The 144,179-nt window shown below is 44.2% G+C and overlaps 2 protein-coding genes across 6 annotated transcripts; both read right to left on the bottom strand.

The window, feature by feature from the left end:
- Nucleotides 1-38,959: 38,959 nt before the first annotated feature.
- LOC311100587 (MAGUK p55 subfamily member 2-like) lies at nt 38,960-99,003 on the bottom strand (the record flags this gene model as incomplete). Of its 5 annotated transcripts, none has more annotated exons than XM_084141508.1 (12): nt 38,960-39,136; nt 39,541-39,669; nt 40,067-40,269; nt 40,519-40,680; nt 40,902-40,970; nt 44,271-44,373; nt 44,502-44,633; nt 58,064-58,291; nt 58,553-58,708; nt 59,061-59,237; nt 69,975-70,075; nt 98,973-99,003. In XM_084141508.1, 12 exons carry the CDS (start codon nt 99,001-99,003, stop codon nt 38,960-38,962), a joined length of 1,668 nt encoding a protein of 555 aa, XP_083997634.1. The 5 variants fall into 5 exon arrangements, with proteins under 5 accessions (XP_083997634.1, XP_083997635.1, XP_083997632.1 ...); XM_084141509.1 differs by having other exon boundaries at nt 59,061-59,213; XM_084141506.1 differs by lacking the exon at nt 98,973-99,003 and adding an exon at nt 89,476-89,563 and having other exon boundaries at nt 59,061-59,213; nt 69,954-70,075.
- A 15,417-nt stretch (nt 99,004-114,420) lies between these two features.
- On the bottom strand, nt 114,421-125,025 carry LOC311100989 (peptide Y-like). The gene is made up of 4 exons (XM_084141996.1): nt 124,985-125,025; nt 119,772-119,959; nt 116,218-116,298; nt 114,421-114,560 (listed from the first exon to the last, which is right to left on the bottom strand). The coding sequence occupies exons 2-4, from the start codon at nt 119,957-119,959 to the stop codon at nt 114,536-114,538; spliced, it is 294 nt and encodes a 97-aa protein (XP_083998122.1). The 5' UTR covers nt 124,985-125,025; the 3' UTR covers nt 114,421-114,535.
- Between the last annotated feature and the right edge of the window lie 19,154 nt (nt 125,026-144,179).

The following is a 144,179-nucleotide window of genomic DNA, read 5'->3' as shown; positions in this document are numbered from 1 at the left end:
ATCAAATGTGAAACTGCACCTTATTCACAAGCCAAAATATGATCTTTCCATAACACATGGAACTATTGTATGCAATCTTTCGTAACATAACAGCTAGAGAGTGCTTCATAGCAAAGTCATCATAATCATAAAATAGGTCATTAATGGTTACAAAAGGCACATTCTGCACTCAACAAGCTCAGAGAGCTACTGATGTAATGACTTGAGGTCAATGGGAAAACAGTGAGAGGAACACTGAAGAGGGCAACCTCTGCATTCTCTATGCTACACTACCGTTCAAAAGTTTGGGGTCACTTAGAAATGTCCTTGTTTTCCATGAAAACATACATGAAATGACTTTGAATAGGAAATATAGCAAAATGAATAGGAAATGTAGTCATTGACAAGGTTAGAAATAATGATTTTTAATTGAAATAATAATTGTGTCCTTCAAACTTTGCTTTCGTCAAAGAATCCTCCATTTGCAGCAATTACAGCCTTGCAGACCTTTGACATTCTAGTTGTCAATTTGTTGAGGTAATCTGAAGAGATTTCACCCCATGCTTTCTGAAGCACCTCCCACAAGTTGGATTGGCTTGATGGGCACTTCTTACGTACCATACGGTCAAGCTGCTCCCACAACAGCTCAATAGGGTTGAGATCCGGTGACTGTGCTGGCCACTCCATTATAAACAGAAAACCAGCTGACTGCTTCTTCCCTAAATAGTTATTGCATAGTTTGGAGCTGTGCTTTGGGTCATCGTCCTGTTGTAGGAGGAAATTGGCGCCGTCCACAGGGTATGGGATGGCATTGCAAAATGGCATCAAGCACTACTCCAGCATCTTTTCATTTGGTCTGCGTCTCACAAATGTTCTTCTTTGTGATCCGAACACCTCAAACTTCGATTTCTTCCAATCTTCCTCTGCCCAGTGTATGTGTTCTTTTGCCCATCTTAATCTTTTCTTTTTTTTGCCAGTCTGAGATATGACTTTTTCTTTGCAACTCTGCCTAGAAGGTCAGCATCCCGGAGTCACATCTTCACTGTTTACGCTGAGACTGGTGTTTTGCATGTACTATTTAATGAAGCTGCCAGTTGAGGACCTGTGAGGCATCTGTTTCTCAAACTAGACACTCTAATGTATTTGTCCTCTTGCTCAGTTGTGCACCGGGGCCTCCCACTCCTCTTTCTATTCTGGTTAGAGCCAGTTTGCGCTGTTCTGTGAAGGGAGTAGTACACAGCGTTGTACGAGATCTTCAGTTTCTTGGCAAATTCTCGCATGGAATAGCCTTAATTTCTCAGAACAAGAATAGACTGACGAGTTTCAGAAGAAAGTTATTTGTTTCTGGCCATTTTGAGCCTGTAATCAAACCCACAATTGCTGATTGTCAAGAATGCTGTAGGTGGGTGTAGTGGTGGAATCAAGCGCAGGACACCGAAGTATAGTCCAAAAGACTTTAGTTCAAATTCCAACAAGGAAAATACGAACAGACTGGCCCGAAGGCGAAACTACGCACGCAGGCGACAAAAACAAAAGGCGCACTAAACATGTGCGTAAACGCTCCAACACTGTGGAGTGAAGCTCAACCGAGCGAATAGGCAAATACAAGCACAACACACGACAGAAATAAATCAATCACACACAACACTAGACAAACACAACGAGAAACTTATAGGACACTAATTACGCTAAACGAGAACAGGTGTCACAACAAACAGACAAAAGCAAACGAACATGAAACATACAACGGTGGCAGCTAGTATTCCGGAGACAACGAACGCCGAAGCCTGCCCGAACAAGGAAGAGAGGCAGCCTCGGCCGAAACCGTGACAGTACCCCCCCCTTGACGCGCGGCTCCAGACGTGCGCCGACTCCGGCCTCGGGGACGACCCGGAGGACGCGGAGCAGGGTGCGTCGGGTGCCCACGATGGAATTCCGTCAGGAGAGACGGGTCCAAAATGTCTCTCCTCGGCACCCAGCACCGTTCCTCCGGACCGTACCCCTCCCACTCCACTAGATATTGGAGACCCCCCATCCGACGTCTCGAATCCAAGATGGACCTCACGGAGTACGCCGGTGCCCCCTCGATGTCCAATGGGGGCGGAGGAGTCTCCCTGATCTCACGTTCTTGGAGTGGGCCAGCTACCACCGGCCTGAGAAGGGACACATGGAACGAGGGGTTAATACTTTTATATTCAACAGGTAGTTGTAATTTGTAACACACCTCGTTCAACCTTCTCAGGACTTTAAATGGCCCTACAAACCGCCGACCCAGTTTCCGACAGGGCAGGCGGAGGGGCAGGTTTCTGGTAGAGAGCCAGACTCGATCACCAGGTGGGTACACCGGTCCCTCACTGCGGTGGAGATCGGCGCTCGCCTTATGACGTCGGAGGGCCCGCTGCAGGTGGACGTGTGCAGCGTTCCATGTCTCCTCTGAGCGCCGCGCCCACTCATCCACCGCAGGAGCCTCGATCTGGCTCTGCTGCCAAGGTGCCAGAACCGGCTGGTAACCTAACACACATTGGAAAGGGGTTAGGTTAGTGGAGGAATGGCGTAGGGAATTCTGGGCCATCTCGGCCCAGGGAACGTACCTTGCCCACTCCTCCGGCCGGTCCTGGCAGTATGTTCTAAGAAACCTACCCACATCCTGGTTCACGCGTTCCACCTGCCCATTACTCTCCGGGTGGTAACCCGAGGTGAGGCTCACCGAGACCCCCAACCGCTCCATAAAGGCTCTCCAGACCCTGGAGGTAAATTGGGGACCTCGATCAGACACAATATCCTCGGGTACCCCGTAGTGCCGGAACACATGGGTGAATAGTGCTTCGGCAGTTTGCAGGGCGGTAGGAAGGCCCGGCATGGGGAGCAAACGACAGGCCTTAGAAAACCGGTCCACAACGACCAGTATAGTGGTATTCCCCTGTGAAGGAGGAAGGTCAGTAAGGAAATCCACCGAGAGGTGAGACCATGGTCGTTGTGGAACGGGCAGGGGTAGTAACTTACCCCTAGGCAGATGTCTAGGCGCCTTACACTGGGCGCACACCGAGCAGGAGGAAACATAAACCCTCACATCCCTTGCCAACGTGGGCCACCAGTACTTGGCACTAAGACAGTGCACTGTCCGGCCGATACCAGGGTGTCCAGAGGAGGGTGATGTGTGAGCCCAATAGATCAATCGATCCCGAACCTCGAGCGGAACGTACTTCCGACCCTCCGGGCATTGCGGTGGACTAGGGTCGGTGCGTAACGCCCGCTCGAGCTCAGCATCGACCTCCCACACTACCGGTGCCACCAGACACGACTCCGGCAGTATGGGAGTGGGCTCCACGGACCTCTCCTCCGTGTCATACCGCCGAGACAGTGCATCTGCCTTACCGTTCTGTGACCCAGGGATGTACGTGATCTTAAATGTAAACCGGGTCAAAAACATATTCCATCTTGCCTGACGAGGGTTCAGCCTCCTCGCTGCCCGGATGTACTCCAGGTTACGGTGGTCCGTCAAAATGAGGAAAGGGCCTGTACCACGGCTAACAGCTCCCTGTCCCCTACGTCATAGTTTCGCTCCGCCGGACTGAGCTTCTTGGAATAAAAAGCACAGGGGCGGAGTTTAGGTGGCGCGCCTGACCGTTGTGAAAGCACGGCTCCTATACCGGCCTCAGACGCGTCCACCTCTACCTGAAATGGCAAAGAGGGATCCGGATGCGCCAGCACCGGGGCCGAGGTAAACAGGTCCTTCAGCCTCCCAAACGCCCTGTCCGCCTCGACAGACCACTGCAGACGCACCGGACCCCCCTTCAAAAGAGACGTGATGGGAGCTGCCACCTGTCCAAAACCCCGGATAAACCTAGTAGTAATTCGCGAACCCCAAAAACTGCTGCACCTCCTTCACAGTGGTTGGTGTTTGCCAATTACGCATGGCTGACACCCGGTCTACCTCCATCTTCACCCCTGACGCAGACAACTGATACCCCAAAAAGGAGACAGACTCCTGGAAAAACAGACACTTCTCTGCCTTAACATACAGGTCGTGCTCCACCAGCCTCCGCAACACTCTGCGCACCAGGGCCACATGCTCGACACGGGTAGGCGAGTACACGAGAATGTCATCTATGTACACAACCACCCCCTGCCCCTGCATGTCCCTGAAGATCTCATCCACGAATGATTGGAAAACTGACGGAGCGTTCATCAACCCGTATGGCATGACAAGATACTCGTAATGGCCCGAGGTGGTACTAAAGGCTGTCTTCCATTCATCGCCCTCCCTGATGCGCACCAAGTTGTACGCGCTCCTGAGATCTAATTTAGTGAAGAAACGCGCCCCATGCAATGACTCAGTCATGGTCGCAATCAGCGGGAGTGGATAACTGTACTTCACCGTGATCTGATTGAGACCACGGTAATCGATGCACGGGCGTAAACCACCATCCTTTTTCTTCACAAAAAAGAAACTCGAGGACGCAGGGGAAGTGGAAGGCCGTATGTATCCTTGTCTCAGAGATTCGTCTATGTAAGTCTCCATAGCTTTCTTCTCCTCCTGAGACAGAGGATACACATGGCTCCGTGGGAGCGCAGCTCCTGCCTGGAGGTCTATCGCACAATCTCCCTGTCTATGGGGCGGCAACCGCGTTGCCCTCAACTTACTAAACGCAATAGCCAAATCCCCATATTCAGGGGGAACGTGCAATGCGGGCACCTGGTTTGGACTCCCCACCGAGGTAGCCCCTACGGAAACGCCCAAACATCGACCCACACACTGGGCAGACCACTCCATCAGAGCCCTCTCCTGCCACGAAATAGATGGGTTATGGGTACTCAACCAGGGCATGCCCAGCACCACCGGATACGCAGGCGAGTCAATCAGAAATAGCTGAATCATCTCCTGATGACCCCCCTGCGCACACATCCTAAGTGGCGCAGTGACCTCCCTGATCAAGCCCGCACCCAACGGACGGCTATCTAGGGCATGAACGGGGAAAGGGACATCAACAGGAAGAAGGGGAATCCCTAAGGCTAAACAAAACTTCTTATCAACAAAATTCCCAGCCGCGCCTGAATCTACCAGCGCCTTATGCTGGGAATGAGGTGCTACCTGTGGAAAACGCACAGGTATACAGAAATGTGCAACAGAGAGCTCTGGGTGAGTGGGGCGCCTACTCACCTGGAAGGAATCCCCAGTGCGGGACCTGTCGTCCTCTCCCCTAGGAGGCCATCCCCAGCACCTAGCCGCGGTGTGTCCTCCCCGACCACAGTTGGTGCAGGAGATGGACCCCCTCTTAAGCCGACCCCTCCTCTCTCTAGCGCCAGCGCCCCCGAGCTCCATGGGGCACGGCTCGGAGGCGCTGGAGGGTGAAATGGACGGACCCCCCTCGGAACGTCCGCGGGTAGCTAGCAGGTTATCCAGCCTGATGGACATGTCGACCAACTGGTCGAACGAGAGGCTGGTGTCCCTACAGGCCAGCTCCCGACGGACGTCCTCGCGAAGACTACATCTGTAGTGATCGATGAGAGCCCGCTCATTCCACCCTGCATCGGCCGCTAGAGTACGGAATTCTAGGGCGAACTCCTGGGCACTCCTCCTCCCCTGCCGGAGGACGACCAGACGCTCCCCCGCCGCTTTCCCCTCCGGGGGATGGTCAAACACCGCCCTGAAGCGGCGGGAGAACTCGTCGTAGGTGATGGTATCCGCGTCGATCCTCCTCCACTCCGCGTTGGCCCATTCCAACGCCTTCCCGGAAAGGCAGGAGATCAGGGCGGACACGCTCTCATGTCCCGAGGGTGCCGGGTGCACGGTGGCCAGGTACAGCTCCACCTGGAGAAGGAATCCCTGACACCCGGCCGCGGTCCCATCGTAGGCCCTCGGGAGCGAGAGTCGAACTCCTCGGGGTTCCGGAACGGGAATGGGCTGACTGGCCGATGGTGCTGGCAGGGAGGATGGCGGTGGAGGAGTCCCCCAGCCTCGGATGGTGGTGATCACCTCCTGCAGTGCGGACCCCATCTGCAGGATCTGGTCACTTTGTTCCCGGACCTTGTCCTCCAGCGTCGCCTGGGCTGCTGCGGCTCCTGCTGATTCCATACTTAAAGGTGTGTGATTCTGTCAAGAATGCTGTAGGTGGGTGTAGTGGTGGAATCAAGCGCAGGACACCGAAGTATAGTCCAAAAGACTTTAGTTCAAATTCCAACAAGGAAAATACGAACAGACTGGCCCGAAGGCGAAACTACGCACGCAGGCGACAAAAACAAAAGGCGCACTAAACATGTGCGTAAACGCTCCAACACTGTGGAGTGAAGCTCAACCGAGCGAATAGGCAAATACAAGCACACCACACGACATAAATAAATCAATCACACACAACACTAGACAAACACAACGAGAAACTTATAGGACACTAATTACGCTAAACGAGAACAGGTGTCACAACAAACAGACAAAAGCAAACGAACATGAAACATACAACGGTGGCAGCTAGTATTCCGGAGACAACGAACGCCGAAGCCTGCCCGAACAAGGAAGAGAGGCAGCCTCGGCCGAAACCGTGACACTGATGCTCCAGATACTCAACTAGTCTCAAGAAGGCCAGTTTTATTGCTTCTTTAATCAGCACAACAGTTTTCAGCTGTGCTAATATAATTGCAAAAGGGTTTTCTAATGATCAATTAGCCTTTAAAAATGATAAACTTGGATTAGCAAACACAACGTGCCATTGGAACACAGGATGATAGTTGCTGATAATGGGCCTCTGTACGCCTATGTAGATATTCCATTAAAATCAGCCGTTTCCAGCTACAATAGCCATTTACAACATTAACAATGTCTACACTGTATTTCTGATCAATTTGATGTTATTTTAATGGACGTTTTCTTTCGAAAACAAGGACATTTCTAAGTCTGAACGGTAGTGTACATCAGTGTGGTCTCTCTATAGTACATGAGTGCGGTCTCTATGGGGCATGATGAGTGTGGACTGTCCCCGGCATAACAACAAGGGCTTTGGTATTAAAATGATTAATCATTCATCACAATATGAATGATTATAAATGTATAATTTCAATGTATGAGTTATTATAGATGTAGCTAGTGTTATCGTATTGTAAAAAGCTACTCTCTCTGTGGGTATCCATTACAAGGTTTATTAAATGAAGCAGAACAACAAACACTAGCTATGAAATAAGAGACATTAGTCAATGTCAGACTAGAGGGAACGCTTAGTGCTGCACAAAAACAGTCTATTAGGAAGAAACAGAGGATTATTCTTATACAATCGAATGAATCCTCAGGGAGATACTGCACAGTATGCAGCAAAGTATACTTTTCCTGCTTAATGTTGAATAAGGAAAGGACTCCTACACTTGTGTTTTTCTTTGTATCTACCTCTCAATAGATTGTCAGAGAGGAACAAAAGTATATGAAATGTATTATCTTTGTATGCGACACAATTGTAATTATCTTTGAACAAATATAGGAGACTTCATTATTATTGTGCACAGTTTTTCTCAGCTACAATAAGGTTCAATGAGCTAAACAATTCCAGTTGAATCTGTAGTCCATTCCATTGCCCCCAGATGTACTGTCCATGATCGAATACACATTCAAGCACCATTTGTTTGGCAGAAAATCCACTTAAATCAATAATGTTTGTGATGGCATGATAGTCTGAAATAAATCCTTAATGATCAAATACTTGAAAAATAACATGTCTATTCCAAAATGAAAAACCATTACAGGTGATCTTTGACCTCTAACTGCTCTGGATTCTGAATGGCCTCAATAGCCTGTGTGGAACCTGGCAGTATAATCTAAGTAGCAGAAGCACGCACAAGAATAAATCAAATGTGCATAGCAGTAGTCCTTATCAGAGGTTAACAGGACACAAAGATCATGATTACTAGGTAATATGAGCCATTAAATGTGATTAACCACGGCTGGTGACAGAATTTCACAATCATATAACAATTTCCTGTCATAAAACAAAAGGTAGAACAGCTAAGGGCAAGTCAAGGTTACCTTCAAACACAAGATCATGTTAGATACTGTAGCTACCCCTATACAATATCTGACAGTGAAAGTACTCTATAGATAGCCTGACTGAAGCATGTTTGACTGATTTATATATGAACGTTTATTTTGATGGAATATAAATTGATCCAGGCACAAATGACAGCCGATCATTTTATTTTCATATTCAATTAAGCTATACATTTACATTTTAGTCATTTAGCAGACGCTCTTATCCAGAGCGACTTACAGTTAAGTGAGTGCATACATTTTCATACTGGCCCCCCGTGGGAATCGAACCCACAACCCTGGCGTTGCAAACGCCATGCTCTACCAACTGAGTTACATCCCTGCCGGCCATTCCCTCCCCTACCCTGGACGACGCTGGCTAATTGTGCGCCGCCCCATGGGTCTCCCGGTCGCGGCCGGCTACGACAGAGTCTGGACTTAATAACACAAGGGCACTAAGAAGCTGTATTTTCTTTGCGTCTAGGGGGTTTGTTTTATTTTCTCTCTGCTTTTTAAATTGAGGCTAATAACTTCAAGGGAGAGATAATCCCTTCCCCTAAGTATAGGAGAATGTGTATTACATTAGGTTGTGGGTAACGACTCCCTTGTATAATGATACTTTGCTGACCAAGACTTATAATTGTATTATGAGTGCTGCAATGTATTTTTATTAGTTTTGTGAGGCTACAAAATAGATTTTTCTTATATGAAAGGCCTTGGAGGGGGATTCATATTATTATTATTATGATTTATTTATTTATTTCATATGGGGATAGCTACCCCCTTCCCTTTGGATAAGATATATTTTGTTATGTATGTTGACGTCCAGCACTAATGAATATAGTATGGAGTGTTTCTGTTTATTGCTGTCACATTCTGTGTGGATTATGAGTGGACGCGCACATCTAGGGTCGCCTGGGGTTCAGTGCGGGGGAAGACTGCATTTGGGATATTGCACAAAGTTTAATAAGGGCACCCAGACGCTGTTTGTGCCTCCTCCTGCGCTGTCCCCCCGCTTAGTCAAGGAGAGTATGCCCCACAAGGCATGGTTAGATCTATGACAGTCTTTTGGCCAGTTAAACTGACACTTTTTCTTTTTCTTTGTCAATTATTAGACAAAAGAAGAATGCAAAAAGAAATATGCGTTTTTAAGGTATCTTGTTGTCCAGGACTTATAATTGTATTATGAGAGTGTTATCATGTATTTATTTTATTCGTTTTTTGTGTAGGAGTTGCCAAGTGCAACATGGACTCACGCTCTGAGCAACTCTAGGGGTCCAAGCTCCACTAGGGAGACAGGTTGGGATAGGGATTAGGGACTTTTTGGGGGTAATTGTATTTTGTTAATAGTTTTTTTTTTTTTTTTGGGGGGGGGGGGGGGGGGGGGAGGTTGGAGGACAACTGGACATGCCGATTTTAGCATGTCAATCTTGGTGGGGCAAACCCCCAAAACAATTTTTAGATGCATGCAAGCAAAGCCACTACACTACACAACACAACACTAAACAATACATTAATTGCACAATAACGATGACAAACGGTGACCACAAACTGTTAGGGCCTACATAAAGCTGTCCCAACAGCAGAGCTTTCTTTTCAGCACCATGGAGTGAATCCTTACCACTGCTACACCTGGCTATCAGCGGAGCCTTGTCTGGCAGCGAAATAATTAATTCAGGCTCATTTACTGCCTTAAAAAAAAAACACAGCTGATATGGCTGACTTGTTTAAACAAATGTGGTTTCTACTGACAATTGAGATGTACAAACTATGGCATAAGAGAACAATGAGCGGATAAGAGGCAATCCGTAATTTCGATTAAGACATTAATGAGTGAGCTAAAACGGACATATAACTATTTGTTCAGCATTTTTTAAATGTACAGCGACAGAATTCAGAACATGGGCCGTTCTTACAGTATTCTCCCTGTACACCAAGTCAGAACCATATGATAAATAAAGGGGGCATATAACCAGACAATGAAAGCTCTTACAATATTCGATGATGACATTTCTCTAAAACATGCTATAGCCTACATGTGCACCACCAAGTCAGAATAGTAGGCTAAATTATGAGGGGGAAAGGGACCAAATTATTAGGGTGAGGCACATGGGCTATTAACAGCTTACTACACAACATACACTTAGTATTACTTTCTAAGCACAGTATACATACCTCCCTGGCATATTACATCATTTATGCAGCAGCATACAATACATTTTTGGACTCACTTGAACAGGAAGGTGGTGCAGCGTCCTTCTTGTGGGCAAAATTTGTCATCCAACTTTGTCATTAAAGTCTGGCATTCTCTGGATTTATGGTACTTTCAAGACAACTGGGAACTCGAAAAAAAAACAAGGTCGAATCATGACGTCAGTGATTTTCAGGTCGGAGCGCTAGAAAGAGGCCTGAGTTCCCGACTTGGAATTCCGAGTCGGATGACTGTTCAAAAGGTATTTTCCCAGTCGGAGTTCCCAGTTGTCTTGAACTCACTGAAGTCTGAGATTTTACAGTTCCGAGTTTCCAGTTGTTTTGAATGTGGCAGAAGTCATGCTGCATTGACAGCATGGCCAATGTATTCAACCTTTTCTGGCCCATGGTGTTGTATGTGAATGTTCATCCTTTTAAGCTTGGAAAAGAGACCCTTAAACTCAGACTTGGACCACGCTTGCAGTTAGCCACTGATTCCTTCCAAACCACTCTGCCCCACCTGCCCTGAATGACGGGTCGCCACTGGTTTGGATAAGTATATACAAATTATGGTAAGGACAGTGAAAGTAACTTAAAATGTAACCCATTATGGTAATCTGTGAATTAAGTATAGCTAGCTATAATTCCAATGGTTTGGCTGATAATAAGAAAAGAAGAGCAGGTTAAAGGAGAAGGATTACCATATTTATTGTCTTCAGGAAACTCACTTAATATCTTCTGACGAAGTCGTCTGGGAAAAAGAATGGGATGGTCAAATCTATTTCAGTCATGGGTTAATAAATTCAAAAGGTGTTATGATCCTACTCAAAAATAATTTGAATCTTGAGGTACAATCAGTGAAAACAGATCCTCAAGGAAGATGGATCGCCTTGAATATATTACTGGATGACAAAGAGTTATGGCTCACAAATCTATATGGACCAAATAAAGACGATCCAAACTTTTTTTGAAAATATTTACAATAATGTAATTAGTCACCAAAATGTTAATAACTATAATAATGGTATGGGACTACAACACAGTATTAAGTGTCACGGACAGAAGAGGACCCAAGAGCGCAAGTTCAAATTCAGAGTTCTTTATTGAAGGTTTCAGGCGGGAAGAGGAGTGCCAGGGGTGTCAGGGGTTCCAGGGGTGCTTGGGGCTCTGGGGTTTTTCAGGGTCCTGTGGGTACCTGTGCTCCGGGGGTCACCAAATGTCCGGGGGTGTCCAGTCCAAGTGCTTAGTGTGTGTGTTCCCCAGTGATGGAGCGGCGTATCGGGCTGAGGGTGGTGAAGCGTCTGGGCACGCTCATCTGGTGGTCGGAGACCGGAGGGGCTGAAGATCGGAGAGTAGTCGAGGTCCAGAAGGCAGGCCGGGATAGACGGGGCAGTAGAACAAGGAGGCAGTCAAGAAAGGATCGGTATCACAAACAGGAGTCAGAGCGCAGACAGGCAGGTTACTGGTCCGGGTTTGAAGACGATCTGACAGGGCTTGGCTGAAAAACAGGGCTTGATATACTGGGAGAGGTTAGTGGGGAAATGCAGTTCAGCTGGCAGAGTAATTAGAACAGAGTGAGGCAAGGTGAGGATGGTGAGTGGGAAATGCAGTGCAGCTGGCCAGGTAACAAGAGCAGAGCAGGGCGGAGCCAGGTGGAGCTCGTTAGGCAGAGTAGGGAGAGAGTGAGCAGAGTGGCAGAGAATTGAATGCAATTAATGTTGCTACCAGGGAGAGAGAGTGCTCATGACAGGACCCCCCCTCCAAGGGACGGCCCCAGAAGTCCCAAGAACAACATCATGCCGGGAGGGTGGAGGGGAGCAGGCGGCGGGTCAGAACTCCTCCGAGCGGTCCGAGTGAATCTCCTCATCCTCAGAAGGAGCTGGAGGGTCACGGTCGGGAGACAGGACAGGCACTGAGACAGGAGCAGGGTCAGGCACAGGACAGGAAGCAGGGCGGGCAGGACGGCTAGGAACCCCTCTTGGACGGCCCCTACGGATTGCAGGCTGATCAGGATGTAGTCGGTGGAAGTCAGTGATAAGGGTCCGGTCCACTATCCTCCTGGCCGGGATCCAGGTCCTCTCCTCTGGACCATATCCCTCCCAGTCAACGAGGTACTGGAGACCCCTACCCCTTCGCCTAGAGCGGAGCAGCCGCCGGACGGTGAAGACAGGACCGCCATCTACGAGGCGCGGAGGAGGTGGCGCCGGAGCTGCAGGGACCAGGGGACTTTCATGGACCGGCTTGACCTTGGAGACGTGGAAGGTGGGGTGGACCCGCATGGAAGCGGGCAACTGAAGTCGGACCGCCGTTGGACTGATGACTTTCTGCACAGGAAAAGGACCAATGAAGCGAGGGGCCAGCTTACGTGATTCAACCCGCAGCGGCAGATCCCGGGCAGACAGCCAGACCTTCTGACCAACCCGGTAAGTAGGTGCTGGGGTCCTCCGTCGGTTGGCACCGACGGCGTAGCTGGTTCCAGACTTCAGGAGCACAGTGCGAGCCTGGGCCCAAGTGCGGCGGCAGCGGCGGGCATACGCAAGAGCAGACGGACAGGTGGCATCCGCCTCCTGGCTGGCAAACAGTGGAGGTTGATACCCGTAGACACACTGAAAGGGGGAGAGCCCGGTGGAGGAACTGGTGAGTGAATTATGGGCATATTCCACCCAGAGCAGGTGTTGAGCCCAGGCCCGGGGATTTTGGGAAGCCACACACCTCAGTGCCTTCTCCAGCTCCTGGTTCATGCGTTCAGTCTGGCCGTTTGACTGCGGGTGGAATCCAGACGATAGGCTGGCGGTGGCCCCAAGGAGATGACAGAACTCCTTCCAAAAGGTTGCTGAGAATTGCGGGCCCCGGTCTGACACTATATCCTGGGGTAGGCCATGGATACGAAACACATGTTCCAGGACCACCTGGGAGGTCTCTTTAGCAGAGGGTAGTTTGGGAAGGGGCACGAAGTGGGTCATCTTACTAAAGCGGTCAACAATGGTAAGGATGACTGTGTGTCCGTCAGAGGGCGGAAGGCCCGTAACAAAGTCCAGTGAAACGTGGGACCAGGGCCTCTTGGGTATGAGTAGGGGTTGCAGCAACCCAGCAGGAGGCTGGTTGGGGGTCTTGTTTCGGTTACAAGTGGGACAAGCTCGGATGAATTCTCGGACATCCCGTCTCATCCGCCGCCACCAGAACCGCTGGCGGACCAGATGAAGGGTGCGAGTGATGCCGGGATGACAGGCCAGACGGGATTCGTGCCCCCACTGAATCACAGGTGACCTGAGATTTGCTGGAACAAACAGACGGTTGGGGGCGCTGGTGCTTGGACCTGGCTGGTCCCGAAGAGCCTCCATGACCTGCTTCTCGATCTCCCAGGTGAGGGCCGCTACGACCAAGTGGCTGGGAAGAATGGGGGCTGTCATGGCGGTGGTCTCGTCCTTCTGAAACATCCGGGAAAGAGCATCAGGTTTGATGTTGCGAGATCCCGGGCGGTAGGAGAGCGTGAAATTGAAGCGCGTAAAGAACAGAGACCACCGCTGTTGACGGGAGTTCAGCCTCCTGGCTGTTTGGATATACTCCAGGTTCTTGTGGTCTGTCCACACTACGAATGGTTCCTTTGACCCCTCTAACCAGTGCCGCCATTCTTCAAGGGCGAGCTTGACAGCCAACAGCTCGCGGTTCCCAATGTCGTAGTTGCATTCGGCAGGGGTTAGCCGACGGGAGTAGAAGGCACAGGGGTGCATCTTGCCATCCTCAGCTGCTCTTTGAGAAAGCACTGCACCCACTCCCACGTCCGAAGCATCTACCTCCACCACAAACTGCCTTGCTGCATCTGGCATCTGGAGGATGGGAGCAGAAGTGAAACATGTCTTGAGGATATTGAAGGCCTTATCAGCAGCTGATGTCCATTGGTACGGTTGTTTAGTGCTGGTTAGCGCCGTGAGGGGTGCAGCCACTGTGCTATAGTTTCTGATGAATCTCCTATAAAAGTTGGCAAAGCCCAGGAACTGTTGCAACTTTTTCCGAGACTCAGGAACTGGCCAGGAAGTGACAGCCGACACCTTCGTGAGATCCATCTGAATGCTGCCCTCGGTCACCACATACCCCAGGAATGAAACGGTTTTGGCATGGAACTCGCACTTCTCTGCCTTCACGAAAAGAGAGTTCTCCAGCAGGCGGCGCAGGACCAACTGGACGTGGTGCGTGTGTTCTGACAGAGTCTTTGAGAATATTAAAATATCGTCAAGGTACACAAATACGAACGTATTTAGCATGTCCCTGAGGATATCATTCACTAGGGCTTGAAAAACTGCTGGGGCATTGGTGAGGCCGAAGGGCATGACGAGATATTCATAGTGGCCGGTTGGTGTGTTGAACGCTGTCTTCCATTCGTCTCCCTCCCTCATCCGCACCAGATGGTAGGCATTGCGAAGGTCCAGCTTTGTGAATACAGTGGCTCCCTGCAGCAGTTCGAAGGCAGACGAAAGTAAGGGCAGTGGGTAGCGATTCTTAACCGTGATGTCGTTCAGACCCCGGTAATCTATGCATGGACGAAGAGAACCGTCCTTCTTGCCGACAAAGAAGAATCCCGCTCCTGCGGGGGAAGATGACGGTCTAATTATCCCGGCGGCAAGAGAGTCATTAATGTAGTCCTCCATGGCCTTTCTTTCCGGGGCTGACAGTGAATACAGACGACCCTTGGGAGGTGCTGTGCCAGGCCGGAGATCAATCGCGCAGTCATAGGGTCTGTGTGGGGGTAGAGATGTCGCCTTGGATTTGTTGAACACCTCTTTCAGGCTGTGGTAACAGGCCGGAACATTGGATATGTCGGAGGTAGCGCTAGATCTTTCCCGGTGAACGGGCAGGGTGGCCCCCCTTAAACAGGTCTGGTGACAACTCCTTCCCCACTCACGGACTGTTCCTGTCTCCCAGTCGATGTGGGGGTTGTGCTGACGGAGCCACGGGTATCCAAGAATGAGTGGTTGGCCAGGTGAGTGTAGGAGGTGAAACTGGATGGACTCCTGGTGGTTTCCTGACAGCAGGATTGTCACAGGGGCGGAGATATGAGTGACAGTGCCAAGATGATGCCCATCCAGGGCTCGTGCAGGAATGGGTTGTGTCAGTTGATGATGGTTCACGCCCAGTTGCTGTGCAAGCTCAGGGTCCATGATGTTTGCTTCGGCTCCGGAATCCACAAGGGCGGCCAATGTATGAGTCTTGTCAGAAAGCTGAAGGCGGAGATGAAGCAGGGTCTTTCGGATGGAGGGAGACTGAAGGCTTGTTGAGCTCACCCGGATCTCCCCTACACCTGGTGAGCTGCGGCTTTTGCCGGACAAGTGGCGACACGGTGATTCTCGCCACCACAGTAGAGGCAAAGGTTGGAGCTTAGACGGCGCCGACGCTCCTCGGGAGTCAGAGAGGCACGGCCAATCTCCATGGGCTCAGGCTGACTGAGTTGGCTATGGGACTTGACAGGCAGGGGCTGGACAGAAGCGGTATCGACCCGAGTGCGGATGGCAGGTTGACTGAGACGGCCCTTCTCCCTCCTCCGGGTCTGTATACGGCGGTCAATGCGGACGGCAAGGTCAATGGCGGCATCAAGCGTTGAGGGCGGGTCATGGGAAACAAGCTCGTCTTTGATATAGTCCGCCAGGCTATGGAGGAAGGCTTGCACCAGTGCCTCTGGGTTAAACGAGCTTTGACTGGCCAGGGTACGAAAGTCAATGGAGAAGTCTGCCACTGTCCGATTGCCCTGACGGATGGTGAGCAGAGCTTGTGACGCTTCGGCTGTTGGCGAGCCTAGGTCAAAGACCTTTAACATCTCCTCCTCAAAGGCACTGAAGGAGGCACAGGCTGGGGTTTGCCGGTCGAATTCCGCCGTTCCCCACAACCGAGCTCGACCGGTGAGATGTGTGATGACATACCCCACCTTGGCTCCCTCTGTTGAGAAAGTCCTGGGCTGTAGTGCAAACTGGATTCGGCAGCTGCTCAAGAATGGTCTTACTTGCTTCTGGTTGCCATCAAAACGTTCCGGGTTCCCAATCTTTGGTTCAGGAGCGTGGGGATCTGGTGGCAGCACTGCCGGGCCTGCAGCATTGGGACCTCCAGCGGAGGGATGAAGGAGTGTCGGTGGTACAGGAACAGAAGGACCAGGGGGGGGTGCAGGTGGAGTAGCCGGGTTTGAGAGTAGTTGCAGGGCTTGGGCTAGCTGTTGTTGCTGCAGTTGGAACTGTTGTTGCTGCTGGTTGAATAGCTGGAGAAGGGAAGCGATGTCGCCAGCCATCCGATTTATGTCTCCCTCAGAGCGTTCCAGTCGCTGTATGGCAGTCATCTCTGGCTCTTCTTCCATCGTGGTCAGGGAGTGCGCTGGGTCCATGATGGTCAGATCGTTCTGTCACGGACAGAAGAGGACCCAAGAGCGCAAGTTCAAATTCAGAGTTCTTTATTGAAGGTTTCAGGCGGGAAGAGGAGTGCCAGGGGTGTCAGGGGTTCCAGGGGTGCTTGGGGCTCTGGGGTTTTTCAGGGTCCTGTGGGTACCTGTGCTCCGGGGGTCACCAAATGTCCGGGGGTGTCCAGTCCAAGTGCTTAGTGTGTGTGTTCCCCAGTGATGGAGCGGCGTATCGGGCTGAGGGTGGTGAAGCGTCTGGGCACGCTCATCTGGTGGTCGGAGACCGGAGGGGCTGAAGATCGGAGAGTAGTCGAGGTCCAGAAGGCAGGCCGGGATAGACGGGGCAGTAGAACAAGGAGGCAGTCAAGAAAGGATCGGTATCACAAACAGGAGTCAGAGCGCAGACAGGCAGGTTACTGGTCCGGGTTTGAAGACGATCTGACAGGGCTTGGCTGAAAAACAGGGCTTGATATACTGGGAGAGGTTAGTGGGGAAATGCAGTTCAGCTGGCAGAGTAATTAGAACAGAGTGAGGCAAGGTGAGGATGGTGAGTGGGAAATGCAGTGCAGCTGGCCAGGTAACAAGAGCAGAGCAGGGCGGAGCCAGGTGGAGCTCGTTAGGCAGAGTAGGGAGAGAGTGAGCAGAGTGGCAGAGAATTGAATGCAATTAATGTTGCTACCAGGGAGAGAGAGTGCTCATGACAATTAAGTACATCAATAGACCGTAAAGGCAATCATACTGCTAATTATCACCCTTTGGCGCTCAAAGAGATTATGACATATTATGGACATGTTGGAACTGGTCGATATATGGAGTCTTAAAAACCTGGTGTAAGATATACTTGGAAGAGGCTAAATTAAACTAGTCGGATTGATTACTTTCTGGTATCCTTTTCTATGGTGCCAAAAGTTTAAAAAGTATGGACTGAGGATCGAATGCAATCAGACCATCAGCTTATAGCCCTCCATGTAACTATGACAGACTTTCCACGAGGACAGGGATATTGGAAATGTAATCAGTGTTTATTGACGGATAGTACATTTTCAACTAAAACTAAGGAGTTTATAAAAGATTTTTCTTGCATAATAAAGGTTCAGCGGAACCACTTATAGTATGGGATGCCTTTAATTAAGTGAGTTTTTAGAGGCCATTCAATTCAATTCTCATCCCAAAAACGGATTCGGACGAGAGAGAAAAGACTTACAGCAGAAATAGAAGAACTTACATTGCACATTAACGGTGTTGACAAATGTTCTACAGAAGTACTGAATAGTTTAGACACAAAACAAAATACAGTACCAGTCAAAAGTAGGGACAAACCTACTCATTCAAGGGTTTCTTTATTTTTACTATTGTAGCTCAGTTGGTAGAGCATGGCGCTTGCAATGCCAGGGTTGTGGGTTCGATTCCCACGGGGGGCCAGTATGAAATATGTATGCACTCACTAACTGTAAGTCGCTCTGGATAAGAGTGTGACTAAAATGTAAAATGTAGAATAATAGTGAAGACATCAAAACTATTAAATAACACATATGGAATCATATGGTGTGTCCAAACCTTTGACTGGTACTGTATGTGTTTATTCGTTCACAACTAGGATGGGTAACACTTTATTTTAAGGGTCCGCAATAAACAATTTATAAGACATTGATAAATTGTGTGTTCACCATTTACTAATCATTACTCCCACATTTATAAACCATTTCCTAATCATTAGTAAAGTATTTTTGCAGTCCTTAATCTAAAGTGAGTGCAATTTATATTTTATAAATATTTTGAGTGACCAGTGTAATTTCTCATAAAAAGATGGGCATACGGTTTGTAAATGCCTTCTAAATGGTTTATTATGGACCCTTAATTTAAAATACAGTTTTACCCTAGGATGTTGCTGGGCCCAGCACAGGCAGTGTGGTGGTCCCCTGATCTTCTGGTCCCAGTGATACTAGGCTTAGCAGCACAGAGCTCCGCTGGTGCTGCTGCAGTCAAGTGTAGTGGACGTAGGGAGGAAGGAGAGAAAGAGAGAGAGAGAGAGGGAGAGAGGGAGAGGGAGCGGGAGAGGGAGAGGGAGAGGGAGAGGGAGAAAGAGAGAGAGAGAGAGAGAGAGGGAGAGGGAGCGAGGGAGCGAGGGAGAGGGAGAGGGAGAGGGAGAGGGAGAGGGAGAGGGAGAGGGAGAGGGAGAGGGAGAGGGAGAGGGAGAGGGAGGGAGAGCGAGAGCGAGAGCGAGAGAGAGAGAGAGAGAGACGTACTGCCAGTTTATTGATATTTTGGCTCTATATTACCATATTTATGTTATAAACCCTTGGGATAGGGGAGGACATGTATAACAGTCAGGCACTTATATTTGCAATATAAGTAGTTAGGCTTTCCTAAGGTATTATATGCCAATGGTCATCTTTAGACATTTATTCCGTTTTCTTTTAACTTTATCGAATAAATGTGTTTATATATTCATAACTAGGATGTTGCTGGGCCCAGCACAGGCAGTGTGCTCCCCTGGTCTTCTCGTAACAGTGCTGTGTGAAAGGATGCTAGGCTTAGCAGAGACAGCTCATAGGTGAGTGCAGAAGAGGTAGGAAGAAAACAGAGAGACACAGATGTAACTGCAAGTTCCTTAATATGTTGGCTATACAGTATGTAATAGCAATGAACACTTATGAGTCACAGACAGACAGACAGACAGTGACAACAGAGGAGCACAAGGAGAAGCAAAGAGAGACAGTGACAACAGAGGAGAACAAGGAGAATGTGGGATAGTGGCTAAAATGGCAGGGCTGAATTTTTGTCCCAGTCCGCCCCTGCCTCAGAACGCTATTTTCTGTATTCTCCACATAGAGAGACCTGTCACAACAACAGACTATCATGGACACTGACAGCTGGCTACTTGGTTCAATAAAGTAAGTCTTTATTTTTCATCTGCACCTCTACCACAGGGAAAACACTTAATTCACTTAACTTAATACACAGATGTGGATGTACTGTTTACTACATCAGTATTGGAGCAATAACATTAGGTTATTTATATTTTTAAAGACAATATCCTATTGTAAAAGTATAATATAAAATATGATGAATTTGGAGTACAATTTATATGGCTAGGTTAAAACTATTATTTTGATCTCATGGATGTTCAGTCCTTGCATCCATAGTGGGGAGAACAAGTATTTGATACACTGCAGATTTTGCAGGTTTTCCTACTTATGAAGCATGTAGAGGTCTGTAGAAAATGACATTGTATGATTTTTAAGTAATTAATTTGCATTTTATTGCATGACATAAGTGTTTGATACATCAGAAAAGCATAACTTAATATTTGGTACAGAAACCTTTTTTTGCAATTACAGAGATCATACGTTTCCTGTAGGTCTTGACCAGGTTTGCACACACTGCAGCAGGGATTTTGGCCCACTCCTCCATACAGACCTTCTCCAGATCCTTCAGGTTTCGGGGCTGTCGCTGGGCAATACGGACTTTCAGCTCCCTCCAAAGATTTTCTATTGGGTTCAGGTCTGGAGACTGGCTAGGCCACTCCAGGACCTTGAGATGCTTCTTACGGAGCCACTCCTTAGTTGGAAGACCCAGCCACGACCCATCTTCAATGCTCTTACTGAGGGAAAGAGGTTGTTGGCCAAGATCTCGCGATACATGGCCCCATCCATCCTCCCCTCAATACGGTGCAGTCGTCCTGTCCCCTTTGCAGAAAAGCATCCCCAAAGAATGATGTTTCCACCTCCATGCTTCACGGTTGGGATGGTGTTCTTGGGGTTGTACTCATCCTTCTTCTTCCTCCAAACACGGCAGGTGGAGTTTAGACCAAAAAGCTCTATTTTTGTCTCATCAGACCACATGACCTTCTCCCATTCCTCCTCTGGATCATCCAGATGGTCATTGGCAAACTTCAGACGGGCCTGGACATGCGCTGGCTTGAGCAGGGGGACTTTGCGTGCGCTGCAGGATTTTAATCCATGACGGCGTAGTGTGTTACTGATGGGTTTTCTTTGAGACTGTGGTCCCAGCTCTCTTCAGGTCATTGACCAGGTCCTGCCGAGTAGTTCTGGGCTGATCCCTCACCTTCCTCATGATCATTGATGCCCCACGAGGTGAGATCTTGCATGGAGCCCCAAACCGAGGTTGATTGACCGTCATCTTGAACTTCTTCCATTTTCTAATAATTGCGCCAACAGTTGTTGCCTTCTCACCAAGCTGCTTGCCTATTGTCCTGTAACCCATCCCAGCCTTGTGCAGGTCTACAATTTTATCCCTGATGTCCTTACACAGCTCTCTGGTCTTGGCCATTGTGGAGAGGTTGGAGTCTGTTTGATTGAGTGTGTGGACAGGTGTCTTTTATACAGGTAACGAGTTCAAACAGGTGCAGTTAATACAGGTAATGAGTGGAGAACAGGAGGGCTTCTTATAGAAAAACTAACAGGTCTGTGAGAGCCGGAATTCTTACTGGTTGGTAGGTGATCAAATACTTATGTCATGCAATAAAATGCAAATTAATTACTTTAAAATCATACAATGTGATTTTCTGGATTTTTGTTTAAGATTCCGTCTCTCACAGTTGAAGTGTACCTATGATAAAAAATTACAGACCTCTACATGCTTTGTAAGTAGGAAAACCTGCAAAATCGGCAGTGTATCAAATACTTGTTCTCCCCACTGTATGTCTATGAATTTGAGAGTGGTTACATTTCTCCAGCCCCATCCCTCAGCTGTTTACCAAAACAGTGCCGGGGTGTCCGCTTTGGTGTTGTTTGATCTGCAAATTCCCTCTTTAAGTTAGTCTGCCCCATTTTTTTTTATATCTGCAGATTTTCTACCAAAGCATTGCAACAAAAATAGACAAAAATAGATTCTGTATTTAGAAAAGGCTCTTTGTTTACCATGAAAATAATTACAAATGTAGCATCACTAAAGCACTATGTTACACAATGTCATTCAAAAGAGCACATTCATTGTTTTGACCTACCCAACTTCTCCTGGCAACAGAGAGATCTCTTAAAATAATGATATAATGGGGCCTCCCGAGTGGCGCAGCAGTCTAAGGCACTGCATCGCAGTGCTAGAGGCGTCACTATAGACCCGTGTCACAACCGGCCGTGATCGGGAGTCCCATAGGGCGGCGCACAATTGGCCCAGCGTCGTCCGGGTTAGGGGAGGGTTTGGCCAGGGGGGGGGGGCTTTACTTGGCTCATTGCGCTCTAGCGACTCCTTGTGGTGGGCCAGGCGCCTGTAGGCTGACTTCGGTCGTCAGTTGAACGGTGTTTCCTCCGACACATTGGTGCGGCTGGCTTCCGGGTTAAGCGGGCGGGTGTTAAGAAGCGCGGTTTGGCGGGTCATGTTTCGGAGGACGCATGACTCGACCTTCACCTCCCGAGCGCGTTGGGGAGTTGCAGAGATGAGACAAGATCAAAATTGGGGAGAAAAAAGGGGTAAAATAAAAAATAATGATATAATAATATAGTAGACCTGGAAAAAGTGTTTGATGCTGCTTGTTAAAAGCTGTCATCCATTCTAGATCAAACAATGATGAGGTGATAGACAACGTAAGGCCAGATGTCACATGAAAATTAGATTTTTAAGGCCATTTTGAAGGGGTCAAAGGTCAAATCTGGTGAAAATTGACAATGGAAATAGTAATAGATTTAGGTAAAATATCCTCAAATTCTTAACAAAAACTGAGTGCATTATCAAGCATCAACACTTAGACTATGGAATGAATGTTTTTGAAAAACATTAGAAAAACACAATTTTATTGAGTAAATGTATTTATTTGTTTCTTTTCATTTTGATAAGTGATGAAAATGCAATGAATTATAGGTTATTTGTTGATGTAAAAATCAAAATTTACCAATATTAAGGTTGTGTCATTAGATTTGGGGTGGGGTTGGGTTGTGAGAAATTCTTGGAGGAAAAATGGGGTCCCCTGAAATTCTGGCAAAAGAAATGGGGAAGTTAGTTTGAATACCACTGATGTAGACCCTCTCAGGAAACTGTGGGAGACCCCACTGAACCAGGATAACTTTACCTCAAAATAATCTGACTTACTGGGCCAAAGATATTGAAACTATAATGCCATTTCTAAGGGGTAAATGTACAAGTAGCTAAATAGGATAGTCACAGATTCTGACCAAATGTAATGAGCATATCAATACAAACTGACTACAAAGTCACTATCTAATAATGTATACATACTTAAAACTATGGAATAAACATATTTATAGTGACTTTTGGCATAATTATTATGCTTTAAGCTATGCATATAAGTACACAAGAAAAGCATTTTGTACGTTTGCCCACTGACAAAGAAATGATCAGTCTATAATTTTAATGGTAGGTTTATTTGAACAGTGAGAGACAGAATAACAACAAAACAATCAAGAAAAACGCATGTCAAAAATGTTATAAATTGATTTGCATTTTAATTAGGGAAATAAGTATTTCACCCCTCTGCAAAACATGACTTAGTGCTTGGTGGCAAAACCCTTGTTGGCAATCACAGAGGTCAGACGTTTCTTGTAGTTGGCCACCAGGTTTGCACACATCTCAGGAGGGATTTTGTCCCACTCCTCTTTGCAGATCTTCTCCAAGTCATTAAGGTTTCGAGGCTGATGTTTGGCAACTCGAACCTTCAGCTCCCTCCACAGATTTTCTATGGGATTAAGGTCTGGAGACTGGCTAGGCCACTCCAGGACCTTAATGTGCTTCTTCTTGAGCCACTCCTTTGTTGCCTTGGCCGTGTGTTTTGGGTCATTGTCATGCTGGAATACCCATCCACGACCCATTTTCAATGCCCTGGCTGAGGGAAGGAGGTTCTCACCCAAGATTTGACGGTACATGGCCCCGTCCATCGTCCCTTTGATGCGGTGAAGTTGTCCTGTCCCCTTAGCAGAAAAACACACCCAAAGCATAAAGTTTCCACCTCCATGTTTGACGGTGGGGATGGTGGTCTTGGGGTCATAGGCAGCATTCCTCCTCCTCCAAACATGGCGAGTTGAGTTGATGCCAAAGAACTCCATTTTGGTCTCATCTGACCTCAACACATTCACCCAGTTCTCCTCTGAATCATTCAGATGTTCATTGGCAAACTTCAGACGGGCATGTACAGTGGGGAAAAAAAGTATTTAGTCAGCCACCAATTGTGCAAGTTCTCCCACTTAAAAAGATGAGAGAGGGCTGTAATTTTCATCATAGGTACACGTCAACTATGACAGACAAATTGAGATTTTTTTTCTCCAGAAAATCACATTGTAGGGTTTTTAATTAATTAATTTGCAAATTATGGTGGAAAATAAGTATTTGGTCACCTACAAACAAGCAAGGTTTCTGGCTCTCACAGACCTGTGTCATGCCCTGACTCTGAGGACTCTTATTTGTTGAGTCAGGGTGTGATTTTCCTTGTTGTGTTTGTTCATTGTTGTAGAATCTAGTATGTCTAGAGCTATGTTGGCCGGTGTGGTTCTCAATCAGAGGCAGCTGTCGCTCGTTGTCTCTGATTGGGGACTATACTTAGGCAGCCTATTAGCACTAGTGGGTTGTGGGATCTTGTTCCGTGTGAGGTTTGATGTGTGTACCGTAGGACGTCACGTATCGTTAATTTGTCGTGGTGTTTATTCAATATATAAATAAACATGAATGCATATCACGCTGCGCCTTGGTCCTTCTCGTTCGTCAATGTTCGTGACAACCTGTAACAACTTCTTTAAGAGGCTCCTCTGTCCTCTACTCGTTACCTGTATTAATGGCACCTGTTTGAACTTGTTATCAGTATAAGATAAAGACACCTGTCCACAACATCAAACAGTCACACTCCAAACTCCACTATGGCCATGACCAAAGAGCGGTCAAAGGACACCAGAAACTAAATTGTAGACCTGCACCAGGCTGGGAAGACTGAATCTGCAATAGGTAAGCAGCTTGGTTTGAAGAAATCAACTGTGGGAGCAATTATTAGGAAATGGAAGACATACAAGACCACTGATAATCTCCCTCGATCTGGGGCTCCACGCAAGATCTCACCCCGTGGGGTCAAAATGATCACAAGAACGGTGAGCAAAAATCCCAGAACCACACGGGGGGACCTAGTGAATGACCTGCAGAGAGCTGGGACCAAAGTAACAAAGCCTACCATCAGTAACACACTACGCCGCCAGGGACTCAAATCCTGCAGTGCCAGACCTGTCCCCCTGCTTAAGCCAGTACATGTCCAGGCCCATCTGAAGTTTGCTAGAGTGCATTTGGATGATCCAGAAGAGGATTGGGAGAATGTCATATGGTCAGATGAAACCAAAATATAACTTTTTGGTAAAAACTCAACTTGTCGTGTTTGGAGGATAAAGAATGCTGAGTTGCATCCAAAGAACACCATACCTACTGTGAAGCATGGGGGTGGAAACATCATGCTTTGGGGCTGTTTTTCTGCAAAGGGACCAGGACGACTGATCCGTGTAAAGGAAAGAATGAATGGGGCCATGTATCGTGAGATTTTGAGTGAAAACCTCCTTCCATCAGCAAGGGCATTGAAGATGAAACGTGGTTGGGTCTTTCAGCATGACAATGATCCCAAACACACCGCCCGGGCAACGAAGGAGTGGCTTCGTAAGAAGCATTTCAAGGTCCTGGAGTGGCCTAGCCAGTCTCCAGATCTCAACCCCATAGAAAATCTTTGGAGGGAGTTGAAAGTCCGTGTTGCCCAGCGACAGCCCCAAAACATCACTGCTCTAGAGGAGATCTGCATGGATGAATGGGCCAAAATACCAGCAACAGTGTGTGAAAACCTTGTGAAGACTTACAGAAAACGTTTGACCTGTGTCATTGCCAACAAAGGGTATATAACAAAGTATTGAGAAACTTTTGTTATTGACCAAATACTTATATTCCACCATAATTTGCAAATAAATTCATAAAAAATCCTACAATCTGATTTTCTGGAATCTTTTTTCTCATTTTGTCTGTCATAGTTGACGTGTACCTATGATGAAAATTACAGGCCTCTCTCATCTTTTTAAGTGGGAGAACTTGCACAATTGGTGTCTGACTAAATACTTTTTTCCCCCACTGTATATGTGCTTTCTTGAGCAGGGAGACCTTGCGGGCACTGCAGGATTTCAGTCCTTCACGGCGTAGTGTGTTACCAAATGTTTTCTTGGTGACTATGGTCCCAGCTGCCTTGAGATCATTGACAAGATCCTCCCGTGTAGTTCTGGGCTGATTCCTCACCGTTCTCATGATCATTGCAACTCCACGAGGTGAGATCTTGCATGGAGCCCCAGGCAGAGGGAGATTTACAGTTCTTTTGTGTTTCTTCCATTTGCGAATAATCGCACCAACTGTTGTCACCTTCTCACCAAGCTGCTTGGCGATGGTCTTGTAGCCCATTCCAGCCTTGTGTAGGTCTACAATCGTGTCCCTGACATCCTTGGAGAGCTCTTTGGTCTTGGCCATGGTGGAGAGTTTGGAATCTGATTGATGATTGCTTCTGTGGACAGGTGTTTTTAATACAGGTAACAAGCTGAGATTAGGAGCACTCCCTTTAAGTGTGTGCTCCTAATCTCAGCTCTTTACCTGTATAAAAGACACCTGGGAGCCAGACATTTTTCTGATTGAGAGGGGGTCAAATACTTATTTCCCTCATTAAAATGCAAATCAATTTATAACATTTTTGACATGCGTTTTTCTGGATGTTTTTGTTGTTATTCTGTCTCTCACTGTTCAAATAAACCTACCATTAAAATTATAGACTGATCATTTCTTTGTCAGTGGGCAAATGTACAAAATCAGCAGGGGATCAAATACTTTTTTCCCTCACTGTAGTTGGTTGTAATTTTGGATAGAGCACACATTTCTATATATTTGTGTCAGCTGCATGTGTGACATAACGCTACCAGTCCTATTTATTATATAATTTACAAAGATTATAAAACAATTTAAAAATCAATTAGTATATTTGAGTTTAACCATAATATTTGTTGTCGTATTTGTTCTGTCTTTTCTGGTGGATTAAACTGAAATTGTAACCAACTTTCTATGGCTTGTTTTAAAAATTGCAATATTTTGGAGATTACTTCATTTTCAAATAACCGAAAGTGAGAGGTTGTAATCAGAATAAAGGGAAAAAGGCCATTCTAGAACACGAGGTGAGACATTCTTACTAATCTGCTAGAGAACCAATTTGGATTTAAGTATAGGTTCCAATTTGTAAGTCGCTCTGGATAAGAGCGTCTGCTAAATGACGTAAATGTAAATGTAAATGTTTTGTATGACTGCAGCCTTTATTGAGAGCTTCAATATTTTATAATTTCTGCCCTCCAAATTCATATTCATTAAATAAATAGGCTGTTTAATCTTGTCTGGCTTGCCATTCAAAATAAAATGTTATATTGTTTGTTCATACAGTTTAAAAAACAAGTCGTTATGTGTAGGCAGGGCCATAAGCAAATAGGTACACGGGGATATGACTAAAGAGTTAATCAGAGTGATTTTTCCACAAATAGACAGGTACTTTCCATTCCATGGTAGCAAGATCTTATCTATTTTTGCTAACTTTATATTAAAATGTATTGCAGTGAGAGCATTTCTGTCTTTCAGGATATGAATACTTAGTACGTCCACTTCACCGTCAGACCATTTTATTGGTAAACTACACGCTAATGTAAAAGTTGTATTTTTTTGTGATCCAATACGTAATATAGTACACATCATTCAGTTGTAATCCAGAGAGGTTAGACAAAAGTATCTAGATCCTCTATAAGGCTGTGGAGGGATCCAAATTGTGGATTTAAAAGAAAACATTAATCATCAGCGTACAATGACACCTAACATTTCAATGGCCATTATAAATAGATATGCCGATAGTGGACAACCTTGTTTTACTCCTATAGACAGTTGAATACTTTCTGAGAAGTAGCCATTATTTACTATTTTACACCTAGGGTTAATATACACAACTTTAACCCATTGTATAAGAGATTCTCCTAAATTTAAATATTCCAGGCATTTATATATACATTCCAGTTGTACTTTATCAAAAGCCTTTTCAATGTCAGCTATGAATACTAGGCCTGGTTTCCCAGATTTTTCATAGTGTTCTATTGTTTACAGTACTTGTCTTATATTATCTCCTATGTATCATCCATGTAAAAAACCTGTCTGATTAGGATGAATAATATCCGACAATACCTTTTTAATTCTATGCGCTATGCATTTTGCTTGAATATTTGCATCACAATACTGAAGTGTAAGGGGCTTCAAAAAATGTTTTATGGCCTGGTCTTTATATTTACCACCTGGTCCTGTTTCAGTAATAGTGAAATCAGACCTTCTTGTTGAGTATTGGATAGTCTACCATTTTTATAGGAGTGGTTAAAACATGCTAATAACGGTCCTCTGAGTACATCAAAAAAGGTTTGATATAGAGTGCCCCTTGACCTTTTCCACATTTTGTTACATTACAGATTTATTCTAAACTTGATTAAATTGTTTTTTCCTCATCAATCTACACACAAAACCCCATAATGACGAAGCAAAAACTTTAATAAAAAATAAAAAACTGAAATATTAAATTTACATAAGTATTCAGACCCTTTACTCAGTACTTTGTTGAAGCACCTTTGGCAGCAATTACAGCATTGAGACTTCTTGGGATTGACGCTACAAGCTTGGCACACATGTATTTGGGGAGTTTCTCCCATTCTTCTCTGCAGATCCTCTCAAGCTCTGTCAGGTTGGATGGGGAGCGTTGCTGCACAGCTATTTTCAGGTCTCTCCAGAGATGTTAGATCGGGTTCAAGTCCGGGCTCTGGCTGGTTCACTCAAGGACATTCAGAGACTTGTCCCCAAGCCACTCCTGCGTTGTCTTGGCTGTGTGCTTAGGGTCGTTGTCCTGTTGGAAGGTGAACCTTTGCCCCAGTCTGAGGTCCTGAGCGCTCTGGAGCAGGTTTTCATCAAGGATCTCTCTGTACTTTGCTCCGTTCATCTTTGCCTCGATCCTGACTAGTCTCCCAGTCCCTGCCGCTGAAAAACTTCCCCACAGCATGATGCTGCCCCCACCATGCTTCACCATAGGGATGGTGCCAGGTTTCCTCCAGACGTCACGCTTGGCATTCAGGCCAAAGAGTTCAATCTTGTTTTCATCAGACTAGAGAATCTTGTTTCTCATGGTCTGAGAGTCTTTAGGTGCCTTTTGGCAAACTCCAAGCGGGCTGTCATGTGTCTTTTACTGAGGAGTGGCTTCCATCACTCTACCATAAAGGCCTGATTGGTGGAGTGCTGCAGAGATGGTTGTCCTTCTGGAAGGTTCTCCCATCTCCACAGAGGAACTGTTGAGCTCTGTCAGAGTGACCATCGGGTTCTTGGTCACCTCCCTGACCGGGAGACCAGCTCCAGGAAGAGTCTTGGCGGTTCCAAACTTCTTCCATTTAAGAATGATGGAGGCCACTGTGTTCTTGGGGAACTTCAATGCTGCAGACATTTTTTGTGCCTCGACACAATTTGCTCTGACATGCACTGTCAACTGTGGGACCTTGTATAGACAGGTGTGTGCCTTTCCAAATCATGTCCAATCAATTGAATTTACCACAGGTGGATTCCAATCAAGTTGTATAAACATCTCAAGGATGATCAATGGAAACAGGATGCACCTGAGCTCAATTTGTGTCTCATAGCAAAGGGTCTGAATACTTATGTAAATAAGGTATTTCTGTTTTTTATTTTTAATAAATTTGCTAAAATTTGGAAAAACCTGTTTTCGCTTTGTCATTATGGGGTATTGTGTGTAGATTACTGAGGAACTTGTTTTATTTAATCAATTTTAAAATAAGGCTGTAACATAACAAAATGTGGAAAAAGTCAAGGGGTCTGAATACTTTCTGAACTGGTATATCATCCAGTTTTCCCGGACTTAAAGGCTTTAATTGCATCAAGAAGTTCCTCCTCTGTAATTTGGCCTTCACATGAGTCTTTCTGTACAGCTGATAATTTAACATTATTAATAGAAAAAAAAAATCCTTACAATTAACTTTGGTTAGTGGAGATGGAAGAGACTGAAACAAAAACATGTGCTTAATGTACTTTGCATCTTCTTTCAAAATATTGTTTGGTAAATCATGGTTGACTGTCATTTGTAATAGGTTTCAGTAGCATTTCTATGATGAAGATAAAAACAATAATTTGGTGCATTTTTCCCCATATTCCATCCAGTTCGCTTTATTTTTTATAAAATATTACAGTTGATCTTTCTTTCTTACGTTTTTCCTCTAGCTTATTCTGTGCCTCTCTGGTACAGTTTTTATTGCTATCTATCTGTACTGTTAATCCCTCTATTTCCTTTGTTAACCTCTACGGGATCGATGTCCCTATACCGGGACGGTTGCTGCTCAATATGCGATATGTGACTAGAATGGCATTTGTTCATTCATGCAATTGTAAACAACGCCAACTTTCCAGGACATAGACATGTCTTATATGGGCAGAAAGCTTAAATTCCTGTTAATTTACAGCAGAAAAATACCATGCTATTGTTTGAGGATAGTGCACAACAACAAATCACTTTTATCACATTCAGTAATCGTGCTCTGATTTGTCATCCTGAGGGTCCCAGAGATAAAATGTAGCATAGTTTTGTTTGATAAAATCCATTTTTATATTCAAATGTAGGAACTGGGTTCTACAGTTTGACCCCCTGCTGTCTCTGGCTCCATCTACAGTTGAAGTCGGAAGTTCACATACACTTAGGTTGGAGTCATTAAAACTCATTTTTCAACCACTCCACCATTTTCTTTTTAACAAACTATAGTTTTGGCAAGTTGGTTAGGACATCTACTTTGTGCATGACACAAGTTATTTTTCCAACAATTGTTTACAGACAGATTATTTGACTTATAATTCACTGTTTCACAATTCCAGTGGTTCAGAAGTTTACTGTGCCTTCAAACAGCTTGGAAAATTCCAGAAAATTATGTCATGGCTTTAAAAGCTTCTGATAAGCTAACTGACATAATTTGAGTCAATTGGTGGTGTACCTGTGGATGTATTTCAAGGCCTACCTTCAAATTCAGTGCCTCTTTGGTTGACATCATGGGAAAATCAAAAGAAATCAACCAAGCTCCCTCACGACGCCAGGACAGCGGAGTCACTCACCACCTTCCGGAGACATTTGAAACCCCACCTCTTTAAGGAATACCTGGGATAGGATAAAGTATTCCTTCTAACCCCCCCCCCCCCCAAATTGTAAAGTGGTTATCCCACTGGCTATAGGGTGAACGCACCAATTTGTGAGTCGCTCTGGCTAAGAGCGTCTGCTAAATGACGTTAATGTGCCCTTGAGCAAGGCACTTAACCCTAATTGCTCCTGTAAGTCGCTCTGGTTAAGAGCGTCTGCTAAATGACTAAAATGTAAATGTAAAATGTAAGACCTCAGAAAAAAAATTGTAGACCTCCCCAACTCTGGTTCATCCTGGGGAGCAATTTCCAAACGCCTGAAGGTACCACGTCCATCTGTACAAACAATAGTACGCAAGTATAACCACCATGGGAACATGCAGCCGTCATACTGCTCAGAAAGGAGATACGTTCTGTCTCCTAGAGATGAACGTACTTTGGTGCGAAAAGTGCAAATCAATCCCAGAACAACAGCAAAGGACCTTGTGAAGATGCTGGAGGAAACAGGTACAAAAGTATTTATATCCACAGTAAAACGAGTCCTATATCGACATAACCTGAAAGGCCGCTCAGCAAGGAAGAAGAGACTGCTCCAAAACCGTCATAAAAAACTACGGTTTGCAACTGCACATGGAGACGAAGATCGTACTTTTTGGAAATGTCCTCTGGTCTGATGAAACAAAAATAGAACTGTTTGGCCATAATGACCATCGTTATGTTTGGAGGAAAAAGGGGGGCGCTTGCAAGCCGAAGAACACCATCCCAACCGTGAAGCACGTAGGTGGCAGCATCATGCTGTGGGGGTGCTTTGCTGCAGGAGGGACTGGTGCACTTCACAAAATAGATGGCATCATGAGGAAGGAAAATGATGTGGATATATTGAAGCAACATCTCAAGATATCAGTCAGGAAGTTAAAGCTTGGTCGCAAATGGGTCTTCCAAATGGACAATGACCCCAAGCATACTTCCAAAGTTGGGGCAAAATGGCTTAAGGGCAACAAAGTCAAGGTATTGGAGTGGCCATCACAGCCCTGACCTCAAACCTATAGAAAATCTGTGGGCAGAACTGAAAAAGCGTGTGCAAGCAAGGGGGCCTACAAACCTGACTCAGTTACACCAGCTCTTGTCAGGAGGAATGGGCCAAAATTCACCCAACTTATTATGGGAAGCTTGTGGAAGGCTACCCGAAACGTTTGACCCAAGTTAAACAATTTAAAGGTAATGCTACCAAATACTAATTGAGTGTATGTAAACTTCTGACCCACTGGGAATGTGATGAAATAAATAAAAGCTGAAATAAATCATTCTCTCTACTATTATTTTGACATTTCACATTCTTAAAATAAAGTGGTGATCCTAACTGACCTAAGACAGGGAATTTTTACTAGGATTAAATGTCAGGAATTGCGAAAAACTGAGTTTAAATATATTTGGCTAAGGTGTATGTAAACTTCCGACTTCAACTGTATATGTGTGAAGGTTAGTGTATTTTCTGTAGGGAAGCTAATGATCCATCATGTATGACATTCCTTGGAGTGTGTAAACGTACATTTTTTTTACCATAGCATTTTTGTATGTTCTCTATAGTTATGTACTTGAAAATGTATAAATTGAACAATTCTGAAAATTTGGGAAAACTCCTGGCAGACTTAATACAAAATATTGTGTAGTAATGTAATTCTTCACTGGATCAGTCTGAAACTTTGCACACACAATACTTCCTTTTTGTGGACAAAATCTAAATTACACCTAGATTCCTACATTACTGTTTCTCTTGCATTTCAAAGATGATACATCAAAAACAAATATAGAAAACACATGTTTTTTTGTTTGTATTATCTTTTACCAGATCTAATGTGTTATATTCTCCTACATTAATTTCACATTTCCACAAACTTCAAAGTGTTTCAAATGGTACCAAGAATATGCATATCCTTGCTTCAGGTCCTGAGCTACACGCAGTTAGATTTGGGTATGTCATTTTAGGCGAAAATTTAATTGCTTATGTTTTAATGATGAGTATTACATTGCATGGCCTCTAAAGGCACATTTAAAAGTGCCCCATACAATAAGGGGATCTGCTGTACTTACACTGTCGGAAAAACTCTGTTATAAATTCTTCTGTCTTGGTTAAAAACAAGTTGCCCACCCTTGGCCTCTGTACCATGTTAAGGCATAGTAAGTATGTTGGAAGCCACTTATTTTATGTTTTATATAACCTGTATAACCAACATTGAAAATAAACGAAATAAATATGTCCATCAAAACAAACTTTCTGCCCAGAAACAGTCAGACACTGTAAGTGATAGTTCACATGAAGAAAACTTTTGAAAAAGAAATGTGAACAGTAATTAAACAAGTACACATTATTTAATTTATCTAAAACATTTCTTAGGGGACTAAATTCATACTTATTGATTGTGGTCTATGCTACAAAAATCACCAAATGAATATTTCCAACATCTCACACAATAAACCAATAACAAAAACATATTTGATCAAAACATGGCAACAAAGAACAAAGAAATGAAAGCTGACAGTAAAATATTCCATTCTCAGAGTAAGAAAATAGAGCATGTGCTGCAACCAGGTGAATTCAACAGAAGGATGCATTGTTGATTGCTGTGTGTATGTCTTTGCCTGTGTGCCCATGCATTCATGCATGGATTTGTGTATATTTATCTCAGCTCATGAATTGCTATTGCTATGCCATCTTATTTTTTTCAACAGAGAACATAAATAAGAATAAGTACAGTAATATCAACACAGTTGTCAATTATTTACAATGGTAAGATCATATGACCAAATATACAGAATTTCATATAAAGAATAATGTGACAGTTGGTACCTTTGTATTCTTTAAATCTGCCATAAAACAAAAGATTCAATGTAAACATTGCACTACATTGTTTTTGTAAGATTTGGTAAGGCCCCTAATTTTTTTTAGCAATAAATAAATAAAAAGGATTTGTTAAGGCTAAAAATGTTCAGTGAACTCCTGGTAGTATAACAATGGTCATTATACTCCAAGACCTCCAGCACAGTATTTGCTAAATATATAAGCCTACTTAAACCTATATAATATACTGTCACTCGTATCACTCACAAGCTACGCACAGTAACTCAAATCACCTCTAAAGCCTCACCAACAAATACCAATATATATTTTGTTATTAATAGTTTGTTTATTTTAATTAGGCTATTTATTTTGACAGAAATTACAGTTTGACATCATGTCTGTGGAGGAACTATAATTTGTGCAAAAGTCTACCATGAGGCAAACCCCTTGCACTGGAGCATCGGAATTGGCCCTTTACAACAGACCTCCAACCAATACCCAATGAAAGTGACACGTTCCTACGTCATACGTCCGTATCCATGTCCCTGGGCCAGGTTTTGCAAAAGCATCTTAAAGGAGAATTTCATTATTTAGGAACCTAATCTGTAAATTTGTGATGTACTGTAAATGGCATGCTATAGAAGGGTCCAGACACTTTCTTTGCATTTTTACTTGGTTTGGAGAAACTTACCCTAGCAGCGATTGACTTCCTGAGTACCAGGATGTCCAAAGAACACAAACAAAGGCTCCAAAAACACCCAAATACATCCTTTTACAAACGGCAGTATTGTGATCCAGGTCTTTAGATGCTGTACACATGACATTGTGTCATTCTGAACTTTATCTGCAATGTTATAATCCATTTTGTGGTGTGGGGGATTGACCATAGGGGGTGTGGGGACCAATTTAATAAAAAAATAAAAGTCAGTTGGTGGGATGGGGGGAAAATGTCCATGAGGGAGTAGCAGGGGGGAGGGGGGAGCTAGTAGCTGACTAGTGGTGGCTATTCAGCAGCCTGATGGTCTGAAGGTAGAAACTATTGGCCAGTCTTCCAGTTTTTGCCATGATGCTCCTGTACTGCCCGCACCTCAATGATTGAAGCAGGATGAACAGGGCATTGCTTGGGTGGCTGGGGTCCCTGATGATCTTCTTGGCCTTCCTGCGACACCTGGTGTTTTAGGTGTCCTATAGGGCAGGCAGTGTGCACCCAATGGTGTGTTCAGCTGCATGTATCACCCTCTGAAGCGCCTTCCGGTCCATGGTGGTGGAGTTTCCGTACCAGGCTGGGATGCAGCCCGACAGTATGCTCTCGATGGTGCTTCTGTAGCACTGTGAGGGCCCTCGGGAACAGAGGCACCACGCCGTCAGAGTGCCTACCTCCTCCCTGTAGGCTGTCTCGACGTTGTTGGTAATCAGGCCTACTACTGTTATGTAGTCAGCGAACTTGATGATGGAGTTGGAACTGTGGGAGGCCACGCAGTCGTGGGTATACAGGGAATACTGAGGACGCACCCTTGTGGGGCCCCCGTGTTGAGAATCAGTGTCGAGGAGATAATGTTGCCTACCTTCACCACCTGGGGGTAGCCCGTCAGGAAGTCCAGGACCCAATTGCATAGGGAGTTCAGACCAAGGGGCGTGAGCTTTGTAATGACCTTATACGCCACTATGGTAATGAAGGCCGAGCTGTAGTCGTTGAACAGCATCCTCACATATACATTACTTTTGTCCAGGTGGGTAATGGCAATGGCGATGCATTGTCCGTGGATCTGTCAGGGCGGTAGGCAAATTGGAGAGGGTTGAGTGTGTCGGGAGGGAGTTGATATGGTCTTTGACTAGCCTCTCGAAGCACTTCATGATGAAGGACGTGTGTGCTGCTGGTCGGTAGTCATTCAGTTCAGTTACTTTTCCTATCTTGGGCACAGGGATGATAATGGACATCTTGAAGCAGGTGGGTATAGCGGCCTGAGCTAGGGAGAGATTGAAAATGTCAGAGAACACAACAGCCAGCTGGTCAGCACATGCTCTGAGGCTAGGGATGCCATCTGCCATACGTCCTCAGTGGAGATTGTGAGTGTGTAGCCCATGTTGTCATCGGGGGCTCTCCTGGGCAGCTCAGGATCATTGTGCTCAAGTCGTGAGAAAAAGGTGCTTAGCTCCTCTGGTAGGGTGGCGTTGGGGACCGCGATGTGGCTGTCTTTCTTTTTGTAATCCGTGATCGTTAGTAGCCCCTGCCATATATGCCTTGTGTCCGACCCGCTGAACTGCTCCTCCACTTTGTCCTTATACTTGTGTTTTGTCATCTTGGTCGATCTGCGTAGGTCTTCTTTGTACTGTTTAACCAAACTATTGTCCCCATTAACCTTGCCCTGTTTATAAGCAGTATTGCTCTCTTTCAGTTTTCCTACAAGGCTGCTATAAATCTATAGTTTTTGATTCAGGAACGTTTTGAAAGACACTATCGGTATCACGTCATCTATGCATTTTTTTATGAATCCGGTGACTGAGTTGGCGTATTCATTGACTTTATCTCCAGAGGCGACCCGAAACATATTCCAGTCCATGTGATCAAAACAGTCTTGAAGCATGAATTCTGATTGGTCGGACCAACTCTGTACAGACCTGACCACCGGAACTTCCTTCTTGAGTTTGTAGGAGGAGAGAAGCAAGATGGAGTCATGGTCGGATTTGCCAAAAGGAGGACGGGAGAGTGCCTTACACCCGTGTCGAAAGGTGTGTAGTAGTGGTCAAGAGTAGAATTTCCGCAAGTTAGACAGTGTTGGTAATAATTTGGAAACACAGTTCTCAAATTACTTTTGTTAAAGTCCCCCGCAACAATGAACGCTGCCTCCGGGAATGTGATCTCCAGTTTGTTCAGGGTTCAATGAGGATCTTTGAGTGCCTTTTTGGTGTCAGCTTGGGACGGGATGTACACAGCCATGGCGATAATCCCTGTGAACTCTCTCAGAAGGTGAAAAGGGCCAAATTTGATGACCAAGTATTCCAAGTCGGGGGAGCAGAAGCTTGCAAGTTCCTGTACGTTTCTCCATCGCACCATGTGTTGTTGGTCATAAAGCAGAGCCCAACACCTTTGCTTTTGCCAGAGAGAGCCCGCTTCCTATCCGCTCGAAAAACAGTAAAACCCGCTGGTTGTATATAATCCGTTTGGATGTCGGAGGAAAGCCAAGTCTCAGAAAAACAGAGTATGTTGCAGGATCTGATGTGCCTCTGGAAGGAGATCCTCGCTCTGAGTTCGTCAAGTTTGTTCATTAATGATTGAACATTGGCGAGTAGTATGCTCGGTAATGGAGGACCGGTCGCACGGCGTCTTAATCTCACTAAGACTCCGCCTAGTCTGCCTCTCTGTTGGTGTCTTCACTTCCTATTCTCCGGTAGGAATCCCAAGCAGCTCGGCGCATCGCCAAAGAAGCTAGTCCATTGTTTCGTCTTCTCAGGGAATTCGGGGAGGTCGGGTGGACGGTGAGTACCCAGCGATTCATATTGTAATAGTTCTACCCGGGTGTATGTAGTATTGTATGAAACAAACTGATAATGAAAATTAGAGAAAAACTGTTTGAAAACACACCAAAAATGGACAAACAATGCTTCAAATGAAAACTGAGATGACTGCATTGAAAGATAAATAGTATAGGCTACATAGGCCTATATACAGTATTTCAATCATATTGAAATACATTTTATGTTCAATCAATTTAGTTATATTTAGCTCATTGTAGGCTAGGCTATTGTTTGTAATTTTGGCCTCACTATTTGTCATGATGTGTAGCAACATGTGCAATGTGCCAAATTTTGTGCATTATTATTGGATAAGCGTTAGAATAAGCCACCTCAATATTTGCTGCCATATGTGGTAATATCTCTCTAGCAGCTGATCCGTCATCAGTATTGTGAATTTTTTTTAATGTTATGGTTAAATTTGAATGGAGAAAGCTGAACCGAGAGCAGCACTGCCTTTCTTTCGATCCTATCAGTATCGACACATGCTCCAACGACGCACTTAGCAAACGTTCTCTCTGCGTAGAGTTTTGGGAAACACATGTTACATATTTGGCCGTTGTAGGAACGATGCATTGTTAAAACACTTAAGATATATATGATATAACATCATATTCATATTTGTGTATTGATTTAGTCATACCCAATGTCTTTTATCAAAATATTTGACGCTCAAGAAGTAAGACACATCGCAGAAAGTTAAAAAACTCTCCTTTGAACTACATCTCCTGCTGCTTTGATAGCATGACGGCTCTAGTCGAGGACTTACTAGCTTCGTCCTACAACTAGGCATTTATATTAACATTTATATTAAACATTTTTACTTTTACTGTTTACTGATGCCAAGTTGTGGAAAGAACCGTAGCCTGGAGCCCTTCATCAACAAACTATTTGGTGTCACGCCCTGGCTCTGGGGACTATGTTATGTTGAGCCAGGGTGTGTAATTCTATGTTTGATTTTCTATGTTGGGCTGAGTGACTCCCAATCAGAGGCAACGAGTGTCAGCTGGGTGTCTCTGATTGGGAGCCATATTTAACTGTCTGTCTTTCACTTTGTGTTTGTGGTTTCTTGTTCATTTCGGTTTGTGTTAAACTGTAGACGTCACGTTATCGTTTATTGTTTTGATCGGGTGATCAGTAATAAAAAGATATGTTCACCTTCAACGCTGCGCCTTGGTCCTCATCTCTAACCAACAATCGTGACATTTGGTTTCACCGACAACAACAAAAACGTTTCCCATCAGCAAATGCATATCCATAATCTCGAGGAACAAAATGTACGACATGTCGGGTTGAATGTGTCCCTCGCTATCAAATAAGCGTTTAAAACACGTTTCTATCCAGGTTATTCCATGTTTCGGCTGTGTGCTGCCATTGTAGACCACGCAGTCACGCAGTAGCTAACTTTCACGGTAAGAACCCGTTACTTACAGGCTGTTTGATGTGTTGTATATTAGATTACGCTGGATTTTGTATGAAAAAAAAATAGTTTGTTTGTAGACTGGCAAGCTGTCGAAAGTTTGTTATTCACGTGTGTAGTTCTAATGAAACGGATTTCACTTTTCGGCTTTATGCTTCTTCTTGGCCATCAAATACGTTGAAAACCAGCATATTGTAGAGATAATTCACTCGGAAACACGTATACAATTTAATATATATCTTAAATGGCCACGTTTTCATGACTTTGATGATGCAAATTTGAGGCTCATTCTTAGCCTACAAAACAAGGGAAACGGAACTAAAATTGACGTAACTTGCACATCGTATAGCGTCACACGCTGCGGAGGGACACTCTATACCTGCGGCCTGTACCAACTCCTCAGACCTTTGACCCCTATCCTGACCTCCTTATGACCTCCTTATGACCTCCTAAACTCTAGCTCTGACCTCTGATTGGCCTTTAGAAGACCCAGCTGACAGGAACCCACTGCTGCTCTGAGCTCAGTCTCTCCAGTGCTGTCTTCAGGCCGCAGTAGGCCCCCTCCAGGCTGTCGTTGATGATATTCAGGTCAAAGTAATGTCCGTAGGCCCGCTGGATCTTCTCGCTCTCATCCACTGTCCTCTTCAGCTCAGAGTCCTGCATGGGAGGAACAACAGGGTGATGATAGTGGTCATCCTGGACAACTATAACTTACTATGACTTATTTGCGTACAAATAATTGTGCCCATTCAAAAAGCATCTCAGAGTAGGAGTGCTGATCTAGGACTGTACATACAATCCTATTCATTGGGGTCTAAAAGGTCAAACTGATACTATGGCATGACCGAGAATGTAACAAGGGGTGATGTACACACTGAGATTGGTGGTACACAGTCAGAAATGAATTGGCGTTAATGGGCTTATTAAAGATGATGAATTGCTAGGGTTAATGCATTTTGAACATACCAGTCCTACATTTTAATGAGTGTCAAACAACATATTCTGCTAACTGGACCAATGATGTAGCTATGATACAACTGTCCAGTCTGTCTGGGACTCACCGTTAACTGTTTGGTCATCACTCCGGCTTCTTTGGCAGACTTATTCATGGCTTTGAGGACCTCGTAATCTGGAGCCTCAATAAACACCACGTAGGGAAGGAACTCTGACGTCCGCAGAACCTTAAGTGCCTGCAGAAAGGAATTAAATAGTTGAAAAGCAGCTGTAATAATAGATTATTCATAGATGCTAATGATGTAACGAGCTAATCAAATTAGCTATGACCACTTGAAAATGACTAGTCGCATTAAAGGATTCCATTACTTCCATTTCATCTGTAATGTAAACCTTGGCTTTGGTTAAACAATAAGAACATTCTATAGTAATCATATTACTTCACTGATCTATGTGCTAAAGTTTGGCATAGTGGTAATGTAGCCAACAATCTCAATAAAACCGAATTCTGTTCTCCTTTCAAAAAGAAAGAAAAAGGTAAAGATCAACCTCTTCCCTGGACATTGATGCCGAGAAAATGTCTGGAGTATTATACCGATGAATGAATAAAGATGCCCAGGTGCTATAGTCTACCTGTGGGTTGACATCCAGGATACAGATCTTTCCAGCGTCCACCACCTCGTGGATGGAGTTGATCTTGGTGCCGTAGAGGTTCCCGTCGTACTCGCCGTGCTCCAGGAAGCGCCCGTTCTTAATGTCCAAATCCATCTCACTGCGAGTCATGAACGAGTACATCTGTCCATCCTTCTCATCCACCTTAGGTTTCCTCGAGGTAACTGGAGACAGGTTGTTGGGTTATCTACATAAAGGTATAGCAACTGACAAACACAGTGCTGAGCAACGCACACAGAAGAAAAAAATGTAGTCTTTGTATCTCATACAAATGTGAATACAGTATTTGTATTTCTAAATTGTTTGTATGTTTTTTGTATATTTTCTAATATGGCATAGATTACAGAACACCAGAGTAAATCAAAGTGTCAATGTCAGTGGCTCTGTCAGTGTTAGATGCTAGTACTACTCACAGGGAATGGTGGTCCCGTAGCGCAGGGGGTCTGACACCAACAGTTTGTTCTTTAGACTCCGGCGGCCCACTCCCTGTGCTCCAATCAGAACCAACGTCTTCCGGCGAAACGGGGAAACCTTGGCCACCTCCTCGTAGATCCTCAGCTCGTGCCGATCAAACTCTGAACAGGCAACATATTCATATCAGATATCCACATAATCAGTATTACTACCGGTATTACTTGACCTAATATAATTCATGCTACACATACACAGTGTAGTATACTACATTGACAACCGTTGACACTTTTGACTAACAAAGTTTACATGTAAAGAATACACTGGCAGCAGTTTCAAACATTGTTACATTTACAAATGCTCATTTTGGCACAAAAAAACGTACCTGCATTTCTGGTTGTCAGATACATCATCTTTTTTTTTTTCTTCCCACCCATTCCAGAACAAAGAGGACCTGAGAAAGACAGCACACAACATGTTGCCTTCCTTCAGTACTTCTCAACCCACTTCAATTGAGTCTTTATCAATTTAATGAACAGTACCTGCCAGTCAGGGTTGGTTGCCTTTTACAGTGTTGCTGTTCTGTATCATAAATCAAGTCTACAAATCAGTCCCCTGTAGCTCAGTTGGTAGAGCATGGAGCTTGCAACGCCAGGGTTGTGGGTTCGTTTCCCATGGAAGGGCCAGTATGAAAATGTATGCACTCACTAACTGTAAGTCGCTCTGGATAAGAGCGTCTGCTAAATGACTAAAAATGTAAAAATGTAAAATGTAGCTTGTACCACCAGAGGGCAGTATGCCAATGCATTGCAGCAGGGGCCTTCAACCTTTTCTTACCCATTGACCCTGCTCCTAGGCAAACAGCGACCAGGGACCCCCATCATATGTTAGCAAAAAACACTTATTTTCCCACGTCTTGTCTTATCATTAGGTGACATATAATGACAAGGAGAAGTAATCAATATTTTAAAATGAATAGATTTGGTAGATGGTTTTTCATTATTTTGACCTCCCCACATTAGATTTGGAAGAGGATGTGTTAACTCTAACATAGCCTATTAGCTAGAAAGGTAACCCCAAACACATTTTCACTCCGAGCAGCTGTTTAGCTGGTTAAACAAAGTTTAGCTATGTGTTGGCAAAAATGTATGTCCAAGTCAAGAAAGCTTACCAGCAGTTTTATTATCCTATTTTCTACTGTAAGTATGTCATTTAAAATTAGTCTATTCTGTTGTTGCTAGCGATATTCATAAAAACGTGAACCAAAAATATTTTCCCCACACATTTTGCATTACAGAAAGGATGGCAGTTCAATTTGATTACAACAGCACACCTGGGAATCTCTGTCACTGCCCAGTCGTCTCTTCAGTATGGCTGGCAGGTGGGCTTTAAGGACATTTGTTTGAAGCAAAGACAACAATGGGCATGCCCTTTGATAATGTATCACTTCTGCTTTTTAAATATGGCTCGATCACATTAAAATCACAATCATATACTGTATGCTGGTTCCAATGGCTCAGTTGATAGGACCATGGCGCTTGCAACTCCACTGTTGTGTGTTTGATTCCTACATTGACTTCATACAATCAATACATGTGTTAACTATAAGTAGCTTGGGGTAGGCATTTTATATACAGTCGTGGCAAAAAATATTTTCACCCTTGTACTTTTTTCAAGTAACTCACAATTTTCCCTAAAAAGAAGTTGAAGTTGAACAAAGTATTTGGTCTCCACAATTCTTTATTTCACTGCTAATATTACAGAACCTTTTTTTTTTTCAGAACTTAATATATCCATTGACACCCTAGACTTAATATTTGGTAGCACAGCCTTTGATCAAAATAACTGCAATCAAGCGCTTCCTATAGCCATTGATGAGCTTCCTGCACCTCTGTACTGGCAGTTTGGCCCACTCCTTTTCTGCAAACTGCTCCAGTTCTCCCAGATTTTAAGCGTGCCTTCTCCCAACTGCTGTTTTCAGATCTCTCAACAAGTTTTCAATGGGATTTAGATCTGGACTCATTGCTGGCCACTTCAGAACAATCCAGCGTTATGTCTTGAACCATTACTTGGTGCTTTTTGAAGTGTGTTTGGGGTCATTGTCCTGCTGGAAGACCCATGACCTTCGACGGAGACCCAGCTTTCTGACACTGGGTCCGATATTGAGCTCCAAAATGCCTTGGTATTCTCCTGATTTCATGATGCCATGCACACGTTCAAGGCACCCAGTGCCAGAGTAAGCAAAGCAACCCCAAAACATCCCTGAACCTCCTCAATGTTTGACTGTAGGGAAGGTGTTATTTTCTTTGAAGGCTTTATTTAGTTTTCTGTAAACATAGAGATGGTGTGCTTTACCAAAAAGCTCTAATTTCGTCTCATCTGTCCACAGGACATTCTCCCAGAAGGATTTTGGCATTCTCAGGTGTGTTTTGGCAAATTGCAGTCAGGCTTTCTTATGTCTTTCTCTCAGCAGTGGGGTCCTCCTGGGTCTCCTACCATATAACCCCCTTTCATTGAGTTGGCGACAGATGGTGCGAGTTGAAACTGCCGTACCTTGTGTCTGAGGGTCAGCTTGAATCTGTGTGGCAGTTGACCGAGGTGCTTTCTCCACCATTCAAACAATCCTTCGCTGCAATCTTCCATCAAGTTTTCTCTTGCGGCCACGTCCAGGGAGGTTGGCTACAGTGGAATGGGCCTTCAACATCTTGATAACATTATGTACGGTGGAAACTGGAACATCAAGGTCTCTGGAGATGGACTTGTAGCCTTGAGATTGTCCATGCTTGGCTACAATCTTGTGTCTGACCTCCTCAGATAAATATCTGGTTTTCTTTATTTTCTCCATGCTCATTGCGGTACACACAGTGACACAAAACAGGAGAATGAGTCCTTTTCTCTATTCAAACTGGTTGAATTTGTGATTTTTATATTGCAGGCACCTGCATCTCACCAAAGGTGATTTCAATTCCAAAGTAAAGGATAATCACCTGCTTGAAATCTAATTAAATTGTGCAATATTTGAAAAAAGTGCAAGGGTGACAAAAATTTTGCCAACGATTGTATGACCATATCATATCATATACCGCGTATATAGCCCCCACAAGTGTCCCATATTTGTCTCCTACAGGTCCAAGGGCAGTCTTAGCGCCTGACTGCCACTTCCCTCTACTGAAGTGAAGGGCATGTGGCTGCAGGCTGAGTGGGTGACTCACCACCCACCACCAGTATAGCGTGCTACAGACAGAAAGAGGACACTACAGTATGAATGTGACCTGGCCCCTCTGTCTAGAATGAGCTTAATGAGGAACAGATTGAATCTGTGTGAGTCATGTCTCTCTAAGTCTGCTGCTTATTGCTAGTCCCTCTTCACTGATTAAACAACCGTCTTGAAGGGTGATGAGGGGACAAGCAGGCAGTTCATGCGTATACGTGCACAGTGCACACACAAAACACCCAGAACAACAAATGTCTTTCTTTTGTCGCAATTTACTGTACTCATGTTTCATGTTGGTGTTTTTGGTGGACCATATTTTGCACATTCAGACAATCACAGGCATGTCACCTAGTATCATCTTATCTTATCCCATTTTAGTTTTTCTTGTCTTATCTCCATGACAAATGTAGAGGAGTAACTTATAAATTGAGAGTGTTATCTTTAGTGTGTAGAAGATGTCAAGCTCCTTTGTGTCCTCCAATACTTGTGTGGGTTATAATGCAGTAAAATAGGAATCATTCAGTATATAATATACAGTACCTGTAGTAACCAGCTCCAGATCTTTCTTGACAAAAGCCTTCCTCTTCTCCTCCAGTAGCTGGCTAGGGATGAGGCCTGCACTGCCCCCAACTAGGTGACATGCCTGTGATGGAAATAAATACATAAAGTGGTTCTATCATTACATTGCAACAACAATACATTTAAAACTATTTAGGATAAACATGATAAAGTGAAAGAAGAAATAGTGGTTGTCCATTAGAAGTGATTGACCTGCCACCAGTTGAGGTCCTCCTGGTTGAAGATCTGCAGGATGTCTCCACTGCAGAAGCCCAGGCCTGCCTCCTTACAGGGAATTAAGTTGTCATGGGATGGATCGTAGTCAAAGTGACACTTCACATACGCCTGAGGGACATGGAGAGGGAGCTCAGTGAACAGGTCAGAGCTTGAGTAGAGGTAAACACTATCTAAACATAATACACCATATCTAGTGCTCAATACACTGCCTACTTAAAAATGCTAAGTTAAACACTTTAGTACAGTATTCCTTTACATGCCATTCTACGATTAACACAATATTGGCAACCAGTGTGTGGTCTCAATGGTTCCTGGTGAATAGCTACAGTATCTGGTCATGACCATATCAATCAAACAGCCTTGCTCACTTGAAACTCATTCATCCGCCTCTTACTTTCCCAGACATTACAAAGCTAGAGCACCACCCCTCGAGCCCAACCCCTGTATCCCGTCTGAGGGAGCCAAAACAGGTAGCCATGGCAACCATTCCCTATGCTCCATAGTGATTTCCCATGTCAGCAAGTTAAAGTGTTAATTAAATGCTCCCCTCAGCCCCTGAGCTACTCTAGCCCTCCCATCACCCCAGTGACTTTAGCAATGTGGATGGCAATGTTGTCACTTGGAGTCACAGACAGGGCACTGGGTAAAATTATGTTTCTACTTAGCTCGGTCACCTCAGCATTCACCAGCACACAGTACAGAGAGATGGTAGTTAATGTTGATTCTGTGTAATATACAGGGCTGAATATCTCTTTAATGGACTGGATTAATTGAGCACTTAAGAGGAATTTATCATCCACTATCAATGTACTGTAGCACCCACCTGCACGTAGCTCCTTATGTAATGTAATGGTATGGTGTTTTGACAAACTGTTTTTGTTATTGTTGACAATGTGTTGTGATGATGTAGCAGTTTTGAGATGCAAGGGAAATGTCTGCACAAACAGACAATAGCATCTTATCTGTCATCTCTCTCCCTTTCAGAGAAACCATTTTGCAGCAGCTCTAGGTTTTGATAGCTTGAAGTCACCTACGGAGATCAAAATACTTCAAAATGGACCCTCGCCGGTCGCCAGGAAGCAATTCAAGGCAGTAACCTCTAAATCTTTTGTCCGAACCTTTTGAAATACGCCAAAGATTATTTCAAAAGGTATAGCCCAGATCTGATGTTATCCAGTTAGCCATGAGGGGCCGATTCAAAGGCACTCTTTCAAAATGTCAGTGGAATGGATGGACAGTACAGAGCTGTGGGGCATTAGCATGCCATGAATAACTGCTATTTGAGACAGGTGTCCAGTCCTGTGAGCTTTTCCTTGTTCTCTGGGCCAGTAACCGAAAGGTCGCTGGTTCAAATACCCGAGCCGACAAGGTGAAAAATCTGTCGATGTGCCGTTGAGCAAGGCACTTAACTCTAATTTGCACCAGTACTACTATGGCTGACCCTGTAAAACAAAACATTTCACTGCACCTATCCGGTGTATGTGACAAAAAATGTTTTATTGTCATTTATTTCATTTGGGTCATGCTGTCGCTGAGTACACTCAATCTCGCACACTTTTTCCCACTGGGCACACACTGGTTGAATCAACCTTGTTTCCACGTCATTTCATGAAATTACATTGAACCAACGTGGAATAGACATTGAATTGACATCTGTGCCCGGTGGGTTGGCTCGTCAGAGACCCTGGGTCCATTAGCTAGACGCCAGGGGCAAATACTCACAGAGCTGAGGACACTATACTAACAAGGAATTCAAAGGCTGGGCGGATAAAGTTCAAGAGGACTAATAGTAACCAGTAATGTGTTTTGGGTGTATTAGTTTAGGGTGCATACTAAGGGGATCCATATACTATTTTGAATAACTATTTTTGTCAACTGAAATGCTGAGTCTGTGGGTGGAAATGACAGATTGAAACATTTTCTTTCTAGTTGGAACAGATGTACTGTGTTTTTTTTCTGGTCGTTTTTTGTTTGCTCTCTCATCTTCACGGTGACTCCAGTAGCTAATTCATTATTCATGAGAGAAAGCCATTAGTAGGATTATGCTTTCCAAATATATATTTGGAGTTGATCCCCCCTTTGCTGCTATAACAGCTTCCACTTTTCTGGGAAGGCTTTCCACTAGATGTTGAAACATTTTTTATTTTATTTCACCTTTATTTAACCAGGTAAACCAGTTGAGAACAAGTTATCATTTACAACTGCGACCTGGCCAAGATAAAGCAAAGCAGTGCGATAAAAAACAACAACAATGCTGCAGGGACTTGCTTCCATTCAGCCACGAGCATCAGTGAGGTTGGGCACTGATGTTGGGCGATTAGGCCTGGCTCACAGTTGGCATTCGAATTCATCCCAAAGGTGTTCGATGGGGTTGAGGTCAGGGCTCTGTGCAGACCAGTCAAGTTCTTCCACACCGATCTCAACAAAACATTTCTGTGTGGACCTCGCTTTGTGAACGGGGGCATTGTCATGCTGAAACAGGAAAGGGCCTTCCTCAAACTGTTGCCACAAAGGTGGAAGCACAGAATCGTCTAGAATGTCATTGTATGCTGTAGCATTAAGATTTCCCTTCAGCTGAACCATGAAAAACAGCCCCAGGCCATTATTCCTCCACCAAACTTTACAGTTGGCACTATGCATTCGGGCAGGTAGAGTGCTCCTGGCATCCGCCAAACCCAGATTTGTCCGTCGGACTGCCAGATGGTGAAGCGTGATTCATCCAGTGGAGGCTCCTCAGAGGAGGAAGGGGAGGACCATCCTCCTCAGTGAAATTTCATAAAAATTAAAATAGTGAAACACTAAAAAAGTTATCCTTTTTAGATAACTCTATACTAAATATATTAATATGTCACCAAACAGCTAGAGTCTGTCCTCCTCTGTGTGCATTGACTTCAATACAAAACCTAGGAAGCTCATAGGCCTTGTCCCCTTCCGTAGACCTACATGATAAGTATGACCACTTCCGGAGGACGACCTCCAACCAATCAAAGCTTTTGCAGTATGAACTGACATGTTGTCCATCCAATCATAGGATTAGGTTCAGAGAATGAACTTAGTGTGTTGTATTGGGGTTGTGCCACAGAGCATTATGGGTGGGTTCTATGTGTTGAGAAGCTTAGTGTGTTGGTGACATTATTAGATAGAGATTGAAAAGTGATTTGTTTCTTCAAATTATAGGAGACGGAGGAGGTAGATTATACATTGTTTTCTTAGTTTTAGAACTTTATTTTTGTGTCCAGTTAGTGCAATTTATTTAAATTTGCGTTGCTAACTTCAGTAGCAAGTAGCAGTAGCTAGCTAGCTAGTTACCAGCTCCAGTGTGCAGTTTCCGCCGCCAACGCTACCGTTGAAGAACCCCTTTCATTTTCTGGGGTACATGGAAAAGGTGCGAATTAAAACCGAGGGTCGACCTCTGCCTGATATCAGTTTCATGAAGAAGGATGAAAAGGTGAAGCCGTTCAACACCAACTGGTATCAAAAGTATAGCTGGTTAACAGGAAGCCTTTCATCAAGCCGCCTGTACTGCTGGCCTTGCCTGCTTTTTGGAAAGCCTTGAGTCTTGGGCGAAAGGGGGGTAGAAAGACCTGAAGAACATCGATCGTTCAGCTAAACGGCAAAACAAAAGCAGGAAGCATTTAATGCCCACATCAGATTCAAGCTTCTGGGAAAAAGCCACATCAATCATGACAAAGTTCTGCGCATTCAAACTGCGCAACACAACGAGAAAGTAAGAAGAAACAGAGATGTTCTCAAGCGGCTTATCAACACCACTGCATTTTTGGGCATGCAAGAATAAGCTTTAGAGGACATGACGAGAGGGTTTGTTCAGCTAACAAGAGCAACTACAACTTTCTACTGTCTTTTCTGGGATGTCGAAATCAATTCAGGATAATTTGATAGCTTCCATCGCATCATCCATTAAAAGTTAGATTAAAAAGAGAGGTTGACGCAGCGCTTTTTTTAGTGCGCGCTCAAGTAGACTTTCCACTTTCCTCTGGTATTTATTGAGGAAAGATGATAACACATAATCACTCCGGACAGACACAAGTAAAAACTCATTACATAAATGTTGCAGCAGCCTAGGCTACACCGAAACATTAGAGATCTTACGTTTGTTTCAGTCTGATCAACTGTAGGCTACTAATAAGAGCAGCTGCATACAGCCTACAGTGAGGGGGAAAAAAGTATTTGATCCCCTGCTGATTTTGTACGTTTGCCCACTGACAAAGACATGATCAGTCTATCATTTTAATGGTAGGTTTATTTGAACAGTGAGAGACAGAATAACAACCAAAAAATCCAGAAAATCGCATGTAAAAAAAATTATGAATTGATTTGCATTTTAATGAGGGAAATAAGTATTTGACCCCTCTGCAAAACATGACTTAGTACTTGGTGGCAAAACCCTTGTTGGCAATCACAGAGGTCAGACGTTTCTTGTAGTTGGCCACCAGGTTTGCACACATCTCAGGAGGGATTTTGTCCCACTCCTCTTTGCAGATCTTCTCCAAGTCATTAAGGTTTCGAGGCTGACGTTTGGCAACTCAAACCCTCAGCTCCCTCAACAGATTTTCTATGGGATTAAGGTCTGGAGACTGGCTAGGCCACTCCAGGACCTTAATGTGCTTCTTCTTGAGACACTCCTTTGTTGCCTTGGCCGTGTGTTTTGAGTCATTGTCATGCTGGAATACCCATCCACGACCCATTTTCAATGCCCTGGCTGAGGGAAGGAGGTTCTCACCCAAGATTTGACGGGACATGGCCCCGTCCATCGTCCCTTTGATGCGGTGAAGTTGTCCTGTCCCGATAGCAGAAAAACACCCCCAAAGCATAATGTTTCCACCTCCATATTTGACGGTGGGGATGGTGTTCTTGAGGTCATAGGCAGCATTCCTCCTCCTCCAAACACGGCGAGTTGAGTTGATGCCAAAGAGCTCCATTTTGGTCTCATCTGACCATAACACTTTCACCCAGTTCTCCTCTGAATCATTCAGATGTTCATTGGCAAACTTCAGATGGGCCTGTATATGTGCTTTCTTGAGCAGGGGGACCTTGTGGGCGCTGCAGGATTTCAGTCCTTAACAGCGTAGTGTGTTACCAATTGTTTTCTTGGTGACTATGGTCCCAGCTGCCTTGAGATCATTGACAAGATCCTCCCGTGTAGTTCTGGGCTGATTCCTCACCGTTCTCATGATCATTGGAACTCCACGAGGTGAGATCTTGCATGGAGCCCCAGGCCGAGGGAGATTGACAGGTATTTTGTGTTTCTTCCATAAGCGAATAATCGCACCAACTGTTGTCACCTTCTCACCAAGCTGCTAGGCGATGGTCTTGTAGCCCATTCCAGCCTTGTGTAGGTTTACAATCTTGTCCCTGACATCCTTGGAGAGCTCTTTGGTCTTGGCCATGGTGGAGAGTTTGGAATCTGATTGATTGATTGTTTCTGTGGACAGGTGTCTTTTAAACAGGTAACAAACTGAGATTAGGAGCATTCCCTTTAACAGTGTGCTCCTAATCTCAGCTCGTTACCTGTACAAAAGACACCTGGGAGCCAGAAATCTTTCTGATTGAGAGGGGGTCAAATACTTATTTCCCTCATTAAAATGCAAATCAATTTATAACATTTTTGACATGCGTTTATCAGGATTTTTTTGTTGTTATTCTGTCTCTCACTGTTCAAATAAACCTACCATTACAATTATAGACTGATAATTTCTTTGTCAGTGGGCAAACGTACAAAATCAGCAGGGGATCAAATACTTTTTTCCCTCACTGTATGTGCACTGTCCATTTGGTCAGGGTAACTAATTGGTAATGTATTTATAGTCCATTTGTGTGTCAGGAGAAAATGTGAATGTGATCAAATTTGGTTTATATTCAAAATTGGGCTGGCTAGGCTGCCTATACGTTTTCAATCCAAAATGATTCACTGGAATTAATCAATCAACATAATAGTGATGATAGATGTAAGTTAATGTTTTATAAGGCCTCCAGTTGCATAGGCCTGCATGATGCAAACATGCATAAAGCAAGTTCAGCCATGTGAGTTCTATTGTCTATCACCTGTCTGGGAAGAGGAAATCCCCCTCCTAATCTAGTCTAAATATAATTAATATGAACAAGTATAAGGTCAATGTGCAGGGGTACGAGGTAATTGAGGTAGATATGTACATATAACTAGGAATAAAGTGACAGATAAAAAACACTAGCAGTAGCGTATGTGATGAGTCAAAAAAGTTAGGGAAAAAAGGGTCAGTGCAGATACAGTGCATTCGGAAGGTATTCAGACCCCTTGACTTTTTCCACATTTTGTTACGTTAGAGCCTTATTCTAAAATTGATTAAATAGTTTTTTCCCCTCATCAATCAACACACAATACCCCATAATTACAAAGCAAAAACAAGTTTTTATACATTTTTGCAAATGTGACTCGTTTCAGGAGACTAGGCGTATGTCACGGGTCACTACCTCACCGGAGAGCCATTTGAACGTAAACTTTAAATAAAAATAAAAATGACCTTTTTGGCAGAAATGTGTTCTGGAACATGTGTACTTTCATGTGCCTTAATAACAAATGTGTATGCCATCTGTAAATACGAATAAAATGGTTAAATTACGAGCCTAGTTGGTTAAGCCACAGAAAAAGACAGCAACCTTCCCACTAGCCATGATTGGCTGAGATAATGAGTGGGCTGGACATGCCGAGAGAGGAGTTCGGATTGGTCTGCCATACAGAAGGCTTCTGTCTATTTGAGCTGGTCAGTATGTGTAGGTAATCCTGTCTAACAGGGCTTTAAAAAAAAAAAATTGTGTAGTGGAGCTGCGTAATTGTTGCTCTCCACTTTCTGGAGGATCGTGTTTTGAAATCAGTGGAATTAGAGTATGATAGCTTTAAAGAGATGGAGAAAACACCTGTCTCCGGATTACATCGTCAAACGAAGGACAACCATGGCATCCGTGACAGGGAGACGCGTCCATCATGCATGATGTATACGGTTAAGATAGTCTAGCTAGCTACATTTTCAGATATTACACGTTTCATTTTGACAGAAAGTGGTTTCATTTCAAGTTAAAGTGTACTGTTAGCTAGTTAGCTAGCATTAGCTGGCTGGCTCGCTAGCTAGCTAACGTTACGTGTATGATGTTATTATTCGTATCTCAGAGCAATTTGCTTTGTTAGTTAGAGCCTAATGTTAGCTAGCTAACATTGAACCTGGTTGGTAGGCCCAAATCCCCTTCATTGGCATGAGAAACAGACGAGATATGGTGGACGTAGGTCGGGGTGCCTTGTAAGGATCCGACGGCGAGCGAGTAAACTGCCTCTTCCATCAATCCTATTAGCCAATGTTCAATCATTTGAAAATAAATTGGACAACCTAAGATTAAGGTTATCCTACCAACGGGACATTCAAAACTGTAATATCTTATGTTTCACTGAGATGTGGCTGAACGACGACATGAATAACATACAGCTGGCAGGACATATGCTACATCGGCAGGATAGAACGGCTGACTCCGGTAAGACAATGGGTGGCGGTCTGTGTATATTTGTAAACAACAGCTGGTGCATAAAATCTAATACTAAGGAAGTCTCAAGGTTTTGCTCGCCTGAGGTAGAGTATCTCATGATAAGCTGTAGACCACACTATTTACCATCTATATTTTCATCTATATTTTTCATAGCTGTCTATTTACCACCACAAACCAATGCTGGCACTAAGATTGCACTCAATGAGCTGTATAAGGCCATAAGCAAACAGGAAAATGCTCATCCAGAGGCAGCTCTCCTAGCGGCCGGGGACTTTAATGCAGGGACTCTTAAATCCGTTCTACCTAATTTCTACCAGCATGTTAAATGTGCAACCAGAGGCAAAAAACTCTAGACCACCTTTACTCCACACACAGAGACGCATACATAGCTCTCCCTTGCCCTCCATTTGGCAAATCTGACTGTAACTCTATCCTCCTGATTCCTGCTTATAAGCAAAAACTAAAGCAGGAAGCACCAGTGACTCGGTTAATAAGGAAGTGGTCAGATGATGCAGATGCTAAGCTACAGGACTGTTTTGCTAGCACAGACTGGAATATGTTCCGGAATTCTTCCGATAGCATTGAGGAGTACACCACATCAGCCACTGGCTTCATCAATAAGTGCATCGATGACGTCGTCCCCACAGTGACCGTACGTACATACCCCAACCAGAAGCCATGGATTACAGGCAACATCCGCACTGAGCTAAAGGGTAAATAAATCCCACTATGCCCTCAGACAAAACAACAAACAGGCAAAGAGTCAATACAGGACTAAGATTGAATCGTACTACACCAGCTCCGACGCTCGTCGGATGTGGCAGGGCTTGAAAACTATTACAGACTACAAAGGGAAGCACAGCCGCGAGCTGACACAAGCACACCAGACAAGCTAAATCACTTCTATGCTCGCTTCGAGGCAAGCAACACTGAAGCATGCAAGAGAGCACCAGCTGTTCCGGATGACTATGTGATCACGCTCTCTGTAGCCGATGTGAGTAAGACTATTAAGCAGGTCAACATTCACAAGACCGCAGGGCCAGACGGATTTCCAAGACGTGTACTCCGAGCATGCGCTGACCAACTGGAAAGTGTCTTCACTGACATTTTCAACATGTCCCTGACTGAGTCTGTAATACCAACATGTTTCAAGCAGACCACCATAGTCCCTGTGCCCAAGAACACTAAGATAACCTGCCAAAATGACTACCAACCCGTAGCACTCACGTCTGTAGGCATGAAGTGCTTTGAAAGGCTGGTCATGGCTCACATCAACACCATTATCCCAGAAACCCTAGACCCACTCCAATTTGCATACCGCCCCAACAGATCCACAGATGATGGAATCTCTATTGCACTCCACACTGCCCTTTCCCACTTGGACAAGAGGAACATCTACAGTACGTGAGAATGCTATTAATTGACTACAGCTCAGCATTCAACACTATAGTGCCCTCAAAGCTCATCACTAAGCTAAGGACCCTGGGACTAAACACCTCCCTCTGCAACTGGATCCTGTACTTCCTGACGGTAAGGGTAGGTAACAACACATCTGCCACGCTGATCCTCAACACAGGGGCCCCTCAGGGGTGCGTTCTCAGTCCCCTCCTGTACTCCCTGTTCACCCATGACTGCATGGCCAGGCACGACTCCAACACCATCATTAATTTTGCAGACGACACAACAGTGGTAGGCCTGATCACCGACAACGAGGAGACAGCCTATAGGGAGGAGGTCGGAGACCCGGCCGTGTGGTGCCAGGATAACAACCTCTCCCTCAACGTGATCAAGACAAAGGAGATGATTGTGGACTACAGGGAAAAAAAGAGGAATGAGCACTTTTCATTTTCATCGACGGGGCTGTAGTGGAACATGTTCCTTGATGTACACATCACCAACAAACTATCATGATCCAAACACACCAGGACAGTCGTGAAGAGGGCACGACAAAGCCTATTCCCCCTCAGGAGACTGAAAAGATTTGGCATGGGTCCTCAGATCCTCAATAAGTTCTACAGCTGCACCATCGAGAGCATCCTGACTGGTTGCATCACCGCCTGGTATGGCAACTGCTAGGCCTCCGACCGCAAGGCACTATAGAGAGTACTGCGTACGGCCCAGTACATCAGTGGGGCCAAGCTTCCTGCCATCCAGGACCTCTATACCAGGCGGTGTCAGAGGAAGGCCCTAAAAATTGTCAAAGACTCCAGCCACCCTTGTCATAGACTGTTCTCTCTGCTATCGCATAGCAAGCGATACCGGAGCGCCAAGTCTAGGTCCAAAAGGCTTCTTAACTTTTTTTATTTGATTAAAACTGCATTGTTGGTTAAGGGCTTGTAAGTAAGCATTTCACTGTTGTATTCGGCGTATGTGGCAAATAAAATTTGATTTGACTACGCAAGTAACCATTTCAGGTGCATTTGTAAATTCAGTCTGAATATGCAAGAGCGCAGAAAAACTGATGAATTTACGAACACACAGCACCCGTTGAATATGGCCATTGTCAGTAAACTTCGGCAAAAAAGCATAATTAAATTGTTGCCAGCAGAGCTGGTTAGGCGGTTTTCATGTTATCCAGAGGTAAACATTGAACCATAATCCCAACTTTGTATCTGAAAGTAAATAGCAAGCTAGCCAATGTTAGCAAGTTAGCTTGGGTGCTTGACTGCCGTTGTGAGGTCAGAACGCTCGGATCAATCCTACTCATCGGCCAGAGCGTCAAGTGTGCGCAATGAACGCTCCGAGAGCAAAACGAGATGGGTGGGGCTAAAGCAAGAGGGTGTGAACTATGCTGAACGGGTGTAGACAAAGAAGAGCTCTTCACTAGGTACCAAAACATTCACAGGCCATTTTATCAAAAGTGAGATTACAAATGTATCAACATTCAAAGCACAATTACTTTCCCATTGTTCACTTAGATGCAGTGTATGATATACCATTTTGTAGCTCTGTGTATATGCTTTTATCCAATGTAAAAAAAACTATTTCACATTTTGCTACATAAGACCGAATCAAGGCGGTCGGTCACAAATGTATTTAAAAAAAACAGAAATATTACATTTTTATATAGTACCAGTCAAAGGTTTGGACACACCTACTCATTCAATGGTTTTTCTGTATTTTTACTATTTTCTACATCTTAGAATAATAGTGAAGACATCAAAACTATGAAATAACACATATGAAATCATGTAGAAACCAAAAAAGTGTTAAACAAATCAATATATATTTTATATTTGAGATTCTTCAAAGTAGCCACCCTTTGCCTTGATGACAGCTTTGCACACTCTTGGCATTCTCTCAACCAGCATCGTGAGGTAGTCACCTGGAATGCATTTCAATTAACAGGTGTGCCTTCTTAAAAGTTAATTTGTGGAATTTATTTCCTTCTTAATGCGTTTGAATCAATCAGTTGTGTTGTGACAAGGTAGGGGTGGTATACAGAAGATAGCCCTATTTGGTAAAATACCAAGTCCATATTATGGCAAGAACAGCTCAAATAATCAAAGAGAAACGACCAGTCCATCACTACTTTAAGACATGAAGGTCAGTCAATCCAGAAAATGTAAAGAACTTTGAAAGTTTCTTCAAGTGCAGTCGCAAAAACAATCAAGCGCTATGATGAAACTGGCTCTCATGATGACCGCCACAGAGATCAAGTAACAGACACATCTCAACATCAACTTTTCAGAGGAGACTGCGTGAATCAGGCCTTCATGGTCAAATTTCTGCAAAGAAACCACTACTAAAGGACACCAATAAGAAGAACAGACTTGCTTGGCCCAAGAAACACGAGCAATGGACATTAGACCGGTGGAAAACTGTTCTTTGGTCTGATGAGTCTAAATTTGAGATTTTTGGTTCCAACCCAGAGTAGGTGAACGGATGATCTCCGCATGTGTGGCTCCCATCGTGAAGCATGGAGCAGGAGGTGTGATGGTGTGGGGGTGCTTTGCTGGTGACACTGTCTGTGATTTATTTAGAATTCAAGGGACACTTAACCAGCATGGCTACTACAGCATTCTGCAGCGATACGCCATCCCATCTGAATTGCGCTTAGTGGGACAATAATTTGTATTTCAACAGGACAATGACCCAACACACCTCCAGGCTGTGTAAGGGCTATTTGACCAAGAAGGACAGTGATGGAATGCTGCATCAGATGACATGGCCTCCACAATCACCCGACCTCAACCCAGTTGAGATGGTTTGGGTTGATTTGGACCGCAGAGCGAAGGAAAAGCAGCCAACAAGTGCTCAGCATATGTGGGAACTCCTTCAAGACTGTTGGAAAAGCATTACAGGTGAAGCTGGATGAGAGAATGCCAAGAGTGTGCAAAGCTGTCATCAAGGCAAAGGGTGGCTACTTTGAAGAATCTAAAATATATTTTGAACACCTTTTTGGTTACTACATGATTCCATATGTGTTATTTCATAGTTTTGATGTCTTCACTATTATTCTACAATGTAGAAAATAGTAAAAATATAGAAAAACCTTTGAATGAGTAGGTGTGTCCAAACTTTTAACTGTTACTGTAAGTATTCAGACCCTTCACTCAGTACTCTGTTGAAGCACCTTTGGCAGCAATTACAGCCTCTAGTCTTCTTGGGTATGACGCTACAAGCTTGGCACAACTGTATTTGGGGGGTTTTTCCCATTCTTCTCAGCAGATCCTCTCAAGCTCTGTCAGGTTGGATGGGGAGCGTTGCTGCACAGCTATTTTCAGGTCTCTCCAGAGATGTTTGATCGGGTTCAAGTCCGGGCTCAGGCTGGGCCACTCAAGGACATTCAGAGACTTGTCCCGAAGCCACTCCTGCGTTGTCTTGGCTGTGTGCTTAGGGTCGTTGTCCTGTTGGAAGGTGAACCTTCGCCCCAGTCTGTGGTCCTGAGCGCTCTGGAGCAGGTTTTCATCAAGGATCTCTCTGTACTTTCCTCCGTTCATCTTTCCCTCGATCCTGACTAGTCTCCCAGTCCCTGCCACTGAAACACATTCCCACAGCATGATGCTGCCACCACCATGCTTCACCGTAGGGATAGTTCCAGGTTTCCTCCAGACGTGACGCTTGGCATTCAGGCCAAAGAGTTCAATCTTGGTTTTATCAGACCAATGAATCTTGTTTCTCATGGTCTGAGAGTCCTTTAGGTAACTTTTGGCAAACTCCAAGCGGGCTGTCATGTGCCTTTTACTGAGGAGTGGCTTCCGTCTGGCCACTCTACCATAAAGGCCTGATTGGTGAAGTGCTGCAGAGACGGTTTACCTTCTGGAAGGTTCTTCCATCTCCACAGAGGAACTCTGGAGCTCTGTCAGAGTGACCATCGGGTTTTGGTCACCTCTCTGACCAAGACCCTTCTCCCCCGATTGTTCAGTTTGGCTGGGCGGCCAGCTCTAGGAAGAGTTTTGGTAGTTCCAAACTTCTTCCATTTAAGAATGATGGAGGCCACTGTGTTCTTGGGGACCTTCAATGCTGCAGACATTTTTTGCTACCCTTCCCCAGATCTGTGCCTCGACACAATCCTGTCTCCAAACTCTACAGATAATTCCTTTGACCTCATGGCTTGGTTTTTGCTCTGACATGCACTGTCAACTGTGGGACCTTATATAGACAGGTGTGTAACTTTCCAAATCATGTCCAATCAATTGAATTTACCACTCAAATCAAGTTGTATAAATCTCAAGGATGACCAATGGAAACAGGATGCACCTGAGCTCAATTTCGAGTCTCATAGCAAAGGGCCTGAATAGGTATATATATATATTCTTTTTCTAAAAACCTGTTTTAAAACTATTTAACTAACAATTCAGCAGTCGTATGGTTTGGGGTTGGAAGCTGTTCAGGGTCCTGTTGGTTCCAGACTTGGTGCAGCAGTACCGCTTGCCATGTGGTAGCTGAGAGAACAGTGTTCAGGGCCTTCCTCTGACACCGACTGGTATAGAGGTCCTGGATGGCAGGTCATATGGTTCACTGTATGGGGTCACCGAGGAATCAAGGGTCAGAGGTCAACTCACCTGGCGTGGGGTGTGAGGCTCCTGGTAGCTGGGGAGGATCTTGAGCACCACGCTGCCGCTGGCCTCTTTCAGCATCTGCTGGAGCACCTTGGGGTCATTGCCCACCTCTTTCGCGTTCACCTCCTTGATAATGTCACCCACGTGGAGGAGGCCCTGCTGGTCGATCATCCCACCGTGGAGGATGCGGGCGATCACCAGCTCTCCGCTCTCCACCCGAAACGTCACACCCTACAAAGACAAAGATGTAGCAGTGTATTTTACATTGCAGTTTCCATTGGTTTTTAACTACCTGAGCTGAGTAAAACATCCATGACCATGAGTGGAAGGACTAACAAAGGTTAAACAAGGACCGCCATTTTGTTTTTCAGTTTCATAAAGAACCACACTCACAAACTCAACAAACCGTTGCACTGTAAGCCACTGTAAAGTAAGCCATTTCAAAATGGCTGTTAGGGTGTCCAGCATTTCTTGCCCCTCACTGAGTCTTACCAGGTGCTCTCCAGACACCTTGCGGATGCCCACCATCCTGACTGCGTCTGGGGCTACAGGCTGGTTGTTGAAGGCAGCGTCCATGAAGGAACAGGGGCTTGGAGGAGGAGTCTCAAAGGTCTTGGACGCCACCGAATCATGGGTTTCCAGGAGAGACTGTGGACCAATAGGGGCAGAGGATAATGATGTTGATGATTGCATGACACATACTGTAGGATGGAATTGTTCTAGTAAGATTTACAACTGATCTTAAGAAGATTGCATTCGATACATTAAACACAGTAGCATGCCATCCAACGGTAGCTACATCAGTTAGGTCAGTTTCCCCTCAATAAGGTAAAGTTATTTGAGAATGGGTAAAAAAAAACTCAGTGTGGAAGTCTCACAGTAGGAGTGCTGATCTAAGATCAGTTTGGCCATTCAGATCATAATGAATAAGATTACATGGACAGGAGGGACATTATCCTAGATCAGCCCTGATAAAAGCTAAAACATTGAGTGTTTAGACCTGGAAGTGTGGCTCCTTCAGTATGCGTGCCAGTTCGTCTGCAGCCTTGTTCCTGTGTGTGAGGGGAGTGAGCTCCTTCAGGATGTCCTGCACCAGCTCCAAGTTGTTGTCACTCACCGCCTCCAGCTTGGACTCCTCCAGGTTCTCATGGGCCTGAGGGTAGTAGGGAGATGGGAACTGAAGGTAAAAAAACGTTATTGTTAATAACTAGCAATCTTTGTTGGTAATTTTAGCCTATACTATTTAGCAGACACTTTTATCAAAAGCGACATACATTTTTGTATTCAAACCCACAACCCTGGCGTTGCTAGCACCATGCTCTTACCAACTGTGCCACACAGGACCATTAGTACCAAATCAGAGCCAATTAGTGCCAAATCTCACAACGTACTTAGGCCATACTTATAAGCGCAAATAGTCACAGAGTATTCACTATTCACTCAGTTATCGTCTAGCAATAAAGTCACTGTACTGTAAAAAGACGGGAAACCCCAAAATAAACACACAGTACAACTCCCATTCAGAAACAAACAAACGTGTCAGAAGATACACATCTGCCCTAAAACAGTCAAATACGCGGTGTGTTTTCTCCCTGTGCTGTGGAGCATCAATATTTTAGTTTTTTATGAATATTTCACTTCGTCTCTCGTATCGAGGGCACTGGGCCTTCTTTACTGAACATGCCCTCACCTTTTCACACAACTGGCCTCTGGCCCACCGCCCATGTGGAACTAGTGAACTGAATGATAATGTGTTCCCGCCCATCAATCTCCAAATGTTTATTTGTGGCTCCCATTAAAAGCAAACCCTTTAATTAATTTAGACGTTTGAAACGCTGCATAGTGCTTCAATGGTTTAACCTTATATCAATTTATACTGTCTTAAACCATTAGATAAACCAGCAGATACATAGGTAAGTACAGTGTAATTACAGTGTTGATTCAAATTAGCACCAGATAAATTAATGAGAACACTAAGAAGACTACTCAAATAAGGATCTCTATGCATAGCCATTACAATATGCTGCTGCATAGACTATAAATATAGATCATATACAATTTACCATTCTACTATCCTGCTACATTACTCCCAAACAGATACAAATATCCATGTTGTTTTGTGGGTAGATTCACAGAGACAGTCAATCCCACAAAGACATACTCCCATGGGCCTGTTGTCTAATCTCTGATCTGGCAGCCATGGGCTGTTTGTTTACGTGAGGGAAGGGATCGCACCCCTGCTGTTAAACAGGATGGACAGAAAGAAAACACACAGACAGACACTCTCACACACACACACAAAGAGAAAGAGAGACAGACACACACACACATAGCCACACTGTGTAGGACTGTGCAGGAAGACTGGGTTTATTCAATGTGCATTGGCAAGGGTGGTGGCAAGGCTGGTGGAGAAAGCTTTCAGAGAGTGGCCCTTGGAAAGCAGAACAACACAGCCAAAGGCAGGTTATGCCCCATATAATAGCTACCTTTGCTCTTTGCTGTTGTTGTCTGGCTTTGTTAGCTACTTCACAGGCAAATTGAAAATATATTATGGGAGCATTGACAAAACAAACAGAGAGAGAACTGTATGCATACTGAGTCTGTGTCGTCTCGTTTAAAAGACATACACTTAGAAAAAAGGGTTCCAGGTAGAAGGGTAGAAAGGGCTCTACATGGAACCCAAAAGGGTTCTACCTGGAACAAAAAGGATTCTTCAAATGGTTATCCTACGGGGACAGCCGAATAACCTTTTTAGGTTGTAGATAGCACTTTATTTGAAGAGTGTAGGCCACCTAAATACGTGAGTGAGAGCAAGAGCTAGTTCGCGTTTGTTATCACATGAGCTACTGCTTCAATAGTTCTGATGACTCCAAGATAAGGAGCCAAGCAGTAGCTGCCAAGGTAATAATTTATCATAATGTACTGTAGTTTTGTGAATGGCTTTTGGCATAGCTGCTTCTGTCGATATCCATACAGCATATATACACTACCAGTCAAAAGTTTGGACACACCTACTCATTCAAGGGTTTTTCTTTATTTTTTACATTGTAGAATAATAGTGAAGACATCAAAACTATGAAATAACACATATGGAATCATGTAGTAACCAAAAACGTGTTAAACAAATCAAAATATGTTTTATATTTGAGATTCTTCAAATAGCCACCCTTTGCCTTGATGACAGCTTTGCACATGCTTGGCATTCTCTCAACCAGCTTCATGAGGTAGTCACCTGGAATGCATTTCAATTAACAGGTGTGCCTTCTTAAAAGTTACATAATGCGTTTGAGTCAATCAGTTGTGTTGTGACAAGGTAGGGGGGGTATACAGAAGATAGCCCTATTTGGTAAAAAACCAAGTCCATATTATGGCAATAACAGCTCAAATAAGCAAAGAGAAACGACAGTCCATCATTACTTTAAGACATGAAGCTCAGTCAATACGGAACATTTCAAGAACTTTGAACGTTTCTTCAAGTGCAGTCGCAAAAACAATAAATCGCTATGATGAAACTGGCTCTCATGAGGACTGCCACAGGAATGGATACCTCTGCTGCAGAGGATAAGTTCATTAGAGCTACCAGCCTCAGAAAGTGCAGCCCAAATAAATGCTTCACAGAGTTAAAGTCACAGACACATCTCAACATCAACAGGTCGAATTGCTGCAAAGAAACGACTACTAAAGGACACCAATAAGAAGAAGAGACCTGCTTGGGCCAAGAAACACGAACAATGGACATTAGACCGGTGGAAATGTGTCCTTTCGTCTGGAGTCCAAATTGGAGATTGTTGGTTCCAACCGCTGTGTCTTTGTGAGACGCGGTGTGGGTGAACGGATTATCTCTGCTTGTGTAGTTCCCACCGTAAAGCATGGAGGACGAGGTGTTATGGTGTGGGGGTGCTTTGCTGGTGACACTGTCTGTGATTTATTTAGAATTCAAGGCACACTTAACCAGCATGGCTACCACAGCATTCTGCAGTGATACGCCATCCCATCTGGTTTGGGCTTAGTGGGACTCTCATTTGTTTTTCAACAGGACAATGACCCAACACACCTCCAGGCTGTGTAAGGGCTATTTTACCAAGAAGGAGAGTGATGGAGGACTGCATCAGATGACCTGGCCTCCACAATCCCCCGACCTCAACCCAATTGAGATGGTTTGGGATGAGTCGGACGGCAGAGTGAGGAAAAGCAGCCAACAAGTGCTCAGCATATGTGGGAACTCCTTCAAGACTGTTGGAAAAGCATTCCAGGTGAGGCTGGTTGAGAGAATGCCAAGAGTGTGCAAAGCAGTCATCAAGGCAACGTGTGGCTATTTGAAGAATCTCAAATATAAAATATATTTTATTTGTTTAACACTTTTTTGGTTACTACATGATTCCATGTGTTATTTCATAGTTTTGATGTCTTCACTATTATTCTACAATGTAGAAAATAGCAAAAATAAAGAAAAACCCTTGAATGAGTAGGTGTGTCCAAACTTTTGACTGGTACTGTATATCTCACCATCGTTTAGACTTAATAGTAGAGAATCTTGCTGAATCCACATAGGGCCCTGGTCAAAAGTAGTGCACTATGTAGGGTATATGGTGCCATTTCAGATACAGCCACGTAATATATTCAATGTATTCTTTACCATTAATATTATACAATATACCTGCTTGGAGGTCAATAGAAAACTACAATACACTGTGTTCTTACAGCTTGCATATGTGGATTAATCCTTTATGAGGTTTCCCATAGATAGACACAATGGGCACACACACAGAGATAAACAGACACAAGCACAGATAAATCTCAAGCAGACAAGAAATCAATCAGTCTTGAGAGAGAGAGAGAGAGAAGGAAGGCTCTGTTCCGTTCTTCAACTGGAGGCATTTGATGCAGTGCTCCCCAAAGAGCTCTCATCTCCTTCTCGCTCCCAGAAAACTCTGTCTGAATGCTGTGTATCGGAGAGAGAGAAAGACCACACAGCACTAATGGGCCTGCGAGTCTGTTCTTTCTCTAAGCGCAAGGAAAAGAACAGAGTATCCCCCAGGATATGGTATAAAAAAATCTCAGAGCATCTGTCAGTTCCTAGGCCTCATCTGCATTTGATTGGATGACGCAACAATCACGACTATGTTGTAATGTTAATAATTACAATGTTAATGTCAAGGTTGATTTGTTAATTCCAAAATGAAAACTAAACTAAATGTGCTGTGGCGTACAGCAGGTCAGCCACCAGGGGGAGACTCGTCGAGGCCTGGTAACAGATGGAGTATACATCACGAGGAGGTGGCTCCATCTGCTGGACGTGCCAGGTCTCGACGGGCTCCCCGGACAGGACTAATTGGGGCTGATTGGGAGCTGGTGAGTAATTAAGGGCGGATTGCTCACCAGCTGTACAAGGCCCATGAAGCTGCCAGAAGGACAGCACATGGGGGAGGACTGGGGGAAGTAAGGTAACTTCCGTGTAGTTGGAGATTGTATCCTGGAGAGGATCTCATGGGGGAGACCTAACCTTTTCTTTTGATTATTTTATTAATAAACACCCTGGAAACTGAGCTAATCATACTCTGTCCGTGTCTGATCTGTGTAAAGGTCTTGACCCAACCCCCTGATCTGCAACAAGTGGTGGAGAATGTAGGCACATTGATAACGTGGTCAGATCAGGGTTGACGTTTACACAGCATCAGCATGGACGAGTTGATAGCTCAGTTCGTCCGGGCCCAACAAGCACAACAGGCGGTTCAGGAACGAACGCTGGAGGAACAGCGACTACAAAACGTCCGCCTCGTGGAGGAAGTCAGGAAGCTGCAAGGAGGAGCGTCTCCTGAAACCCATTCTAACCAGTTTTTAATCAAGCTAACGGAAGACGATGACATTGAAACATACCTCTGTACGTTTGAACGGACAGCGCTACAGGAAGGATGGCCAAGGCCGAAGTGGGCAAGTCTGCTGGCCGCGTTCCTCTCTGGGAATGCCCATTAGGCGTATTGGGACCTGAACGACGAACAGGCGGCTAACTACGACGGACTCAAACAGGAGATACTCAGCCGCTACGGGTACAGCCTGGCCCATCTGGCTCAACGGTTCCACGACTGGAGGTTCGTACCTGACGCATCCCCCCGAGCCCAGATTAACGACCTTCTGCGCGTCACCAGGGCATGGCTCCTAACCGACGTATCCACCCTCTCCCTCCTCGACAAAATGGTCCTGGATCGCTTCGTACGGGCGCTACCCCACGACATGAAGAGGGCAGCGAGCCTATGTGCGCCCCAGACCTTGGAGGGCCTCCTGGAAGCAGTGGAGACAGAACACTCAGGCCCTACTGAGGGGGAGCCGGGACGAGTCGGCGACCTATGCGAGGGGACGGAAGGACAACCACACTGCGGTGTACCCCGAACCGACAGTCGGCAGGGCCAAAGGACCGCAAACCCGTGGAGAGACGGCTGGGGAAGGGCCGACCCACCACCGACGACCTCAGGTAGATGGAGACCAACGGAGGTGTTTTGAGTGTGGCGCCCAGGGGCACATTGCCTGGATATGCCCTGCTCGAGAGGAGTTGATGCCATCAGCTAGCACCGGAGGCCAGGTGGGTCACGCCGTGAACTATGTCACCTCCTGTTGGGCGCACCATGAATCAACTGCACCCATGGTCCCGGTGAAGGTTGACGGACACGACACGGAAGCACTATTAGCCTCCGGAAGCATGGTTACGCTCGTAACCACGAGCCTGCTGAACCAGGAGACCGAACGGGGTAGGGAGATGTACATTTCCTGTGGTCACGGTGACACAAAGCGGTATCCCGCCATATGGACCATCATCGTGACACCACAAGGGAGCTGCCAGATGATGGTGTGTGCAGTACCAAAATGAAAACTAAACTAAATGTGCTGTGGCGTACAGCAGGTCAGCCACCAGGGTGAGACTCCGGTACCTATCCTAGTGGGACAGGATTGTCCGCTGTTCGCAGCCCTATGGGGCCACGAGTTGATAAAAAAGATACGAGCCGGCCGAAGAAGAGAGCGGGGACGACCCCTCGCCTGTGCGGCCAGGACGCCACCGGTTAACCAACCTGACTCTACGGGTCCGGAGTCGGAGGGGGAGCCGGAACCCGAACCCCCTGGGGAACCACTGGAGGAGGAGCCCAGCCTCCCCCTTCTCAATTTCGAGGGGCCAATCGAGACCCCAGTTGGGGGCCAACTGAGGGAAACATTCAGGACGGCCCAGTGGGAGGATCCAAATTTGAAAGCTGCCACAGCCCAAGTGGTAGTGGTGGATGGACAGCTACTTCCGATGGTGAGTGACTGGCGATACCCCCATTTCCAAATTAAGAATAACCTTTTGTATCAGGTGTTGCGCCAACAGGAGAAACTTTGAGAGGTATTGTTGCTGCCCCGATGGTACGTAGGAACCGTTCTTCAGCTGGCCCACACCCACCTGTTGGGGGCGCACCTGGGAATGGAGAAGACCCGGGAATGGGTCGCCGCCCGGTTCCACTGGACCGGGATGAGGAGGGCCGTGGAAGACTACTGTCACAGCTGCCCGGAGTGTCAACTCACTGCCCCGAAAGCACACTTCCGAAACCCTCTGGTCCCCCTGCCGATCATCGGGGTGCCCTTTGAACGCATCGCCATGGACATAGTGGGACCCCGGTAAAGACTGCACGAGGACACAGGTACATCTTGGTAATAGTAGACTATGCCACCCGGTATCCCGAGGCCATTCCCCTACGGGCGGCGGTATCCAAGGGAATCGCCCGGGAGCTGTTCCACCTCTTTAACCGGGTGGTCATCCCGAACGAGATCCTGACAGACCAAGGTACAGAGTTTATGTCCCGCCTCATGAAAGAGTTGTGTGCCCTCATGCAGATCAAGCAGATCCGGACCTCAGTATTAACAAAACGCTCAAACAGATGCTGCGGAAGGTGATCGTGCAGGACGGGAAGAACTGGGACCAGCTGCTACCCCACCTAATGTTCTCAATCTGAGAAGTACCCCAATCCTCCACTGGGTTTTCCCCGTTTGAACTCCTCTACGGGAGGAGGCCACGTGGCCTACTGGTCATCGCCAAGGAGGTGTGGGAAGCCCAACTGACCCCCTTACGCAGCATGGTAGAGCAGGTGGAGACGATGCGGGAGCGGATGACAGCCATGTGGCCAGTCGTGAGGGAACATATGGAGAAGGCCCAACGCGCGGTGGGAGAGGGTGATGGTGTTGATCACCAAGGCCGAAAGTAAGTTCTTGGCAACATGGCACGGACCATACGAGGTAGTCGAGAAACTGGGACCTGTCAACTACCGCGTACGGCAACTGGGGAGACTGAAACCTCAACAGATTTACCACGTGAACCTGTTGAAGAAGTGGCATGAGAGGACAGCCTTGGCCGTGTTATGGTCGGGACCCAGGACGCCAATGGTACCAGTGGTGGTCCCCAGCAGTGAGGACCACGACCCGGCCAAGAAGCAAGAGCTCCGGGAGCTTGTCGATCGGAACACGGCGGTGTTCTCCGAGTAGCCGGGCCGCACGACCCTCATTGAACACCACATCCGTACCCGGCCCGGGGAAATGGTAAGAAAGAGGCCCGACGGAAGGCCGTGAAACAAGAAGTGGAGGCTATGCTGAGGATGGGGGTCATTGAAGAGTCCCACAGTGCATGGTGCAGCCCCATCGTGTTGGTGCCCAAACCGGACGGTAGCCTCCGCTTCTGTAATGATTTCCGGGGTGTGAACGACATAAGCGTATTCGATGCCTACCCCATGCTGAGGGTGGATGAGCTAATCAACCGATTGGGAAAGGCCCGGTACATCAGCACTCTTGACCTGACCAAAGGATATTGGCAGGTACCATTGGCAGCCTCCTCCCGGGAGAAGACGGCGTTCTCGACACCAGACGGTCTGTACCAGTACCGGGTGCTCCCGTTTGGTCTCCACGGAGCCCCGCCCACATTCCAGCGACTGATGAAAAGAGTGCTTCGACCCCACAAGCAGTATGCAGTGGCCTATCTGGATGATATCATCATCCACAGCCAAGGTTGGAAGGAGCACCTGCTGGACGCGCTCAGACAAGCCGGGGGGTGGCGTACAGCATGTCAGCCACCAGGGGGAGACTCGTCAAGGCCTGGTAACAGATGGAGTATACATCACGAGGAGGTGGCTCCATCTGCTGGACGTGCCAGGTCTCTACGGTATCCCCGGACAGGACTAATTGGGGCTGATTGGGAGCTGGTGAGTAATTTAAGGGCAGATTGCTCACCAGCTGTACAAGGCCCATGAAGCTGCCAGAAGGGCAGCACATGGGGGAGGACTGGGGGAAGTAAGGTGGTTTTTTGAGCTCTCCTAGCTGTGCCTTTGAGGAACTTTGAGAACTATAGCAAGCACACTTGTAGTTGTTTTCTTTGGAACACAGCCCTGCATCCCTGCCTTTACACATTAACTGTTGTTGTTTATGCAATCCAAAAACGGTCCATTTTAAATCGCAATCTGGGTCAGGTGGGAATAATTTGAAGCTTGTTCCATTGCCAACATGACTAGCTAAATTATAAAATACGATCTTACAGTGTTAGACTTTCACTAGGCAATTCAGAGAAGCAGATCGTAATTTTGGTGGCATAGAATGGAGTTATGAGTGCATTCAAATGCGTGGTCCGCATTTCTTCATAATAAAACAAACATAGGCTCATTCTGTTCAGGATAACCCAGAGTATAACGCTGTGTCATCTTGTAACTATACAGTACCAGTTAAAAGTTTGGACACACCTACTCATTCAAGGGTTTTTCTTTATTTTTACTATTTTCTACATTGTAGAATAATAGTGAAGACATCAAAACTATGAAATAACACATATGGAATCATGTAGTTACAAAAAACGTGTTAAACAAATCAAAATATGTTTTATATTTGAGATTCTTCAAATAGCCACCCTTTGCCTTGATGACAGCCCAAACCAGATGGGATGGCGTATGCTGTGGTAGCCATGCTGGTTAAGTGTGCCTTGAAATCTAAATAAAAGAGTATCCAAAGCTGTCATCAAGGCAAAGGGTGGCTATTTGAAGAATCTCAAATTTTAAATATATTTTCATTTGTTTAACACTTTTTTGGTTACTACATGATTCAAATAAAATATTTCAAATATATATCAAATTTTATTGGCCACATGTGCCGAATACAACAGGGGTAGACATTACAGTGAAATGCTTACTTACAGCCCTTAACCAACAATGCATTTATTTGTTAATAAAAAAAGTAAAATAAAACAACAACAAAAAAGTGTTGAGAAAAAAGAGCATAAGTTAAATAAAATAACAGTAGGGAGGCTATATATACAGGGGGGTACCGGTGCAGAGTCAATGTGCGGGGGCACCGGCTAGTTGCGGTAGTTGAGGTACATGTGGGTAGAGTTAAAGTGACTATGCATAAATAATTAACAGAGTAGCAGCAGCGTAAAAAGATGGGGTGGGGGTGGGGGGGCAGTGCAAATAGTTTGGGTAGCCATGATTAGCTGTTCTGGAGTCTTATGGCTTGGGGGTAGAAGCTGTTGAGAAGTCTTTTGGACCTAGACTTGGCACTCCGATACCGCTTGACGTGCGGTAGCAGAGAGAACAGTCTATGATTAGGGTGGCTGGAGTCTTTGACAATTTTGAGGGCCTTCCTCTGACACCGCCTGGTATAGAGGTCCTGAATGGCAGGAAGCTTGGACCCAGTGATGTACTAGGCCGTACACACTACCCTCTGTAGTGCCTTGCGGTCGGAGGCCGAGCAGTTGCCATACCAGGCGGTGATGCAACCAGTCAGGATGCTCTCGATGGTGCAGCTGTAGAATTCCATATGTGTTATTTCATAGTTTTGATGTCTTCACTATTATTCTACAATGTAGAAAATAGTAAAAAATAAATAAAAACCCTTGAATGAGTAGGTGTGTCCAAACTTTTGACTGGTAGTGTACATCAAACAGTAATCATAAATGTTGACTGTATTTTACATGAGTTTTATTATATGGAAATGTACACATTTGGACTCACGGTTATTTGGCTTGTTTGTATGACGTCTAACGGTATTTACTATAATGCTCAACATCTCATCTTGCAAAATACATTGAGTAGTCATAATTTACATAATTTCCCTCAGTCAGACAACAAAAAAGTTGCAAAAGGCCCAACTAGCAGGAGGGAGAATGGCTGTAAGTCAAAACCCATTCAGATCTGTATAGCATGTTACTGTACAGCCACTGCGTTCCAATTTAGGCACTTATCAGTGTAAAGGGCTACGGGTGTTGAATTTGGAATTATGCACTTTTCTTTTTGGGAAAAGAAGGACGTTTAAAATCTGGGATTCTAAAAGACAGAACCCAGAGCTCAGCGGGGTGCTGCTCTCAAAAGCTTCAAACTCCCTCCCTCCATCTCTCCCCTGCTTCTTTGAAAGAAGAACAGTTATCCCTTATTAGTTGTCATTAAAAAGAACAGTGGATAATGCAAGTTATTGTCTTGGTATCTCTTCTCTCACAAGAAAGTGGCTTCTTTGTACATTTTGGTGAACCTTCTGGTGAACTTTGTGCCTCATAAGGTTGTACAGAGAAGTTACTTTGTATCTCAACCGGCAGAAAGTTAATACTGTCCTTGAATCAAAACACCCATGACAATACAGTTGTCTTTTGTTCTTGGCGAAATGTTTTTCTTACTTGTAAAAAATCATATATGGACAGTTGAGTCCAGTGCATCCAATTTTTTACAAGAACAGACTGATAAGTTTATTTAAAAAATGATTCATGAATTGCATTTCTATCTATGTAAAGCAAATAATATAGCCATATGAATACAACCAGAACCCAACAAGAAAGCTATAGTCTTATAATGACAAACCCAACACAGTGGAACAGATCCATAGACAAGTAGCTATACTGTAGGTATACAGTAGGTACATATATTCTCACCACAGGGCTCTCCATGATGCCCTTGAGGAAGATGAGGTCCAGGTCATTGGCCATGGTAGAGCTGGTGCTGTCACTCAGAGTGTCCAGAACCTGCTGCATGGCTGGAGACAGACACAGGAGAGAAGAGGACAGTTAGGACTACCGGTTACTCACCGTTCCACATTTCCAATGTACACACTGAAGAAAGCTCTAGCCGAAACGTCTGGGTATGATGCCCCTGTGCAGTGTTTTAAAAACGGACAACTAAAGGAAGTTCTTTGCAACTACTTTTTGAGTGGGGACCTACTATATATTTTTGTATATCTGTACTTGCTGGTTTTACGCACCTACTAATTATTTGGGAGAGTCCCATGGTTTTCTTTTGATTAGTCACTATTGGTCAGCTCATTAGAGAGAGAGAGAGAGAGAGAGAGAGAGAGAGAGAGAGAGAGAGAGAGAGAGAGAGAGAGAGAGAGAGAGAGAGAGAGAGAGAGAGAGAGAGAGAGAGAGAGAGAGAGAGAGAGAGAGAGAGAGAGAGAGAGAGAGAGAGAGAGAGCTAGTTCACCGAAAGCATGAGAAAAAGTAGACTAGAGGAGAGAAAGAGAGAGAGAGAGAGCTAGTTCACCGAAAGCATGAGAAAAAGTAGACTAGAGGAGAGAGAGAGAGAGAGAGAGAGAGAGAGAGAGAGAGAGAGAGAGAGAGAGAGAGAGAGAGAGAGAGAGAGAGAGAGAGAGAGGAAATGCCTCACATCCTTTCCTAAGCAATTTCACCACGGTCAGTCACTTCTCTGTGAAGTCTCTTCCTGTCAGTGGAGACAGCATCTTACTTTCCCTCCTCCTTAGTCTCTCTCTCTCTCTCTCTTTTATCTCTCCAATGTAGAGTCACAGGAGGGAGAGAGGGGTCAGTGGGAACTCCCTTCAAAGCAACTCTACTTGTATTACTAAGAAGGTTGGCAGTGCAGTTGGTCCACTGGTTTTATATAACAAAAGGGACGCATTACAGCAAAGTTGACTGACTGACTGACTAGTGGCATGTATTCATGGATGCCAAGGGAAGCCAGGCTTCCCCAAAAAATTGACCCCCCAAAAAAAGCCAATCAGCGTTGAGCTAAACTGAGTGAGCTCAGCTGTGAATGGTCCTGGGGCACCAAAAATTAAGTGTCAAGGGAAGCCAGTTTGGATTGAGCTTCAGACCAATCACATTACAAGCCAAACGTCATTATTGACAGAAAAAAAACTTGAATTGTTGCATCTCGTTGTTGTGTTGTTGTCCTCCGGTGGCTAGCTAGCTAGCTAAAATTGGCCCTTTCCTAAATTAGCCATGGATGGAGATAAGGATTTGGACTTGTGGTTTTATTTTATTCTCCATACTGGCAAATGATTATAACAGCGATTCTGATCCAACGATAAATTCATACATTGTGCCCCTGGCCTGAGAGGATGGAAGTTCAACATGTAGCTAGATGTACAGTTGAAGTCGGAAGTTTACATACACTTTAGCCAAATACATTTAAACTCAGTTTTTCACAATTCCTGTCTTAGGTCAGTTAGGATCACCACTTTATTTTATGAATGTGAAATGTCAGAATAATACTAGAGAGAATTATTTCTTTCCGCTTTTATTTCTTTCATCACATTCCCAGTGGGTCAGAAGTTTACATACACTCAATGAGTATTTGGTAGCATTGCCTTTACATTTTTTAACTTGGGTCAAACGTTTGGGTAGCCTTCCACATCCTTCCCACAATAAATTGGGTGAATTTTGGCCCATTCCTCCTGACAGAGCTGGTGTAACTGAGTCAGGTTTTTAGGCCTCCTTGCTCGCACACGCTTTTTCAGTTCTGCCCACAGATTTTCTATAGGATTGAGGTCAGGGCTTTGTGATGGCCACTCCAATACCTTGACTTTGTTGTCCTTAAGCCATTTTGCCACAACTTTGGAAGTATGCTTGGGGTCATTCTCCATTTGGAAGACCTATTTGCGACCAGGCTTTAACTTCCTGACTGATGTCTTGAGATGTTGCTTCAATATCCACATAATTTTCCTTCTTCATGATGCCATCTATTTTGAGAAGTGCACCAGTCCCTCCTGTAGCAAACCACCCCCACAGCATGATGCTGCCACCCCCGTGCTTCACGGTTGGGATGGTGTTCTTCGGCTTGCAATTCACCCCCTTTTTCTTCCAAACATAACAATGGTCATTATTGGCAAACAGTTCTATTTTTGTTTCATCAGACCAGAGGACATTTCTCCAAAAAGTATGATCTTTGTCTCCATGTGCAGTTGCAAACCGTAGTCTAGTTTTTTTATGGCGGTGTTGGAGCAGTGGCTTCTTCCTTGCTGAGCGGCCTTTCAGGTTATGTCGATATAGGACTCATTTTACTGTGGATATACACTGCTCAAAAAAATAAAGGGAACACTTAAACAACACAATGAAACTCCAAGTCAATCACACTTCTGTGAAATCAAACTGTCCACTTAGGAAGCAACACTGATTGACAATACATTTCACATGCTGTTGTGCAAATGCAATAGACAACAGGTGGAAATTATAGGCAATTAGCAAGACACCCCCAATAAAGAAGTGGTTCTGCAGGTGGTGACCACAGACCACTTCTCAGTTCCTATGCTTCCTGGCTGATGTTTTGGTCACTTTTGAATGCTGGCGGTGCTTTCACTCTAGTGGTAGCATGAGGCGGAGTCTACAACCCACATAAGTGGCTCAGGTAGTGCAGCTCATCCAGGATGGCACATCAATGCGAGCTGTGGCAAGAAGGTTTGCTGTGTCTGTCAGCGTAGTGTCCAGAGCATGGAGGCCCTACCAGGAGACAGGCCAGTACATCAGGAGACGTGGAGGAGGCCGTAGGAGGGCAACAACCCAGCAGCAGGACCGCTACCTCCGCCTTTGTGCAAGGAGGAGCAGGAGGAGCACTGCCAGAGCCCTGCAAAATGACCTCCAGCAGGCCACAAATGTGCATGTGTCTGCTCAAACGGTCAGAAACAGACTCCATGAGGGTGGTATGAAGGCCCGACGTCCACAGGTGGGGGTTGTGCTTACAGCCCAACACCGTGCAGGACGTTTGGCATTTGCCAGAGAACACCAAGATTGGCAAATTCGCCACTGGCGCCCTGTGCTCTTCACAGATGAAAGCAGGTTCACACTGAGCACATGTGACAGACGTGACAGAGTCTGGAGACGCCGTGGAGAACATTCTGCTGCCTGAAACATCCTCCAGCATGACCGGTTTGGCGGTGGGTCAGTCATGGTGTGGGGTGGCATTTCTTTGGGGGGCCGCACAGCCCTCCATGTGCTCGCCAGAGGTAGCCTGACTGCCATTAGGTACCGAGATGAGATCCTCAGACCCCTTGTGAGACCATATGCTGGTGCGGTTGGCCCTGGGTTCCTCCTAATGCAAGACAATGCTAGACCTCATGTGGCTGGAGTGTGTCAGCAGTTCCTGCAAGAGGAAGGCATTGATGCTATGGACTGGCCCGCCCGTTCCCCTGACCTGAATCCAATTGAGCACATCTGGGACATCATGTCTCGCTCCATCCACCAACGCAACATTGCACCACAGACTGTCCAGGAGTTGGCAGATGCTTTAGTCCAGGTCTGGGAGGAGATCCCTCAGGAGACCATCCGCCACCTCATCAGGAGCATGCCCAGGCGTTGTAGGGGGGTCATACAGGCACGTGGAGGCCACACACACTACTGAGCCTCATTTTGACTTGTTTTAAGGACATTACATCAAAGTTGGATCAGCCTGTAGTGTGGTTTTCCACTTTAATTTTGAGGGTGACTCCAAATCCAGACCTCCATGGGTTGATACATTTGATTTCCATTGATAATTTTTGTGTGATTTTGTTGTCAGCACATTCAACTATGTAAAGAAAAAAGTATTTAATAAGATTATTTCATTCATTCAGATCTAGGATGTGTTGTTTAAGTGTTCCCTTAATTTTTTTGAGCAGTGTAGATACTTTTGTACCTGTTTCCTCCAGCATTTTCACAAGGTCCTTTGCTGTTGTTCTGGGATTGATTTGCACTTTTCGCACCAAAGTACGTTCATCTCTAGGAGACAGAACGCGTCTCCTTCCTGAGCAGTATGACGGCTGCGTGGTCCCATGGTGTTTATACTTGCGTACTATTGTTTGTGCAGATGAACGTGGTACCTTCAGGCATTTGGAAATTGCTCCCAAGGATGAACCAGACTTGTGGAGGTCTACAATGTTTTTTCTGAGGTCTTGGCTGATTTCTTTTGATTTGCCCATGATGTCAAGCAAAGAGGCACTGAGTTTGAAGGTAGGCCTTGAAATACATCCACAGGTACACCTCCAATTTACTCAAATTATGTCAATTAGCCTATCAGAAGCTTCTAAAGCCATGACATCATTTTCTGGAATTTCCCAAGCTGTTTAAAGGCACAGTCAACTTAGTGTATGTAAACCTCTGACCCACTGGAATTGTGATACAGTGAATTATAAGTGAAATTATCTGTCTGTAAACAATTTACTAAACAAATTACTTTTGTCATGCACAAAGTAGATGTCCTAACTGACTTGCCAAAACTATAGTTTGTTAACAAGACATTTGTGGAGTGGTTGAAATACAAGTTTTAATGACTCCAACCAAAATGTATGTAAACTTCCGACTTCAACTGTATTATGCTAATGTTAACTAGCTGGCCTGGCGTATCATTGCCCATGAAAGGAAGTTAGGCTAGCGAGCAAGTATTTTAGGCAGGTAGTGTAGGACAACAAAAACTAAAAGCGTGTACTGTATGACATAGTGATAGACAGTTTCATCAATATGAAAGAGAGGAGGATGGCATTGGTGTTTCTCTACAAGTAGGGTGAGTCAACATGTTTTTTCTGCTTGCACACACACACAGAAATCAGTACCATGGACAACCACATCATATTTAGCTTACGTTGATTGGACTAAATCATTTTTGGTATCTTTTAGTTGTCACTGTATTAGACTAAGCATAGGTGATTAGATGATGTTGAAATGTTAAAGTTGAAATGGTGCTGGAATAGTGGAGGCAGCTCCTGTTTTCTTTGCGACCTGGCGTAACTCTCCGTGGTTCTAAATCAATAGTTGTTTAGTAGTCCGAAAATGTCAGAAACATTACCTTGCTTGACCTGCTGTAGGTCATGTAACTGTTTGTTACATGCAATATGTTTTGTGGACTTCACCGGATAGATGTTGCTCTCCGGTTTTGTTATGAAACAAATGTGTGGTAGATTTTTTTCTGCCACTGTGTCTTCTTATTGTCTCGGCCTTAGGCCTATATATAGCCTAACGGCGTCAAGGCATATTAACTAATTATAGAGCAAACAACGCAATTATCACAACACATAGGTTGTAATATGGCTTTTTGATTTGACCCACGCACCGCTACTGGGACGAACTATCACCTGACTGACTGACTTTTATTTAACCAGGTATGTCATTGAGAACACATTCCCTTTTACAATTACATTTACATTTTCGTCATTTAGCTTCTTTTTTTGGGGGTGGGGTAAGGGGGGGTAGAAGGATTACTTTATCCTATCCCAGGTATTCCTTAAAGAGGTGGGGTTTCAAGTGTCTCCGGAAGGTGGTGAGTGACTCCAATGTTCTGGCGTCTTGAGGGAGCTTGTTCCACCATTGGGGTGCCAGAGCAGCGAACAGTTTTGACTGGGCTGAGCGGGAACTGTGCTTCCGCAGAGGTAGGGGAGCCAGCAGGCCAGAGGTGGATGAACGCAATGCCCTCGTTTGGGTGTAGGGACTGATCAGAGCCTGAAGGTACGGAGGTGCCGTTCCCCTCACAACTCCGTAGGCAAGCACCATGGTCTTGTAGCAGATGCGAGCTTCAACTGGAAGCCAGTGGAGTGTGCAGAGGAGTGGGGTGACGTGAGAAAACTTGGGAAGGTTGAACACCAGACGGGCTGCTGCGTTCTGGATGAGTTGTAGGGGCTTAATGGCACAGGCAGGGAGCCCAGCCAACAGCGAGTTGCAGTAATCCAGACGGGAGATGACAAGTGCCTGGATTAGGACCTGTGCCGCTTCCTGTGTAAGGCAGGGTCGTACTCTGCGAATGTTGTAGAGCATGAACCTACAGGATCGGGTCACCGCCTTGATGTTAGCGGGGAACGACAGGGTGTTGTCCAGGGTCACGCCAAGGCTCTTTGCACTCTGGGAGGAGGACACAACAGAGTGTTCAACCGTGATGGCGAGATCATGGAACGGGCAGTCCTTCCCCGGGAGGAAGAGCAGCTCCATCTTGCCGAGGTTCAGCTTGAGGTGGTGATCCGTCATCCACACTGATATGTCTGCCAGACATGCAGAGATGTTATTTGCCACCTGGTTATCAGAAGGGGGAAAGGAGAAGATGAATTGTGTGTCGTCTGCATAGCAATGATAGGAGAGGCCATGTGAGGATATGACAGAGCCAAGTGACTTGGTGTATAGTGAGAATAGGAGAGGGCCTAGAACTGAGCCCTGGGGGACACCAGTGGTGAGAGCACGTGGTGCGGAGACAGATTCTCGCCACGCCACCTGGTAGGAGCGACCTGTCAGGTAGGACGCAATCCAAGAGTGAGCCGCGCCGGAGATGCCCAGCTCGGAGAGGGTGGAGAGGAGGATCTGATGGTTCACAGTATCAAAGGCAGCAGATAGGTCTAGAAGGACGAGAACAGAGGAGAGAGTTAGCTTTAGCAGTGTGGAGAGCCTCCGTGACACAGAGAAGAGCAGTCTCAGTTGAATGACCAGTCTTGAAACCTGACTGGTTTGGATCAAGAAGGTCATTCTGAGAGAGATAGCAAGAGAGTTGGCTAAAGACGGCATGCTCAAGAGTTTTGGAGAGAAAATAAAGAAGGGATACTGGTCTGTAGTTGTTGACATCGGAGGGATCGAGTGTAGGTTTTTTGAGAAGGGGTGCAACTCTCGCTCTCTTGAAGACGGAAGGGACATAGCCAGCGGTCAAGGATGAGTTGATGAGCGAGGTGAGGTAAGGGAGAAGGTCTCCGGAAATGGTCTGGAGAAGAGAGGAGGGGATAGGGTCAAGCGGGCAGGTTGTTGGGCGGCCGGCCGTCACAAGTCGCAAGATTTCATCTGGAGAGAGAGGGGAGAAAGAAGTCAAAGCATAGGGTAGGGCAGTGTGAGCAGGACCAGCGGTGTCATTTGACTTAACAAACGAGGATCGGATGTCGTCAACCTCCTTTTCAAAATGGTTGATGAAGTCATCCACAGAGAGGGGGGGGGGAGATTCAGCAGGGAGGAGAAGGTGGCAAAGAGATTCCTAGGGTTAGAGGCAGATGCTTGGAATTTAGAGTGGTAGAAAGTGGCTTTAGCAGCAGAAACAGAGGAAGAAAATGTAGAGAGGACGGAGTGAAAATATGCCAGGTCCGCAGGGAGTCTAGTTTTCCTCCATTTCCGCTCGGCTGCCCGGAGACCTCTTCTGTGAGCTCGCAATGAGTCGTCAAGCCACGGAGCAGGAGGGGAGGACCGAGCTGGCCGGGAGGATAGGGGACATAGAGAGTCAAAGGCTGCAGAAAGGGAGGAGAGGAGGGTTGAGGAGGCAGAATCAGGAGATTGGAGGGAGAAGGATTGAGCAGAGGGAAGAGATGATAGGATGGAAGAGGAGAGAGTAGCAGGAGAGAGAGAGCGAAGGTTGCGACGACGCATTACCATCTGAGTAGGGGCAGAGTGAGTAGTGTTGGAGGAGAGCGAGAGAGAAAAGTATACAAAGTAGTGGTCGGAGACTTGGAGGGGAGTTGCAGTGAGATTAGTAGAAGAACAGCATCTAGTAAAGATGAGGTCAAGCGTATTGCCTGCCTTGTGAGTAGGGGGGGACGGTGAGAGGGTGAGGTCAAAAGAGGAGAGGAGTGGAAAGAAGGAGGCAGAGAGAAATGAGTCAAAGGTAGACGTAGGGAGGTTAAAGTCACCCAGAACTGTGAGGGGTGAGCCATCCTCAGGAAAGGAACTTATCAAGGCGTCAAGCTCATTGATGAACTCTACAAGGGAACCTGGAGGGCGATAAATGATAAGGATGTTAAGCTTGAATGGGCTAGTGACTGTGACAGCATGGAATTCAAATGAGGAGATAGACAGATGGGTCAGGGGAGAAAGAGAGAATGTGCACTTGGGAGAGATGAGGATTCCTGTGCCACCACCCCGCTGACCAGATGCTCTCGGGGTATGCAAGAACACATGGTCAGACGAGGAAAGAGCAGTAGGAGTAGCAGTGTTTTCTGTGGTAATCCATGTTTCCGTCAGCGCCAAGAAGTCGAGGGACTGGAGGGTAGCATAGGCTGAGATGAACTCTGCCTTGTTGGCCGCAGAACGGCAATTCCAGAGGCTGCCGGAGCCCTGGAACTCCACGTGGGTCGTGCATGCAGGGACCACCAGGTTAGAGTGGCAGCAGCCACGCGGTGTGAGGCGTTTGTATAGCCTGTGTGGAGAGGAGAGAACAGGGATAGACAGACACATAGTTGACAGGCTACAGAAAATGGCTACAATAATGCAAAGGAGACCTGACTGACTGAACGATGGAGTCAGTGGGCTTTTGTTCTCAGAACTTTATTCATCCTTCATTTTGTTGGATAGCTTTTTGTTCATCTTCACTGTCTTATCCCATCACCAACATATAGCAATGCAACAGACATGTAAATTGTTAGAGAAGTCACAGTGGGAATCCACTAAGTTATTTTGCCCATGTCATCACTTCTTAACGAGGCATCATTCTCTAACGAGAGTGTGATATGTCACTCAGAGATGATCTGTCCAATTGTAGCACAGCTAAGCAGTTTAATCAGCTCCCTTAGGAGTGCCTGTGCTGCAGTTTGGAGACACACAGACCCTGGATCATGCCTCCCACTATAATATTGTTTGCTCATAACCACAGATCTAGGATCAGATTACCCTACTCTCAATCCTAACCAGATCCTAACCTTAATCATTGGGGTTATGAAAAACATCTGACCCCGTATCAGCGGTTACGAGTAACTTCTACTAATTCCACCTCACTCCATAACACTAGCTCTGGAGGCACAGAGAGGCTAGATTATATAAAATATAGAGAGGAGAGGAGAGAAGTTGTGCATCTTTTCCATTACATGAGTGTCAGTGTGACTCATGGCCAAAAGTGACAAGTAGTTCTGTACTCACATCACTATAGAGACACTTCACAGTAAGGCTGTAAGGAGCTCTGTCAAGGTCAGTCATTCATTGTACATCAGACACAGCCTTGACTTGTCAAAATAAATGGAAGTCATACACGCACACTATAGTCTTCTCTAAATCCTAAAGTATGTCACCTTTTAAGAGAAACATGCTACGAATCTACGATGAATCCCGCACGCACACACACATGGCGGATCTGTTACCACATAATCAGAATGATCCTGTTCATCTTCAAGTGAATACTGATTCATTGTCTGTGTTGCGTTCCGTATCATTTTTTAACACCTGTCCTATTATTACAGACCTCTCCTCAATAATAGAGATATTACTGTAGTAATACTGACCCTTGACAGGTTCTGTAACTTCAACACATCCAACCCTAGCTGTCAGCAGCAGAACATGAGGATTAAAGATACAGCCCTTGTCTTGGTTTGGCTTCCACAAGACAGGAAGGAAGACAGAAAGAGAGGAAGTAAGATCATGATTTAAAAACCCAGTCTCCATCTGCTTCCCTAATCAAATAATGATGTGTGCAGTGGTGAAGCCATGTTATCCCTCCCCTCATCCCCTGTTCTCCTCTTCCCCCTAAACCCCTACTGTCATCTGGAGATCTGGAGCGGAGGTTGCCAGATTGGAGAACATATCAAACTGCCGACCCAGCTTTTACAGGCCCTGTATAATTCTCTTTAATCACCAACACTCACCACAGTTGGTTCTACTACTTCACTTCGGCTTCACACAGGGTTTGTTTACACTTTAGTTTACAGGGCCCTTCCTTGCTTGTCTCATATTATCGCGCTCTCTCCCTCTCGCCTTCTCTGTCTCGCTATCTCTCTCTCCCCTCACACTCCCTCCTGTTCCTATTCCCATCAGTTCCTACAATTCTGACAACATCATGTAACGTTACATAGTAGGCTCTTTAAATGGCTTGAATATAAATAATAAGGAGAGCTAGCTAACAGAGAGGGGAAATAAGTAGCCTAGCCATGCTTTTCGATTAGGTTTTCCGCTGTTTTGGGATAGTTTTGACGTCTAGGCAGCTTACAAGCAAAGATGTGAAAGCGATAAGAGAATAAGGTCCCTATTCAACAGTATGTATGTTGGTTACTGCTGCCATTGTTGTATTATTCAGAAGGATTATTAAAAATCCAACTTGGCCTCCTTCTTGTGTCTCCCTTCCTTGCTGCTCTGTGTCAGTTGCCAGATTGGGTAGCCTCGCTCACTTTCCCTGACACACTACAACAAAGAGTGTAAGAATAAGACGTTTTACGTTTTATTAGTCGTACGGGATACACATGGTAAATACCGTCCAACAAAATGCTTACTTGCAGGTTCCTTCTCGACAATGCAACGTCAATAAGAAATAATGTAAGATAAGAATACGAACATAAAGTAAATGGCTCATTAGAATAGAATAAACATTTGAGCATAAGTATAATACAGGAAGGCGCAATTTTATAGTCCAATATTTAAGTGTTTTGGGGAACAGGGGGGATCTGAAGCTGGAGACTCTTATCTCCCTCACTAACTTTAAGCATCAGTTGTCAGAGCACCTTACCGATCACTGCACCTGTACACAGCCCATCTGAAATTAGCCCACCCAACTACCTCATCCCTATATTGTTATTTATTTTGCTCTTTTGCACCCCAGTATCTCTATTTGCACATAATCTCTTGCACATCTAGCATTCCAGTGTTAATACTAATTGTAATTATTTTGCACTATAGCCTATTTATTGCCTTACCTCCATAACTTGCTACATTTGCACACACTGTATATAGATTTTCTGTTGTATTTTTTGACTTTATGTTTTTTTACCCCATATGTAACTCTGTGTTGTTGTTTTTATCGCACTGCTTTGCTTTATCTTGGCCAGGTCGCAGTTGTAAATGAGAACTTGTTCTCAACTGGCTTACCTGGTTAATTAAAGGTGAAATAAAAAAAATAAAAAATATATGTGATGAGTCAAAAGAGCTCGTGCAAAAAGGGTCAATGCAGATAGTCCAATTGCTATTGGTTAACTATTTAACTAACTATTTGGTAGTCTTAGCGTGGTGGATGTTTCGTTAACTACCCTCACCACCTGGTTTGCCATGGTTCCAGACATCGGTACCGCTTGCCGTGTGGTAGCAGAGAGAACAGTCTATGACTAGGGTGGCTGGAGTCTTTGACAATTTTTAGGGCCTTCCTCTGACACCGCCTGGTATAGAGGTCTAGGATGACAGGGAGCTCGGCCCCAGTGACGTACTCGGCAGTACACACTACCCTCTGTAGCGCCTTGTGGTCGGATGCCAAGCAGTTGCCATACCTAGTGGTGATACAGCCAGTCAAGATGCTCTCAATGGTGCAGCTGTATAACTTTTTGAGGATCTGAGGGCCCATGCTGAATCTTTTCAGCCTCCTGAGGGGGAAGAGGCGTTGTCGTGCCTTCTTCACAATTGTGTTGGTGTGTGTGGACCATGATAATTCCTTAGTGATGTGGACACCGAGGAACTTGAAGCTCTTGGCCTGCTCCACTCCAGCCCATTCGATGTGGATGGTGGCGTGCTCGGCCCCTCCATTTCCTGTAGTCCACGATCAGCTCCTTTGTCTTGCAGACATTGAGGGAGAGGTTGTTGTCCTGGCACCAGGTCACTGACCTCCTCCCTATAGGCTGTCTCATCGTTGTCGGTGATCAGGCCAACCACCATCGTGTTGTCAGCAACCTTAATGATGGTGTTGGAGAAGTGTGTGATCACGCAGTCATGGGTCAGCAGGGAGTACAGGAGGGGACTAAGCACGCACCCCTGATGGGCCCCTGTGTTGAGGGTCAGCGTGGTGGATGTTTCATTGCCCACCCTCACCACCTGGGGGCGGCCCATCAGGAAGTCCAGGATTCAGTTGCAGAGGGAGTTGTTCAGTCCCTGCGTCCTGAGCTTAGTGATGAGCTTGGAGGGCACTTTGGTGTTGAACACTGAGCTATAGTCAATGAACGAGTCAGCCTATAGGGTGGAGGTAAGTGAACTGGCATTGTGGTGTCATGACAACAACCTCCCCCTCATCGTCAGCAAAACTAAGGAGTTGATTGTTGACTTTAGGAAGCAGAGGAGGGAACATGCCCGATCCACATCAACAGGACTGCAGTAGAGAGAGTCAAAAGTTCCTCGGTGTCCACATCATTGAGGACTTGTCATGGACCAACAACACCAATACTCTTGTGAAGAGGGTGCAACAGCGTCTCTACTTTCTAAGGAGGCTGAAGAAATTCGTCATGCCACCCCCGGTCCACTCCAAATACGACTGCTGCATCATTGAGAGCGTCCTGACCGGTTGCGTCACGGCCTGGTACGGGAATTGCTCCATCCATGACCGCAAGACCCTCCAGCATGTGGTGCAGATGGCCCAGTACATCACTAGGACCGTGCTCCCACCCATCCAGGACATCTACATGAAGCAGTGCCTGAGGAAGGCACGCAGCATCATCAAGGACCCCACACAGCCACGAGCTGTTCTCTCCCTTACCGTTGGGCAGATGGTATTGGAGCATGAGATCTGATACAAACAGGCTCAGAGACAGTTTCTATCTACAAGCCATCAGAGTGCTGAACACTTAAACTGAACTGAGCACCTGCTCTGATTCTCCGCACCTTAGCACACAGGCACTCACTCATGCACACACCCACACAGACATACACACATATACAATGAGTGTACAAAACATTAGGAACACCTTCCTGATATTGAGTTGCACCACCTTTTATCCTTAGAACAGCCTCAATTCGTTGAGGCATGGACTCTACAAGGTGTCGAAAGCGTTCCAAAGAGATGCTGGCCCATGTTGACTCCAATGCTTCCCACAGTTTTGTCAAGTTAGCTGGATGTCCTTTGGGTGGTGGACCATTCTTGATACACACAGGAAACTGTTGAGCGTGAATAATCCAGCAGTGTTGCAGTTCTTGACACACTCAAACCACTTAAATCTTTTGAAAGTGTGGAACTGTGGGAAGCATTGGAGTCAACATAGGCCAGCATCCCTGTGGAACGCTTCGACACCTTGTAGGGTCCATGCCTCAATGAATTGAGGCTGTTCTGAGGGCAAAAGGGGGTGCAACTCAATATTATGAAGATGTACCTAATGTTTTGTACACTCAGTGTATTACTCTACCAAGAACAGGCTCTACTAGTAGCTAAAAGGAATAGGTCAAGTAAATCAAGTCACTCTACCAAGAAAAGCAGGAAGTTCTCAAAATAAACTATTGTCACGCTTGACTTAATCCCGGTTTAACAGGGAAACAGAGTGAACATTGGGTCTACTACAGCAGTCAGCAGGATTACCACATTCCACTGGCTTCATTAACAGCCTAAAATGGCCGACAGACGGAGACTTGGCTGCTAGCCAATCAAAAAAGGTAAAACTACGTCAAAGAATGCTCCCTCCTTGTCCATTTTTGCCCAAAACAACAGAATGAGGCCACAGGTGACCAGCCTGTGACTGCTAAGCTTCAGTTGATCTCACAGGGAAGCTGCTAAGGTCCCACATATGGACGTCAATGGCATAACAAAAACCATACAGTGGATTTACTGGGTTGTAATAACCTCTGTTTGCTTAAGAGAAACAGGTAGAAATCTTTAAACTAGAAATTACCTCCAAATATAATAGGGAGACTACCTTGAGTCACCACCCACTCATGCATTACCATGCTGTGTGGTCACCTCTAAAAACAGCTGCAATTAAAGCTCCAATGTTGTGTGTCACCGAAACATTCTGAGTTGTTATTGTTTGTGGTTCTGGTATGGGAACACAGTGGGGGACATTAACCTCATAGCATTAGCGGAGGCAACCGGTTGCTATGGAGCTCTGCGGCTCCAGTGAGTGAGAACGGGGCAGTGGGTGTTTTAGTTGTGTAGTGACTCCATATAGGGAATATACTGGTCTAAGATCTGTCTGTCGTTGTCATGCCATACATATGTCAGAGGAGTTGCCTAAAGTACATACAGATCTCCAAAATGGAGCGCCTAACAATAACAACAGGATGTACTGTGGATATTGTTTTTTTAGAGGATTGAAGGATGTAGGAAATAAAGACTAATCATGTCTATAGACAAAGCTATGGCTTAAACATTTGAAGACAGCCAAAATGTTGCATTTGAGTTTGCTAAAGAACTACCCAGTAATTCACACTGGCATGTCTTGAGGGTCTTAACAGGTAGTGTTTCTGTAGGCTATTTGGGTACTTTCCCTGAAATCCTCTTAGACTTTGCTCCCTCTGAGTAAATCCATGAGCTGTTTGATATGACTGTAAGGAATTGCTGTTAAATGGCTTTTTGGAAGTGAGTGCACTGCTGTGGAGCGATTTATAAATCAAATACATTTCACACTAATAATTACTGACACCCTAAATTGCCTAAATGATCTATCGGCAGTAAGACTTTTACAACATTAGATTTGACCGAGAAATTATGAAAGAGTTAGAGGCAGTAGACATAATATAATAATATTCCCTGCTTTCCTACGGAGTTGTGTAATTAAACCAAGGCCTCCAGTAAAGATGATGACTGTCAGTTGACAATATTCAGTAAATGTTTTTTGGAGTGGAGCTTATTCCTGAGTGGTATGTCACTGATTAGCAATTTATGATGGAACATGCACTTTTAATCACTAGCTTTCATTATTGTATGTGCTTTGTTTCTGAACTTGGGACACTTTCAACCGACATCTAGGCTACATCAAATATAATTCAAAATGCCATCCAGCACAAGAAGAGATATTGTATTATAAATTGAGCCAGTCTAGTGTGCGAATGGAGTTCTAGTTTGTGAACAGTCTCAAGAGTTGAACTCAACATTCACCAAATGACACAGTACCTTTACTGTTAAGACAATTGATTTGGGCTGATGTTTGCGTACAGTACATGTGCATGCAGTGTGTGTGTATCATTTGGGGCGGCAGGTAGCTTAGTGGTTAAGAGCGTTGTGTCAGTAACCGGAAGGTCGCTGGTTCTAATCACCGAGCCGACTAGGTGAAAAATCTGTCGATGTGCCCTTGAGCAAGGCACTTAACCCTAATTGCTCCAGTAATTCGCTCTGGATAAGAGCGTCTGCTAAATGACTAAAATGTAAAAATGTATCTGTATGCATTGCATACATACATTATACAGTATGTGTGTTGCATATCGTGACAGTAAGATATTTCCCATTCCCTTGAGAACACAACAAACCCTCTGAAGGGCCTACAGTATAGCAGCCATTGAAACCACAACAACATCTCCATGGTGATGGTCGTTGTTCCCAGTCTACGTGCCTCAGAAGGACTCAGACCTCATTACCAAGCTGAAGGTCACCAGTCCAGACAACAACCAGTGATATTTGACTCCCATTATATTTAATCCTAGTATGTCCAGGAAAAAATGACAGGATTGAATAACAGGCTTACTATATGATGGATGTCATGGAAGAAACAATGAAAAAGGTGTGGCGTAGTCACACTTTGTTCATTTTTATAATGACGATTATAATATATAATAACATGTCAATAGCAATATGTCACCATTGTCACCAAACCATCTTTGGGTCATTGAAAATGGCTATATAAAACCCAGGTATTATTATTACCATTACCAAACCACATAATCAAATCAGGACATAAGACTGTCACAGTCAGTCCAATTCACTCAGAAAGAATACACTCAGCAGTCACCCTTCTATGGCACCACACTTCTATTACAGACAGCCTAATCATGCATGAAAACTCCCCTTACTCATTATCAATGGTGTTGAAGGCTGCGTCCCAAATGGCACCCTATTCCCTTTATAGTACACAACTTATGACCAGAGCCATATGGTTATTAGTGCACTATATATCTGGGACATATACAATGATGTATTTCCTGGGCCATTACCTATTCTGCATATTATTGAGTATTCATCCGACAGGTCCTGGTCCAGAGAGGGCAGAGAGAGAGGGATGTTATTTGAAGGTTGTGTCTCTGTCTCTGAAACTCCCAAACGTCACCGCTCTGAGAAGTGCACTGTTGCATATGAATAACCTCATAGCAGCTCACATAGAAAACACAATGCACCGGGTAGGAGGGAGCTCCTCAATGAAGGACTAATGTGAATGTACTGACAGACTGTGTAGTTCATAGGACTGTCTTGTCTGTCACGTCAACTTGTATTAGAAGATACAGTACATCTCAATCTCACTGTGTTATACAGCAGTATGCACCACATGCATTATCTTATTCATTCCTCATTCACCTCTCTCTTGTTGTTTATATAATGTATATAATAACATACACTGAACAAAAATTTAAATGCAACATGAAACAATTTCAAAGAGTTTACTGAGTTACAGTTCATATAAGGAAATCAGTCATTTGAAATAAATTCATTAGTCTCTAATCTATGGATTTCACATGACTGGGAATACAGATATGCCTCCCGAGTGGCGCAGCGGTCTAAGGCATTGCATCGCAGTGCTGAGGCGCCACTACAGCCTCGGGTTCGATCCCAGGCTGTGTCATTACCGGCCATGACCCATAGGGCGGTGCACAATTGGCCCAGCGTCGTTAGGGTTGGGGGAGGATTTGGCCGGGAGGATCTCCTTGGCTCATCGCGCTCTAGCGACTCCTTGTGGTGGGCCCGGTGCCTACAAGCTGACTTCGGTCGTCAGTTGAACGTTGTTTCCTCCGACACGTTGGTGCGGCTGGCATCCGGGTTAATCGAGCAGTGTGTTAAGAAGCAGCTCGGCTAAGCAGATCATGTTTCAGAGGACGCATGACTCGACCTTCGCCTCGCCCAAGCCAGTTGGGGAGTTGCAGCTATGAGACAAGATGGTAACTACCAATTGTGGAGAAAATATAGGGCCATCTTTTAGAAATCCAGTCAGTATCTGGTGTGACCACCATTTGCCTCATTCAGTGCGACACATCTCCTTTGCATAGAGTTGATCAGGCTGTTGATTGTGGCCTGTGGAACGTTGTCCCACTCCTCTTCAATGGCTATGCAAAGTTGCTGGATATTGGCGGGAACTGGAACACGTTGTCGATCCAGAGCATCCCAAACATGCACAATGGGTGACATGTCTGGTGAGTATGCAGGCCATGGCAGAACAGGGACATTTTCAGCTTTCAGGAATTGTGTACAGATCCTTGCGACATGGGCCCTTGCATTATCATTCTGAAACATAACGTGATGGCGGCGGATGAATGGCACTACAATGGGCCTCAGGATCTCGTCACGGTATCTCAGTGCATTCAAATTGCCATTGATAAAATGCAATTGTGTTCGTTGTCCGTAGCTTATGCCTGCCCATACCATAACCCTTCCGCTACCAGGGGACTCTGTTCCCAATGTTGACATCAGTAAACCACTCACCCACACGACGCCATCTGCCCAGTACAGTTGAAACTGGGATTCATCCATGAAGAGCACACTTGAAGGTGAGCATTTGCCCACTGAACTGCAGGGTGGTCAAGACCCTGGTGAGGACGACGAGCACACAGATGAGCTTCCCTGAGACTGACAGTTTGTGCAGAAATTATTTAGTTCTGCAAACCCACAGCTTCATCAGCTGTCCAGGTGGCTGGTCTCAGACAATCCTGCAGGTGAAGATGCCGGATGTGGCGGTCCTGGGCTGGCGTGGTTATAGGTGGTCTGCGGTTGTGAGGCCGGTTTGACGTACAGACAAATTTCTCTACGACATTGGCGGCGGCTTACGGTAGAGGAGAAATGCTTACTCACAGGGATGTAAACAAATTTGTGCATAACATTTTAGAGAAATAAGCTTTCTGTGTGTATGGAACATTTCTGGGATCTTTTATTTCGATTCATAAAACATGGGACCAACACTTTACATGTTGAGTTTATATTTTGGTTCAGTGTTTTATGATAGTCAATGCAACATAATGTCTAACAAAGGCACATGATTCTAGTACGTCCTGTGAAAGCTTCATGTTCCATTTTGACCCCTATCCATTTGTACAGTGATACATTTCCTTAGTGGCTGTGATTTCAGTGACTGAACGTATTTCTTAATTTCTTAATTTGGTTATTTTTCTGGATTATGTGTAAATTGTTTTATTTTGTTGGAGCTAGAAGCACAAGCATTTCGCTGCACCTGCGATAACATCTGCAAATCTGTGTACGCTGCCAATAAACTTTGATTCAATTTTTATGACCAACAACAATCAATGCGAACAGCATGATCACGCATGCAGTAGAGCATGCAAAATAGGGCTGGGAATTGCCAGGGACCTCACAATACGATATTATCACGATACCTAGGTGCCGATACGATATGTATTGCGATTCTCACGATTCTATATGTATTGCGATTCGATACTGTGATTTTATTGCCATATGTTTGCTGCAGAGAGACAAGATAGAGCCATGAGAAAACAAGTTTTTATCAGTCATGGAAATAAAAGTGCTGAAAACAAATTAGCTCCCTATTTAAAAAGAATATGGAGAACAAGCTATGAAGGAAAAACACTTCATAGCTTGCGATATTGCGACATTGTCAAAACGATACGATACGATATATCGTCCAAAAGAATATCCCGATATGTAACTATCCATTTTTTCCCCATCACTAATGCAATACATGCAATATTTAACAACACCATCAACTATGGATATAATGTACAAGAGTACTTCCCCCACACACTGTGAAAGCACATCTTATCAATGTATTATCATTCAGCTTTGTTCTATGGGAGGCTGTCACTGTCTTTCATCTGGTTATTGTCAGGCACAGCGATATACTGTTAAGGGCAGCCATATTTGTCATAAAGAGTATAATGGTTATTATCATAGAAATATAATCTAATAGAGTGATTCTATTTCTATGGCCATTTGAGGGCCGTGTTTAAAGTACTACATGTTTTCTCTCTATGGACTCTCATTTTCCCCCATACACTGCAACGATACATAGTTTAGCTAGTAGGTAATAATTACACTTTATCAATGGTCAAATCAAGGACAGGAATACCATATAAAAATATAAGTAATCCCATATGCTTGAGATTCCGCTGTTTGATATTTCTGACATCAGGTGAATACAGTTTCCCACCTCACAGCAATGAGTCTCACACATCCACACCCTATTGGGCTCTCATCTGTCTGTACCTATTGTCTCTCCCAGATAGATAATCATTCTCACACCTACACTTCACTTCTAGACCAATACATACAACATACAAGGAGTAAGTGGAACACGTCCATAGATGAGCCATAGAATCCAAACCCTCATCCCTTCACCATAGATGAACCACAGAGTCGCAACCCTTATCCTATCACCATATAGTCAAAACACTCATCCATTTACTCTGACCCCCTTTCACCATCAGCATCACCCCAGCCCTCTGTCCTTACCTTCCCCACTGAGCTCCAGGCCCTCCAGGGACATGACAGAGTCCTCCTCCTCCTCCAGTGAGAGCCTTCCAAACAGGCTGCCAGCCATGTAGTACACACACACCACGACCTACGCACAAACACCCAGCGACAACTCACACACCCACAACTGAGAAGCTCCTCTCCTCCTCTTTATCCTTCCCTCCTACAGAGCGCCTCTCTCTCTCATCTCTCTCTCGCTCTCTCTCTCTCTTCTCCTCTCAATACCTGCAGCTCCTGAGAGCTGCCAAGGCTGATTGAGCCTCTCCCTCTGAATGGAAGCCTCTCAGAGGAGAGAAGGGGGGGGGGGGGGGGGGGGGGGAATAGAGAAGGTAAGGGGGGGTAGAAGGGGTAGAGTGATGGTTCCCTAGAGAGACAACATGAAGGAGGTGTGATGCTTGGAAAGGGGGGAAGCGAGGCACAACAATCTTCTACTACCGGCCACTACTGTGTATGTGTGTGTGTGTGTGTGTGTGTGTGTGTGTATGTGTGTGTGTGTGTGTGTGTGTGTGTGTGTGTGTGTGTGTGTGTGTGTGTGTGTGTGTGTATGTGTGTGTGTGTGTGTGTTGGGATGGAGCGCAGGGGGGCTGAGAGAGGGATCTTCTGATTGGAATTTATAACTAGAACTTCCTTCCTGTTTAGTGACATCACCACGGTTCACCACACATTGGCTGTGTCCTAATTAGAGGTGTTCATAGGTCCACCCGAGACCCTACATGGGACTCGAGCCATCCAGGTCCAAAACTATTTTCCTTTGGGTCAGGGTCGGGTCCTGTTTGTTTGTCATCAGGTCTCATGTCTATGTAACTACAGCAAATAGACCCGAATGGACCCGACCACGGCTCTGCATAGCCTATAACATACACTGAACAAAAATATAAACGCAACATGTAAAGTGTTGGTCCCATGTTTCATGAGCTGAAAAAAAAGATCCCAGAAATGTTCCATACGCACAAAAAGCTTATTTCTCAAAAACATATTGCACACATTTGTTTACATCCCTGCCAGTGAGCATTTCACCTTTGCCAAGATAATCCATTTACCTGGCAGGTGTGGCATATCCAGAAGCTGATAAAACTGCATGATCATTACACAGGTTCACCTTGTGCTGGGGACAATAAAAGGCCACACTAAAATGTGCAGTTTTGTCAAACAACACAATGCCACAGATGTCTCATGTTTGAAGGGAGCATGCAATTGGCATGCTGACAGCAGTAATGTCCACCAGAGCTGTTGCCAGAGAATTGAATGTTCATTTCTCTACCATAAGCTGCCTCCAATGTCATTTTAGAAAATTTGGCAGTTTGCTGATGTCAATGTTGTGAACAGGGTGCCCCATGGCAGTGGCGACCCGTCATTCAGGGCAGGTGGGGCAGAGCTAATAATATAATTATATATATAATTATATACATATATATATATACATATATATATATATATATATATATATATACATACACAGTATATGTATTTATTTTGTTGTTGCCTGTTTTGCATGTTATTTTGGCATTAATACGTGTCACATATCAGTTTGCAAACAATGTAAAAAAAAAAAAAAGAAAGAAGAATTGAGTTAATAAAGCCGCATACAAACATGGTCTCTTTTTTGCATTCTTGAGTAAGGCAGCTCCAAAATGCAGGTGTTTCAGCCTAGCTCAGTGCTTTCTGTGGTGGTGGGGCAGCCAGTGGAAAATACAGAGCGTAGGGGCTGGTAATGTTCTCTAGTTGTGCCGTGATTGGCTCAGTGTTCTGTCATTCATGGGGACACTACGTCACCGTAAAATCTACAGGCAGAGCTAGAAAGTTCAAGCCCCTTTGGGTGTTGCCATAGATTTACAGTAGAAGTGCCCGTCCAACAAGGCTCAAGGTCATTGGCCACAGATAAAATGACGTCAAATCACGATTTATCTACCATAGTTTGGATTGTACTGATCATGTCAACATCATACTTTCAAAATCTTAGCTAGCAAGCTAGACAAGCAGTCATCATCATGAATCACGTTGACAATCTACTGGCAAATCCTTTTCAATCCTTGTCATATGAAAATAAATTAGAGATAAAACATCTCGCCGCTCATCGGCCATTGGACATAAACATTATACAAGTCGGAAATCGCAAATTCAACAATGAGTGGTTTGGAAGGAAGCAGTGGCTAACTGCAAGCATCTCAAAGCAATCACTATTTTGCTTCCCCTGCCTGTTATTCAGTGGCAAGGGTGTGTGGTCCAAGTCTGGGTTTAAGGATTTAAAATATCTGTCTGAAAGGGTCTCAAAACATGAGACTTGTGCATCAGATATAGACAACACTGTTAAACTCGGATTACTGGGGAAATCAAACGTTGTGGCTCAGCTAGACACCGCATATAGACAAGCCATCGACCTTCACAACCAACAAACGGAGGAGAATAGGTTCGTGCTTGCCAGAATTATAGCAGGCATTCAATTGTGCAGCAATTGTGAGACAGCACTGCGGGGCCTGTTTGTACAACTGTTCTGACTTGGTAGTGCACATGTAGCCTATAGCCTGCTTTAGAGAAATGTCATCATCGAATATTGTAAGAGCTTTCATTGCCTGCTTATATGCCCCCTTTATTTATCCTACGGTTCTGACTTGGTGTACAGGGAGAATACTGTAAGAACGGCCAGTATTCTGCATTATGTCGCTGTCCATTTTAAAAGTGCTGAACGAATAGGCGGCATATAGACTACATCCGTCTCAGCTTGCTCATGTCTTCATCGAAATTACGGCTTGCCTCTTAACCGCTTATCATCATATATGCCATAGTTTGTAGATCTGCATTGTAATATTGCTTATATAGGTCTATCTAATTAGTATCGTATTCATAATCTGAGGCAATGTTAGAATGATGCACTTAATTGTTTTGCTTACTTTGTGTGTTATAATTAGCTCAGGTGCTTTTCTCTAAGCGGAGGGTCTACTATAAAATAATGTTGTTGGGTCTGTAAGTTACAGACCCAACAACTTTATATTATAGTATCCCCTGTTCGCCAAAAGGCATGTGGGAGACTCCCCAAACATATGGAAGAAGGTATTCTGGTTAGATGAGACTAAAACTGACCTTTTCCTCCATCAAGGAAAACGCTATGTCACCCCATCATGCTGTGGGGATGTTTTTCATCGGCAGGGACTGGGAAACTGGTCAGAATTGAAAGAATGATGGATGGCGCTAAATACAGGGAAATAAGCATTTAAATGTCTTGGAATGGCCTAGTCAAAGCCCAGACCTCAATCCAATTGAGAATCTGTGGTATGACTTAAAGATTGCTGTACACCAGCGGAACCCATCCAACTTGAAGGAGCTGGAGCAGTTTTGCCTTGAAGAATGGGCAGAAATCCCAGTGGCTAGATGTGCCAAGCTTATAGAGACATTTGCATTTTAGTCATTTAGCAGACGCTCTTATCCAGAGCGACTTACAGTTAGTGAGTGCATACATTTTCATACTGCCCCCCCATGGGAAACGAACCCACAACCCTGGCGTTGCAAGCGCCATGCTCTACCAACTGAGCTACAGGGGACCCTACCCCAAGAGACTTGCAGCTGTAATTGCTGCAAAAGGTGTCTCTACAAAGTAAGTTTTCTGTTTTTTTGTCTTATTTCTTGTTAGTTTCACAATAAAAAATATTTTGCATCTTCAAAGTGGTAAGCATGTTGTGTAAATCAAATGATACAAACCCCCCAAAAATCAATTTTAATTCCAGGTTGTAAGGCAACAAAATAGGAAAAATGCCATGGGGGGTGAATACTTTTGCAAGCCACTGTAAGTGTTAATTATATAAGAACAAACATTATTAAATTACTGAACATAAATATAATAATGTTTGTGTATGGTTCAAAAGTCAAAACTCATGTCGACATTCATTATTATTGAAGGTTCTTATCCAGTTACACAAATCCACAAGGAGTCAGTAGAAACACATATTTATTATGATTTGTGAAGCATTTATTTAGTGATTATGAAACCTTTATGTATGCTATATAAAGCCTATATTAATTGTACTTCGTTTAAAGTGGGACTCAGTTTTTACATGGTCCTTCGAGACTGATGATTGGCTGAAAGGAAGGTGTTGTGGCATGCACTGCATGCATGTGTAGTGAATGTATGCATCCCTTGATGGACTTGCTGTCAGAAGCCTGCCTCTTAGAGTGATTGGACCTGCATCTCCGTCCCTGCACAGCTTTGGCAGGGTGTGTGTCAGGGGGGTTGGCTGAAACGCCCCCTTGCCTGACAGCGTGTTGAGTGATGGCATAGGTAGCATTAGAGCTCCCATTCCCCCAATTTACAGTATTATTCCAACCTCATAGTTTGGAAATATATATATAAAACACAGGAAATCACTAGGCCTTTAACCAGAAAAGCTTGGCTGATAAACATACATTTTTTTGTCACTCAGGTCCATTCAGGTCCGGTTCCAACTTTTTGGACCAGAGAAGACCTCTAGTTTTTTTCCGTGTCGTTTGGTTGATGAGCATGATTATCTCTTCAAGTAGGCGCTTTAACCCAATGAGTCCCACCGTGACGCTGGCGCATTTTGGACTTCTAATACTTTTTAAACATCATGTTTGAGCTACAGACTTTTGGGTTAATCTACAGTGGGGAGAACAAGTATTTGATACACTGCCGATTTTGCAGGTTTTCCTACTTACAAAGCATGTAGAGGTCTGTCATTTTTATCATAGGTACACTTCAACTGTGAGGACAGAATCTAAAACAAAAATCCAGAAAATCACATTGTATGATTTTTAAGTAATTAATTTGCATTTTATTGCATGACATAAGTATTTGATACATCAGAAAAGCAGAACTTAATATTTGGTACAGAAACCTTTGTTTGCTCCTGAGTGGCGCAGTGGTCTAAGGCACTGCATCGCAGTGCTAACTGTGCCACTAGAGATCCTGGTTTGAATCCAGGCTCTGTCGCAGCCGGCCGCGACCGGGAGCCTCATGGGCGGCGCACAATTGGCCCAGCGTCGTCCAGGGTAGGGGAGGGAATGGCCGGCAGGGATGTAGCGCAGTTGATAGAGCATGGCGTTTGCAACGCCAGGGTTGTGGGTTCGATTCCCACGGGGCCAGTATAAAAAAAATATTTAAAAAAATAAATAATAATAAATAAATAAATAAAATGTATTCACCAACTGTAAGTCGCTCTGGATAAGAGCGTCTGCTAAATGACTAAAATGTAAATGTAAAATGTTTGCAATTACAGAGATCATACGTTTCCTGTAGGTCTTGACCAGGTTTGCACACACTGCAGCAGGGATTTTGGCCCACTCCTCCATACAGACCTTCTCCAGATCCTTCAGGTTTCGGGGCTGTCGCTGGGCAATACGGACTTTCAGCTCCCTCCAAAGATTTTCTATTGGGTTCAGGTCTGGAGACTGGCTAGGCCACTCCAGGACCTTGAGATGCTTCTTACGGAGCCACTCCTTAGTTGCCCTGGCTGTGTGTTTTGGGTCGTTGTCATGCTGGAAGACCCAGCCACGACCCATCTTCAATGCTCTTACTGAGGGAAGGAGGATGTTGGCCAAGATCTCGCGATACATGGCCCCATCCATCCTCCCCTCAATACGGTGCAGTCGTCCTGTCCCCTTTGCAGAAAAGCATCCCCAAATAATTATGTTTCCACCCCCATGCTTCACGGTTGGGATGGTGTTCTTGGGGTTGTACTCATCCTTCTTCTTCCTCCAAACACGGCGAGTGGAGTTTAGACCAAAAAGCTATATTTTTGTCTCATCAGACCACATGACCTTCTCCCATTCCTCCTCTGGATCATCCAGTTGGTCATTGGCAAACTTCAGACGGGCCTGGACATGCGCTGGCTTGAGCAGGGGGACCTTGCGTGCGCTGCAGGATTTTAATCCATGACGGCGTAGTGTGTTACTAATGTTTTTTTTTGAGACTGTGGTCCCAGCTCTCTTCAGGTCATTGACCAGTCCTGCCGTGTAGTTCTGGGCTGATCCCTCACCTTCCTCATGATCATTGATGCCCCACGAGGTGAGATCTTGCATGGAGCCCCAGACCGAGGGTGATTGACCGTCATCTTGAACTTCTTCCATTTTCTAATAATTGCGCCAACAGTTGTTGCCTTCTCACCAAGCTGCTTGCCTATTGTCCTGTAGCCCATCCCAGCCTTATCCCTGATGTCCTTACACAGCTCTCTGGTCTTTGCCATTGTGGAGAGGTTGGAGTCTGTTTGATTGAGTGTGTGGACAGGTGTCTTTTATACAGGTAACGAGTTCAAACAGGTGCAGTTAATACAGGTAATGAGTGGAGAACAGGAGGGCTTCTTAAAGAAAAACGAACAGGTCCGTGAGAGCCGGAATTCTTACTGGTTGGTAGGTGATCAAATACTTGTGTCATGCAATAAAATGCAAATTACTTAAAAATCATACAATGTGATTTTCTGGATTTTTGTTTTAGATTCTGTCTCTCACAGTTGAAGTGTACCTATGATAAAAATTACAGACCTCTACATGCTTTGTAAGTAGGAAAACCTGCAAAATCGGCAGTGTATCAAATACTTGTTCTCCCCACTGTATTTCCTCTGCATCTGTAGATACCAACCATTAGTCTGTGTGATTAACGGGGGCTGAGCTAGAGTGGTGTTTGTGAGGGGTCAGGTCTTTTTACAAAAACGTCTGTAGAGTCCAAATGGTTTGAGCTACAAACCATTAAAAGCTATCTATGAAAAACTGAGATTATATGACGCTCACAAGCTACACAAGAGTCGTAGAAGGTAAGTGGTTCTTCTACATAGAAGTTCATAGGAAATCCCAGGACAGTGTCTATAATACTGTAATAAGCTCACATAGTTCCTGTCACGAACTCCAAATTCCACACAGTTGTCAGGATATTAATTTCCCACTGAGCAAACAATTTCTGTACTTACAGCATTCATATACATTTATTTTTATCAGGCTTTTGCATTGTCAGACCTTATTTTTTTATTGACATTAGTCAATAAAACTCATGAATGCAACTGTTTATGTCAAATACTTTTGTGTTCTACTTGTAGCACTGATTGTTCTGAAAATAAAAAGGTAAAACACTTAATTGTGAGGCTAAATATAAGGGCTGGACATGCAGATAAATGAAAGTTAGATAAATTAAAAGCCAATTTTTGCTGGGGTCTCGGGACTGATAGGGTTAAATTCCCTGAATGTTTTTTTGTAAACTAGCCGAGGGGGAAGTCTCCCCGACTGGCATTTTCAGTAACCTAGAATAAATTGTGCCTCCAAACCATTTCATGTCTCCCGTTTATGAGGATAGCATTTTTCAGTGTAGATATTTTTGGCAATGGTATGCAACCGGATACAATTACATTTTGATTTGAAGCGAGTAGGTGGTTCATGCACTCAGTCAATGAACCTGTAACGTTTTTATGTGCAATGAATAGTGAGCAAAATGCTAAAAGCTATCTACAGCCACAATAAAGTGCACAGAAAGGGTGAGGAATAGTTTATTTTGCACATTTTTACTCCTAAACGTATTTAGGCTTGCCATAACAAAATAGTTGAATACTTATTGACTCAAGACATTTCAGCTTTTCATTTTTAATTAATTTGTAAACATTTCTAAAAACATAATTCAACTTTAAAATGATGTGTGGTATTTATTGTGTGTAGATCAGTGGCACAACATCTCAATTTATTCCATTTTAAATCCAGGCTGTAACACAACAAAATGTGGAAAATGTCAAGGGGAGTGAATACTTTCTGAAGGCACTGTATGGGTAACAGGGTTGACGAGTTATGCTCGACCCACTCAGTTTTCCACCACAAAACACTAGAAAATGGCCAAAAAGAGTAGAACCAGCTCACCTGCTTTTACAATCTGATTTGACTATTCAGTTCACATAACAGGTTTGACCTTAAAATGAGGGGCAGATGTATGTGAATCACTAATCACATGAAATAAATAATAATCTTCAAAAAGGACTTTCTCAACGCAACAAAATAACTACGGTTTTACAATGATGGTGACAACTTGGAGAAATCTTGGATTTTGCTGAATGTTGAATTGTGGCACTTTAGCAAGTCTTTATTCATATTAAAAGATGTATTGAATTCTCCATGTGGTCTATATTAAAGGGCACTTCATTTAATATAACAGGCTTTTAAAATGCAATATTGGTACATAATCTCTATTTAAAATTCAAAAGGGGCACTCATTTTGTGGAACAACCCACCCACTAGAGAAGCCTCGCCTGGGGGCATGCACCAAGGGCAGTGTGCCTCCATTGGAGGGCAATGAGGGCTGATAACAGACAGATCCTTTCAGCCAGCCAGACTGATAAGTCTGAGTCTGACTTTACTGCTCCATTAGACACATCATTAAGTCACATTAGAGGAGTGGAAATGACTTCCAGGGCCCCGTGTGATAAACTGTCCCTCCCTGATCCTCTCTCTCTCTCTCTCTCTCTCTCTCTCTCTCTCTCTCTCTCTCTCTCTCTCTCTCTCTCTCTCTCTCTCTCTCTCTCTCTCTCTCTCTCTCTCTCTCTCTCTCTCTCTCTCTCTCTCTCTCTCTCTCTCTCTCTCTCTCTCTCTCTCTCTCTCTCTCTCTCTCTCTCTCTCTCTCTCTCTCGCTGTCGTCCACGCTTCCCTCCATCCCGCTCCCTTTCTCTTTAGCTGTGTTTCTCTCTTATGTGGAAATATGCTGGAGTACAGGTCTCTCTTCCAGCCTCATTCATCAGAGAAGAAGGTTAAAACATCCCCCTCTCTCTCTCTCTTTCTCTTTCTCGCTTACACCTCATCTTTCACTCTTCTTCTCACTCTCTCTCACCTTCTCTCGCACATCCCCCAAGGTTAAAACCTGTCTACGGTTAAAACCTTGGACTTACCTCTCACGCTTTCTCTCTCTCACACACACACACACAGGGCCGGCCCTAGCCTTTTGGGGGCCCTAAGCAAGATTTGGTTGTATGGCCCCCCCACCTCGCAGTGAAAATATTTTAGTGGCCTCCCTCTTGACGGCGGAAAAAAAAAGTTTAGTTTTGAAGATATTTTCCTGTAATTCTACCCATTTTGCCAAGGGGTGGAGAGACATTTTTGTAGTTTGAAGCTAATTTCCTGCAATTCTACACATTTTGCCAAGACTTATGCCATGTTAATGATATCTGAGTGAAAGTGACTAACAAAATCAATGGACTAACTTATCAATCAACATTTTTTTTTAGTGGTAATGGTTATTTGACTGTCAGTAACTGACATAACAAGAGACAAACTGATGATGCACAACCAAATATCAAATTGCAACTTGTGTATTCTACTATTGTAACTCTCAATAGTAAGTTGAGACTCCGACTAAGTTAATAAAAAAAGGAGTCCCAAAGTGACCGCTTATGTCGCTTATGCCTGGAGCCACACACAAACACACACCTTTCTCACCCTTCTCTCTCTCGCTCTCTCTGTCTCTGTCTCTCTCTATCTCTCTGTCACGGTGAGGCCAAGCCACTTACCAGAGTCTGAGTTGGCTGATGCCACAGGCATTTTGGAAATCTGGTACTCCCAAATCCTCTTCTCCGAATCTTGTTAGGTCAACTGGAGAGAGAGAATGAGAGGGGAGGAAAGAAGGAGAAGAACATGTGAATGTAAACACACCTGAATTATTGATCAGTTATCAATACAATCAAATTAAATTATATTGTTTTCTTAGCCTATTACGAAAATGGATGAAAGTGCAATCAAGCCTTTATAAAACACTTTCCAAACTGAATAATAAGGGTGGGTTTATAAAACGTACAATAGTAGCATTAGGTTCTACAACAGAGACCAAGGTTTGTAGCGTTCACATAAAAACACAATGTTTCTGCTAGGTCTTTGTTATGTGGTGTGTAAACTGCTTTGTCTTTAGGTGTGCTCTTGCTCACCCACTCACCCACACACACATACACACATATGTTCTCTGTCCCACTGAGCCGAGGGCACATTGACACTGAGGGTACAAAACATTAGGAACATCTTCTTAATACTGAGTTGCGACCCCTTTACCCTCAGAACAGCCTCAATTCGTCAGGGCAAGGACTCTACAAGGTGTCGAAAGCGTTCCACAGGGATGCTGGCCCACGTTGACTCCAATGCGTCCCACAGTTGTGTCAAGTTGGCTTGATGTCTTTTGGGTGATAGACCATTCTTGAAACACACGGGAAACTGTTGAGCGTGAAAAACCCAGAAGCGTTACAGTTCTTGACACACTCAAACCAGTGTGCCTAGCACCTACTACCATACCCTTTTCAAAGGCACTTAAATATTTGTAAAAATTATTATTTAACCTGTCTCCTCCCCTTCATGTACACTAATTGAAGTGGATTTAACAGGTTACATCAATAAGGGATCATAACTTTCACCTGGATTCACCTGGTCAGTCTATGACACGGAAAGAGCAGATGTTCCTAATGTTTTGTACACTCAGTGTAAACCACAGCTGCTATGACATCATGCTCACAGCGCAGGACTACATTCATAATCTCTCTACCCTACCAACCAATTAAGACAAGAGCCCAGGTGTGGTGGAGAGAAACACTGACACTGGGCCACACCAATAGAGGGACAGACAACAACAGGATTAGTCAACACAATCTCTGAGAGAAAAGGAGTGAGAAACAATGGGGGTAGCATTTATACATACCTATACAGTCCTTTACATGTCTCTGAAATATATATTTAATAGAGTTACTTAAGCTAAAGCCCAGTTTCCACTGTCACTTAAAATTAGGGCCAAATTCGAGCTGGCTCGAATAGAATTCTCACATTCGAGCTGGGTCAAGGGAAACACGTGGCTACGCAGCCCAGTTTCACAACTGGTGCCAGCTCAATTATAATTCGGGCTGGTGACACCGTTACTATGCAATCACCAAGCTGATCACTGCTGGATACTGACTCAACATTTAGCTAGCTCGTCTGGGTTTGTTGCTGTTAGCTAGCACATGGACAAGCAGTACTGCAGTAGTCAGACATGACACGAATTACCACCATAGCTGGATCCTTCATTCATTTTTGCACTACACAATAAACTTTTATGAGAACAGTCAGCCCTAGAATGCTAGCTACCTAACGTTTGCTAGCAAATCAGAGTTGAAACAAGCTAGCTAGCTAGTTAGCTAATGTGCGCTAGCAGGAATTTTAGCTGGCCAGGTTGTATTGAAAGCTAGCTAGCTACATCATATCAAACCTGTCGTCTGGTCTGCTTGGTTAGCTAGCTAGATAACAGCCAATGCCATGTCAAGCAAGGTAGGAATTAAGCTAGCTAGCCTGTTATGCTAGCAACGACACTAAACCTTTAGCTAGCTAGCTAACGTCAGCAAGCTAAACACATGGCTCTGAGTCTGGCTGGCACTGACAGGAGTAATGTTAGTTACAGCATGGTGAGGGTTAATTAAATTATTCAACATCTTGCTGGATAGCTAGCTAGCAACATTAGCAAAGCCAGCTGCAGTCACATATTGGCTACCTAGCAACATGACATCATTTCTCATTTCTGGAGCCAGTGGAAATGCAATTTGAGCTACCCCACCAAGGCCAGCCCAACCTGGGTTAACTTAAAAGTGCCAATTGAAACGGTGCTTAAGTGTCTTGGATTCATTGCAGTTTCATCATCCAACACATCTTGGACAGGAGCCAGCACCTACTTTCTTAATGTGTGTCACTGGCACACAGGTTTTATGTCTACCCCCACCAGGCAGTTTCCACCATAGAGCTGTGATACCAAGACATACACACACACACAGACTCTCTGACACACACATTCTCTGACAGAAACACACAGACACAGACTCACACTCGCGTCACACCTAAAAATAACCCTGCCTGCGCTTCCACAGGTTCCGCTCCTCCTCTCATTACTTTACAGGGGAAAACGCTGGTATCCAAGACAACCGCGAGGACCTCTTTTGTTTTTTCCACCGCTTTGCCATGGCAACAAGGTCAAATTCGTAAAATAATTAATGAGGGAAAGGGAATTGCAATTGTCCTCAATTTGGGAATAATTCAAAGTAAAATGGTGTAGTTTAATGTATCTCTGCTACTGTATTGTAGTTTTTATATTAAAACAATACTGAGAATGTGAACAGCGCCGTTGAAATCCAGAGTATTGGCTCAAACGAATCACAGTGGAATCGATCACAGCGCAGTGAGATGCACAAGCTGGATCACAAGGTTTGGCTTAAATGGCAGTTTAAAAGGCCAACTCAGAGGTCTATGGTGCAAGCTCTCAATCAATGGGTGAGAAATGTCTGTGTGAATGTGCTCTCTCATCCAAAAGACTGATTACCTTGATTTCAGACCCTGGGTCGATATATGTCTCACTCCATTGACCAAAGTGCTTGAATAAACTTCAGGGGAGTGAGTCTGATTGTCTATAGTTTATATAGTTTATATTCAGGTCCACTGGTGCAATATTTGAGTGGCAAGCGTATGGTGCATTTGGTCTGGGGCCGGGCCGGTATTCATTAAGTGTCTTACAGTAAGAGTGCTGATCTAGATCAGTTTCGCCGTTTAGAACCTAATGGATATGACTACATTGACATTTATAAGGAACATTTAAATAACATCTTAAATGTTTTACTAAATGTAATAAATAGCTGTGAAATCAAGTGTGACCTCAATGTCTCCAAAACAAATTAATTATTCTAACTCTACCTTCTGTGTCACACAACAGGAGCCCCAAATAACTCAAAATAACTTTTGTAGGGAGGATAAACAAACTACTTTTTTTTTTACCTTTATTTAACCAGGTAAGCCAGTACCTGCCACATGGTTGACTGAGATGTGCATGTAGAACACTGTTTTCATTCTCACCTCATGTATATTTACATTAACAGCTGTTACTATAGTTAGCTACCTAAATTGCCGTGAGATCGACAGTGAGAGCCCAAACTCAACTGGAAAATAACATTTTAGCCACACACACATACACACACACCAGTCTTAGCAGTGTACCGCCCAGGGGGAATGTTCAGAAGCGGTTCCACTGCCGGTAATTCAGTCAAGGTCCCTGTTCCCCTTGCCATATTTATATTTCAGAGGGGAAGGAATTACTGATTGAAAGAAACGGAGTAATGACAGGCCGTGGCTCAATGTCATCAACATCCCTCTTGACTGAGGATGCAATGGGAGTTTCTGACCAAATGTTACAGATGGTACAGTATGGTACGATACAATATATAATATATTATACGATACACAATACGATATACACTACAATATGTCACAATACAATATGAAACAATATCAGGCCTTAAAAGGCAATGATGTGATGTGAAACTTCAGTGGCTTCTGAGTTTTTCCCAGACCACGTGAGCTCACCTGACCAGGAAGAAAAACTCCTGTCCCTATAGAGCCAATCCATACAAAAGAATGCAGCAGCCCAGCCCGTTTTACAGTAGCTGTGTCACCATGGTTACGACCCCTAAATACATCCAGACCTGGTCTGTTGCGGCGGTGGCAGGTAAGTGGGCAGGTCATGTTTATGAATGAGACAGCGGGGGGGACAAAGGGTGAAGTGCGGAGGGGTGCCACTAGAATAGATGCTGAGGCTCTGTACACTGTCGCTGGTTAATCTCCATGCCGACTCATCGTGTCAACAATGGAGGACCTACCTCTGCGCTTTCTCTGCTGACAGCTGATTGCAATTCCACAGTAATTACCTAGCCAGAGGAGAAATCAAAGCCTGGGAGGCTGGGTTCTCTCTCAGCAACACATGGTCGCTCTCTACAGTTAAGAATATGGAGCTACGGAGCCGCATAAGAAGATAATATAATTAATATGAATAAAGGTACAATTAGGTTTGGTATTTAAGGTAGAAGTTGCAGATAATCTAATCTTTCATGGACAGACTAACATAAATGGTACAAATAATGTGAGATTTTCATTTTCTGGGTTAACCAAGATTACCAATAACCAGATCTAGAATCAGATTACACTACCCCCATGATAACCTTATAATTGTGAGATTTGAGGCTGCCCTAGGTCCTGTTTAAATATTCGAGAGATGTTTCCTTCCTTCCTCTTTCTTTCCTTCCTTCCTTAATCACTGATCTGACAAGGTTGGATTGGTGAATGGATAAACTGTCTACATGGCTTGCAGTCATTACCTCAAGGAAGAGATGAAGAAAGGATGGAAGGAGGAAGTAAGGAAGGCTTAAAACTATGGGAGAATCTCAATTGGATTCCTCGATTCCTCGTGTCCTCTCCTCTGTCCTCTCCTTGCTTCCTTTTGAAAAACGTCAAAGGTAATCGAGGAGAGGAGGCAGGGGAGGACATGTGGAAACAAATGCGCTTGTATGAAATGAGACTCTACTTCTCTAACGTGTCATCAGGTAAATTATGTTTACAGAAGTGGAATCCCAAAATACATGTGTAAAGTGGTAAAAATAAATGTAGCTAGTGATGCTAAACATTTTATAGATACAAGGATAAGTAGCGTATCGTTTTTAGATGTGTGTATGCTTTTCTCATCCAAGAAAACAACAGCTGTTTAAAAGGGTGTGTGGCAAATTTCAAAACTCTTCCGTGGTAGGATAAACCTGAGCATCCTTTGCCGGAGGAGGCAATCGAGAAGAGCAAACTCTGCCGTTCACCTATTAGCGAATTGACACTCTCCTACATGTGGCGACCACTTATCGCTTTCCAGGTCATGGAGGAGAGGAGGACGTAGGAGTCAGGAGAGGACAGACTTTTTTCAAATTGCGAATCTCCCCAAATCTGGCAGTGTTTTCATGCTGTGCTTCGGTAGCATTTCTGTAGAACACAGGAGGCTGGTGAGGGGAGGACGGCTAATAATAATGGCTGGAATGGAGTGAATGGAATGGTATCAAACACATGGAAACCATGCGTTTGATGTACTTGATAGCAATCCTTTGATTCCGTTGCTGCCATTACAATGAGCCTGTCCTCCCCAATTAAGGTGTCACCAGCCGCCTGTGCTGTAGAGCTCACCACTGATCCTGCAGCATTACACAGCTGTCAAACCCGCCAAAAAACCTGTTGCAGCTGCAAGTTCTCAAATGGAGACTACTAAGAAGGATGAAGTTCCTATAATCTGAGCTAAAAGCACTCTAAAATAAGACATATCTATCACAATTTTGATATGTAAATCCGCTAGAGGGATTCTAGAACTCTGATCTTAAAAGACTGAATTAGAAGACTTGAATAACTTTTGCAGCTCATCTCGACCCAAGCACCTAATATAATATGACCTTATACAACGATTTTAGACATAATCATCTTATTGACAGTGAAACATTTGAAGGACACTATTATGGTTGAAAAGGACCTATTTTCGTGCCGGCCATGTCCTCAGTGCTCTGTCAGTAGGCTAGACTACTTCTTCTCTCAATTACTTTGTTAGAGAAGTGGTCATAATGAATGACCAAATGTTCTCATCATTGATGGTCCCACCCACCAGGTATCATAAGGACAGGTGCAGCCCATCACCTGAAGTGCACCATTCTACACCTGAAGCCTGGCATGAGGAAACATTCTATGTCTGTCTACTATCCCAGAATGATGATCATTCCCAGTTATGATATCATTTTAGTTTTGATAGGATAACATTCATATTGTAGCAAACGGTGGGGCAGAGAAGCGAACCCAGGTTGCTGGCATGAAAGCCAAGCACCCTACGCATCACGCCAATAAGGTTAACCTACATGGTGGGAATTGTAATGTGGCTCGTATAGCGAGGATCGCTACACTGCCCTTCCGAAATGGAAAAGCACGTCTCCATGCTTCAACCTACCATGACCCCCTCACACGTCCGGCTGTGCTGTCCGATGGCCTCACAGCTGCCATTCCACTTCAGACACCAATGTAGCGAACGTCGGGGCAGGGAACTGAACCTGGGTAGCTGTCGTGAAAGGCAAACACCATCCGCATTGCGGCAATAAGGTTAACCCACTTGGTGAATTGTAACGTGGCTCATATAGCGAGGATCGCTACAATATGTTATTACCCAATAGGGGAGAACCGAGACGAAAGTACCATGTATAGTTTATTTCCTAATTACTCAGAGATGGATAGAGTTAGAGACACCATATTTCATGACAAACAACTTATATATGTCCTCTACCATTAGCAACTGTAATTTCAACTCTAGGGTAAATTAGTTTAAATTAAATAGACGAGAACAGAACTACCGCAACATTACTTTTGTACCTGCCGGCGGGAGTAACACAGCCTTGGGACGGAAGTAACAGCTGGCGAGAAGTGCACAATATCTGTCTTTTCTCCATGTTTCTGGTTTGTAATGCTCATTACATTCAACAAATGTACTATCAGACATCATTTCATGTTTGTGTTGATTTGAATAATGCAACAGGTTCGAAAGTTATGAAAATGAACCTTGCGTCAACATCGTAATGTTGCGCAACCACAATATTTTGCCCTACAATATTAAGCGGACTAAAATGGATCACATATTAGCTATATTAGCTGTATATCGTCCCTACTGTTATTTTATTTTACTGCTGCTCTTTAATTATTATTTTATTTTTACTTATCTATTTTTTACTTAACACTTTTTTTCTTAAAACTGCATTGTTGGTTAAGCTGTTGTATTCGGTGCATGTGGCAAATACAATTTGATTTGATATTAACCGTAATTTTCTCATCTAACTTTAATGGGAATGTAGTAGAAGATGTTTTGCACCATTTTCAATGACTATTCATGCTTAGCCCTACCAATCAGGTGTGCTCCAGCTGTCCTTGTCATGCGCGCTCCATGTGTCTTGATAGAATAAACGTTTTTAGACAAGGGGATCAAAAATCAGGCTGAGGATGGAGCACGAGCCTACCTTCTCACTCCACCGTCCACACCAGAGCACAAAAATGGTGGCGCCAATGACAGACAGAATACCGGAGAAAGAGGAACAGCCAATAGCCTTGAATCTACAGAAGTGGGTTAGACAGATTGGCCCTTTCTGAATACAACTTGAACAAGAAGGTGCATTGCACAAATGGAGTGAGGAAACTAAACTCATGAAACTAATGAGAGCTGTTAGTGAAGAGGAAATGGAACAATTATGGCCATTACTACAGGGGGGCAACCTGAGCTACTGGGGTGTTGTTGGATGGATGGATGGGTTACACCTTAGCCGTAATACTCCTCAGGACAGTGCCGTTCATCAGCGCAAGAGGGACAATAGCACAGATGCTAAAATGCCAAGAGAGGACAATGTGAACACAGATGCTAGCACTGATGCTAATGTGAATGGTAATCCCAATCCAGATGCATAATGCTAACGTTAGCCAGGACGCTAACCCTAGCCTCAAATGTAGCAGTAGTGACACAGTGACAGCAGCAGGGGGAAAGGCTGATAATGACATCTCTGGGGCTTGCTGGGAGAGGCTCAAAGTAGGCCATTTTGATGGACAAACATCATGGGAAGCCTTCAAAGCCAAGTTTGAGCTAGTGGCTGCAGCTAACAGGTGGTCCACTACAGAGAGAGCAGTACAGTTGGCTATGTCACTGGAAGGGGAAGCCCAGCGAGTACTACTGGACCTGTCTAAACAGGAGATGCAGGATCCCCAGGCTATAGCAACTGCAATAGCACTGCGGTTTGGTGAACCTTTGCCAGCCGCGGTGAGTCGTCAACAATTTCCTGAGCGAGCCCGGAAGCCCGGGGAGACACTGGGTATTTATGCCGCTGAGGTTCGCTATTTGGCACGGAAGGAATACCCCCAGTTCTCAGACAGCGTTGTCATGACCCCTGCTACAGAGGCTTTCATCAAGGGGCTAACACCAGACAGACTCCGTGAACAGGTTCGCCTTAGTGGAACAGGGACCCTAGAGGCGGCACTAACGAAGGCCCTGACCGCCCAGGAAGTCCTCAGAGAAGGGCAGGCCACCTCAGCTGGGAGACCCCACCCCCAAACGTACCAAGTGCCCGTAGAGCTCAGAGACAGGATTGTGTCGAGGCACAGATCTGGGGAAGGGTAGAAAAACATTTCTGCAGCATTGAAGGTCCCCAAGAACACAGTGTACTCCATCATTCTTAAATGGAAGAAGTTTGGAACCACCAAGACTCTTCCTAGAGCTGACCGCCCGGCCAAACTGAGCCATCGGGGGAGAAGGACCTTGGTCAGGGAGGTGACCAAGAACCCGATGGTCACACTGACAGAGCTCTAGAGGTCCTCTGTGGAGATGGGAGAACCTTCCAGAAGGACAACCATCTCTGCAGCACTCCACCAATCAGGCCTTTATGGTAGAGTGGCCAGACTAAAGACACTCCTCAGTAAAAGGCACATGACAGCTCGTTTGGAGTTTGCCAAAAGGCACCTAAAGACTCTCAGACCATGAGAAACAAGATTCTCTGGTCTGATGAAACCAAGATTGAACTCTTTGGCCTAAATGCCAAGCGTCACGTCTGGAGGAAACCTGGCACCATCCCTACGGTGAAGCATGGTGGTGGCAGCATCATGCTGTGGGGATGTTTTTCAGCGGCAGGGACTGTGAGACTAGTCAGGATTGAGGCAAAGATTAACAGAGCACAGCCAAGACAACGCATGAGTGGCTTCGGGACAAGTCTCTGAATGTCCTTGAGTGGCCCAGCCAGAGCCTGGACTTGAACCCGATCAACATCTCTGGAGAGACCTGAAAATAGCTGTGCAGCAATGCTCCCCATCCAACCTGACAGAGCTTGAGAGGATCTGCAGAGAAGAGTAGGAGAAACTCCCCAAATACAGGTGTGCCAAGGTTGTAGTGTCATACCAAAGAAGATTCGAAGCTGTAGTCGCTGCCAAAGATGCTTCAACAAAGTACTGAGTAAAGGGTCTGAATACTTATTAGATGTGATATAAAAATAAATAATAAATAATAAATTAGCAATAATTCTAAAAACCTATTTTTGCTTTGTCATTATGGGGTATTGTGTGTAGATCGGTCCTATGGACAGATACTCCAATCTCCGCTGTGGAGCTTTGCAGCTCCTTCAGGGTTATCTTTGGTCTCTTTGTTGCCTCTCTGATTAATGCCCTCCTTGCCTGGTCCGTGAGTTTTGGTGGGCGGCCCTCTCTTGGCAGGTTTGTTGTGGTCCCTCGAGCGGGAGCAGGCGTGACAGTACACCCCCCTGTAGGGATGCCGGGTGGCCCCACCTGGGCGAGCCTGATGGGCTGGCCGAGGCATGGGAGCCGGACGAGCCGGCCGAGGGAACCTGTCGAGCCTGACGGGCCCGGCCGAGGCATGTGGACCTCATGAGCCGGCCGAGGCGTGGAAGCCTGACGAGCCGGCTGAGGCTTGGGAGCCTGCCGAGCCGGCTGAGGCAAGACGTGGGATGGGATCCTGCCGAGCCCTCTGAGGCATGGGAGCCTGACGAGCCCGCTGAGGCATGGGAGCCTGACTAGCCAGCTGAGGCATGACGTGGGATGGGAGCCTGCCGAGCCAACCGAGGCAAGAAAACCTCTCGAGCCAGCTAAGGCATGGAAGCCTGACAAGGTAGCTGAGGAATCCCTGGTTCCTTCGGCAGCAGCACCCAGACCCGACATCCCCAACCCAACCCAACCAAAAAACATCCCTGATGCTTCTGATAGTGGTGTCAGCATTCTGTAAGGACAGACGCTTGGAGACGAGAAGCAAGTACAGGGAGTGAACATTTTATGAAAAAACAGACAGGAACAAAACACTGACAGCGTCTGGACAACGGAAACGAAACAACATTAATGCTGACACGGGGATCAAACAGAGGAACATACAGATATACGGGAGGTAATTAAACTGTGATGAAGTCCTGGTGAGTCCAATGAAGTGCTGATGCGCGTAACGATGGTGACAGGTGTGCGTAATGATGGGCAGCCTGGCACTCAGGGAGGGGGAGCGGGAGCAGGCGTGACACACATAGGTTTGTGGGGATAAAACTATTGGGGAGAGCCCCATTTTCTCTGATTATCTCACTGGGGAGATACCTCCAAATATGTTTCTAACTAACCCAAGATAGACCACAGCCTGTATTGAGATTAAATGTTTCATTGATGAGGAAATTAGCATACTGTTGGCCAAAATTAATCTCGTTCCATCTTCTCCCACTGCCGGCCACTGGGCTTCCTCTCACCACCATATTTGGTAGTGAGTGGAAACGCAATCCGGATGCTTCACATTTATACATCCCGTGAAATATCTGTCACATTGTTCTATCTGTGATACCTCCCGCTGTACTGTGATTTATGGCTAGCTAGTTCAAGCTAGGGTTGCTTCTTTTGTGCCGCTAGCTCCCGTTACCCCGTGCAGTGTAACATTGAAACGTCTGTTGACATTAACCCTATTTCCCTCTCCGTCCGTTTGTTATTTAAGCTAAAGCTAGTAAAGTTGTAAGATCGGGAAAGCCCTAAACGCCGCAATATATTCAGATTCAAACTGAAAGTGAAATGTGGTGCGTGGGGGGTGGAGTGGGCATGCACCAGGTAACAGGTGCTACAATGCGTACGAGTGTTCTTATGGCTACATAAGGTCTGGATTTCTGCTATTGTAAAACAGCCATTCTCTCCCAGTCCCAATTACATTTAAAATAGTATGATTGATCATTCATCATTAACTCATAGGTTATTGTTCATACTTGTAAAGTCAGTGAATGTTCTAATTCACTAGCGCGAAATATGGAAGACTGCACACGGTTTACTATCCCCTCACACAACTTGGCACTTATTGAGTCCCGTAAGTGGGATAAGAAGTAGTTTGTGGTTTTGCTTAAATGCTTTTCTCTCTGTCAATTCCTCACGAACTGTGGGCTTTGTATGCACTATGCACACCAATAGGCTCCTGCGTAATAACCATTGGCATCGCTTGTGGACGTAATCTAGAGGTAAAGTATGGCGTATGGGTCCGTGTACCTCTGGCAAATGGTTTGCACTGTCATCATTTGTGAAATTGTGATTCCACAACTATCATGAATTCACACTGTGTAGTCAATTAATTTGTCATTTTGATTCCAGCATTAAACAAGCCACCTGGTGCCACGCGCACATCACGGCAGAATCACAATCGATTTTAAATAGCTGGGCTACAAAGAGGAAAATGATGACCTCATTCATTCTATTCAACAAATTACTAGTTTAGGTGCTCATACCTGTTAGTTTACCTTGCTTCAGTTGCTTCCACTGTCCAATTCGAGCCGAAAGCTAGACGGAGCGGCTGAAATGTTAAATCCTTGAGCACGGTTGCTAGAGATAAAGGGGGAAACGGGCTGTGTGACAGTGCGGACCCCACCGAACTGCGGTTTGAATGCCTATTGTCGAGTAGGTCGCTTGTGATGGGAATTTCACAAATGATAAGACAGTAACGTTACAGCCTACCATAAAACAATTTTAAGAGTAAACTAATACTGTGTCCAAAAGTTTCAGAATTATGAGTTTCATCTTCACCCTAGGAAACGGTAATATAAAACGTACACTTCTTCAAATCAAATCAAATTTGTCACATGTGCGGAATACAACAGGTGTAGACCTTACCATGAAATGCTTACTTACAAGCCCTTCACCAACAATGCAAGTCAAGAAATAGAGTTATGAAAATATTTTTAAAAATAAACTAAATTAAATAACAATAACGAGGCTATATACAGGGGGTACCTGTACCTAGTCAATGTGCAGGGGTACCGGTTAGCCGAGGTAATTTGTACAGGTAGGGGTAAAGTGACTATGCATTGATAATAAACAGTGAGTAGCAGCAGTGTAAAAACAAACGGGTGGGGGGGTCAATGTAAATAGTCCGGGTGGTCATTTGATTCATTGTTCAGCAGTCATAGCTTGGGGGTAGAAGCTGTTAAGGAGCATTTTGGACCTAGACTTGGCGCTCTGGTACCGCTTGCCGTGCGGTAGCAGAGAGAACAGTCTATGACTTAGGTGACAGTCTATGACTTGGGTTTTTGAAATAATTTTGGGCCTTCCTCTGACACTGCCTAGTATATAGGTCCTGGATGGCAGGAAGCTTGGCCCCAGTGATGTATTGGGCCGTACACACTACCCTCTGTAGCGCCTTATGGTCGGATGCCGAGCAGTTGCCATACCAGGCGGTGATGCAACCGGTCAGGATGCTCTCGATGGTGCAGCTGTATAACTTTTTGAGGATCTGGGGACCCATGCCAAATCTTTTCAGTCTCCTGAGGGGGAAAAGGTGTTGTCGTGCCCTCTTCAAGACTGTCTTGGTGTGTTAGGACCATGACAGTTTGTTGGTGATGTGGACACCAAGGAACTTGAAACTCTCGACCCGCTCCACTACAGCCCCGTCGATGTTAATGGAGGCCTGTTCGGCCCTCCTTTTCCTGTAGTCCACGATCATCTCCTTTGTCTTGCTCACATTGAGGGAGAGGTTGTTGTCCTGTCACCACACTGCCAGGTCTCTGACCTCCTCCCTATAGGCTGTCTCATCGTTGTCGGTGATCAGGCCTACCACTGTTGTGTCGTCAGCAAACTTAATGATGGTGTTGGAGTCGTGCTTGTCCACGCAGTCGTGGGTGAACAGAGAGTACAGGAGGGGACTAAGCATGTACCCCTGAGGGGCCCCGTGTTGAAGATCAGCATGGCAGATGTGTTGTTGCCTATCCTTACCACCTGGGGGCAGCCTGTCAGGAAGTCCCGGATCCAGTTACAGAGGGAGGTGTTTAGTCCCAGGGTCCTTAGCTTAGTGATGAGCTTTGTGGGCACTATGGTGTTGAACACTGAGCTGTAGTCAATGAACAGCATTCTCACATAGGTGTTCCTTTTGTCCAGGTGGGAAAGGGCAGTGTGGAGTGCGATTGAGATTGCGTCATCTGTGGATCTGTTGGGGCGGTATGCGAATTGGAGTGGGTCTAGGGTTTCCGGGATTATGGTGTTGATGTGAGCCATGACCAGCCTTTCAAAGCACTTCATGGCTACCGACGTGAGTGCTACGGGGCGGCAGTCATTTAGGCAGGTTACCTTCACATTCTTGGGCACAGGGACTATGGTGGTCTGCTTGAAACATGTAGGTATTACAGACTCGGTCAGGGAGAGGTTGAAAATGTCAGTGAAGAGCCGGTGTAGTAGGATTCAATCTTAGTCCTGTATTGAGGGCATAGCGGGTTTTCTTATAAGCTTCCAGATTAGTGTCCCGCTCCTTGAAAGCGGCAGTTCTAGCCTTTAGCTCGGTACGGATGTTGCCTGTAATCCATGGCTTCTAGTTGGGATATGTACGTATGGTCACTGTGGGGACGCCGCCGTCGATGCACTAATTGATGAAGCCGGTGACTGAGGTGGTATACTCCTCAATGCCATTGGATGAATCATGGAACATATTCCAGTCTGTGCTAGCAAAACAGTCCTGTAGCGTAGCATCCACGTCATCTGACCACTTCCTCATTGAGCGAGTCACTGGTACTTCCTGCTTTAGTTTTTGCTTTTACATTTTATTCATTTAGCAGACGCTCTTATCCAGAGCGACTTACAGGAGCAATTAGGGTTAAGTGCCTTGCTCAAGGGCACATCGACAGATTTTTCACCTAGTCGGCTCGGGGATTAGAACCAGCGACCTTTCGGTTACTGGCACAACGCTCTTAACCACTAAGCTACCTGCCACCTATAAGCAGGAATCAGGAGGATAGAATTATGGTCAGATTTGCCAAATGAAGGGCGAGGGAGAGCTTTGTATGCATCTCTGTGTGTGGAGTAAAGGTGGTCTAGAGTTTTTTTCCCTCTGGTTGCACATGTGACATGCTGGTAGAAATGAGATCAAACAGATGTAAGTTTGCCTGCATTAAAGTCCCCGGCCACTAGGAGCGCCGCTTCTGGATGAGCATTTTCTTGTTTGCTTATGGCCTTATACAACTCGGTTTGTGGTGGTAAATAGACAGCTACGAATAATATAGATGAGAACTCTCTAGGTAGATAGTGTGGTCTACAGCTTATCATGAGGTACTCTACCTCAGGCGAGCAATACCTCGAGACTTCTTTAATATTAGACATCGCACACCAGCAGTTATTGGCAAATAGACCCACACCCCCGACCCTCGTCTTACCAGACGTAGCTGCTCTGTCCTGCCGATGCACGGAAAACCCAGCCAGCTCTATATTATCCATGTCGTCGTTCAGTCACGACTCGGTGAAACATAAGATATTACAGTTTTTAATGTCCCGTTGGTAGGATAGTCTCGACCGTAGATCTATACGTTTGTTTTCCAGTGATTGCACGTTGGCCAATAGAACCGATGGTAGTGGCGATTTACTCACTCGCCTCCGAATCCTCACAAGGCGCCCCAACCTTCTCTTTCTGTATCTCCGCCTTTTCTTCACTAAATAAATAATCTTTGTCCAGTTCGAGGTGAGTAATCACTGTTCTGATGTCCAGAAGCTCTTTTCGTTCATAAGAGACGGTAGCAGCAACTTTATGTACAAAATAAGTTACAAACAATGCGAAAAAACTAACAAAATAGCACAGTTGGTTAGGAGCCTGTAAAACAGCAGCCATCCCCCCGGCGCCATTATTCAATACATCCCTACTCTTTTTTAGAACATTGTGAGGAATGATGGTCAGTAGACTATGTTGTCTAATGCATAAATTGTCACATAACTCAAATGGCAAATAAGGCAGAGATAGAAAATTGTTACATTAACTGAATTCCCTTGTAATATACTGTCACCTAGTGGTATGAATATGTCAAATACACTGTTAGAAGATGGTACTCTTGTAACCATAGGCCTGAAGTGGTGGGTGGTCTAGGATAATGTATTTCCAATCATAGCTTGTGAATAAAAATATTGTTTTGCTTATCTGAAACCGAAAGGTCAACTAAAACTCACTGTGACCAGATTATTACACATTCATTTCTTTATTATTCATAATTTTATTTAATAACACATTATTTACAGGATGAGCAATGAGAGAGAGAAAGAAAGAGAGAGAGAGAGAGAGAGAGAGAGAGAGAGAGAGAGAGAGAGAGAGAAAGAGATGCATGCGTGCCGGACAGGAGTAGTGGGCCGCACAGTCCAGTGAAGGCTGCCAGTTAAGCAGCCTGTTTGAGTTGTTGTTAGGCCCACCATTTGAGTGGAACAGCAGAGCAGCACGCCAGAGGTATGGGATTTACCATAGATCACTGCCATCCGAACTGAAATAAAAATACACAAAAAGTCAGTATCTGCCCTTTCAAACTCACTAAAATCCATATCAAGTGATCAAACTTAGATATTGCTATTCATTGTTGGACTGACACATTGCCAATACAGTGTGTGAATAGGTCATCATGGTTTGGGTTAATTCCACAAATTAAATTCTAATTCAATTACCTCTCCCTGTAAATTCAATTTAATTCAAATTCCAGGTCAGTCTATGAATTCAGAGATAATTCAATTACTCTCAATTCCAATGTTAGGTAGATTCCAAGAAGTCAATTCCCAATTCAATATTATTCCACCAATTCAAATTCAATTCCCGTAGGATTTCAGGCTAGTCACTGTTCAGACAGCCTAACTATACTGGAAATATAGAAATACAAGTTTAAATTATTTAAAACAAGGATGGGCAACTGCGGGGGTCTCAATTTACTCTTGAGAGTGAGAATAGTAGAATACACAAGGTACAAGGTGCAATTTCGAAATTTGGTTGTGCATCAAACAGTTTTGGTCTTATATCAGTCACTCAATTAGCCCATGTCAGCTAACATTTTTTAGATTGGTAAGCTAGTCTAGCGGCCAGCCATCTAAACTTGTAGTAATCACGGTCGAATTACCGACCAGGGGAACCCCAATGATTGATTTTGTTAGTCACTCTTACTCAGATATCATATATAACATTTCTCTTCTCCCTATGGCAAAATGTGTAGAATTGCAGGAAATTAACTCTAAAACTTAAATGTTTTCTCTCCGCTGTCAAATTGTTTTCCTTGCAAGGTGGGGGGGGGGGGCTCCAACAAAATTTAGTTTAGGGCCCCCAAAAGGCTAAGGCCGGCTCTGATTGCATGTGTGAGTATAGATGTGGGTATGCAGACCCATGAGCCACTGCGGCTCCGCATGATTAGTTCAGATTTTTTGTGGCCCCCACCCTCATCAAAGTTGCCGATCCCTGATTTAAAACAAATCCTGCTGTCAATGTTTTATGCTAAGTGCATTAATTCCACTACCTGGGAAATGTACAAATATTGATTTCCAATTCAATTCCAAAGATTAAATGTTTTTACAATTCCAATTCAACTCTAATTCAATCTGTCCAAACAGTCTAATTCCAATTCGATTCCAATTCCATAACTTGAAGATGGTTGAAATTCAAATTGAATTCAATGTAAATTCTCCACTTCTTGAGTGAATTCAAGAATTGAATTGGAATTTCAAATTAAATTGGAATTGACCCCAACCCTGTGGGTCATGTTGATATACTCAATGTATGAGTCTATTGTAACAAATAGCAGACACAATCATTTTGAATCACCCCGTCACCCAGTCTCTTCATTACATTTTACATTTTAGTCATTTAGCAGACGCTCTTATCCAGAGCGACTTACAGTTAGTGAATACATATATATTTTTTATACTGGCCCCCCGTGGGAATCGAACCCACAACCCTGGCCATGCTCTATCAACTGAGCTACATCCCTGCCGGCCATTCCCTCCCCTACCCTGGACGACGCTGGGCCAATTTGTGCGCCGCCCATGAGTCTCCCGGTCACGACCGGCTGTGACAGAGCCTGGATTCGAACCAGGATCTCTAGTGGCACAGTTAGCACTGCGATGCAGCGCCTTAGACCACTGTGCCACTCTTCATCCTCTCACCGTGGTGTTAAGTCGCCTTCCGACTCGTCTCCGAACAGCAACCATGCCATAGCTGACTCAGGGGAAGACCTCTTCCCATACCTAGTGGACACAGAGAGGCCATCACTGTTACTGTATGTCACCAAGAGATATACATTGCTTGCTGGAGTGTGCTAACAGGGGTCCTATGATCATATCATGTCCCCTTGTGGCCATGAGTAGCTTGCCCACCTCATCATCGACAGCCCCATGAATTCCTAGGCACTAGTAACTCAATTAATCTTTCCGAGATCCCTCGTGTCCTCTCTCCTCACCTTCTTCTCAACTGTATTGGAGAATAAGATCCAAGGTCCTTCCCCTCGGACCTCCTTCTCACATGCGTTTTGAGAAGAAGGTGAGGAGAGAGGATGCTAGGAATCGAGGAAAGATTAATTGAGAAAGAGCAAAAGTGTCAAGAAATTTGACATTCTAAGTGCTTATACCCTACTCTGTGTACTCACTAATCACCAATACCATTTTTATTTCCAGAGGCAAGATCACATATCTCTCATAGCTCCAAACAAGGAGAGATTTGAAAGTCTAATGCCCAATGCTCAGCAAGGCAAGCAATCCTCAGCTCTACAGGCAGCGCAAAGGCATTTAAAATATACTTACTGAAATCAATGCCTGGCCATTGTGGAGTGATTCTCCCTTTGTGTGAGAACAGAGGGGCTGAACTGCATGGCACACAGCCCTTGCAGAGCATTGACAGCACCAGCCCTTTTAATGATAGCCTCTGCAGTCTTTAGACGTTTAATAGGAGACTGGTTCAGGTTCCCTCAAACTCTACACGCCTACATGAAATCTCTCTCCGAGCAACAGACGTAGCTGCACAGATAGATATGCCAAGATGCACAGGCAGGCACACATGTGAACACATAGATGCAGAATCACCATGCATACACAGATACACACATACACAAACACACACAACTGTTGTAAAAAAACGACGTCCTGAGCCTCTCCTCTCTACCTAACTTCCCCTCACAGTCCTTTCAGTTTCCCTTAAATCCCGTTAGTTTGGTTGCTCAGCCTACCTAAGTTATCCCTCACCCATCAGAGCCCTGCCATTCTCAACCAATCAGAGAAATGCGAATCTGGACATTGCACCTGCCCACTCAGGTCAGAGTGTTATCGTTGTCCGAAGGGAGAAGACACATGTTTCTGAGGACTTTTTATTGTCGACAGGGGGGGGGGGGGGGGGGGGGTTTACATGCTGTGTAATAATAGGTTATTACCACTAATTACTTCATGTTACTTTGATAAGTTTCAGCCATATGTTCTACTGTATGGCTGTTATTATTCTTCAATGTTAGAGTTGCCAATGCTGCTTTGTGTATTGTTTATCGTATGTAGTATTATTCCATACTGCCATGAGTGTTATTGCATTGGTTGCACAAGTACTTATAAGTACACTGTACAGCATCGCATCATAGCCTAAAGCAGTCTTCCCTTACAACCCAGGTTGAGGGAATAAGAATAGCAACTCATTATAGATCAGTATAATGAAGCCAGACCAGACCAGACAGGTCAGGTATATTTGCCGGTAATAGCACATCTCCATTACACAGACCAAGGCCCCAGTGGAGCCATTATAGGTCTCTATTGGTGAACTCTATCCCTCTACGCAGGGTAGGTCAGGGCTGGAGCAAAACAGGCTCCTTTCCTTTCATTTCCGTACCATCATTATTTTAAATAACTACACTGTGATCTCCAAATACTAATCTCTCTGTCTGTATAATGCTGCTGCATATGTGGCTTTCCAAAACTGGAATTAAGTTATGTTATCACAGTGTTCAGAACAACAGGCTGGTCGGAGAGCCAAGAGAACATCATTATCCTCAGGCTTAGTTAAAATATCCTCTATAGAAACGTTTGTGGTCATATGCATATCCTTAAAAACGTAGGTGCTGGGATAATAAAGAATACTTGTAAAGTATCATAATGAATCACAGAGGTACATATGGTCATAAAGGATTATAATCAAAAGAGATCCATTGCGCTCTCCCAGAAGCTTGGCTGGTGCGTAAAACCCGCAAATTCAGATAAACAAAAAGGTCCATATCAGATTTTGCATATCGTTTATGAGTTGGCCCTACATATTTATGAACGGCTGTGGCTGATGTCCTTTGTGGTGGGCTATCTCATGAACTGATATGATGTCTTCAGGTGAGCAGACACCTGCGGCGGTTGATTCGTGAGTTGCCCTTCGTGCCCACTCCCATACCCTATAATTCTGTATTTCTTTGTGACTCATTTGTATACAGGTACACCAGAAAAGCCACAACCCTGATTGGCAAATGATTGGCAACCCTAATTAGAAGCACCTGCTCTCATCAGTTGTTCTCTACAAATGCTGTTTTGAATTAAAATAAAATGGTACCCACATGCTGAAGAAGGCTGTAATGCCGAAACGTCTGTGCAAGCTATCCCTGATGCAGTGAAAATCATTTAAGTAAGCTTTATGCGACATCTTTTTGAGTGCAAACCCACTACACCTTTCTGTTCATAAAGGATTATATACATACAAATCAGTCCAAGTTAAAAACCTAGGCAACAGTAAAAAAAAAAATATATATATATATATATATATATATATGTTGGAAAATGTTGGAATGCCCGCCCATATGACCATTATGTGCAGGACGCCTGGTGGCAGTAGATATAATTACAGTGACCTATTTCAAAAACAACTTGTGTACCTCTAATCATTTGATATCAATGAGATGAACACATGTAATAGTTACAGAAAATCAAATATATACATATGTACAAAATGACCATGTAGAGATGTTGATTTGTCCTGCAATCCAGGTCTCCACTTGGTCATTTTGTACATAGGTATGCTATATAGTTGATTTTCTGTAACTACTACATGTGTTCATCTCATTGATATCAAATTATTAGAGGTACACAAGTTGTTTTTGAAATAGGTCACTGTAATTATATCTACAGCCACCTCATGTCCTGTACTTAATGATCATATGGGCGGGTATTCCAACATTTTCCAACATATTATTTTTTTCTTTACTGTTGCCTAGGTTTTTAACTTGGACCGATTTGTATGTATATAATCGTTTGACCATATGTACCTCTGTGATTAATTATGATTGACTGCGCAAAAGTGAATTAAATTGTTTCCACACCCAGCATGTGTCATGTGAGGTGAAATGTGTATATTTTGGGATGTGAGCACTCAGCCTGTTTGACCTGAGGAAGATCTGTTTCGGGTCGAAACGTGGTCAATAAAGCGGGGAATTGGGAGCATAAACATTATGTGGGGCCTTCCTGTTCCTTATTAGTTAAATATCCCTCATAACTTCTCCTGTGACCTTGGCTATAGTGGTCATTTGACCTCTTAAGATTATCAGCAATATTTGATTGGAATTTAGGGAGGTGCATTTTTTTTGTTTTCTTTGTATTCAAATTGAAAGAAGGAACATGTAATCAATCTATTGATTGTCAGTAGCAGCTTACATTCCCTTAAAACCCAATAGGCTGAAAGGTTTGCATCGTTAGAGTGCTGACTCACTCACCTCTGTCTAGTGATGAGGTTGATGTAGTGTCGCAGTTCCGTGTTGTATCTGGCCCATTCCTCCGGGGACGCGTTGTTGTCGGGGCTCACAGGCTTGGGCGGGTAGGCATCCGCGAAGGTGCCCAGGCTAACCAGCACGCACACGACGAGGGCTACGAGGATCAACCAGGGTCTCAGTATGTTGGCCATCTGTAAATAAAGAATGTAGGCAAAAATGTCCCTCAAAACTGCTGGACTTAGATTTGAGTAAGATGAGTAAGACTTTGTCTTTTTGACAGGAGGATTCATCAGAGACACGTTAACAGGTGCGCTGTCTATGGTGCCGAAATGTGTGCCAAAGTTTCTTACGAAATAAATCAATTGGTCTTCAACCTATTGATTCTACAATGCTATGGAACATTCTGTAAGTGTTAAGTAATGATAATGAAGAATCGCTTCTTTACTCTAACATTCAGACTTGCTACTGCAATTGGTCGTTCTTGAATTGCGGTGGCAGTTGCGTCCCTTGCCTTTGCAACACTTTAAAATTACAAACAGTTACACGTGCATGTTTTTGTTTATATTGAAGTGTTTATCACTGATAAAACCATGCCACAAAACGTTATGTTTATACATTGTTTAAAGTACTTAGGGCAAGCAAATTGGCTTGTCCCAGTAGTGACCCAGAATAATTGTAGTTACATGTTTTGGGGATTTAGAGATATCTATCTATTATTTTGAATGCTAGAAAGTAAATCAATAAAAAAGGCTATTAAAATACTATTTTTGTATATATATATACAGTGGGGGAAAAAAGTATTTAGTCAGACACCAATTGTGCAAGTTCTCCCACTTAAAAAGATGAGAGAGGCCTGTAACTTTCATCATAGGTACACGTCAACTATGACAGACAAAATGAGAAAAAAAATCCAGAAAATCACATTGTAGGATTTTTTAGGAATTTATTTGCAAATTCTGGTGGAAAATAAGTATTTGGTCAATAACAAAAGTTTCTCAATACTTTGTTATATACCCTTTGTTGGCAATGACACAGGTCAAATGTTTTCTGTAAGTCTTCACAAGGTTTTCACACACTGTTGCTGGTATTTTGGCCCATTTCTCCATGCAGATCTCCTCTAGAGCAGTGATGTTTTGGGTCTGTCGCTGGGCAACACGGACTTTCAACTCCCTCCAAAGATGTTCTATGGGGTTGAGATCTGGAGACTGGCTAGGCCACTCCAGGACCTTGAAATGCTTCTTACGAAGCCACTCCTTCGTTGCCCGGGCGGTGTGTTTGGGATCATTGTCATGCTGAAAGACCCAGCCACGTTTCATCTTCAATGCCCTTGCTGATGGAAGGAGGTTTTCACTCAAAATCTCATGAAACATGGCCCCATTCATTCTTTCCTTTAAACGGATCAGTCGTCCTGGTCCCTTTGCAGAAAAACAGCCCCAAAGCATGATGTTTCCACCCCCATGCTTCACAGTAGGGATGGTGTTCTTTGGATGCAACTCAGCATTCTTTGTCCTCCAAACACGACGAGTTGAGTTTTTACCAAAAAGTTATATTTTGGTTTCATCTGACCATATGACATTCTCCCAATCCTCTTCTGGATCATCCAAATGCACTCTAGCAAACTTCAGACGGGCCTGGACATGTACTGGCTTAAGTAGGGGGACACATCTTGCACTGCATGATTAGAGTCCCTGGCGGCGTAGTGTGTTACTGATGGTAGGCTTTGTTACTTTGGTCCCAGCTCTCTGCAGGTCATTCACTAGGTCCCCCCGTGTGGTTCTGGGATTTTTACTCACAGTTCTTGTGATCATTTTGACCCCACGGGGTGAGATCTTGCGTGGAGCCCCAGATCGAGGGAGATTATCAGTGGTCTTGTATGTCTTCCATTTCCTAATAATTGCTCCCACTGTTGATTTCTTCAAACCAAGCTGCTTACCTATTGCAGATTCAGTCTTCCCAGCCTGGTGCAGGTCTACAATTTTGTTTCTGGTGTCCTTTGACAGCTCTTTGGTCTTGGCCATAGTGGAGTTTGGAGTGTGACTGTTTGAGGTTGTGGACAGGTGTCTTTTATACTGATAACAAGTTCAAACAGGTGCCATTAATACAGGTAACGAGTGGAGGACAGCGGAGCCTCTTAAAGAAGAAGTTACAGGTCTGTGAGAGCCTGAAATCTTGCTTGTTTGTAGGTGACCAAATACTTATTTTCCACCATCATTTGCAAATAAAATCATTAAAAATCCTACAATGTGATTTTCTGGATTTTTTTTCCTCAATTTGTCTGTCATAGTTGACGTGTACCTATGATGAAAATGACAGGCCTCTCTCATCTTTTTAAGTGGGAGAACTTGCACAATTGGTGGCTGACTAAATACTTTTTTTCCCCACTGTATATATATATATATATATATATATATATAATGTGTCCCAAAGTGTTATGTCATTGGTGTTAACACCTTGAAAATCACATTACAAAGATATACAAGGACCTTGAGTGGCAAACTGTTTTTGGGGAGCAGTCTTTATTAACGAAAACTATTAACTAATCACACCCTTTAGTATGTCATAAATTTGAGGATTCCATTGATCATTTGGTGTGTCTAAATACAAAGTGTCATTGGTGTTACTCAATGTAAATTATGGAAAATTACATTGTGAGCAAAATGATTAATCATATCACTTTCGTAAATTAAGGGTTAAAGTGTTCATTAATTACCTTAGATTTGGGCATTTGTGGCCTCCATTTAAGAAAATCTTCAATTACCAAAAATGTGTCATTGGTTTTACCGTCATTGGTGTTACTACTCCTAAGGTGAAGTCAGCATTAGTGGGACACTTTTTGGTAAATCGCTATGTAGAAAATCAAAATCAGCCTACCCTCCTCAACTAACGTTTATTTCAATGAATTAAGGTTGTATCTAAATTTTTATGATGAAACAAGTTGATAGTTTATTATTCAGTGGATGCAACCCTCCTTAAAACAACATCAGACCCCTTCTTTTGCTAAAGCGTGTCTTTCAGTTGTAGTGGGACACTTTAGTTGATGAAGTGGGAAACTATTTTCTTATTAGAAACATTAATGTCCCACTTCACCTGGCACTTATTATAAAATCATCAAAAATACTTTGTAGAGGCTTATAGATAACACACTCTGTTTTCACAATTTTGTGACAATAACATTGTACTAGACACTCTCCATGTCCTTGCAAAATTGATTTGGGGACATTCCAAGCTCTTCGTGAAAATCTAACTAAAGGACTCTGGAGTCTGCACAGCTTTTACTTGATCCTGAAACAGCTCTATTATTCCCCAAATGCTGTCCCCTTTCATAAATTGAACCTCTTTTCTATCCTCACGTTCTTACATGCCATTGTCTTTTGTTTAATTTCTTTCCTACCCTTGTTATTTCCCTCATCAGAGTTATATGCCTACAGAGTTATAGGCCTACAGCAAGTAACTGCATGCTTTTCATGATCAGTAAACATCAATTGATCATGTAATTTCAGATATGTGAGGGTAGCCTCACGATATCTCTCAATATTGGCCACCATTAATTGGATATTTGAGTGATACAAAAGTGAACATTACCTGACAAGTATGAGTGGTTTAGGTTCATTTCCAATCCTTTGTGGGGTCTGCCTCTCAAGCAGCAGAACGGTTGCATTTGCCGATGTAACGGTACTGTTACAATGCCTTCAGAAAGTATTCATACCCCTTGACTTATTCCACATTTTATTGTTTTATTTATCTATAGTGGTGATGACAGTAGTCTGACTGATAACTTTACCAGGACGAAGTCAAGCACTTTCCAAAAGCATAATCTCTGATGAAGCAAGCTAAATGACACATTGTTTGCTTTAGCTAGCTAGCTACATGCCAAATGGATCTGGCTATCCTCATGTATCTGAAAATGCATGATCAAATTATGTTTACTGATTGCTGTAAAACTCTGATGATAGAGCTAAATGTGGAATAATTGTAAATGTGTAGTTCTGACTATGCTCTTCAAGAGGTGATGATATTAAAACCAAATAGTTATAACATTTATTTAGCCATCCCTTGAAAACGGCACGTATTTGTCAATGGCTTTAGCGGAGCCCCCCAGCAGCCAAATCGAATGCTGTTGTGACGTTTTATTGATAACAAAATATAAGAAAGAGAGTTCCAAACCTTTCTGCCAATAATAATAATATAATAATATGCCATTTAGCAGACGCTTTTATCCAAAGCGACTTACAGTCATGCGTGCATACATTATTTTTGTGTATGGGTGGTCCCGGGGATCGAACCCACTACCTTGGCGTTACAAGCGCCGTGCTCTACCAGCTGAGCTACAGAGGACCACCAATAACAGCTAATTTTCTGTTTCCCCCTCCCCACTCAGACCACTCCCAGACAGTCTTAGCAATATTCTTGTCTGAGAAATTGCACTTTGCTAAGCAATCTTTGTTTATTTTAGATTTTTTTTTTTTTTTTTAACAATCATAGTAAGGTATTTTGATATTGAGACAAAAACGGCTGCATTGGACCTTTAATGTATTTTAGAATATCTAATGAAGGAAATTGCATTTATATTGATTAACAGATGTTTTATGCACAGTACACATTTAGCAGCAACTCAATAACATTTGTTGTGATTGGGTTGCAAAATGACCATAGCGCAGTACATTTAAACACAAATGTCCCACTACACCTGTGGGGTATACTACAAAGCAGGATCAAATAGTTAGCCAGCTAACTTGCCTAATTGTTCTGAAATAACTTTTTATTTTTTAGAAAGATAAGCTTGAAATGGGCATGGTCTCAAAAACCCAAAACACTAAGTTTTGCTTTCTTAATGAACCAGAAAATCAAGTTATTTCTGGTTGTTTATCAAAATTAGCTGGCAAATTCATTGATCCTGCTTTGTAGTAAACCACTCTGATGTCCCACTAATTCTGACTTCACTTTACTGGTGGCACAATGTTATCATAATGGTACCAACAAATACATATATCATCAAGCTGCCATATGAGTTGATTTAGAATGAGAAGATACTCAAATAGCCTACATTTGAATAAATCAAATAATATAGAAAACGTGTTTTTCTTCCAAAATGTCATGCCCAAATGCTACCGTAATTCAAGAACGACACAATTGCTAAAACTACTACAACAGTCAAAACCTCCCAAACTCAGCCTAACATTGATAGTCACAGAAAGCAAAAACTTATTTTTACTCACTTCGCGGCAGTCTTGCTTCACCGGTTTTCACTTGGTTCTTGTGCGTCTTGTTTTTATTCCCAAGTCCTGAAGGTTTATATAGGCAAGGGATACAGTAGGCGCATCCAAATGAAAACCACACCCCTATTATTTTTTAACAATAGTCATTGGCCAGCTGATGATCACGGTGATGTGTAACAAATGTGTATGACAAATTGACTGTATCAATAACGCACTATAAGGGTAAATACAAGCATATTATAACCAATCAATAAGTAATACATTCGTACAGAAGGGCCTACTTCGGTCTAAGTGCATGACGCATCGTGTGTGCTGGGTTTCATCAGAGGACAGTTGGAAAAGCAGTCTGTTCTGGTTGGACCACAACTGCAAATGTCAGTTCTCGCAGATTATTTCACCATATATTTCGACCCTTTATTATAATATTATTGGATCACCACTACTCATGCTACCCATTTAAGGCCAAGTTGGTCTCTTGAGAGGAGCACACACATAGCATTCATTCTCATTGTGTACTGAAAACTAGTGTGTTTTCCATACATGTGTGAGTCATTGCGTTTGCGAGGTAATATTTCATCTTTCACAAAAGATGTAGATACATTTTTCACTTCTACACACAACTCCTGTAATGCAACATACTTTATTCCATTACTAAAAACTGCACGAAAGTAAAAATACTTAATTCCCCAATTGCAAAGTAGCTAAAAAGCTATATGAGTAACAATCCAATATAAATTAGGCCTATATGTCTGATAGGAGTTATTAAGACACATTTTCAATTCTATAATGCTGGCCTCTTTTCTTTTTTCTTATAGGCAACTAAAGCAGTTTCTCTGGAACCCCCTCCACCTCGAATGTCCGCCAGACAGCCACTCAAAGTATAGACTACCGATCGCTGTCCATGGTGGTGAAATTGAGCTGGGTTCGCACAAGGTGCTTGAGGTGCTTAAAGTACTTAAATGTGGCACTCTGAAATGCAAGTACTAGTATACCTTGAAAATCAGACATTTTCTCAAGTTGCTACTTGAAAAGTACTTGAATTAAAATGAGAGGAGAACAGAAAATTATCAAATATGTTAATATGAAAAATATTACAAAAATATATTGGTCTTGCGAATTAATATCCAGGCGTGTTTCGCATTCTGGTTGTCAGGCGAGCGCGCTCATTCCACCCACACTGCCACTCAACCAGGCAGGTACAGAACAGACTGATTAGGCGCCTCCAAACGTCACATCGATAGCTAAATTGCCAGGCAAATTTAGATTCAAACATGCCTGGTAGGATATTAATGTTTATGAATGGCTTTTGCCAGACCCATCCAGGGATGTAGGGGAGGGTAATCGCACATAAACGCCGTTTACGCACCTTTTTATTTGTGAAACAGCGTTTACTCACGTTTTTATTTTGTTAATTATCGTTTACGCACTTATTATTGCGTTCCAAGCGTTGATCAACGCTCAGAAGGCTTCTTGATCTGAGTTCTAATCGCGAATGATTCATGTATGCACGTTTTATTCGCCTGCTCCCCCGAATTTGCCTTGTTAGTAGCGCATTCATTCACCCCTCTGTCCTACAGGAAACTCCGCGGTGTCAACAGACATCCCACAAACAAAACACCCCTGACTCTCGGAGAATGAGTGTACAACTGATAAATAGTCGATATTTCAGTCAAAGATGTCTAGCTAGCTAAATAGCTCAAGGGCTCTGCTGTTGGCCAGGTAGCTAGCTATGGCTAGAAGGATGAAGTTAGAAGATAACGTTGAATGGAGCCTGATTTTAGCAGGAGCAGTTGACTGAAATTTAGCTAGCTATAATCAAAAGATGGTCTACTATAAGTTCTCATAACAAAATACATTATCTTTATAGAGAGTAGTGAGACAGACGGTTGTGAGTCTGCCTGCAATGACCTTTTCAGCCTGAATTTAAAATGGATTAAATTGAGATTTTGTGTCACTGGCCTACACACAATACCCCATAGTGTCAAAGTAGAAGCATGTATTTCTGTATTTTGAATGTTATACTGAACAAAAATATAAACGCAACACGCAACAATGTCATTGATTTTACTGAGTTACAGTTCATATGAGGAAATCGGTCAAATGAAATAAATTAATTAGGCCTTAATCTATGGATTTCACATGACTGGGAATACAGATATGCATCTGTTGGTCAAACATACCTTTAAAAAATGTGCCTCACATTGTGCCTCAGGATCTGGTCAAGGTGTTTTTCTTCATTCAAATATGCCACACCTGTCAGGTGGATGGATTATCTTGGCAAAGGAGAAATGCTCACATACAGGGATATATAAAAATTTGTGCACAACATTTGAGAGAAATAAGCTTTTTGTGTGTATGGAAAATGTCTGGGATCTTTTATTTCAGCTCATGAAACATTGGACCAACACTTTACATGCTGCGTTTATATTTTTTGCAGTGTATACTGTACATCTTGAAAACTGGACTATATCAACAATGGACTAATGAAACAAATACCAAAATATAGTTTTTGGGTAGAATTTTCCTTTAAATATTTGACACACTTTGCCTGTTAAGCAGATAATTAAGCATAGAAGTATATGAGAGCACCATAAAGCCTCCAAGTGGATAGAGGTATTACACATTGATTACTTTGGCCATTAACAACCAATTATTATTTCATATTTTAAAACCTCCCACTTTCAAACAGTCTGTAGACATTGAGGAGCAATTGAAGAGTAAGAATGAGCAGTTAAAAGTCTAAACGCCAAATTATTGAATTTCTTACTCTGTCCCTTCTCTCTCTTACCATGATTGGCATGTACCTGTTCCCTCTCTCTCTTACCGTGATTGGCATGTACCTTTCTCTTGCACCCCGCACCTCTTGTCTATGGGATAGCAGTAACAGCACAGAGCATATCCTGTTGTCTCAATCTACCTCTCTCTGTTTACACTGCTTGCAATAAAAGTCAATGACAAGAAACAACAGGCGGAAGACAAACTCATCTCAGAAGACAAACTTGATCTCTGTCTCTATAGGTAAACATTCAGAAAATAATGGCAGATAACGAAAAGGCAAACAGTTTAGGGGTTTTCATGGCTCATCGGCCCAATAAACTCCCCCAGACAGGTCTCTGTCTCTCTAATGTACTCCAAGACAGCAAGCAGATACAACTAATTTACAACTCAATTACAACTCAGGCACAACCACATTCTGGCTCAATGCCAACAGAATCTAGCTGAGATTACACTGGATTTGTGATGTTTCACAAACATATTAGGCCTTGCCATATTTTGTTACTAACGATGTTGTTGTGCCCATTACTCAATTACAGGTTTAATTGATACAGATGTATGTGCTGATGATCCTCTTTAACAATAGGGAACATTTTACATTTACTTTACATAAGTATACACTGAGTATACAAAACGTTAAGGACACCTGCTCTTTCCATGACATAGACTGACCAGGTGAATCCAGATGAAAGCTATGATCCCTTATTGATGTCACTTGTTAAATCCACTTCAATCAGTGTTGATAAAGGGGAGGAGACAGCTTAAAGAAGGATTTTTAAGCCTTGAGACAATTGAGAGATGGATTGTGTATGTGTGCCATTCAGAGGGTGAATGGGCAAGACACAATATTTAAATGCCTTTGAACGGGGTATGATAGTAGGTAGTAGGTGCCAGGCGCACCGGTTTGTGTCAAGAACTGCAATGCTGCTGGGTTTTTCACGCTCAACAGTTTCCCGTGTGCATCAAGAATGGTCCACCACCCAAAGGACATCTAGCCAACTTGACACAACTGTGGGAAGCATTGGAGTAAACATGGGCCAGCATCCCTGTGGAATGCTTTCGGCGCCTTGTGGAGTCCATGCCCAGACGAATTGAGGCTGTTCTGAGGGCAAAGGGGGGAGGTGCAACTTAATATTAGGAAGGTGTTCCTAATGTTTGGTATACTCAGTGTACGTTATCTGTATTTCAGGGAATGCTAGTTTGTATGCTAATTATGTTAGAATGCTAGACCAAATCCTCTGTTTGAAAAACCTTTGAAGACTAGACAATATGATTCTTCCCTATTTTGTAGTCATTACGCTTGCTGCTTCTACAAATAGAAGTAGAGGGAGGACTAATACACACAGACAGAAAACTGGCTTCATATCATGAATGTCTCCCCAGAGAAATCTATGACTCCTTCCGGTAGTATTGGGAGGTTATAAAGGGTAAATGATTATGCGTTTTTACTTAGCCTTATCTTCCGAGTGAGGCATCCACTAATGTGAGCAGAGTGCTTTCCAGTGATCCAGTAAACCCCGTCTGTTTGCGATGCATACTTCATCATTGGAGAGAAAACGGAGGTTGACTGTCTGTGCAATAATTTATTAACATATGAACTGCCCTGAAAAGACCTCTGAGCATCACTCAGAAGCACTATCGAATGACAGTGACCAAACAATGAGATATTTCCCAGGAGGTTTTTTATTTAATGTGGGGAAAATAACCTTTGAGTCACCACACATTGGACAGAATAGGTATAGTAAGAAATGCCTGGCTGTCATTTGTAGCTTATGTGTCCCAAAAGGGTTACTCTTTTTACACATAAAGCCCTCTGTGTGTATACATATCACTCCTCATAATGACACCCACACAAAATATTAACATCCATTGTTTCGCACTACATATCGGCAGATATTAGTCTTGCTAGCTGTGGATGAGACACGTTGATTTGATTCCCTCACAAGAGATGTAACTCGTCACCTCCCCAGAGGAACAAAGCCTGTAGAAGCAATTAGAGTGTTTTTTTTTATCTGACCAATTAAACCAATAGAAAGCCACCTGATATATCTCTTTATGACGGAACAGACAGACACTTAGTCCTAATTTTCATTGGTAACTTTGATTGACTCAAAGTCCGTTCGGAGTTGGGACTAAATAGATGATGCCATTGGTCTGAATACCTAGGAGTGTAGGGTGTCTGGGGAACAAATTGGCACCGTGGCTGTATCATGGACACCAATTAAACACTGAACATGAAATTAGGTTGTTTGCGAGGGGTTCAATATTTTGTCATCAGTCCCGAAGAAATTTCCAAATTAGAGATGGACGCTAGTGTCACAAAAACAACCACCAAATAAGAATGTTAAGAAGCAGAATCAATCCTGATGGTATTGATTGATCTGGCTGCGTTTACCCAGGCAGACCAATTCTGATCTTTTTTCACTAATTAGTATTTTGACCAATCAGATCAGCTCTGCTAAAGATCTGCTGTGATTGGTCAAAATACCAATTAGTGGAACAAATATCAGAATTGGGCTGCCTGTATAAATGCAGCCCATGTAACTGAGACTGATTGGCAATTAGCCTACACGATGAAATCATTGTTCATTGCGGTAGTCAGAATATAATATACAAGGATCTACAAAGGCAATTCAGAAAAAAATTGTGGATCTTCCCTGTTGGACTGATCATTGAGGAGGACAATAGCAGGTATCAAAGCCCCCATATGGCAAAACTCTTCCTTTTTTATTCAATTTCTTCCAGCCTTGTTATTTTCTGACATGGCTGTGCTCTAGGACATTTTTGAAACATCTCACAAACAAGCAAAGCTTCTGTGAGTCTGATATAGCTGCCAAGACATGCTTCAAAGACCGTAGAGGAATGATGGGGGTGAACTGAATGGCAATGGTGATAGAACCTTTAACCTTTATTTCATGTTCTGGAGGTACATGCTACAGTACATCATGTTCTGTGGTCACTTCAGTCTTCAGTGATCGCAGCGTTCTAGTAGATACATTTATGTAAAATATACAAGTGTCAACTGCTTTTCCTCCACTGGAGAAATTGGATTCCAAGCCAGCCATTCATAATAATGATGTAGACTTCATTTAAAAGTTGGATCCAAGAAGCTACCCGAAAACCTAGCAAGACACCAACAACATCAAACACAGATAATGTGACCATTGACCACTAACAGAGACACATACAACAGCTGAAGTCTACCAAGTCTACTACTATCCATCTTAATAGTCTCAGCGCTTTTGTTTAGTCCGAAATATGAAATGTACGATGTTAATCTGAGCATGGGGTTGTAAGCTATCTGTGCTTCCCTGAGCTATGGCTCCTGGTTAGCTAATAAAGCAGCGTGTCTGCCTGAGTAATTGCAGTCGTTTCTCTCAGTCGTACGAGCAGAGAGGCCTATCTGGACTAGACCTCCAGTAAACACAGGTCCCCTGGCAGCAAGCATTCGGACAGAGAGATCACGATTCAGACCTGTGTCTACCAGGCTGTGGTGGACAGAGGGTCAATGACGCATTCAACATTCATTCTGACCTCTGTAACATAAACAGGCAAGCCTTCCTGGAAACGTAATGTTGAAAGCCTACCATTGTGACTTATGGACATGGGAGCTAAACATTTGACAGATTCTGTGGCACAAAGCTGGTAAGTCAAACTGCAAAAGTTGGCTTATGAAAAAAATATTCAAGTTGTCCTATTGGTTGATTTAAAGATTTTTTTCATTTAATTCCAACTGTTGAGAACAGTTTACAATAACTTCAGTTAATGGTGGTTGTGTGCAGAGGCAGTATCCGCTAATTACATTAATTCCCTTAATTTTTTTACAAATATATATACATTAAAACAGAGGTAAAATCAAACAAATCACTGAAACAATACAAAGGAGTGCATTGCTGCAGGGCACTTCAAATAAAACATTTGCCAGCCCTACTCTAAGACAAATAAAAAATAACTAACTGAATAGCATGACAGCATACAATCAATATTTACAATATCTTTCATTGCTTTATAAATACAAGCTCTTTCATAACAATTCAGAGCTTTCTCGGTTGGATCGGTTTTCAAAAAGAGATCAATTTCCTAACTTTTGACCAAACAAAAATCTCTGATATGAAAAAAGTAAAAAATTGTCCAGATTCACCTACTCTCTCTTCCACTTTTCCAAAAAGAGAAAATTGATTATCAGAAAACACAACCCATTTACGAAACAGTCCGGCATCATCTGCCATCTTCTACCAGTCTTCCCCATCAGTGTGTCAGCCATCTTGGGCAGGAACATCTCTAGGAAGTGAAAGAAGTCCTGGAACTGTCTGGTGCCATCAGCAGAGGGGCGAAACATGATCACGGCCTTGGTGCTCTCTGTGCCGCCCACCACCTGGGCCTGAACCTGTAATTCCAGTGGCTCCTTGTCCACTATGTACTGGGTCTCCAGCTCCACACTGCTGCCCTCTGGCCTGGAGTCCATGTCCATTGCCCCTTTAATCAGCTCCCGCCTCACCTTCCGCCGGACTGCCCACACCCTGTGCCTCTGGACGTACAGTTGAAGTCGGAAGTTTACATACACCTTAGCCAAATACATTTGAACTCAGTTTTTCACAATTCCTGACATTTAATCCTAGTAAAAATTCCCTGTCTTAGGTCAGTTAGGATCACCACTTTATTTTAAGAATGTGAAATGTCAGAATAATAGTAGAGAGAATTATTTATTTCAGCTTTTATTTCTTTCATCACATTCCCAGTGGGTCAGAAGTTTACATACACTCAATTAGTATTTGGTAGCATTGCCTTTAAATTGTTGGTAGCCTTCCACAAGCTTCCCACAATAAGTTGGGTGAATTTTGGCCCATTCCTCCTGACAAGAGCTGGTGTAACTGAATCAAGTTTGTAGGCCTCCTTGCTCGCACACACGTTTTCAGTTCTGCCCACACATTTTCTATAGGATTGAGGTCAGGGCTTTGTGATGGCCACTCCAATACCTTGACTTTGTTGTCCTTAAGCCATTTTGCCACAACTTTAGAAGTATGCTTGGGGTCATTGTCCATTTGGAAGACCCATTTGCGACCAAGCTTTAACTTCCTGACTGATGTCTTGAGATGTTGCTTCAATATATCCACATAATTTTCCTTCCTAATGATGCCATCTATTTTGTGAAGTGCACCAGTCCCTCCTGCAGCAAAGCACCCCCATGCTTCACGGTTGGGATGGTGTTCTTTGGCTTGCAAGGGCCCCCCTTTTCCTCCAAACATAACAATGGTCATTATGGCCAAACAGTTCTATTTTTGTTTAATCAGACCAGAGGACATTTCTCCAAAAAGTACGATCTTTGTCCCCATGTGCAGTTGCAAACCGTAGTCTGGCTTTTTTATGGCGGTTTTCCTTGCTGAGCGGCCTTTCAGGTTGTCGATATAGGACTCGTTTTACTGTGGATATGGATACTTTTGTACCTGTTTCCTCCAGCATCTTCACAAGGTCCTTTGCTGTTGTTCTGGAATTGATTTGCACTTTTCTCACCAAAGTACGTTCATCTCTAGGAGACAGAACGTGTCTCCTTCCTGAGCGGTATGACGGCTGCGTGGTCCCATGGTGTTTATACTTGGGTACTATTGTTTGTACAGATGAACGTGGTACCTTCAGGCGTTTGGAAATTGCTCCCACGGATGAACCAGACTTGTGGAGGTCTACCATTTTTTTCTGAGGTCTTGGCTGATTTCTTTTGATTTTCCCATGATGTCAAGCAAAGAGGCACTGAGTTTGAAGGTAGGACTTGAAATACATCCACAGGTACACCTCCAATTGACTCAAATGATGTCAATTTGCCTATCAGAAGCTTCTAAAGCCATGATATCATTTTCTGGAATTTTCCAAGCTGTTTAAAGGCACAGTCAACTTAGTGTATGTAAACTTCTGACCCACTGGAATTGTGATACAGTGAATTAAAAGTGAAATAATCTGTCTGTAAACAATAGTTGGAAAAATAACTTGTGTCGTGCATAAAGTAGATGTCCAAACCGACTTGCCAAAACTATAGTTTGTTAACAGGAAATTTGTGGAGTGGTTGAAAAACGAGTTTTAATGACTCCAACCTAAGTGTATGTAAACTTCCGACTTCAACTGTAGGTCCAGCGTGGAGACCCGGGCTGGTGCCCGCTGTAACTGTCCAGCCTGGGCCTCTTGCCCTGCAGGGACACGGAGGCGTCGCTTCTCTCAGAGGACAGCAGGGCTCTCTTGGTTCCCGGTGTGGCCTTGCTCTGGGGCCTGCAGTCACTGCTTGAGGAGGCACAGCGGCTGGCATCCTCACTGTGGTTGATTTGCCAATCGGTGATGCAGTATCCATTCCCTCAGCTCCAGTGCTTTCTCCCATGCCTGTGTTAATCAGGCTGCACTTGCGCACTCCCTGAAACACCCCCTCCACTGCAGAGCACACCCTCTGGAACCAGAGCAGGCGGAAGCCAACCCCGGCAGAGTGCAGATGGCTGCGGACCAACTCGCGGAGCGAAGAAGCCTTGAAGGGGATGCAGATGGCTAGTGCCTGCTCCGCCCACTTGTGGTGGTGGGGGTGAGGGCCCACGTCCCGGGGGGTGAAAAGGCGCACAAGGCCCCGCACCTTGCCTTTGGTGGACTTGGGCTCGTAATGCAGGCTGCGGCAGTACTTCTCTGCCTCCTGGCACTCCTTCTGAAAGCTCCTCTGGCTGCGCTCCGTTAGGTTGCCCGCCACATTGTGGTTCAGCTCGAAGGGGTCCAGCACGTTGAAGGGGCCAAGCTTAGGGCCAGAGGACCTCTACTGCTCCATGGCCTCCCCTTCACACTTTACCTTGTCCGGCTAAGAAAGCTGGTGACGGGGAGTGAGCAGCCCTCCCTCATGGAGAGCTGGCAAAGACAAACTGGGCGTAGAAGGAGAAGAAGCCTGACAGCAGGGAACCTACAGAGAAAAACAAACGAAAGCTTCAAGCTGTTGATCAGCCCAAAATGAATAAATGATGTGAAAACAACTGAGGGAGTTACACCAAAGATGTACTTAGGGCCAGTTGGGTAAGATGAGGACAGATTTAATTAAGAACCTGTAAATAATACATCCAACTACACCATCACTCCCTAATGAATGCCGAAAGGCGGCTGAGTTTTTAATTTGTTTAAAAACAGATGTAATATTGTACCTGCCAATACAAAATTACTTTTATGAAGAGTGCTTTGGTCTTAGTTTTCTCTAAACCAAATAGCACCTTAAATACTACTATTGATATTCTGACTTTCTCTCGTAACACTGCCCCTCCTTTTTTTCTGCATGGTTGGATGTATTTTCCATGCAATTTTTGGTGTAACTTGCACAGATCCTGGGTGTTCTTGCTGGAGGGCACAGCAATGGGCTGACTGGGGAAGGTGCAGTTCCAGCCTCAATAACATACTCTTCCTCCTCACCTTAGAGGAATAGAGAAGAACAGTGAATAAAAACACATCAAGACAAATAATAATTGAATTCACTAGGCACAAAACTATACACATCCTCAGGTTAAACCTATTTTCTGCCATATAGGGGACTACGTGGGTTAATATAGGGTACAATATGGACTACATAAATACTAGTCCTAACAGTAATAAAAGTCCTGTACATGGTAAATAGAAATGGCTTGAGATGAGATGTGTGTTATCAGCATGCATGTGATATTTGTGTTGAGCTTCAAAGCAGTGCAGAAAGGGAAGAAGTACATACAGGCCATGTCCTTCAGCTGGTCCAATGTGGGGAGAACAGGAGGGTCACACTTCTGCAGATAGAAGATCACCAGCAGGGTCAAAGCATAGTTATTCAGCAAGGGCCCAGCACCACTGAGATTACCTAAGGGAGAAACACCATAGAGAGAAAACCGTCATTCCAAGCATGTGACACAAAGCAGCATAATACCATATAGTCTGTAGCCAAAAAGGTGATAAAGTCCACATGCAAGGTTCTGCTGCCCCCTACTGAATACAGTTCAAAATGGTATGGGATCTAAGGTGTTAGTCTCTCATACAGGATGCTGTGAAGATCACTCACCAGCCAGATGCTTCTGTTTGGCCCAGGATGGTGTAGACCAGAGGGTGCAGCCTGGAGTCCAGCCCTGAGCACAGCTGCAGGAAACGGGTGTTCCTCACCGCCAGTCTGAGTGGTGGAGGAATAGAGATTAGGAGGGTCGGTTGGTAGTGACCCATGTTTGTGTTCATACCCGAAATACTAAGAGTTATTGTTGTCTGACTTTTCTGATCATTATGAAGTTCCTAGGATGTAGGGCTAGGGGTCAGTTTGGGTTAGGCCGTACACAGTACAGTAGGCATAGAGATACATTACATTTCTTGTTCCATTTAATTAATAATATGACAGTAGCATTGTGTTTTCCACTTCATTAATTAACTAGGCTTCTTTCCATTTAAAAGTTTTAATTTGCTGGTCAGAAAAGTCTGTATCGCCTTCTCCCGCTTGAATGAATCTTCTAGTGATCTATTGATAGGACAGGCGCCTGTCAGTCAGAAAGCGAGCGATGACGGGATGGTTTGTCAGTCTGCTGTCTGTCTGTCCGGCCTCTAGCTACTGGTGTTATTTTTGTGCACTCTGGTTGGCTGCAGTCAAATTTATTTTCATGTAGGAGAGAGTATGAAGCTTCTTCATCGTCCCATGTAATGTAAGTGGTAAGGATGAGTTGAAATCCACTTAATTATTGTTTTGTGGCACATAAATGTATTTTATTTTCATAGGCCTACTTTAGCCAGCCACGGAGTCGGGGCGGATAGGCTATTTACTGTGCTTTGATTGACGACCGAACAGCATGTTTTTGAGTAGTTTATACAAGGTGTCGAACTAACTGAATAAAGTAAATCTCCTATAACCCTTTGCTATTCATAAATCAAACAACGTAGTTATATGTCCATGGTATCGCATCGGGTAGGCCTAAACCAAAGATCTTGTTTGTATTTTCCTAGGATTCCAAACCCATGTGGAGACTTGCCAGTGACCGCTAAAGTGACTCGTCAGTGTAGCCTAGTGATGGGTTGTTTGCGAACGAACGACTCTTTTAGAACTGATCTTTTAGGTGAACAGAACCAAATCCCATCGGTGAGAGAGCTGTTCATTTGGCTCACTAATTTGCATGTTGGTAGGCTACTAATGCTTTTTGACGAATGCTGTATCTGCAAATCAATTATGAAAACATTTGATGAAGATGTTGAATCCTCACTGCAGGAACAATAGGTAGTGGAGAGAGAGCCTCATTCTGGTCAAAAATATATAATAGAAGAAAACAGATTATTAAGGCTAATGTCATGATACTTATAATAATAATAATATGCCATTTAGCAGACTCTTTCATCCAAAGCGAATTACAGTCATGCGTGCATACATTTTTGTGTATGGGTGGTCCCAGGGATCGAACCCACTACCTTGGCATTACAAGCGCCGTGCTCTACCAGCTGCGCTACAGAGGACCACTTATATGGTATTATTAATGTATTGATATAGGCCTACTGATTTGATTAAAGCGTCGACAATGGAGTAGTCAACTGCTGCTTTCTATGTAGCAAATCCCATGTTTAACACCTGCTTAATTATTCAATCATGCCTGTAGGTCTATTCATGGTCCCTGCCTTTGAATAATGGTGGTGGTGCACAATCTGGCAGAGGGTCTGGGGGTCCTCCCCCTGAACATTTTAAAAAACAATTTTCCTGCAATTCTATATTGTCTCTCAACAGGGAATCCAAGTTTACTTGACAGATCAACCATTTTTGTTAGGTTTATGCCACAATCAATTCAATTGAAAGAGTAGTATAGACTTGTTTTTCTGACTAGATTACTAATCTACCGCCTTTCTTCAAAGACCCACCCACAGTGATTGATTGACAGGTCTGAAACCCTACCGACTCTGACTGACAAACATCCTGCCCCCTCCCCTGACAATCCCACCCACAGTGATTGATTGACAGGCCAAAGTGTTAAAGGGATAGTTCACCCAAATTACAAAATGACACATTGGTTTCCATACCCTAAGTGCACAGCAGCAGAGCCAATAAAATACATAATTTGAAGAACAAACATCATTGTTGCAATTCATATAATGTCAATATGACTTTAATCTCATGAGATGATGGGTTTAATGTTAAAAAATGTTATCTTACTTAGATCATAAAGACCTAGGCGAAATCCAAAACAACTAACAAAACACTGAATTAATACATTTTCAGTAATTTTATTCTAAAGTCATGTTTTTCTACTCAATACCACAACTCATTTTACCAATCTGGGAGGTAAAGTCGTAAACTATTCAATAATTTAGCTGTGTATTTCAGATGGAATCAAGGCATTAGAATGTACCAGAGGCCACCAAAATAGAGCTTGTTCTGTCATTTATTTTCACGGACCCCCCCAGCCGGAACTCCCTGGCTGGCTACTTTTTCTATTTGGCTGGTTACTCCATGTACTTACGGAAAACACTGATTGTACAAGCTGACCTGTTATTGATGGTCACATCCACCTGGAGGTTGAGCTCCTTGTGGATGAACTTGACCACAGGAAGGCGTGCGCCGCTGACCGGCATGACCTTGTGCACCCCGGGGACGCACTTCCTCAAAATGTGTTGACGGAGGAACCAAAGGCCAGGATCAGACTATCTGGACCAAGACAGCACACAAACATCAAAAGCCATCATTTCTGCCCCAAATCACTGATACAGGGTCAGCTATTTTTCATCCCCCTTGTGGTTAAGATTATGAGTGGATGTAATCTGATCCTTGATCTGTGGTTAGGGACAACTTGTACTTAAAGCTAAATGTTTGGCCTCAATGAGAGTCGGCCTACCTGGGAAGAACTCTGAACACCTGAAGCAGCTGCACCAGTAGCTGTCGGGCCTTTTCTCATTGCACCCAATAAAAAAGACATATTGGTAACCTACACACTTTTCAAGTGTGTAGCTTGTTATTGTTGGTCAATCAAAGCAGCACTAACGTTACAGTCAGAGGCTCCATGTGTAGCAAGTGAAGTGGGAGATTTCTAATCAAAGCTAAATAGAATTACAATTATGGAATTAAGTTGGCTAAATGAAGAGTAGGCTACAATGATCAACCAACAGGCAGGCTGTTGTTTAATATGAATGGAGTTGTTGTAGACAAGGTGCGCAGCAAAATTGCTTCAATTAGCCAGCTAGCTAACTTAGATGGCTAGGGTAGCTAGCTAGCTTATTTACATAGATTTGATGCAGTCAAGACAGACACTGAACAAAAATATAAATGCAACATGTAAAGTGTTGGTCCCATGTTTCATGAGATGAAAGATAAAATCAAACATTTTCTATATGCACAAAAAGCTTATTTCTCTCAAATGTTGTGCACAAATGTGTTTACATCCCTGTTGATGAGCATTTCTCCTTTGCCAAAATAATCCATCCACCTGACAGGTGTGGCATATCAAGAAGCTGAGGACAATAAAAGGCCACTTTAAAATGTGAAGTTTTGTCACAAAACAAAATGCAACAGATATCTCAAGTTTTGAATGAGCGTGCAATTGGCATGCTAACTGCAGGAGTGTCCACCAGAGCTGTTGCCAGAGAATTAAATGTTAATTTCTCTGAAAAATATTGGTTGTTTATGAATTCGAAGGACCAATAAAAAGGGATAAAAAAACGTAGGTGCTGGATTTTAGGCCGGTAGCAACCACCACAGGGTGTCCGTTCAGAACATGAGGAAGCAGTAGTTCCAGTTCAAGGTTTAATGAAGATCCACACACACGCATTCAACACCACTCTCTCTGATACTAATCGTGGTTCTGTAAAGAAAAGAGGAGAACTTAGGCTATAGCACAGTATGGGGAAAATATGCCTATTTGCATGTCAACAACTAAACAGGCTATGTGGACCCAAACACATGATAGATGCACAAAGAACAATAGAGCAATGTAGAAATAACTACACGTTATAAAACAACATAATAAGCATGAGCGATCTATAACCGAAAATAGCCTAGCACCACAGACAAATGCTAACAAATGCTAATCGCTAATAAGCATGCTAAATAGTCATGCATTCCACTGCGCCACTAGGGATGGTACATATTTACACAAATGGTACATATTTACAACAGATACTATTTAGCTCCAAACAACAAGATATCAGGATTTTTGAACTTACAGTCCCGGGGGAAAAGGCTGCTGATTGGCTAATAAAATTATGACGATTGAAGTGACTTTATTCTAATAGGAAAACCAAAAGAAAGTTGGGGTATTGGAAAGGAGATGAGCTGGCCGTTTTTACAGCCGCCCCCAAATGTGTTGTACATATTTGTTTCAAAGACAAGCCAGCTAAGGGTCAGTAGCTTCTTGAGGAAGGGCGGGAAGCTGGATGAGTCGAGCAACAGGCCTGGCGTAGGTTCTGTCCTTGACTTGGATCTCTGCTGTCCTCACTTTCCTGTCTGCTCCCAGGGATAACTGACTTGACAGTTCTAACTTGATCATCACAACGGTCCCAACTACAAGGTCTTCCTTATTCTTGTGCCACTTATGGCGGCCTTGAAATGCAGGTAAATAGTTCCGTGTGAAGCAGTGCCAGAAATGGTCGGCTAGAACCTGGCTGTGTCTCCATCTTTTGCGACTGAGCAGTTCAGACTCTGGGTAGACCACCTGTGGTAGTGACGAGTCTGGCCGCCCCATGAGAAGAGAGTTAGGAGTGATTGGATCCGGATCCGCGATATCCAACAACACATATCCCAAGGGCTTGGAGTTCAAGATCCCTTCTATTTCGATTAGGACAGTCCTCAGCACCTCTTTTGAAATGGTCTGCGCACCTTTGGAGTGGTTTGCAGGGCAGTCTTGATGGATCTGATCTCCCTCACCCAGCATCCTCCAAAGTGTGGTGCACTTGGTGGGTTGAAGGCGAAGCAAGTCTTCTGACTGGCTAACTGTTCCTGGAGCTGTGGATGGAGAGTCATGAAGGCCTCCTGTAACTCTCGCTCCCCTCCCTTGAAATTTGTTCCTCGATCGGACAGGATCTCAAAGGGCTTTCCTCTTCGAGCGATGAAGCGTCTCAACGCCAACTGTAGTCCCCTGTAACTCAGTTGGTAGAGCATGGCGCTTGCAATGCCAGGGTTGTGGGTTCGTTTTCCATGGGGGGCCAGTATGAAAAATGTATGCACTCACTAACTGTAAGTCGCTCTGGATAAGAGCGTCTGCTAAATGACTAAAATGTAAAATGTAAAAAAATTAGGAATGAATCGGAATGGCTGCCCTCCCTCTAAGAATCCAGAACCTTCGACGTAACTCAGCAAACACCCTCTCTGGGCCCGGGTGCCTCAGCTGCTCATCATATTTCTTGATCAGCAACCTGGTGAGCAGATGACCTGGGTCCAGAACCACTGAGTGAAGAACATCAGGGCCCAGCTGATCACACCTCTGAAGGCGAACTCCAACACGAATCAGTCCGGTGTTGTCGTCATACTCCGGGGCCAGCGTCACCAGACGGCTGCTCGGAAGGATTGGCTTGCCTGCCTCTAGTAGGGAGACGTCTTCTGGAAAGCTCTCAGACTGAGCATGTCTGAGTACTTCGAATTCTGTTTGCTTGAAATCGTCGGCTGAAGGGCTGTCGGCACTACTGGCTGCCCTGTGTAGCAACTGCACTGTGGCTTCCACCAGCTCATGGAAATTGTTGAACTGGGCAACATCAGGGAGAGACAACTTGGTGTCCACTGACAGGAGTCCACAGAATGTATGCTTCCGCAGCTCCTCTGCTTCGTCAGGGGGTACTTGGTCTGGTCTTCTCGGCCAGGATGACTGGGCCTGCCACAGGAATGGAGGACCTTGACTCAAACGGTTGTGTTCTGAAAGCTGAGACAGCGTCTTGCCACGTGTGTTATCATGTATTTCTCTCTGTGTCCACGTAACGCCAGGCCTGGGGTCTGTGAGCTCCTGTATTTTTGTGACTCTTGTGCCTACAAATACAGTGGGGGAAAAAAGTATTTAGTCAGCCACCAATTGTGCAAGTTCTCCCACTTAAAAAGATGAGAGAGGCCTGTAATTTTCATCATAGGTACACGTCAACTATGACAGACAAATTGAGAATTTTTTTTCCAGAAAATCACATTGTAGGATTTTTAATGAATTTATTTGCAAATTATGGTGGAAAATAAGTATTTGGTCACCTACGAACAAGCAAGATTTCTGGCTCTCACAGACCTGTAACTTCTTCTTTAAGAGGCTTCTCTGTCCTCCACTCGTTACCTGTATTAATGGCACCTGTTTGAACTTGTTATCAGTATAAAAGACACCTGTCCACAACCTCAAACAGTCACACTCCAAACTCCACTATGGCCAAGACCAAAGAGCTGTCAAAGGACACCAGAAACAACATTGTAGACCTGCACCAGGCTGGGAAGACTGAATCTGCAATAGGTAAGCAGCTTGGTTTGAAGAAATCAACCGTGGGAGCAATTATTAGGAAATGGAAGACATACAAGACCACTGATAATCTCCCTCGATCTGGGGCTCCACGCAAGATCTCACCCCGTGGGGTCAAAATGATCACAAGAACGGTGAGCAAAAATCCCAGAACCACACGGGGGGACCTAGTGAATGACCTGCAGAGAGCTGGGACCAAAGTAACAAAGCCTACCATCAGTAACACACTATGCCGCCAGAGACTCAAATCATGCAGTGCAAGACGTGTCCCCCTGCTTAAGCCAGTACATGTCCAGGCCCGTCTGAAGTTTGCTAGAGTGCATTTGGATGATCCAGAAGAGGATTGGGAGAATGTCATATGGTCAGATGAAACCAAAATAGAACTTTTTGGTAAAAACTCAACTCGTCGTGTTTGGAGGACAAAGAATGCTGAGTTGCATCCAAAGAACACCATCCCTACAGTGAAGCATGGGGGTGGAAACATCATGCTTTGGGGCTGTTTTTCTGCAAAGGGACCAGGACGACTGATCCGTGTAAAGGAAAGAATGAATGGGGCCATGTATCGTGAGATTTTGAGTGAAAACCTCCTTCCATCAGCAAGGGCATTGAAGATTAAACGTGGCTGGGTCTTTCAGCATGACAATGATCCCAAACACACCGCCCGGGCAACGAAGGAGTGGCTTCGTAAGAAGCATTTCAAGGTCCTGGAGTGGCCTAGCCAGTTTCCAGATCTCAACCCCATAGAAAATCTTTGGAGGGAGTTGAAAGTCTGTGTTGCCCAGCGACAGCCCCAAAACATCACTGCTCTAGAGGACATCTGCATGGAGGAATGGGCCAAAATACCAGCAACAGTGTGTGAAAACCTTGTGAAGACTTACAGAAAACGTTTGACCTGTGTCATTGCCAACAAATGGTATATAACAAAGTATTGAGAAACTTTTGTTATTGACCAAATACTTATTTTCCACCATAATTTGCAAATAAATTCCTAAAAAATCCTACAATGTGATTTTCTGGATTTTTTTTTCTCATTTTGTCTGTCATAGTTGACGTGTACCTATGATGAAAATTACAGGCCTCTCTCATCTTTTTAAGTGGGAGAACTTGGACAATTGGTGGCTGACTAAATACTTTTTTTCCCCACTGTACTTTGTACCTGCAGGAGTCTGACTGGAGCCAGGTTAAGACTGTTGTAGAATCCGACCTCATGGATTTCCAGGGTGAGTTCTTTTCTGATGACCACGGCCAGCTGGGCACCGGTGAGTGCAGCGCAGAGCTTGAGTCTTGGCATCGACTGTTTTGGGGCCACTCTTGATCTTGCTGCAAGGAATGCTATTTGGATCCGTCAATTGGTGTCTTCAGTACGGGGGTACGCAACGGCACCTTACGCACGTTCTGTGGCATCACTGAAGACGTGAACACTTCTTTTGCTGGTTGGGAGGTCCATGTCGGGGCTGACGTAACACCTTGGCAGTGTGACCTGAGACAGCTGTGGAAGTTCGTTCTCCCAAATAAGCCACGCTTGGAGAAGATCTTCAGGTAGGTCTGGGTCATCCCACCCTCTTTTCTTATTCCAGAGCCTCTGGACCACAACCTTGGCCCGTGTGGTGTATGGGACGATGAAGCCAAGTGGATCGTACTGGCTGGCAAGGATCCGATATATGTGGCGCATGGTGGGTTCAACTTTCTCCATGTGACCTTGCTTGTAGCCAAGAGTGTCAGACAGACATTGCCATCGTAATCCAAGGGTATGCTCTTGGGGTTCCACGCCATCCTTGGTGAACCACAGCTCACCGTTCTCTGACCTGGACTCTTGAGGTAGGTGTTCAATGACTGCTGGAAGGTTGCTGGCCTACTGGCGTAGATCGAATCCTCCCTCAGCAAGAAGGTGCTTCAGCTTGTCCACCAGTTTCTTGGCTTCATCCGCAGAGGGGAGGCTTTGTAGACAGTTGTCTACATAGAAACAGCGTTCTATAGAATCACATATCTTCTTCGGGCTCACTGTGGTCGAACACATGCTT

Source organism: Coregonus lavaretus, assembly GCF_964263955.1.
Source record: "Coregonus lavaretus genome assembly, chromosome: 25".
NCBI classification, from domain to species: Eukaryota; Metazoa; Chordata; class Actinopteri; order Salmoniformes; family Salmonidae; genus Coregonus; species Coregonus lavaretus.
The sequence above is the reverse complement of the archived record's forward strand: the minus strand, read 5'-3'. Positions and strand labels throughout refer to the sequence as shown.

Coding starts and splice junctions, on each gene's coding strand:
- LOC311100989 (XM_084141996.1), bottom strand. CDS start 119,959: ATGGCCAACATACTGAGACCCTGGTTGATCCTCGTAGCCCTCGTCGTG. Junction 116,299..119,771: donor AACCTCATCACTAGACAGAG/GTGAGTGAGTCA, acceptor TGTGTCCACTAG/GTATGGGAAGAGGTCTTCCC. Junction 114,561..116,217: donor GAAGGCGACTTAACACCACG/GTGAGAGGATGA, acceptor TTTTTATTTCAG/TTCGGATGGCAGTGATCTAT.